Source organism: Photinus pyralis, unplaced genomic scaffold (genome assembly GCF_008802855.1).
Source record: "Photinus pyralis isolate 1611_PpyrPB1 unplaced genomic scaffold, Ppyr1.3 Ppyr1.4_LG3b, whole genome shotgun sequence".
Lineage (NCBI taxonomy): Eukaryota > Metazoa > Arthropoda > Insecta > Coleoptera > Lampyridae > Photinus > Photinus pyralis.
Window position 1 is genome coordinate 8,125,158 of NW_022170510.1, and position 144,179 is coordinate 8,269,336.

General features: G+C 34.2%; 2 protein-coding genes across 3 annotated transcripts in view; one reads left to right on the forward strand and one right to left on the reverse strand.

Moving 5' to 3' along the window:
- The window catches only part of LOC116167071 (autophagy-related protein 16-1-like), a 16,980-nt gene extending 10,552 nt beyond the window's left edge, over positions 1–6,428 (forward strand). Inside the window, exons 9-11 of the mRNA XM_031482308.1 lie at positions 4,198–4,417; positions 4,651–4,884; positions 6,244–6,428. Of these exons, the coding sequence (XP_031338168.1) occupies positions 4,198–4,417; positions 4,651–4,884; positions 6,244–6,428 (639 nt within the window). The remainder of the gene's footprint in view (positions 1–4,197; positions 4,418–4,650; positions 4,885–6,243) is intronic.
- Positions 6,429–10,364: 3,936 nt separating this feature from the next.
- LOC116167246 lies at positions 10,365–100,769 on the reverse strand. 2 transcript variants are annotated; one of them, XM_031482558.1, is made up of 7 exons: positions 100,645–100,769; positions 100,457–100,601; positions 48,847–49,194; positions 35,804–36,005; positions 16,846–17,182; positions 16,129–16,794; positions 10,365–11,675 (listed from the first exon to the last, which is right to left on the reverse strand). In XM_031482558.1, exons 3-7 carry the CDS (start codon positions 49,178–49,180, stop codon positions 11,133–11,135), a joined length of 2,082 nt encoding a protein of 693 aa, XP_031338418.1. In that variant the 5' UTR covers positions 49,181–49,194; positions 100,457–100,601; positions 100,645–100,769; the 3' UTR covers positions 10,365–11,132. The 2 variants fall into 2 exon arrangements, with proteins under 2 accessions (XP_031338418.1, XP_031338419.1); XM_031482559.1 differs by lacking the exons at positions 100,457–100,601; positions 100,645–100,769 and adding an exon at positions 49,397–49,421.
- Between the last annotated feature and the right edge of the window lie 43,410 nt (positions 100,770–144,179).

Below are 144,179 nucleotides of genomic sequence, written 5' to 3' on the forward strand. Positions count from 1 at the left end.
TGCAATTTTGCATTAATCGAGCATACGATTATATTAAATAAAATATGGGAAATTTTTTGGGAAGGAGCAATCGCGTTTGGTTTCTTTCTCAATAAAATTGATTGCACTTATTTTGTAAAAAAAACACTTGGTACTACGTTATACATGTTGCAAGAGCGATGTATAAACAAAGTCAAATTGGTGCAAATTATAAATATTTGAAAAAAATAATCACTTAAAATAACGGATTATAACACCAAGGCAAAATTAAAATGCTCCATTCTGTATGTACTCTTTAGCAGAAAACTCGCATGAATGATCCAAAATTTGTCAGCTTCGACAATTGCTACTCTCAAGGGGTTCGTTTATAATGTTAAGCGTGAGGGCGAGTTAATAATAACTCCACATATTACAAAAGTTTACAAAGAGCAAATCGTTACGTGATTTGAATAATATAATACATTTTCTTTTATAAATGCAGAAAATTTAACATCAAAGAAGATTTTTCTTTATTATGTATGTAGGTACAGTGTAAAACACACTGTCAAAGGAAATTAACTAGATCTTGCTGCAAACGTACTCGTGCATGAAGTTTTAAATGCAGGCACGAGATTAATCAGGAGTGAGTCAAATTGTAAACGGAAAAGAAACTACCACACATGCAATGCCTTAGTTTTGCAATGCAAAGTTCTTTAATATTGTTACTTACATGATATAATTGTAATGTAATAAAAGGAAATTGCAAGAGATGTAGCCGAAATTGTCAAAAGGGAGCGAATTGCATTTGGACTACTATTTCAGAGTTAGGGCACTTTAAAAACGCATTTTCTTAGCTAATGTAGTTAGTTCACTGTGGGTGGTTGTTACGAGGGAGTGCATGTAAATGCAATTGTGACATATCCCTGAGGCTATAACTTTTTTTTTGTTGGCTCTACATTTTTTCTATTTTTATTGGCGATTCTAAATAGATTTAAAATAAATGCAGAGGTGTAAAATCTTAAACAGTATGGATACATGTTCTTTCAGACAATGTTGCGTAGGTTACAAATTTATTGCATTAATTTTCCTGTAGTAACCCGACTTGGAGATTATAATATTCTCTCTATTAAAACCGATTGTACCTATATCATGTTTCCATTTTGTGAAAAACAAAACGTTAGGTACAATTGCTTTATAATATTATTATGGAGCGGCTATAAATTTATAACAATTTAATGGGGAATTGTGTAATCACAGTGTTTTATCGTGTGATATTGTTAATTGCATTACCATACATACATACCAAGTAAAGCTTGGGATAGTTTAGACCGTTATTTAGAAGTTTATTCGCCCAGCCTACGATATGTAAGACAATATTATAATTATTGTGGTAAGGATGTATTACTAGTGCCATAGTGTAAGAATAGAAAGTGCTAACTGACATACGTTATGGATGTAAAACTGATCGCCGTAATTTAATGGTACTGGATTAACTTCATCTGCATTATGTTATCATTTTTGCTGGGAAAACCACCAAACATATCTTGAATTTCTAAACAGCAACTGGTGGTTGATCTGACATTTGTTCAATGCTCATTTAAGCATGTGGTATTATACGAGTATTTACGTAAATTGGAAATGGATGTCGGTACTCTGAATGTGAATGAACATTTACAATGTCAATCATATTTTGACCATTCACACTAAAAAGAATTTCAAATTATGTACATTTTTTTACTAAACGCTAAAAAGCTACATCGATATATTATGTCCAGAAGTTGTTTAACCATCATCGAAAGCAGTTTCAATTCAGAAGGTGCAGCTTTTCCATACGTAGCGGAGGCTGTATCGCATTTAATGACATAACAAACACGTAAGTACAACATTGTTCAACGTTTCCGAAAAAAAAAGAACGTGTGAAATACATACGAAAACCACTTTCGTATAAACATCTCAGTTTGAAATTGTTGTGGCGGACATTTTATTGCCATCACAGTTATACCCCCCGAGGTTTCGAAACGATAAAACGATGGAATAGAAAATGATCGTAAGTCTTTAACGTCACTCTAGTTAAATATTTGTAGTTTTGCATAAAGAGGTTAATTTAAAATTTCTTCCGTGCCGAATATATTGAATATGTTTTGCATTTGATCCTTTATGCTAAACATGGGATTATTGCCGAGTGAATTTCCTGTATGGAGGGATGTTGAGACATCCGTCTCTGTAATTTTGAAAGGGAAATTTTCATTGATGTTTAGATGAGAATGACAAGTTACTTTTGGAATAGTAAAGTTGAGTGTTTTTTCAACATGTGTATAATCATATGTTTGTGACGCTAGGCGTGGCAGTTTGAATTACATCACATTTTCCCCACAAAAGCACTTACTGATACAACATAAAACGAAAATATTACGGAAAATACGCCTGCTCTCTTCTTTTTTCTTAAAAATTTATGTTTACTTTATTCCGATTATTGCACTTTACTATTGCCACTTATAGCGAAAATGCTTGAAGAGTTCTCCTAAATCCCGATAAATTACGTATAATATTTCATTTTCGTTATTAAGATTTCTTTTTAATTTCCTGCCTTAAAATAATATTTGTAGATAGGATTTCAATTAGAATTTTTCTTTATTGTAGCTCTCTCTCTCCCTCTGAAGGGTTAATTAATTAAGCATCGTAAGCGCGCTGGCTACCGGATCTTCGGGTTTGTACATCGCCGTAATGAGAATATTTCTCAAATCTTGTACCTTTAGAATGAATTACAAACAGCAATATTATATTTTGTTTCTAAATAGAATTTTTTTGTGCTCTCGCTATAAATTGCAAAACAAGTACTTATTCGAAGCAAATTAAACAAGAATTTTAATTGGGGCCCTTGTTGAACGACTTGACGTTTTTACCCAAACATTTATGTAACAGATTATACGAAGATATGGGTTAAGAAATGTACAGTTTGTGTAATCTACCCAACACCCGAAAACTTTGTTACTAAGTGATATTCAGACGCAGTTACGAGCTCCAACTTTGTTATTTAGATTAGTTACAATTTGATTTGAACAATTAGGAAAACTGACTGATTTGGAATTTACTTTAAGCACACTTTAAATGTTTTTGTTTATTTATTCAGGAGGTCTGAAGGGTTTTTGTTGTTTTTAAGTTTAAAAGTATTGTATAGGTAAGTTACGCAATGAAAATGCAGGAGAAGATAATGTTAAATAGGCATTTTATATGGTCATTCGAACTATTTCTTTCAAATATGAAAATGCGCGTATTGTTCGTCTGCCGGCGTGAAAGGAAAAATGTCAATTCTCAAAATTAAAACTTTTCAATATCGGCCTTTTCCTAATGCAGCACGAAAAAAACTGCGAGATGGTGTTGCAATTTGATGGTAATTTTTATTTATTTATTAATTTTGTCGGAGAACAAACAAAACGCATTGTGTTGAATAACCCACCTACCATTTTAACTTTTGTATGCTTAGCCAAAATCTTGATCAAATCCAGAATAGCATAATATTTACTCTTCCATTGTAAATTAGCCATCACTGGCCTCAAAATACGACATACTAATTTAAATGACATCTTCTCTAAATGACATTGATATCCAAAGACAGTCGTGCAAGTGAAACGCCACGTTTCAGTTTAGAAATCAAGAACTTTTTATGAGGCGCTGTTAGCTGCAACGAGGAAACCCCGAAAGAAGGACACATTCGCGGTAGGTTGGGGCTTATGGTGCGGCGTGGGAAGTGCATATGATTTTTATTTTTATGTAGTTTCGAACGGAGTCTTTTTTCGCGGCTCGACGCATTTTTGAAACAAAATACGCTTTATATTCGTTATTGGCTGGCTGGCTGCTGTCTTTTATATATGTCGGTGTTTTTGGTTGCTTGCAGTGCTACTGTAGTTACATATTTATTATTTTTCATTAGATTTGTAATTAGAGATCGCTCTGTCGAAATAAATAAATTACTTCAATTTATGTACAATTGAGGTACCAACGAACCCAAAACATACAATACAAACGATTAACATTGTGGCGACGAGGTTAATATAATATAGATATTTCAGATATATATTTATTGATTTATGTGTTTACAATAAGATGATTCATTTTGAAATTGACAGTGGAAGTCCTGTCGCAATAATAAATTATACTACATCCTTAGAATTTTTTCAAGATTTTGAGATAATTCCAACTCAATTGAAACTAATATCTTACTGCAACCAAAGTTTAAAGGTATTGGGATATGTTAAAGTTGATGTTGTATATGAGGATTTCAAGGGAGATTTAGATGCTTACATAGTTACAGGAAATAAACATTCATTGCTAGGTAGAGAATGGATTAGAAAGCTAAAAATACAGTTATTAGAAGTGGGAGAGTTAGATATAGTTAATAATAATGTACAAACAGAAATTTCAGCATTATTAAATAAATACAAGGGAATCTTAGGTTCAGGTATAGGTAAAATACAAGGTATACAAGCTGCAATACATATAAAACCTAATGTTAAACCAAGATATATAAAAGCACGTACAGTACCATTTGCTTTGTTAGGCAAAGTAGATAAAGAGATTGAACATTTAGTGATCACTCTGAATGGGCTACCGCAGTAGTACCAGTACTTAAAGCAAATGGAGAGGTTCGGTTGTGTGGGGATTACAAAGTTACAGTCAATCCTAATATTTTAGTGGATGATCACCCTTTACCAACTATTGATGAATTTTTTGCAGAAATGGCAAATGGGGAGAAATTTACAAAAATAGACCTAAATAAAGCATATTTACATTTAGAGGTGAAGGAAGAGATGAGAGATATTCTTACGTTAAGTACACATAAGGGATTATATCGTCCAACTAGATTAATGTTTGGTTTGGCAAATGCACCAGCAGTGTGGCAAAGAACAATAGAACAAATTTTACAAGGTATTCCTGGTGTGCCAGTTTTTATTGATGATATCAAGATTACAGCAAGAAATACAAAATTACACTTACAAATTTTAGAGGAGGTTTTAAAAAGATTACAGCTCCATAATTTAAAAATAAATATGGAATAATATTTGGCGTAAAGAAATTCTATAAGTATTTATATGGTAGGCATTTTATTTTGTATACGGATCATGCTCCATTAGTACAAATTTTCCACTAGAATGCAACATTATGCATTGTATCTACAAACATTCGATTACGAAATACGTTACAAACGTTCTCATTTAAATGCAAATGCAGACGCGATGTCAAGACTGCCAGTAAAAAATGAAAACCCTAATAGATTGGATGTTCCCGATGTTTTTGAATTAAATCAAATACAAACATTACCAGTTACAGTGAAACGATTAGCGGAGGAGGCTTATAATGATGATACATTACGACCTTTACTACATGGTTTAAATTAGGGGAAGGTAGTTGACAAACAATTAAGATTTAATTTAGATCAAAGTGAATTTACGGTGCAAAAAGGGTGTATTTTAAGAGGATCTAGAGTAGTTATACCAATTGTTTTACGCAGGGAAGTATTGGAAGAGCTTCACACTTCACATTTTGGTGTTGTGAAAATGAAAGGGTTGGCACGCAGTTATTGTTGGTGGCCAAATATAGACAATTCTATTGAAGAATTAGTAAAAAATTGTTACGAATGTAATAAAGTCAAGAATAATGTAAAAAAAGTCGAAGTTCACCCATGGGAAGTTTCAAAAGCACCATTTGACAGGGTACATGCCGATTTTGCGGGACCGTTAAATGGGGGCTATTATTTTATATTAGTGGATTCATATTCACATTGGCCCGAAATTCATTTTACCAAAGTCATTACTAGTGAAGGTACAATTGAAATTTGTAGGAAAATATTTTCGACTTTTGGAATACCGAAAGTTTTTGTAAGTGACAATGGTAGCCAATTTACTTCATTAAAATTCAAAACATTTCTAAAACAAAATGGGATTTTACAAAAACTTTCAGCTCCATACCATCCAGCAACCAATGGGTTGGCGGAGAGATTATGTTCAGACTATGACACAAGCACTAAAAACTATGAAGTGTGAGGGAAATACTCGAAATTTTGAATTGGGTAAATTTCTACTTCAGTAGGTATAGGAAAATGCCACATTCAACCACTGGACATTCACCTTCTTATTTAATGTTTAATCGGGAGATACGATCTAGAATAGATTTGATAAGACCCGAGTCGAAAGTTACAAGTTCAGAGGAACATTACATAAAATCTCGTAGAATTAATGTTGGTACGAGAGTAGCAGTAAGAGATTACTTTACCATATAATATTCAAGAGATCCCAGAAGATGATATCAACGTAGTACCTGAAGTTGATAGTAATAGAACTTTGCAATCAGGAAGTACAACCGATAAGGAATTATCTATGCAAGATTCTGCGCACGATAAAAATGATCATATTCAGCCAACAATGACCGATAATGCAAATGTTCCGGTGTTTAAGACGCTCTATAAGGACTAGAAAAGCACCGGTTAGATTTGATTTATAAGAAATGTTAAGTATTATTTTATTTAGGAAGAGGGGAGTTGTTATATATATTATATTAAATATATAAATAATATACTGTCCGAGGAGTCATCAGCAATTTAATAGCTAGAGACCTTCAAATTTCACTAAAACTTTAATAAAACCTAATAAAATACTGATCGATATTATCAAAGATGCGCTTTCATCATGCATATGATGAATATACAACTTGTTTTTCTTTCGGCTTCAGCATTCAAATTTTTATATTCTGTTTAAGTAGTAGTACCCTTTACGCCATCTATGTATTTCTGATGTAAGCTCGTATAAGTTAGTTTTGTTGGTAGTATTTATTTCATAGTTATTTATTTTTCCGCTAGAGGTCGCACTCGCTATATTTTTCTTCGACCTTGTGTCGTGCCTTTTTAAAAGGGTTTTTGAAGGGACGTATGATATTTTTGGTGAAGTTTTTCTTTTGTGCTTCGCTTCACCGACGTTTTTGCGGATATATTTACAAGTTCTACGGTCGTTTACGTATGTGCTTATAATTACGCATTATTTGCGTTTACACTGATTCATTCTTTTAGGCTTTTTTATACGTTTTCCATTATATGTATATTAGATTTAATAAAAACGAGTTACCTTACGGTGTTTGCTAATATATAACATTTTATTTGTTTTCTATTTGCGATCGATTTCGGTGTTTACCATCGTCAGGCTTGCTAAAAATGTATATTATAAGTAGTTTTAGTGTTGTATATTGTAAATTGTGGAAGAATGCATTAGTAACACCTATTCCTAAAAAACAAACAACTGCGGAGTATAAAGATTATCGGCCAATAAGTATATTACCATTCCTATCAAAAGTTTTCTAGAAAAAAGTGATGCACAGGCAGCTATATGAACATTGCCGAGAAATATAATATTATCCAGAAAATGCAATCTGGTTTTCGTCATCACATAGCTGTACAACTGCCTTATGCATGTTACAGATGAACATACTAAAGGCTTGTGACAATAAGCAACACACCCCATCTTGACATTATTAGATTTTAGCAAAGCTTTTGATACCGTTAATCACCAATTACTATTAGCTATTTGAAATATAGTGGAGTATCTCAATTCGGCATGTAGAAATGATTGAAAACTATTTGACTAATAGGTCTCAAAAAGTCAATCTCAGATCTACCGTATCCACATTCACGAGTAGTCACTAGAGGTGTACCACAAGGATTCTCGGTCCGTTGCTCTTTTGTATTTATACTAGCAATATTCCCAAATGTCTAAGTTCCAGTAAAATACATATGTATGCCGATGACATGCAGGTATACTTATCTTTTCATATTAATAACGTACATAATGCCATTTCTAAATTAAATGAAGATTTGAGTGCCATATATAATGTTTGTACTCGCCATGCTTTGCTTTTAAATCCATCTAAATCCCAAGTTATTGTTTTTGGTAGAGACGCAAATAATTTAACTATCCCTTCCATCATCATTAACAACGATTGTATACCTATTGTTAGTGCCGCAAGAAACCTAGGAGTGATCTTGGACAACTCTTTTAGATACAGGCAACAAACTCTAAAAAGCATACGGACCGCCTATTTTAATCTTAAATTAATTTTTCCACATCGTTCGTACATCAGCGTATCTATTAAAAGAATGCTCTGCGACAGTCTAGATTTGTCACATCTCGCCTATTGTGCGCCTTTGTACGGACCTTGTTTAACTGTAGATATGGAGCAGAGGATTCAAAGGTTGCAAAGCGCATGCTTGCGATTAATCTTTGGGATACGCAAATTCGATCATATAACGCACAAACTAGCCGATGCTAACTGGCTAAATATGAGTAATAGGAGGTATCTGCAGATGGCCTGTTTATGTCATAAAATAATAACTCAGAAATGTCCAAAATACTTATATCAAAAAATAGAATTCCGGACTGATGTACATCATCTAAACTTACGATTTAGGAATTTAATTACGCCCTCAAATCACAGAACAGCTTTGTTTGAAAGGTCATTCAGTTACACGGTCCATCGTGTTTATAACAATATACCGCTAGCATTAAAAGATTTGCCACTTTCAATATTTCGTATCAAGCTCAGAAAACTTTTATTACAAAATCAGTAAGTACCTATGCGTAGCCAAATTAAAATTTCATTATGTATAAATATGTCCCCATAATGCCTTATTTTGTTTTTCACACATTTTAGTTATTTAAATGCATTGCTCATTATCACGAATTATGGTTTGTTTTGCATTTCAAGGGTTAGGTGGAAGAGCAGTTTATACTGAACCTCCCCTTGTGGTTTGGTTTCTGAAAGTAGTAGTTATTTTCCGTTTTTTTTTCGTTTCCTTTTTTTTTTTTAAATATGATTTAAACCTTTTTTTTTGTAACTTATGATTTAATGGAAACCAAATAAAGACTATTATTATTATTATGTTACCGTCAATTATGCTTATTAGTATTTCAGATGGAATGGTGATGCAGGGATAAGATGGGTGGTCTTTTTGCACCGGAATATTTCTTTTTCAACTAAAACTCCTCGACTTAATTTTGTGTTTTTTATGTTTTTATAGTCCATGGCTACTTAGACTAAAAACTCGTGAAAACAGAATCTTTATAATTAATTTTTTCGCGTACAGGAAGAAGTAGAATAATCATTTAACATGATTTAGATGCAGAATTTATATCTCTATAACTTTTATTTGAAGTATTTTTGGGTAAAATAATTACGAAACGTTTGCGCAAAGAAAAAGTAATTTCCCATGTTAAACGCCTATGTTCCACTTTTCGATTTACACCCTGTACATATTTTAACGAAATTATATGTTATCTCTACATTTATATGAAAAATACCTCGATTATGAAGCTATGGTGCTATTAATTTCGGTACCCTGCACCCCTATCAAAAGGGATGATAACCACTTGGTCGTAGTAGGTATTTTAATCACTGTGTGATTATGGCGCTTTCGAATACAATTATCAAATAAGAAAAGTGGTCTTACTTCATTGTAACCCCTTTCATCTCCTACAGAAAGGGACTAGTTCAACCCCCTATAGTGAGTGTTGAAAGGGTTAAACTAGAACGAGTGTATTAGAAAATATAAGTAATAACTAAGCGTTGTACTTTCTGACTAATCAACCGCCGCAAGGGGGTTGAAAAATATTCATTCCCCAATTTTTTTTATTTCAAACATATTAGAAAGCGCTACAATCTCACAGTGATTCAAATATCTCCACTAGCAAGCGTTGAAAGTTGAATTATTATGCATCCCCTTTGGTAAGGGTGCAGGGTAGGGAGATTTATACCATGATAAATTCAAGATATTTTCCCATAAAACTCTTAATTATAGAGATAAAGTATAAAATTTGGTTAAAACATCTAGATAGCAATTTCAGAATTCTTAAAAATATAAGCAACTTTGAAGCTCTACACCTTTTTTAATAAACATCTCACAAAAAAGTAATGTATATCAAAGTTGTGTCGAATTTTATGGTCTACAATTTATGATAACAATATTTTTTTGTGAAGTGAACCTATAAAAAGATATGATTGAAAAACTAAGAAACCAACCAAAACTTAGATTCTTAACCACCAGATGACTGCCTATGACATGCAAGAGAAATTGGAACTACTTCCCATTTTGCAAGTTAAAACCCTCTTATTCCCTGGACATTATTAGAAAACGAACAGATTAAAAAATCTCTTAATGTCACCACTTGTCCACACTGTCAACTCACTTGCTCGTTACCGTATGTAGTCCTGTAGTAAATAATGAGTTCTCAAAATGTTAGCCATGTCTGGTTTTGTTTAGGTTGTATTGTCCTCACATTTTTCATTTGGAAGAGTTTCACAACTTGTATGCGCCTTTCAACTTTTATTATCCATAGGTAATCGAAGGTGTAAACATAAACACAGAGTTGTATGAAATTGTTTATTCAGATCAATAATCAGCTGAATTGTCGGTACATAATTATTATGCTCTTAAATTTAAATTATATATAACGCTATAATGGAAGGATAAAAATTTGGCGCTTTCTCGTGACGATTTTGCTTTTATTCAATTACAGTTTATAATCTATAAGCAAAATCGGCGCTTCTAGTATTAGGAAACGAGGACAAGCATTTATAAATATCATTCAAAAGTACATGCACTCTTATATCACTAATAGCAATTTTTCTCACTCACACTTAATACCGGAGCATACACGATCGTCCTGGAGTCCTTAATACTGCGCCACCGGCATCTAAAGTAACGTTATAACTACTTGACTTCATAAAGTGTATAACCTAACCCAGAAGCTAATTTGGCTGAAGTATTGGCTGCAAAGGAAATAGGCGAGTAATGCAAATAACGTTACTTTTCAACTCGTCGCTTAAAGTGCACGAGTTCGTCGATTTAGAAGTGAATATGGGTTCACGCTAAACAATTAGGGATAATTTATACGTGGGGGGTACAGGCTAAACATTCTTACAGTTAAATGTAGTTAATTATAGTTCAAATAGATAAATAGCACCTGTTTCTTGGATATCATGCTAATACAAGTATAACGTATAATTTCGGTGGTCACATAACGGTGGCGACACTTGTAATTATAACGTTTAATCTGAAATAAACTCATAAGTATAGCTATCACACGCGATTGGCCGATAAAATGTCAGAATATGGAACACATAAAGTGGCTGTCTTAAAATCTACGAGAGTGAGCATAACCGGCGTCGTATAATTTACAAAGACTATCCGTACGGTTACCACTTAGTCCCGATGGCAAACTTACACTTACCGACATTGCATCGGAATGTAATTTATGTCCAAGTCGTCGCCTTTGCCAAATGAAGGTCCAGGCGGCGATAACAGCCAATTGCGCCGCTAAAAAGACGGTTCCGGCAACTATTAATCCCGCCATATTAACGCATAGTCCCGGTTCATTATTGGGGATATACACGGCTTCACTGCCAATAGACCTACTTGTATTCATATCACGTTCGAAACCGAATTTGTCGGTAATTTGAATCGACTGCACTAAAATCATATCTTCGTTTACTTCGGCGGTTGAGCGACGTCTTCTGCGCTTCCCGTACGATTCAACGGAACGCAATTCTCCAGTTGATTCTTCTTCTTGATCACATTGGATCGGCTCGCAGGCTGGCATGCATGGAGTCACTAGAGCACGGAATTGAACTACTTCTGAAGATGGAAATTTGAAGGCGTCGAAGTGCGATAATAGAATCTGAAAAAGAAAAGTACGTACGTTAACCGCAAGTTCGATTTAATTTGCTGAACTACATACTTTGTCAATATTTGCTTTGCACCGTTTACGTCAGTACAAAAACGGATAAATCACGTCTTTAATTACCACTAGGTTAGTTTTTGTCAACGTCACCCGAACTGAATTTTATGTTAATGAATATTGATCTGCACTTTGTTAAATGCGGAATTGGCTTGAACAAAATGGTTTGAGCTTTGATGAGCAAGTCTACTTGAACACAACCCCTCCTCAACGATTTTATTTTTTTACATTACGTAATCTCTTTAATCACCTCACTCCAAATTGCAATTTATGATTTAGTTAGGACCTTTAGTTTGAAGCAATTATAACTTTCGGGCTCCCTCCACACAATGCTTGAGTCTAAAAATTCAGTTGCTTGCAACGACTCTAACTCTAAGCACTTCGTAATTTGGAGCTTTTAATTACAACGTAATTTTAGTGTAGCTCGACACTTAAGTGCATATTAATATACAAAATCCTATTGTTGCATATCGAGTCACCATAACTAAATCTCGTAAATAAAATTGTGTATATTTGATCGAAAAGATTCAATTTAATTGATCGGTTTTGTTTTTCTGAGCTTTAAAGGCTAAAACTAAAAGAAACGTATAGTAATATTTGTTACGCTTTAACCTGTTTCCATTTGGTATTCAGGCTGTTTGGAGCAACTTAAAAGACGTGCTGAAAAAGCGTATATATTATTTTTATTAAATTTATTTTTCAATTCAAAAGTTAATAAATTTTTTTAACTCATATGAACTACCTAAAAATCGTTATACATCAATTTAATTAAGATCATGGTTATTTGGGGGCCACTTCAGGCTCAATAATTCTTTCAAATACGCTATCGTACGTGGGGAAGTATAGGCTATCGCTATTGTATTGGAATATGAAGTCGTTACAAGTATTTTCAATATCAGTATTGCTTAAAATATCTCTTTTATAAATGTATCAAAGAATATTTTAAGCATCATTCTACTGGACTTTGAAAATATTAGTCACTACTTGAGCTTCCAACAAGACGGCGCACCATCTCACACTTTCAGAAGTACAATAACGTATTTGCAAGAATAGTTACCAGATTTGATCTAACAGGTGGTCTCCACATAGCCCTGACCCTGACCTTATCCCCGTCGATTGCAAGATTTGGAATACATACATTAAAATCCATGATTCACGAAAACATTATTAATGAGTGAAACACATCGGAAAGTTTTTCTCGATGTTTTTTTTTGTTGGAACCAATTTGACAAAGAAATTATTAACCGATCAATTGGACAGTGGCGTCTATGACTACAAGATGAATGACCATTCCATAAGAAATTATTTGATTAATGTTAGGCTATTTTTATTCTTAAAAAATGATTGTTTTAAATTAAAAAAGAAATTTAATAAAAATAATATATGCGCGCTTTCAGAATCTTTTAATTTTCTTCCACACGCTTAAAAATTTTTTATACAGTTTTAAAGGGTAATTTTTCCGGATGTATTAATGGTTTTTATTACTTTTTGAATTTAACTATTAACAGTGTAACTTTTGCAACGACCTTAAACGCAAGACTTTATAAAAATGACCCTTACTTATATATCCCGTTTTCCGTTAGTTTTTAAATTTTTAACTGAAATATGCTAACGTCCATGCATCTAGTGGGTGAATGGGAAATCCAAAGGAACAAACTTTAAAAATGTTACACTTGTAGGGGGTGTCCACTTTTCATTCTGCGTAAAAATCGCGCCCTTGAAACTGGCCGCGAAAAATGAACGAATGTATAGATAACTAAATTACTTATTTATTTGTTTATTTATTTTTGGCCTTTATTTTGGATTCGAACCAGGGACCCTTAGTACCGCAGTCAAGCTTCAACTCAACATCATGTACCTCATTGTACCAAAATTTGTTTCATTGTACCTACGAATCCAGAACTCAGAACGACTTGGGTACAATTAAAACTAACTGTTTACTGTGGTATATTAAGTTAGTAGAAAATGGTTATTTATATAACAAGAGCGCGAAGTTCAATTTCGCGCATTGAGACTGAAGGTATTTTGACGAGGCGAAGCCGAGTCAAAATATCAGTCAAATGCGCGAAATAACATCGCGCTAGCGTTATATACAATATTTTTTCTACAACTGAACCGATTGTTAATTAAATTTGCTGTTCAACTTTGTCACGTGCGCGAAATACTTTTTTTCACTGTTGACGATTTCGCGCACGTTGTCAATAGCAACCTTACTTATTAATTAACCGTTTAAAAATCTAGTACTTCGCGTTTCGAAATCCGTCAGAAAATGACAGGTTTTTTTGACAGTTGTAGAAAAATGATTTTTTTAATATATATCTAACAAACCGCGTAACAAACATACATAAAAAATACATGCATCGCAATCTTGTATGAATTTTGCATCATGCAACCAATATTGCTCTAGCTTGTGAAATATGAGGGGTGAAGGAAGGGGAATCTCTTTAAGCAACTGCGGTTTTAACCGATTTTCACAAAATTGGTCTTATTGGAAAGAGGTCTCTTCGTGTAATCCTATTTTACATGGGTAGAGTCTTTTTAGTAAATGTGATGAGTGGTAGAGGGCGCGTATTGGCATTAACATACACTTTGCAGGTATTCTTGAACATTTAAAATGGAACGATATAATTAGTATATGATATTATCAAATAAGTTGAAAAAGTGAGAATATCAGTGGAAACCGCATTTTGATTATCTATTTTTTAAGTAAAGATATGGTTGGCTTTGAAACAAAAGAAACTGATTTTAAATTTGATTAAAAATTAGAATATTTGTTTTGTTTGTTAATTATTATTTTATTTATCGCTTGTTATGTGTTTTTTTGTTTCAAAGCCAACTTGGATCAATATAAATATTGCAATTTAAATTTGTGAATGTGCGTATTTTACCATAAGATATCAAAATGCGGATTTCACAGATGTTTTCAATTTTCCATCTTATTCGATAATTTAGTGTTTAAGTAAGATTTGTGATGTCAACAATAATTAGTTGTTCAAATATATAAAAAAAACTTTAAAATTCAATATTTTGAGGCTCAAAAATAAATAATTTAGTAATTAAATTTTGGTGCTCAACTATGATTTTTGGTGACACAAGATAAATATTTGGAAATCATATCAATATTACTTTGGTGCTAGGTTAAATACGACCATATAATAATTATGCCGCTCCATTTGAAATTTTGAAGAAAATCTGCAAAGTTTATTGTATTGTCAAACCGCGCCCTCTACCACTTATCAGTCATCACATTCCTAAAAATACTCTGATTACCCGAAGAGTAATTTTCTCCTCTGAAAATCGGTTCACAAAAACCGAAGTCACATTCAATTCCTCAAAAATATGTTCCCCTTCCCCCACTCCAGCAATATGTGCTGCATCAAAATGATCCAAAATTCATACAAGATTAATGTACTTTTATGCGTGTTTGTTGGGTATATTTTAGGGAAAAAATCATTTTCTACTTAACCATTAATCGTACGCCCTCTAGCGGCAAACCTAGAAACCTGAAAATAATTTCCAGCGATTTTTCTTGGCATATTTTGTTCAATAATGTGTGACCTTTATTAATAGGACACTCTGTACTATTCAAAATTATAGTATAGCGCCCAGTTCGGATAAATTCTTGAATTAATTTAGTGTAGGCAGGGAGTGGGGGTATAAATAAATTGGTGTGTTCGGATGTCGCTGGATACAATTTAATGATTTCAAAGTAATTCAAAAATCACAATTGCTTTGAAACGACGAAAACGTCAATGCATAAAGTGAGTGAATGGGAATGCTAAATTCAAAGGGACACTCCTCAATAAATATTAGATGACTGCTAACCTAAACAAACCTTTCAAAAATGTTACACTTGTACTATTAAGACTTACAGTATAGCTCCCAGCTTATATGAAATTTTCAAGAAAACATGCAAGGTTTATGTTATTGTTAAACCGCGCCCTCTACCACTCATCACGTATATTTACAAGATCAATTTATGTAAAATTTGATTTCATTATAAGAGAGCCCTTTCCATTGAGACCAATATAAAATTGATACGGACATTTTTTAAATTTTGTGTATCCTGACTGTTCATTATAATTTGTCTGGTAAGAGTAGGTAATAAAATTCTTATAACAACAGAAGTGTTAATAATTTAAAGGTCTCCAATTATAACCCTAGTAACATTGGAAAGAATATAGCTATTATTGACTGACGTTATAGAAAATTTTCATTTTCAAACTATATAGTGTGTATGTATGTCAAACAGAACGTAGATTTTTATTCCATACTTGACTGTAATGTAAGTAAATATGCTGAACATTTTCAATGCAAGCTTCCCCTATCGAAACGTATGGAAACACGGAACTTAGATTATGAATTCTGTTGGCTTAAGTTTAAGAATAAATACCTTTCCCGAATCCGCCGACTTGTAAATGGGTCCCATAATAAAGTGGTCCGTAGGGCAGCCGGATGAGTCTATTAAAACGATCTCGCTAGAATCCACACCGTCCATTGCCACCAAATCCCGAACAAAAATTTCGTAGGGGCTGTTCTTGTCGATAATCTCGAAACGAAGTGCAAGAGGATCTCCAACTTCGGCGGTGGGCATAACGTCTCCTCCACTTCTGTCCGTAATTTTCATCGCGACGTTCGGCGAGTCGACGGTGACTTCTTCCGATAGAGCGGGTTGAATGTCTCCGTGAACTCCTAAATCCACCTCGTTTGTAACGCTTTTGTTAGTTAAATCGTACTGGCAGGTGACTGCAAGTCCTAAATCGGAGCTCGTTACTATTTTGTCATGATGCTGTATTACAACGTCATTAACATATCTTCCAAGGCCATTCTTTTTAACGTTACATTCGAGATCGTCGTATGCCATGTGCAATTCAAATTCCAAGCTGTTATTAACGTCCCGTACGCAAGAGTTAGGGCTACCTTTAGCGTAAATCTTTCCATCGAACAGTTTGCTAGTTTGAATACGGGCGACCATGTCACCAGAGCGGCAGTCGATGCTTACGTTGTAACATGAGCTAAGTTCGTACGTCGCCCCTTCTGGAACGTCAAGGTAAGGATCCTAGAAACCAATTTATTTAGAACAACATCTTACGATGCTTTCGAGTGTTACCTGTATGTCGGCTAAGGTGGCGCGTGAGTGATGGCTAAGACGACAGACCATATCACCGGTATCACCATAATCGTAGGAATGGCAACGGTAAGGTGAGTTAAGGCAAAGTTCGCGACATTCATCTACCGATCCAACATCTTGATATACAGAATCTACCGTTTTCATGATGCGGCCTTTCAGCTTTTTGAATTCGCAAAGTTTAGTCGGCTCTTCGACGCAGTTATTTTCTAAATACTCGTACCCGTTTGCTTGTTGAAATGCGGTACTACCCGCTAATGTGATTCTATCCATACTCGACAGTTCGCATTCCCCGGTGAAATTGTTGTAGTTCGACGATCTGCAAAAATAAAACCAATGTGAATTTGACGAATAATTATAAACCCTTCTTGTATATGTGACAGAGCTTTTTTTTCCGTGCGCGATAACAGATTTTATAGGTAGTAGTTAGCAACTCCCGTCTCCCAACATGGAAGATACTAACAGGTTCGCTTTAGAAACCGCAAAAGGAAAAGACAATGAGACGTTTATCGCTAGTATGTTTATTGCCGATGTGAAGCATTTGCAACGAAGAAATGATAATCGACACAGCTTTGCAGGCCACAAGATCATTGTCACCTCCAGTTTTTAGTAATTAAACGTAATTGGATTCGCTTTTTATTCCGCGCCTTTCAATTTCGTTTAATGATAAACTTATTCCAATGTTCAGGAAAAACTGGATTTCCATATCATTAGTATATAATCACTTCCTTTTGAGTTTCGTCTTTTTGTTTGAGAAAGGCGGCAGGTGTTTGATGCGTAGTGGAATTCCTTAACCACTACGAAAAGGGAAGTTTTTTTTTCATACAGATATCCAGCGAGGAACTGATTTGGTTGGGGTCGTGAACCATTCCGCAGCATTATTGAAAAATGCGTTATCGATTTTTTATACCGGGCGTTTAACCGTTTGTACTTAGCATAAACTGTTATTTATATAGTTAACCTAGGCTAATCTGATCCGTATAAATTCTAAAACACTCCTGAAATCTGAAATATACGAACTGGATTTTCTTAGCACAATATAACTAAAGGTGTATTGAAGTGCCATTCTAAATTGGATTGATTGTGCGATATGGAAATCTACCGGCGGCCGTGCAATTGCCACAAATTCTCTTACACAGTAATAGGATTGATTTATTATTAAATTTACGCCTACGTAATTGGGTTTCCTTTAATACCGATCCTTGTGGCAGCAATAAAAGAATATTGAAAATTTATTCATTTCCTGGATATGATTACATCGTAAGTGCTTGAGGACATCGGGTTAATCTTTCAAAATTAGTTTTCTTGTAAATTACTCGACCACCAAAAGCAATCGTTTCCATCTACAATACCCAAAGTGTTGATATCACAGTAGTTTTCTTCCCTTTAGAGTATTGCATATCCCATCTCCGAAGTCGAGCATTGAATCAAAACCCTTGAGGGACTCTCTGCGCTATTGTGAAGGATATATGAATTTACTGGAATTCAATTTCGATACCTATAGACGTTAAAGAAAAAGAAGTCTGGTAGTTATGATAATGTTAAAGTGGAGGCGACGATTTTAATGTCGTAACTAATCCAGAAGTAATCGAGAAATGGAGGTAATCGGCCGTATCGGGCAGATTGTTCGCTCGGAACCGCCAGGGTGGTTTGTATTGTTTGAAATGCAAAACGTGTGTGTTTAGTGTCTCTTCTTTAAGATGACGAGCCACACAAGCTGCTTTTTACTGCAAATCACGTTCTCGACAATACAGCATATTGGCTACACTATTTGCTAAATGCACATTTTACTATATTATCTTTGACGGTAAAGGCGGCTCGCTTGTGACACGATCTTTAATAATCCAACTTCGCTTAAACAAATTTCCATTGGACGCTAATGAGGAAATACTTCCAACATACGCCCTTGAAAAATGTAAATATTTATCCAAGCTCGCAATTTTCGCCGAGCTTTAATTAAATTTCGCCCGCCAATAAATAAACGTCGCCGAGTTTTTTCTTTATTTTCCGCATCTTATAATTACATAAAATCTCCTTTTCCGCAACTAGTAAAATTAAAACGCCTTTTTCCATTCCGTGCCGGAATTTGTCTCCGACTCACGTTCATCAGATATAGATTGCAAGACAAGTCTTTAATTAAGGGTCGCTTTCCGATTATCTCTCCTTTGTACTTGCTTAATATAGCGTTTTGCAAGATTAAGAATTTTACTAAATTAGTATGCTTGATATCTTTTAACTTCCCCAAATTAAAGATATTAAATTTTTTTCTCCCTTTGAGAAATATTTTTGGCGTCCCTAAAAGACTGAGATACCTATTGCTGTATAGGTATTTTCGTGTTTCTCAAAGTCATCTTCATCACATGACGACTTTTATTTTACTTTCCAAGAATGTTTTCCACGAATCCTTTTAGCACATTTATTATTATTACATTACTCAAGTAAGTGTTAATTGAGTAGTTGAATATACGTGAGACTATATCGTCCATATTGCGATTTGCAAATTATAATTATCTACAACTGCCATTTTTACGACACTATTTTATTACCTTTGGATTTGTTCACAAAATATTACTCATGAAGTATTATGCAAAGTGCCATTCCTCTTTTGACCGTATTCTTACATTTGTCAAATTACTATATATTTTGCAATCGTCTAATTCCCAAATGTGGTACTAATTTTTTACGTGGCGTCTCATTCCTGACTGAACATTCTCGTATTTTTAGCACATCCCCTTTATGGAAATGTACTTCGTGTTATTTATGTATTTGTGGTAAACACGAAATCTTTGAACAATGACACTATTTAAAGGACAGTTTAGATTCTTATTTATCGCATTACAGTTTATACAGTTTGATTTACGAGATCGGATAGTCGAGGAAGCTCGTTAAACTTCGTCATTTACCCTCGCATTTACCATAATTTCTAGTTTAGATACATCGGATCAATTGTTTTTATTTTCACTGGAACATTATCTTCTTTTACTGTAGTTTCTACTTCCCCTTTTGTGTAAAATTGTAAACAATTTTCAAAAACGTTGTTTTTTTCATATATCAAATACGACAAACCATTACTTAAAAAATGTGCCAAATTCTTAACAGAACAGCTTCTTAGCTCAAACCCCTGCTCAAACCAAAAATAGCACTTTTTAGAAGAGGGCCTTCAAGAAATAGTATGTATAGGGAAAAAACGTTTCCCATGAGGGTTTATTATTTTTTGATGTAGAGTAAGAATATTCAATAAATGGTATAGGTTTCTATTTAAAAAATATAGGTGCTCTACACTTGATCCTTAAGGGGTAGTTATGTGTAGACGTTCATAGCATCATTAAATGAGCCCTTTTACTTACAAGAAGATTTCATACAAATCATTTTTTGATATCGCCGCTAGTTTCCGCAATAATCGACTGTCTCAAGATAAATGTGAGACCCTCTATATAAATTAATTAAGTCACATTAAATGAAATATAAGATTACGTGAATGGTAGTCGCAGCTCACACAAAAATGACCACTACGCCCTCTGCTACACCCCAATTCGTCTCCCTTATACAGTTTAAACTCCAATAAATCCTCCCCTGAAACAGATTCCAGGCAAAAATGCTTGTTTCAAAACTATGGTACATATAACCTGCTGAAAATTTCTCCGATAGGTATTCGCGCACGATTTGCGCGTTGTGCGTGAGTGCACCATCCTGTTGAAACCAACAGTTTCCAACTTTTGCTTTTTTTGTGTGTGCCGTATATTGTTGTATTCGTAATTAAAACTACTAGTACATACAGTGTGTACTTTTTTACAGCTCATATAAAAAAATAAAGCTGCCCGAGTTTAGAAGGCAGCTGACGTCACAACGCTAGCCTAGTCCCGAGGTACCGTTTTCTATTCTCCTTTAAATCACGAAATGATTTTGCCCATTTCTCCGTAATTTAATTTTTTTTCAATTTTTTTATTTGTGCCACATGTTAGTGAGTCTTCCGAATTATAAATAAAACAGAAAATATGATACCTGCCTACTATGTCCAAGTGAGCGATTCAAGAGTAGGGGATCTCTAAATGGTAACAGCTAAATCGTGTTCACTGTATTGAACACATCACATGACAGTGTTGTAACGTTTTTAAATTTAAATTTCAAAGTTATATTCCAATTCGAGATTCTTACGCCATCTATTATGTATGTTCTCTGTAAATCCGTTTAGTTTAGATGTAGTTAGTGGAGTAAGTTTCATTTACCTTACTTCATTTTTTTTCGCTAGAGATCATGCTATGTACCTTTCTGCATTTAATTCTATCCCTTCTTCTTTAATTCTGTATTGCGTACAAACTGTTCTGCTCTTATGGTGGTTACTTCTGAATGTTTTTAGCACGCCATTACTTGACTTATGTCTATCTGAAAAGGGCTGTTTTGTATTGAATAATAATTCTTTGGAGCGTTTTTCTATAGTTTTGCTCCATTGATTACGCTTAGCGGATTTACGCTCTGAAGTAGGTACCCATTTTTAATGACGTAGTATTATTCTTAACATGTAATTGCTTTTAGGGCTTTGTCAGCTCTCTTTTTCTTTTCTGGTTAACTTTTTCCTTAATTTTATTTTGTTATTATCTCCCTGGAATACTACTTACGTCGACATCCGCTGTGAAATATGTACCTACACAGAATTTGACTGCCACACCTTGGAAAATTACTTGACCGCCATCTTAAGATCTGGGACATTACGTATTACGAAACCTTTTGGAGCTATTGCTCTTGTGAATTGCTTCGATCGTGCTAATTCTACGTACATTACTTTTTCATTACAAGGAATAGATCTTCCGACACTAATAATAATAATAATGCCATTTATTAATCACGTACAGTTATTTTTACAATAAAACATTGTTTACTATACATATACTATGTACGCAACTAAAAGGGCGAAGTTCAGATGCTAGTGACGAAATTCGCCCACAAGCCCTGCTCTACCACTTAACCCTTACTATAATTTTACATCTTATAACTACGTGAAATGACTGAAAAATTATAATTAAAACCATTTATCTTGTACGAGTGCAAAAAAAAACAAAAAATAAACGTAATATCGTATTTGGATCGAATACATACATTAATCATTGTTGAAAGATAAAATCATAAAATGATAAAGAAATTTCTATTGAAAGAGGAAAAAGAGAAAAAAAAAAACAAAAACAAAGCAAAACAAGAAGCATATTCTGTAACAAAATTGGTACTAAAGATTAATATGATTTCAATTTATTACGAATGATTTTGAGAATTGATTAAGAAACTGTGTAACTGAATTTTAAAAGACCTAACAGATAACTTTTTTAGATTACTCGGCAAATCATTATACAGCTTCGCAATATTATAGGTAAAGGACCTTTCAAATAGTGCTGTTTTGTGGAAGGGAGGTGTAATCAAGAGATTGAATCTAGGGTTCGAGCTAAAATGGATCTTACTATACAAATACCTTGGTGTTTTGCTCCAGATTATTTTGTGAAATAAAACTAGAGAATGGTATTTCCTTCTGTTCGCCATATTCCGATTTTGTCTATGTTATTTTTTTAGTCACTTTGAAGATTACGTTTAAATCCATCAGATTAGTTACGAGACCTATTCCGAAACCTATATCTACGATTTGTATTTACGTTACTTGTGACATTACTTAGAATTTATTTGTGAGTGTATTTATATTTCAAATTAATTAACTTATTATTGTTGTATTTATAAATTCAGTTTTTTGTGCACCGTAGCTTTCTTGCAGCTAACGTTACGTTTATACTTTTTTAGGCTATCATCACAAAAACGTTGATTTTATGGTCGCTTTTGCGGCCATAAAGTTTCACTTTATTGTACGCTTCTGTCAAACTTTACTTTATTGTACACATCTGTCAAACTGTACTTATTTGAAACTGATGTGTGAGAAACAGTAATCTGTTTGACACAAAGCGTCTATCTGGTCTCGCGCCATCAAGGATTGGGCCATCGACGTGCGTTTTTTTCATTTTCGGACTTGTAGGAATGTTTCACACCATTTTGCATAATCACAATGTTCACATTTAAAATTATAGTTTGACGTTTCAATCTTTGCTGCTTGCAGACCTTTTTGAAGTGTAGAACCAAAACATGAGGAAGATGTTGTTGCTTACATTATTATACGTAGAATCACCAGCAATTAACCGAAAACACAAGTAGCTACCTATACCTACCATCAAAGTAGGTAATCAGGTTTCTAATAATTGTACAGCATGTTAACTATAAGGTCTTGGAAGCCACAGTTACGAAGGACCTATTGCATTTGACATTATTAAAATCTTGTGCAGCGGAGGAAGTTGCGATTGTACTTTTACTCTCAAACGCCTACTCTTATATCATATATGACATAGGGTCGCAACGCCTGCAGCTTCCAAAATTTCATTTTGGGTAGGTATCTGAACTGTCGCTATCACCCATTTTGATACGCACAAAACACACGAAATTATAATTTATTACATATGACAGGAAATGCTTTGTTTTTAATTATCTAAGATAACTATGATTTTCAGAAAAAATATGTTTATGAGCAAATTTTTGAATTCTTTTTTGATGATCGCCTAAAAAATGTTGTGTGCACCTTGGCCAAAAGTGATTTGTTAGGCCTCATCTGAATTGCGGCCTCGGCTACCGCCTCGGCCACAAACAGCAGCTTCGGCCAAAAAAGATCACTTTTACGGCCTTGGTACACAAATAACTATTATGTATCGCCGATGTGTACGGACGTTGTCGATCAACATTTTGCTTTTGTTTAGTTAACGTAAATTGAATTGTTATTAAGTGTTAATTACGGTTTGTAGTATTCGAGTATCCGAGTGTCGAACGTTAGACATGGCTATTGTAATGTTTATATGGCGCGCTATTCACTATCCCTCTTCTTTTTTGTTTGTGTTGTTATCTATTACAGATAAGACAAAAAAGCGCCCTTCTGAGTCCAGACGGCCGTTACGACCAGAGTTCAAAGGTAATTATTTTATTTTCCACGACTCCTGGACATAACGTTGGAGCGCATAGGCTTTCGATACAACCAAGTTGTAATTAATATATTTGTTTAATAGTCATTTAACAATTATAGCTCCGTTGTTTTCTGCAGAAGCCTATTTCGATATTTGCAGAGTACGAGTTGATTTCTTTTACCAAATTGAGTTAAATTTAAACGTTGACATTTTAGAACAAGATATTAGTTTTACTTTACTATCTTCCATTTTTCTCAGAAATAAACTAGCAGTACTTCTTCCATCAAATTTTGTATTACCTTGCATTCGTGTTATCAATAGTAGTGTGATTAGAGGTTCCTGTATATTTTTCCTCAAATAACTTCGGCGTGAGTAACAAAATTTAGTCTACAATCAATAGAAAATCCTAAAAAAGTGACATGGTTTAAAGTTGAAGAGTTATGAGAACGTAATGATAGTATCATTGCTGCTGTTTTAGTGGTATTGATAGTTCACCTGTTTGTCTCGCACCAAGTGGACCAATCATTTTGACTGATGCATGATTAATATGTTTAGACCGCACAAGCATTCAAACAACGATATTCCGGCATATTATTAATGTAAAAACAAAAGTGGCCCGAAAATACTACCTTGTGGCACACCTTTTGTAATACACCTTCAGTTAAAAGATTATTAATTAATACATACTGGAATCTATTTGTTAGGTATGATTGGATTAATAATTTGCTGGTCAAAATAAAACTATATACGTTTTCTAACTTATCTCATTTTGAACGCTATCAATGACATTAGGTTTCCTTTCATTATCGTGGCTAAATGGGCATTGATCCCGAGAAAAGCCAAAAAAACAAGGCCTTAGACAAGTCTATAAAAATAGCGCGAGTGAAATGCTTATGCCATTGGAATTACAACAACACATATTCCATGGACGTTAATTCGTATAACGTTTACGTTAAATTTAACCATTGAATAAAAACACTATTTATTCAATGATTTAACGTATATGACAAAGATCCAATGATTCATCTGAATCTAATCACATAAGTCTTATACGTTACGGAAACTATGTCAATTAAATAAAAAATATTAAAAGTTTTTTTTCTGGAGTATGTATCTAAGCATAAATAAATAACAGTATAAAGCGTGTGAATTTACAAGCATCATTAAATTAAAACGGTCACTAGATTTCCAATTACTCGAAAGGGTGCTTTAATTGAATGCATTATATTTTTTTCTATTCTGCATCTATAGTACTAACATTAAAGTATAGGTAACAATGTACTAGATTACCATATTGATGGCAGATAATTACTAATTAGTGTAACGTTATATGACATGCACGAGCGTTGTGTCTGGGTTCGCATTGTATGGAGATGAGTTATATGAACTGAAACTGTCTCATTCGTTTTCCGTGCACTACTAAGTGGAGGACCGTGAATTGTCCACCTTTATCAGATCTAATTATTTATTCTTAATGTACCTACGATGGTCTTATTCAAAATTGAATCACCACAATCAACAAGAGTTTGTGTCGTGTTATGAGCGAGTACTAAAACTTACGTACATAGTTGATGTGGTCATTTAATAATTAATCCATTACGGGAACGTGGTTACCTCGGCAATGTACCTACTAGTTTAATGCTCGCATATAGCAACCACTTAACGTGACTGTTATAAACGCTCCCTACAAATATTTGATTTGTCATTTAGGCAGTAGCTAGAGGTGCATTAATAATTTTGCAATATCGTTTAATTGCAACGGGCTCTCTGTGTATTCCCACGACGTGTTTATCTACATGCTTCAATTCAAAGCAATTATTAACACGGTACTGGCCTCGGGATGGAAGCTTATAAGGACCTTACATGACATATTACATATCGAACCCGCTGAGTTACATTAACAGTTAACTGGAAGCTAATTCGCATTTATTTTCTGTAGCATTACAATATAATTATATAACCCACGATCCAATAAATCTTATTTCTGGATACAATTTTTAACAATTCTAGTTCGTTGTGATATCTTCCATTTAGGAAATTTTGTTAGTGGTTTAACGTTCGTAATTACTTATTTGGACAACGGAACTCGAAATGCGGTTTATATGGGGTAGGAAAATATCAAAACTTTCTAATTTAATTGACCTTCCAAATACAATACAATTTGTTATCACAGGCTCTATTTTCTGTAATCCAATTAAAACAATAATAAGCAGAATAGTAATGTAATTTTTTGCCTTTCCGTCTTATTGTTACTTTTTTTTTATTAAAAACAATGCATTTTTCATATTCATTGCTGCTTGCAAACTCGAATTCTAATAAATCACCATGAAGTTGAAACCGAATTAACTCTATGCAGTAAATTTTGAAAAAAAATCGTTGCGGAAGAAGGAAAGGAAGACTATGAAATTAGTTCTTAGTTTCTTAGTAATGGCATTACTCTACTACCTATCTACTGAATTAGTGATGTTAAGAAAAAAACCATCTCTGCTTCAATTATCATTACACGTCTAAAATTGCTCGACTTAATTAACTGCTTTTATGTCGATTGAGGTTTTAGGAAGCTCTCAGCGAGTAACATTAGTTTAATTCTATAATTATTGGAGAATTGGTATTCCCTAAGGCCTGCCTTTCGCACATCACACAGTCACAAACCCACTTTATCAGAACAGGAGAATGATAAAGTGACCGGCCATTTCGTTGGTAGTTCATTATGACCGAACCCTTATAAGTAATAAAAAAGAGTAAGTAATTTTATCAATTATGCGTGACTGAATGTGTCCACACTTACGGAATGTTAGAAATACCTATTTACTTAATTAATTTAATTTAAACGCGCTGTTGAAATTTGCTAATCAGTGTCTTGTTAGTAGTTGTCAGTTTACTACCTTCATATACGCTGCGGTAGACTGCAAATAGTTTAAATTAATTACGTTTTATTATCAAGCTACCTACCTCGCTAACCAATAACTTGCATGTATATTTGTAATATTGTGCCGTGTAGCTACGTAAATGTTCTTCGTACCCTTGGGCTTTTAGTGTTATTTTAAAAGCGTAGCTGGACTTTTAGCGGATTGCTCACATACGCACACTTTATTTATTAATTAACCGTGTAAGTAGCCTTACAGCAATTTACGGATTGAATGTGCACTTCTTGTAACGGTGAATAGTTTCTTGTTCGATTTTTGTATGTAAGTTCATTTGCCACATGCACTACTGTAGTTGTCCATTGCGGAAAATGACAAAATAAGAGAATTTAACGAATTTGCAAATGAAAGCTCGTACGCTTGCGAAATCGGGATTGCTGATTTCTCACGAACTTGCAACGTAAATTACCGCTGCGATTGCAAGAACAAATCGAAGGGTTGCACTGGCGATGTGTTTTCGCGTAAATCAATTTGGCCGGAGTTCATTCGGAAAATGTAATGGATGTGCTCTTTCTTAAAAATTATAACTACCGAAACGCATTACTCAGTACTTTAAGCGTTACAAATGCATCAGACGTGCTCATTTATTATGGAAGCAAACAAAAATCTGGTGATCAGTCTTACTTTTAACTTGTTTAAAAAATCTAGAGACTACTGTCGAACTATGCTTTTGAGCCGTTTCATTCAAAAGTAAGGGTGAGTGGGGATTCCATGAAATGAAATCTCTTCTAGTCCAGTCCAGTGCTCCAGTCAATCAATGCTTAAAGGGGGTGTAGAGTGCACGGTTGAGGGCAGAATATTTAACTTCTGCTTTTTGTGGTTGTCACTTTTTGCGATTACACCTTAAAGTTGAGTGAGTGTAGAGGCCGAGAGTAAATCTACAAATCAAATTCGGGCAGTCGACTGCCACAACGAGGTCTCCATTATAAAATTTAAAATAAAACTTTGAGAACCCTCCAGAGGCTATTGGGAAGTCGAATAAGAAGCATTTTACCAAGATACGAAGAATCGCATAGGATTTTCAGTAGGGGAATTTTTTGTCACTCAGCTCGCATTCGGAATCCGGCTCATATTCAATAGCACCATTGAATAAATAAATCTGAAATTATTCAATGATCGCACTAATCCTTGAACTCGTAGAAATCGGTTGGCGAAGGTTTGACATCGCTGTCTCTGTTCGTTCTCGAGTTATACAAGGAACGGACAGACAAACGGACAAAACTATCACATAAGGGGAATTTTTTTATTCGAAAAATTCCCCGAAAAACCCAACACACCACCACCACTAATTTTGTAACCTAAGAAGCATAAAAATTCGTCATTTTCTGTAAAATGTTCTTTTACTGAGGATGAAAAAGAGGATTTCCTTCTTCTGGTGGTGTTCAGTTGCCTTTTATTTTACAAATAAGATTTTAGCACAGTTTGAAATATGTTTAGCAAATTAGCTTCTACTACCCAACAGATTTGGGTTTTAAGAGCCAGATACTCTCCTATCGCAGTACCCATTTGAACCGTATTCCAATTTCAATTTTTTTCGCTCATTCAGTATTCTTGCGCCATGTAGGTATCATCTTCGTAATCCAGTACTTAAGCTTGGTAGAGTTGTTCTACCTTAGTTCTTTATTTATAGGTTGTGGATTTCTTATTACGAGTTCTTTGTGTTGTCGTCCGGGGTCGTGCAGACGTTTTTCGTGGTATTTTTGACTATCCCCTCTTTAAGTCAATGTTGCTCGCGCAGTTATATTTTTTTACCCGCAGTCTTGGTTCTGCCATCGCACTATTAACAAATGTCTTTTGGTACGCCATTACTTTTCTGACTTCGCATCTACCTATAAAGGGCTTAGTGTTTTGGCTTTACCATATTTATCTTTCGAGTGGTTTCTCTTTCTCTCTTTAATGTCTGTGGTGGCTCCATTGAATCGTTTTTACGTCTTATTTTGTATTTAAACAATACGCAGCATTTTTTTCTCATTACGTATACTTTTTAGGGTTTTACCTTCGCTCAATACTCAACTCTCAAGTTTTCTTATTCTTTTCTCATCATTTTTCCTTTTGGATTATCTTTTAATCTGATTTACTTGTATTTTACTGACGACCTACGCAGTACGTTGATGATATAGCATTTTTACTTGGACTCGCCATTTTAGAAAGATTGACAATGGCAAACTTACATGGAAGTATAATTAAACTCTTTTGAAGATTAATGAGCCTGTAAATCGCTCCGTTATACTTGATCGCCCGACAACCGATTTTGTTGAGTATTAAGTTTAATCCATGTCAGACGTTAGCATTGCTATTTCACAATATTTTATATGCAGGGCGATTCACTACCCCTTTTATTTGTTTGTTTGTGTTATTGTCTGTTACCGATTGGCAGATGCGCCCTTCTGAATTCAGACGGCCGTTACGACCAGAATTCAAAGGTAGATTTTGTTATTTTCAACGACTCCTTGATTACACGTTTGATTACATACCTACTAGTTTTCGATACAATCGAATTGTCATTTAGTACATTTAGTGGAGATGCTGATCCCCTTTTATTAAAATCAATTTAAATTCACACATTGGCACAGGAGATCTAAATATTACAATGACTTATTAGTAATAATAATAATGGAAATAGTTTTATCCTTCATGGTACTCTAATGAAAGGTCTAAACGAAAGGAATTAATTTCTACCAACCATAGCCCTCCTCCTCGACCACTTATCGTGATCGGGTATATTCGCTTATACGTCAAGAACGGATTGTCGGAAGAGGGTACTCACAAAGGGCGATTGAGACGTCTGCAAGAAATATATCAATTGGTTATGTCAAAACAAAAGCTATTTCGGTTTTAAAAAATGCGCTTTATCTGCACAAGAGCTGTGCACAATTTATACTTGTTTGATTATATTAATCAAAGGAAAACGTATTTTGGACATTACCATTTGTTCAAAAATGGCGTCAAGAACATCAGAATTGCACTTTAATACACATATGCTAATTCTCATCATCTGCTGCTTCCAAATGCGACTTAGTGATTTTTGCTCCTAAAACGAAATCCACTATGTCCGTTCGTCCTCTCATACCCAGCTCTGCGGTTTTAAGACTTCATAGATTTAAATTTTTTAGGGTGTGCTTCGATAAAATTTTGTGGTACCGTGCGCCCAAGCACCGTATATTGTCATATTTTGTAAAATTATAATATTAATAACTGATAGTTAATAATAGTAATGATAATCTGTAGGCAATGACCCCACAAATCCGTACTTATTATTTGTACCGATCGCTCTATTAATTTTGTAACCTACCATCGCTATTACAAGGTAACTATTTCGCTTTTGACAAAAATATGAATTTTGTGTAATGTCTTGTTGCCTACTTTTTATACAATTTGAAATTTTCCCAATCTCGCCTTTCGATGACTGTATCAAATTGTAGTGTTAGGAAAATAATTACGTAAATCGTTACCATCTGTGCTATTAAAACGCTTATTTAAATTAAGAAGCTTAGCTACAGTATCCGATTATACATTCGTGAACGCTACCTTCTGGTCAAGCAAGAAATCACGTTTTAATATGTACCGTTACTGCCATTAAAAGGATATAAGCAAAACCAGATAATTGCAACTTGATCTAGAAATCGTAAAAACGTAAAAACGGCGGCGTTTCGGAGCGGTTACAAGAAAGTTAAGGGGTTTTTATTTACTCTTTCTTTAACGAAATTAGACTCTTATTATTGTAGTAAATTATTAGTTAATTGCAATTAGTTTCGGAGAACAGGCGCCCACTTTGTGGCCCGCTTATCGGCGTTCGTATCGACTAAGCACACTATTAAATTAGATCGACGAAAGGTCGCTGGTCAACCTCGGAAGAGAAGCAACTGTGATAATTACCAAAGTTTGGAACATTCGCCGTCCCTTTGCAGTTTCCCAATCCAAATCAGTCCCATGTATCTAGTATTAGGAGGACATACACCACTCTCAATATGGTTCAATTTAGTTTCAGATATCTAATCTAAATTACCATCTCAAACTTGCGCAAATTATAATTTGCATTGCACGGAATTGTCTCGAATATTCTTACTAATTGCGTATTGAATGCAACTCGATGAAATTAATTAAATAAATATGTCAGCGGCTATAGCGCAATTACTCCACTTCCTCCCGTAATTTTTCAAATATTTATACATTTCTGCGAAAATTTTATGAAACGTAAGGCTTTTTCAGCAGCCACCCGTTCGTAAGTAATTGCTGATCAAGAATTTAACGAAAAATAGAATGAAAATTTCGTTACAGATTCTGGAAAACGGGACCTGTGTAATGAAGCTGTTAACAATTCTGACAATTAAACGTAGAAGCTTAATTAAGATATAAATATAATTAAAATATGGCTCCGTGCGCTTTCTGATGAGATAGGAAAGAAAGAGGAAGCAACTTATAAAATTTAATTCTATTGCAGACTTCTGCCTTGAGTACTGTGCTTTTCTCATTAATAAAACTCCTAAATGTTTGATCTAATTGTATTACAAAGCTCAAAACATCGTTGCTATTGAATTAATTAAACTTAAAAATTAGAATTCGAAAAAAATAAGTGACAAAATCCATCTATTACCTATATTATGTAAAGGAGCGTGTTCAAAATTCTACTTTTGAGAATTATTCTGGCAACACGAAATGTATAAATGATATTTCATTTCGATGATTAATCTGTTATTTTCTTGTTACTAATTGATATTTCACCGAACGCGACTGGTGACATGAATAAACGTCAGTATTCCAGCAGTGGTATCTGTATACGTAAACGTGACTTTAGTTTACCGGTTGCTGCTACTTGCTACTAAATTGGTTATAATGTATTGGCTCTAATTTGAATTTCCATCTCGATCTTTCCTAATGCGTGTGATGCGAACGAGCACTTATTTATTACCTCTACCAAACTGTAATGTAGTGCTCCTTTCAAAAAAAGTGGGCGTAAGCGTTGGCTACTCACTTAAAAACGTGCTCCTATTGTTACACTAACAAAACAAACGGCTTGCGTTAGTATTAAAATGCTTAGAATACAATTAGATGGATGACTTCCTAATCTAATGATTTATGAGATATTCACTTTAGAAGATTTCATAGTCCCATTAGAAGAGCTTTTATCTATTGTATTGAGCTGTAAGTTTTGTTCCGTTAGCTTTTGGACAAAGTATATCATAATACAATTAGAAACGCGGCAAACTGCATTTTACAATCTTTTCAATAATCATATTTTTGCGGTACCGTCCTTTATAACGCAAAAAATCGTTAGTCATTCCGTATTTGAGCAACAGGAGATCAGGTACAGTTGTTAGATGCTTCAGGAGATTACAGGTAGAACAATTAAGATTCTTTCAAGCATATAGATTTACAAAAAAGTTCTGGGTTTATATTTACGATCGTTTTAAAAACGGTACGTCTAGACTTTTGCGACAAAAAGCTACACGGTGATGGTTGGAAATGTAAATCTCGTCTTTTGTATTCAATTTTTTTGTAATAAACAAACGATGACCTTTGTATAAAATTTAGATAGGAATGGATTGGTGACGTTCCTCCAAACTGAATGTTGCGTGACGGAATCAAGATCGCGATTTTTTATTAATTAACGGCAGGTATCTTATACTGTTAACATTTATAAATTTATCTATTAGTGTGGGCGCTGTTTAGATTTTTTAATTAACTAATCCGATTATAATTAATGTCTGTCAATCCACACGTGCGCAAGTTTTTTATTAGGAACTTTGTATTGCCATTAGCATTATAATTAATGTGTTTTTTGTATTTTATTAAATAAAACACGGAATGTTTTCAGATTTTAAAGTAAAACCAAAATCAATTTATATTCCTCTCGTCACCTCTTAAGGATAATTAATGGAAGAGCTTTACTGAAAGAACAGACGTGCCGTATACAGGGTACGCAAAAAGTCCCGGTACGGTCAATCATCTCGCGTTGTCTGCAAATCAATGTCTTTCAAACGTATATACTGTAAAGAATTTGTTGACTGCTATTTCAATTTTTGATTACGTGCGGTTATTAAAAGGAACATCCTTTATTTTTTAATACGCAACTCAATATACTGAGTGAAAATTTTGTCTGAAACACTGGAAATATGTTCAATACAACATTTATTAACGAAGCTTTTTATGGTGTCCAGAATTATAAAAAATTTGCGTATTTTACATTTGTTGTCAGTGACGTGCTTGCATTGTTAAGGGGGGCATATTTCTTGTAACGGCAACTACTGATTTTCATCACATATTTTTAAAGAGGACGTACACTTTTTTGAATATAGCACCATAAAACACTTATTGTATTAAATAGTCAATTTAGTAGAATAAATAGAAAAACTCAAATTAAGGAAAATAGTTGTGTTAATTTTATAATTTTACTAGTTTGAGCATGTTTTTTATGTTGTATAGCGTTTAAGCGTATAGATTTACACTCGGATTTACATATAAATTTTTAATAATTTCTGATACAATACATTTTGATAATGTCTCTAGAGAACTGTATGTAGAATTTCACGATTATTTTTGAACATTTTAATTGTAAAGTAAATTGAAAAATACTCATTCTACGGGGGGTTTGTGATGGAAACATTAAGAAATATTACAAATTCAATTTTCTTAGTTATGAGTGCACGCAATTAAAAAATTGTATATTGCTGAATAGAAATTTAAATTCCCTTAAAAAAAAGTGTCACATGACCCCCCTCCCACCGCCGCCCTTCTTTATTTAAATTTTCAAGGCGATTTTTATAATTCGAAGGGGGTTCTAGAGAGGTATAACATTGTTGTACTATAAATGGTCAAATAAGCCAAGAGCTGAATTTCCAGCTACCCCCACTTGACATTATAATGTGCATCCTCGTCTAGCAAAACATAATTTAAATGAAAAAATCGACACTACATAACGAAATTTTCACCAAATTAAAACAAAACATCAAAAATAGTAAATTAATTTTACACTTTTGACGTATTGCATGTTTAAAAATTTATACAGTGAGCGGCTAAAATATGGAACAAATTCATTTTAAATAAATTTTTTCATCAAAGAAAAAATTATCAGGATGCGTCAAAAAGTAGAATCGAAAGTTGATTTTCTAAAATGAAACAGTATTTTCGAATTTGATACAGAACGGATTTTAAAAAATACCGCTCCATTTAAACAAATCAACTTTAGTATCAAAATCGACTTTTTGACGCACCCAGTAGATATATTTTCTCTTTGGTGCAAAAAATGCCCAAGAAAAGTAGGATAGACGTGTGCGAGCATTTTTTTAACCCACCACCTGATTTTTAATTGAATTTAGTTCCATATTATAGCCGCTCACTGTATATTCCTCAAAATTACTCTAGAACCACTTAGAGAAAGATGAGTTTATCTATAGTCCAGTCAAATTAGCGCAATTTTGGACAAATAAAAACATTAATTGGTAAAGATCTGAATTTTGGTATACACATTTATTGGGACTTTCTATTGAACATACTAAAAGTCCCTGTCAAAATCTGTTGCGCTCGAGACGCCATCTTGGAAAAACGGTACGCTTTTCCAGTTTTTTGCCCATGTCTCGGAAATTATTACTGACACGAAGAAATAGTTTACATGAAAAATATAGTTTACTAAATTCCCTATAAAAAAGAGTATTTACATTTTTTTTGTATCTCCAGTACTTTAGCTGTAATCTCACGTTGAATACGTCAGAACGCGTTTAGACCCCGTATCGTAGTTATAGAAGGAGGCCGTCTTTTTTATGACTACACCGATAGCTGTAACAGAGCCAAAAAATGAACAGAATCGTCGTGCGATAAAGCATTCTAGCAATGACATAATGTTTGATGATACATCATGTTTTTTTCAAAAAGGTAAGCGAAAATGTGTAAAACAGTAAAAGTGTTGGAGCAACGAAATGAGTTCTGAAGCTGAAGAATGCCTTTATAACGTGCCTGATAGTGAGAGATATTAAAACCGACATCGTTATCAGACCTTCAGAATTACCTTGACCCTGTTCGGACACTGAAGGCTCCCAGTCCACACTCAGTGCTCACATTGAAGATGAAAGTTCTATTGAGAGAGCGTTTTATGAGAAACCTTATTAAACGTGTCTCATACCAAGCTTGAGTGCGACGACTTCGCATATATTAGAAATACTGGTAGAATTTTCCATGAATTTAATGATTTGTAAAAAGTTGTAAAAAAATATCTGCGCCACTGTTTCGAGAACTCAGGATACTTGATTCCCTATTCGATGTCGGATTATAGCTAAAGTATTGGACATACAAAAAAATGTTGATATGCTTTTTTATGGGCAATTTAATAAACTATATTTTTTATCTGAACTATTTTTCCGTATCAATAATTGTTGCCGATATATAGGCAAGAAACTGAAGAAGTGCTCCTTTTTTCCAGGATGGCGCCTCGAGCGCAACAGATTTTGACGGGGACTTTTAGTATGTCCAATAGGGAACACTAATGAACATGTGTACCAAAATTCAGATCTTTACCGATTAATGTTTTTATTTTTTCTTATTTGACTGGACTACTACGGGAAATCTGTATTAAGGCGTTTAGTTATGTATGATTTACAAAGGACATTATAGTCTAATTCTAAAATATGAAATATTCTACGGTCTTATTTGTTTGATAAACATACTGTGACATTACAGAACAACAATAGCGTATAAATTGAAGTATTGGAGTTGTACGTAAACGCAATTTGAAACCAATTTAAGCGAAACTAAATCAAACTATGAAGTTTAAGTGAACCTACAAATTAAAGAAAGGCGTAAGTAGCAGATGTCGCCGTAAAACTTTCTTAATATTTTTACTTCATTAATCTAACTTCTCTAATCCATGTTATTTTACAATTTATTTCACTGTCCAAAAGGTATGAAAAATTACGATCGAAATGATTAATGTGACTTACGTAGTCACTTCTGGTTCTAACTACCTTTGTACCATATTAAAACGTATATAAGTTTTGGACGGTAATTGGGTTTGAATAATGACTATTGCTAAGACGATTGATTACTTACCTGCAGGCAAATTCTGTCTCTCCAAGACATAGTTCCAGGCATTCCTGACGGGAATTTACAACTTGCTGACTTTTAGAATAACCCACCAGACGGTAATTTTGTACGCGATCTATGCACCACGCTCTTTCGCACGGTTTCACTCCAAGACACGATTTTTGTGCGTAGATCGTGAAGACGGGAAACTGAGATTTCGTTAACGCACCTGAAAGTAAAACCAATAATTAGACATGCGAATTGTGTTCAGGACTTGTAACCAATGAAAGTAAAAGCGCATTGTTTATAATCTATGACAAATTGCACGTTTGATTGAACAAAACTGCAAGATTGTAATTATACGTCAGTTATATCCCAAAGAATCAATATTGAGCATGTGATGCAATATCAACTTCAGTCAAGTGTATAGCTACTACCTTTCATAATGCGGATAGAAGCAATTACTTTTTATTTTAAAAATTCTTCCAGAAGTAATCAACTCTTACAAGATATCCTTCAATTTCATTTCTTTAAAAATCCAGTCGAGATATTACAAAGGGAATTTAAGTAGGAGGTAAATGAAAAGATTGTTGATTTTATTGCTTGGAAAGTCTACGAGATGTTGCTTAATAATTTTCGTTAGGCGCGGCAAAGTCAAGTGTAATACAATAATTATGGAAATCTTACACATTTCCTTTTGATCTTGTATAAATTTACCGTTTTTCGTTTTTTAAATGTTTACTACGCCATTACTTATAGACAAATTACTTTGTGACTTCGCGAAGTAGCCCACGGCATGTTTCTTTAATGTAGCTCTATATTGATGGAGATGAAAATGAATTATCGAATTGCGTTAGTGTGTAATATTTCTTGCTACCGGCCAGTTCTGTCAAATTTGGGCGAGTTGATGTAATCGGTCACTGTCTATTTAATGATCATATTGTCACTTAAGATTTTACCGTAAAATATACAGGAACTTAACTTGAATAACAGCCTCCGATTTATTACATTTTCAGAGTTAAGTATTTTACCCCGCACCTGTCATCTGAAGAGCTCTACTTGGTCCACCAAATTTAATAAGTGAAATCAGAGGTCTCAACCTCTGCGATCTCGCTAATCGTACGTACCTACAGATAAAATTACGGTTTCACGTTTGATCTCAAAACCAATTTTTAAAAAAATTCAAGGGGCTGTAACTTTTGATCTAGTGGCCCAATCTAAACTGTTGGAATATGGATTCTACAGGCCAAAATCTATAAGAAAATGTTTTTTTCCCAGCCGATTTCAGACAATTCATTTTTTCGACCCAAAATATAGGCAAGTGTATAGCCTTTGCATTTGACCGAAAATCGACTACCATATGTATCAGTATCAGTAGTCCCACCCAATTATGTAATAAATCCATATTAAACCCCACCCACACAGGCAATGCAATGTAATCAAAATCAACAATTATCTGGCTGGAAAATCACAGATAAAGGGCAATACTCAAACCTGTTCAAACTTACAGAAACAAACTAAGAATATGATTCAGACACAGATCCCACGAATAAAGAGGAAAACAGGAAAGTCAACGGAACATGAGTGGTAAACAGTAAAAAAAAATTCTGGCTTACTCCTTTTACTTTTACGTCCTGAGTGGAAATGACATTTTGGATGTCTCAACATTACGCAAGGAAAATTCATTGTGGAAATTCCTCCGCCATTTTATCAATTCAAGAATACCACGTGATGGAGGTTTCTGCATTACCGGCTTGAAAAATTATACCAACATTACCTGTGACATATTCACATGGGAATTTGTTTATGTAGACTTCGATAGTTCCTAAACGCAAGTATTAATAAAGCTCCTTTGGAGATTAACGATCTTGTAATTTTATCTGTGTACGTTACTTTCTGATTACTACGAAGATTCATATTTGTGCATCGTAAAGTATTTTTCTTGAATTTTCACGTTTATGCTACACATGTTGTAAGGACATCCATGGTCGTAATTAGCGTAAGATGAATTATTGATTTTTGTTAAGTATTAACTACGGTTTAGTATACGAGTACCTCATCAGTGTCACACGTTAGCATTGTTTACGCAATATTTTATGTGCCGCGCAATCACTACCCCACTTGTTTGTTTGTTTGTGCTGTTGTCTGTTACAGATTAGCAGAAAGCGCCCTTTTTGAGCTTAACAAGGCCGTTGTGACCTTTAGTTCAAAAATTAATTTTTATTTTTCGATGACTCCTTGATATAATGTTTGGTTACATACTGGTTTTCGATATAATCAAATTGTAATTGTTACATTTGCTTGATATAGCTTCGTTGTTGTCAGCTGAAGGCTGTTTTAATATTAAAATTTTCTCTGGCTGTCTTGTTTTCTGCTTGACGAAACTGGCAACTTCATACCCATATACAAAAGATATGCATTTCCAATGCTAAAATATGCCTTTAGCCGGGAGACTAGCGATTGGTATATCCCGCTCATACGGTATCAGATTGGAGAAGGCCAGGGGAAACCTCACGGTATCCCTTGAGGAGTGTCAGAGAGGGAGACGGTAAAATATAACCTGCGTAGGGCAGACAACCGATAATCATTATTTCTGTAAGAAGTTAGCCTTAATTGAATAGAAAATCAAATGCCTTGACCAATCATATCAATATCGGGAGGGTCGATCAGTTGATGGGCAGTGTCCTCAACTTGCATCTAAACATTTGAATTGTTGGTATTATTACAATTATAATTTTCGAATTGAAAGAAATAATTGTACCAAGAAAATGTTGCGAATTCTATTTTTCCTGAAGCACTGCAAAAGTTGTGGGTTTAAACGTGTGATTGTTTGTTGTTCGCCGTCATTAAATTTAGTTCTGAAGTGGAAAATTCCAGATTCATCAAGCCAAAAATTATTTATCTAAGGATATTTACGTGAATGTGACATTTTTGGGTTTTTTCGTGGAAAAGTTATTTTCATAGGATTTCTTATTTGGTTAACACGTTTCTTTTTATGTTACGCCATATGTTTTAATTTAATTCCATAGATTTCTTTTACCTATATCGCAACCCGAAACCCATTTATTAATTGGTTACATGTAAATTAATTGGATTTTAGTCTGATTGTAGTCTTTGGATGTGTCTTTCGTGTAACGAGCATTAACCAGTCCTATTGATGCAATGTGTGAAATATCGTAACAGCTTCCAAAGTACAGGTAATCTGTAATTGCTTGTATATTGTGTATATGTATTGTTCTTTGCCAAGATAAAAGTTATTATACCCGCCAGTGCCCGAGGAGTCATCAAGCTTGTATTCTTATTCTAATTGTAGTTTATATTTTCATTTACTTTTTGGCGTAACTTGTGCACGCTTGCCGTCCAAAATTCTATGAGCTTTGGCAAACCTCGTGGCCGTTTCCCCGTTTCCCCTGACTAGCCGTGCAAATTAGAGCTTTGCAATATTTTAAGAATTACATTTGATTTCGCACTTCTCATATTCACTAATTCATAAACGGGTTTTGATTAAAATTGTAAACGTAAGATGCGAGCCCATGAAAACACCTTGGCATAACTAAGAGGATTAAATCAGTCCGGGAAAGACATATTTTTGGTAAATTTTTACAATTCTTCAACGTTTTTAACATTTAGAAATGAATAAATGACAACAAGCAAATGTGACTTTTAATTTATTCGATTGCATCGCAACTATTTTACACCCTCAGGTAAGTCGGTAGCTATTGAGAAAAAAGAAACAAAGGTAAGTTTACTTTGCATGCTCAGTTTTTAAGCAGGTAATAAATTACAAGCGTACAAGATAATTAAATACACCATTCGTGATTTCAAAGTGGTTAAACAGTATTTGGTTGCGTGAGCTTTGCACGCTTAGTCTTAACACCTGCAGTGAAATCACGCATAACTGCTAATTAAGGTAGTGTCTTATTTTGAAAATAGTTAAAGACAGAAATCTTATAGTGGCATCAAGTTGTAAACAATCACAGTCGGAAAATAGCATATAATTTTCAGTAAACGCTTAAAGTAGCAAGTTAAAATTGAAACACGACGTCCATAGGATTCGTAGTATGATCTCGGGGTAATGATGATCGGCTGTGTTTATTACAATCCTCACGGAGGGATTCGTTTCCACGTTATTTACGATTTCGAAAAAATATTATAGTTGGAATATATATCACGTAGAAATCTGCTTTGTTCGTCGATGCGATGTAAAATACAAGTTTTGCAATGTTATCCTTTGGTCGGCACAATCCGCATTTGCAACTCGCCGCTTCGAAAAAGCGTAGAATCATTACCAGTCCATTCCGCCTTTTACGGAAAACATTTATCTAATCCAGCATGAAGACCGTATCCAAATGGTTTAGTTTTCCTTTTTTCTTACTTTTTGTTAGCAACCTGCGTTTACCAGAAAATATATTACTTAATCACACTAGTTGTGTTTATTAGCCGCTCGTTTATCTTCGCAGTGCGGATTTGTGGTGTTGAATCTCGATTAAAAGTACTTAAATCCTAGAAAGACTTCTTAGTATACATACGTGTATACCGAAAGATAAGCTCAATATACGAGGCCACTGAATGTGAAGGTATTGAAATTTCCGAGTATACAAGAAGTTTCTCGTTAAATCACACCTTAATTGAACTTTTACTATCGCAAATGGAAATGTAAATAAGATGCAATTAGCACATAATTCGCGAGTTGTCGCCATAAGTAACAACGGAGCATATACGTTCATGTGGGAATGCAATAAACTTTATGCAGGTTAGTACCTATTTCACACACAAATCAAATAAAATGCAGCACACATCAGTAGAGAAGAGTAGAGAACGTTTTAAAATCCGTTTACATTATACACCTCGATACTTTTCTATTTCGCTCATGGGAGTATAGAAAATCCATCAATCCATTCACTCCCATCAATATTTAATGTGCCTGTTTTTGCCCTTTTCTTGCATTGGACGGAAATGTATATGAAAACTCACCGTATATTGCTTTGAATTAATTTCAGTTTGATTCGAGACGTTAAAGGCGTTTTTAGGGATGAAGACCGTCATTGAAGTTCCATAACGAAAGGGTGCAACCCAAATGAACTCAAAAATGTAAAAATGTGTTTCGGCGAAACCTTCCCTATTTATATTTTCAGCAAGCTAAAATATTACAGTGAAATTTTTACCCTAATAACCTTCATTGTGTATGCATAAGCTTAATCTGCGAGATTGTGTGACCCACCCCTAAGCCATTGTATGATGAAACCTTAAACCAATTTGTCTCAATCTGTATGTGCATTATAACACCGTGATTGTTAAACTTAAGCTAGCCCCAAGCATTAATTTTGCCAACAGGTTCGCTACCGTACGCTCAATTAAGTCCGTCACAATCTCTTTGATTGCTAAATCCCGGTCCCTTAATTTATTACGCTCGCCATTATTTTTCTTTGGCATATTTTTCGAAACAATTTTCTAGTGCATCGGGCACAATCAAGAATCTCGATTTTATGTCGAACGTTTTCAAAGACATTTTTATTATATAAGTAAATAACACCTTTGATTGCAGATGTTTGTTTTTATTAGTGCGAATCAATAAATTGTATTCTTGATTTTTGCTATGTGCTTTAGTTTGTGTATCTTTCAGACGGAAGAGGAGAAATGTAAATGTTGCTCTATTCTGAAGTAATAGATTGAATCTTTATATAATCGATTAATGTAAATTGCATGCACTTGTTACAGAATATTTACAGTTGTAATAACATTAAGATATGTTAAAGGCGCACGCAATGTAATCGTTTGTAAACGTTACTAATGATAATCATTTCATTCAAAAAATTGTTTTAGATTAATTAAGAAGTTCTTATTGAACTCTCTATGGTTACACAAAATAACGGTTAACTCATTAATTAAGCTTTGCTTGAACCTAATCATGCATCTGTTTTGATAACGCGTTTTTCACTTCTTATTAAAAACGAATTTGCTTATGGGGTGTAATCAAGATTTGTATTGTACTTGCTTGTTTTTGACTGATTCGCCATTGAACTGCTAAATCATCCGGACGTTAGTTATTAATAATGCGTGATCATCATTTTTTTTGCTATTATTACGTTTTTATATGCAATCACTTTTTGGCAATGAGAATGCCTGATTAGTAACGCTTCAAGCGATGATTTATGATATTCATGTAGACAAAGCTCCGCTATTTTTTGAAACTGGACATCCTAATAGCTGTATCCGAAAATGCTATATCTAGCAACTGATGAACCCGCACAAATTCTTCATTGCAGAAACTATCGCGCTTTTTTTTATTTTGTCACGGGTCGAAATCCGTTTTTAACATGGTCGAATTACTTCTAAGCAATTTGTTAAATACCAGATGGCTTCCGATTAATCTTCTCGAAACATCATAAAGAAATTTAATCGGGACCTTATTATGCATTAATTATTTTTCGAATGTACAGTTCTCATATTTACAATACCGTTTAAATATGATACTGCAAATCTTTTTTCAAATAAAATAAGTTGATATGCATGCTGGAAAAATTCTTAGAGCAAAATTGTACACAATTACCGTCGCCATCTTTCTAAAATATTTTTGGTCACCAGGAGCGTACTATATTCCAATGGCGTATTAAACTTACGTTTTTTCTTAAATGGAATACCCCATATTTTATTGCAAATTTGGAAAGTATTTTATTTTTTAAGTAACATGTGATACCTATATAACGATTTCACTGTTATAACATTTTTCCTCAAAATTTGACAGTTTTTCAAATTTTGTTTTCAGAGAAATCACACTGTCGTCGGCGCTTAACTTTTAAATTGAGGCATAGGCTAAGACCTCTTCCATTGTCACATATTTTTGTAAATTTTTGGAAAAAGAATACGCTATTATATTCGTTATGGCTGGCTGGCTGGCTGTCCGACTGAGATCTCAGCAATGAGACGTCAAATTTTCTCTAAAAGCTTTCTAATGTAGTGTAGAAATGCAGGCTCTAGTCCATTTTGAGTTAGACTACTCGTGAGATCGATCATTTTAAACTTCGCTAATAAAATACTGATCGGTATTACCAAAAATGCGCTTTCATCATGCATATGCTGATTTACTAACTTGTTTAGGTACTTTATCCAAAAAAGAAAATTTTTCATTAACTTTCACCAAATCTAATATTTTTTAAAACTTCAGATGGCACCCCCGACTACAAAACTTCCACTAATACAAGAAAACCACCCGTTCTACAAGAACATTTGAGAGTAAAACCAAGTTGAAACGCCAAAACGCTCTTTTTCGAAGCCATTTTTTAAAAATTCAAAAAAAATATGGTTAACAGGTTATTTACTAAAAAACTGTCGGGTAGATTTATAACTACAAAATATGAAAATGGCACTCGCACATAAGATAGGCCGACGCTTTCATGTTAATTGTGACAGGTGAACATCTTTTATTTTATTTTTTCGATATAGTAGGAACCTAAAAAATTGTATGAGAGTAGAAGAAGTCTGTGCCTCAATTTAAAACTTCGTCGTCGCGTCGGGGTGATTTAGTTTCTCTAAAAAAATTCCTAAAACTGGGGCGTTCCCTTAAATAACAAAATTGATACGCTACTGGAATACAGTATTCCCTTCGTGATGACAAATATTTTAGAAGTATGGGGATGTGTACCATTTTGCTCCAAGGGCTTTTTTCAATATCTTCTATGGTAAAGGAGTTCTGACCTGAGTGTGTTAGATAGAACACCCTGTACAGTGTGTAACATACGAAAATCCCCAAAAAAAAGTTTTATGGAAGAAGAGGCCAAAACGTCTTCAATACATTTGATCGTTTCAATTCAAATGCGATTAGGATTTTAGAATTTATCTACACAAGTTGCCATTTAGGACATGTTACTGTATTGCATTTTGTGTAAACTCTGCTTCGAGAAAATTTCATTTGCAAATGCACAGCTTCAAAAGAGGCTTTATTCATCCAGACATATACATGGTGATTCAAATTCGAGGGCCCCCATGGGATTCTATAAAACTGTAAGAGATAGGTAGGTAGCTTAAATTTGGCAAAGTTGCGTATTTTGATGCTTAACGAAATGCCGTTTTGATACTGAGAAAATTCTTACTATTTTCGGAGATATCCTGAAAAACAAAATTTTTTCAAAATCCTTTTATTTTTTACCGAAGTTATTTAAATGATATTTCAAAATAAATGGCTACTTTTTTCCTTCTACAAGATGCTAGTTTTAAATTTTAAGTCTGACGTTTCGTCTCCAGTTAACAACCATCATCAACTTTGTGTATTTCCTAAAAGAGCAGGGGCGATTTCTTTTTAATTTGGTAACAAAAGATAAGCCTAGTTACGAAGATTTTTGGAATACACCACAGTACTTAAAACGGCAACTACAAATCCATGGCGTTACACAGTTGGGAATTCCGAAGACTGGATGTGGTCTTGATAAGTTAGACTTAAATTAATGCTCTCAGTTAGACTGTGTATACGAGCTCCATCTTGTTGAAAAAAAAACCTTCATGCAGAAAAAAAAATTTCTTATAGAATGTGGCCTGTAGAATCCATAATTTCAAACAGTTCCAAGATTGGGCTACTAGTTCAAAAGTTACAGCCCTTTGAATTTTTTTCTAGTCTATAACTTTTGATTGAGAAGTCTGATCGAAAAAGTACAAATTGATTTGGATTCTACGCACCCAAATTAATAAGAAAAAGTGTTTTCTCGAGATATTTTGGTGCAGTCGATTTTTGGTAAAAAAGGAAGGTAATAACTACCTTTTTTTGAGCCCCGAAGCAAAAATTGTCTCAGATCGACCCGGAAAAAAATTTCTTATAGAATTTGGCCTGTAGAATCCATAATTTCAAACAGTTCCAAGATTGGGCTACTAGTTCAAAAGTTACAGCCCTTTGAATTTTTCTTCGAAATTGGTTTCTAGTCTATAACTTTTGATTGAGAAGTCTGATCGAAAAAGTACGAATTGTTTTGGATTCTACGCACCAAAATTATTAAGAAAAAGTGTTTTCCCGAGAAATTTTGGTGCAGTCGATTTTTGGTAAAAAAGGAAGGTTATACACTGCCTTTTTTTGAGCCCCAAAAAAAATTGTCTCAGATCGACCCGCAAAAAAAATTTTCTTATAGAATGTGGCCTGTAGAATCCATAATTTCAAACAGTTCCAAGATTGGGCTACTAGTTCAAAAGTTACAGCCCTTTGAATTTGTTCTATAACTTTTGATTGAGTAGTCTGATCGAAAAAGTACAAATTGATTTGGATTCTACGCACCCAAATTAATAAGAAAAAGTGTTTTCTCGAGAAAGAAAATAACTATCTGACGCTGATCCTCATACTAACAGATTGACATATTCCGTGATAAATTATTTTTTTAGATTCAACAGTAATTATACAATTAATAGCTGTAAACAGATAAATATCCTTTCTTACTTTGTTAGTCACGTGTTTAGTATATAGGATCATATGAGCATCTAACATTACCTCCAAATAGCGTTTGATCTATGTACAATAATGCCTCTATGGTCCCATGTTTCATTACAGTGTAAAGGTTGACATGCAATAAATATATAGCTGGAAATGCAAATTTTGTCATAGGCTAGCCCATTGTACTGCTGCTAGACTATCTTTACGTGGAATCAAAGCTTAAATTGGACTCACAATATAAAAAATAATTTCTATTACACTCTTCACATTGAAACTTTGAGTTTATTTAGTCGTAAATTGCAAGTCTCATCATACATAAACGGCTTCGAATTGTAATCTTTTGCTTGTCATAGTGAATTGAAGTTATACCTGCTACCTAGGAGTACTTACATTTAATAGATCATTGTTAACCTCTCCCAGTACGCCTATAAAACACATCAATAGCGTAATTGATCGTGTCGCAGGAGATTCAAGACTTTTCTAAGAAAATTGCATTACCTACAAGCTGTTTGCGATACAAATGTAGCTAACCTCGAAAGAAGGTTTGATTATATTTTTAATTCCACGCATCGCTTCCTTTTTCGCCCTTTTCCATATTTATTTCTACATTCTCGTAGAAAGGACACGTGGAAATTACGACAAATGGTGACATCTTCAACAGATATTTTTTATTCGTCTAAAAAAGAATAGGACGATTTCCTCATTCAAGTGTTCCGGGTATTGCTACCGCTCGCATAACAATAAATGAATACAAATGACAGAAAACTTAATTTATGTATAAACCAAAATTGTGTTCGTATGTGGCGCCGCAATATCTTGTATGCGGAGTTCACGTACCCTCGAGGAATTAATTACACGAGTATTGGTGATGAAAAGTGGACTTTTTAGGTCGCGTTAATTGTTCTCCCTTAAACTGTTTGATTCCTATTGAAATGGCATCCCAGTTCACACGTTAATGTTTAAATTGTATAGACAGTCTAATTATCTATTATAGTTTCGGTTACATGCACGAGAATATATTCGTGCCTTAGAAACAACTTTAGAATTTCAATATGTTATTTCTCACGCAAAAATAATGGTTTGGGCGATCACCTACATTTTTCAAGACACAATTTCGTAGGTAACGCACGTAAACTTAACGGTTAATTGCAGAACGTTTAATGCATAAATGCACTTCATACATAATGGACATTTTCGTGAAGTATCCTCGAAAGATTAATACATATTATTACTAATACACGTTTTGTATGTAACGGATTCTATCGCTCTATAATTGCCGATGGGCCCATCTTTTTGTTATTTTGCGAATACCGTTACCGTAATAAAAAATTACGACTGTAATTGTCGAATTTGTGTTTACTAAATATACTTTAACCTGTCATTGCTTTGATGGATGGTTTGTTTAAATAACAGAATATTAACTATTTTATGTTTTTCAATTACATTTAAGTGAATATACACTATCATTAAATTCGGGTAGTCACGTTTGTAACACTTTGCTTTGCTTTATGGAAATGATTCGCCGTCTTTTTTATAGTCGATGGACCAGTCGAAAATTCCACTTATAGAGTGACGAAATAAACATCTGATCATTATTTTTAGGCTTTTTACTACTGGCTTATTATTTTTTTCATTATTGCTATCCACATCGATATGGTTGGTGGAAACCGCAAAGTTTTGGATTCTTCATTATTGCACACCAAGGAAGTTCCATTGGAAAACATCGCCATCTTATGTAAAACCAACCATGTGCATTACCTACTTCGAAAGATTTGCACCTGGAGATTTGAATATTGTTCCTAAATTGTTCAGTTCTACGTACATTCCTTTTGTCGTTACGAAGAATATTTTCCGATACTTCGATTTTGTCTGCGTTACTTCTGTCGTTACGAAGATTCAGTTTGATACGTTGTATCCTTCAGATTCGTTCTTTTTGTATATGAAGATATTGAGTTAATTCCTTTTAAATTGGAAATGAGTTTTTGAAGTTTAATACGAAGGAAAATTGAAATGGGAAATCATTGGAAAATTCTTCCTATAGGTTCTTATCCTAGTTAATATGGGATTGCATCGTCGAAAAACCCTGGTCACGTGCTCGACCGTTATGGTTTAGAATTCTGTTTATTAGTATGTACAGTGTTACGGGGCTTGTAGCTTGTATCATCTATACTCCGCGAAGTTCTATTTCGAATATCTTCGTAATCTTTTTTATCGAGCTATAAAATTAAACTCGAAAACTTTTGCAAGTTCTGAATCATTTTCAAATATCTTCTTAAAAGTTAAAACTTAATTAAGAGATTTTAATGAATCTTCTTTATCAAGCTATACGATTAAAAACAAAACCACAAGCAAGTTGATATTTACATTTAATAAACTCGAAGTTCTATTTCGAATATCTTTCTAATCTTTTTTTACTGAGCTATAAAAATTTACTCGAAAGTTCTAAAACTTATTTCAAATACCTAAAGAACCTCAAAATTTTGTTTAAGAGACAGAAAGATTTTAATGAATCTTTTTCATCGATCTAAAAAATTAAACTTGAAAATGTTCTGAAACGTACAATTAAAAACAAAAACCATAGGTCGAGCACGTAACCAAGGATTTTTCACCGGGGAAAAATCCCAGGACACAACCTTACATCACAAACCAAGAGCACTCTTTAGTTACGTAAGCGTGAAATCCCAGACCACCAAGTTTTTAACGGTTTGGTACATTTTTGTTGAAATATGCCAGAACATGTCGGTACTCCGATCTGAGACCATTTGCACCAAGAATTTAAATATAAACATTTTATCGAGTGGTGCAAATTTGATCAAAACCCTTACAAAGTTCTTGTTACGTCAGAAATATGTAGAACAATATTTAATATTCTAAGAAGATGCTATGACTATGTATTAATTTAACTTTACTTTCATCGCCCCCCATTATTACATATCATTTTGTGTACCGTATAATAAACAAAAACAATAATTTTATGCATGGCCCCGTATTGTATCCGAAGCACATATTTACATTTCTAAATTTCCATTCTAAATTATTTACTTTCGCCGTGTTTTAATTTGTTTTCCTAATGCATTTTAATTCCGCGAAGAACGACTGTATTTTACATATTACTCCTGAATATTTGTCTTGAAGTCATTCGTTCTGGGCTTAATTTACTTTCGTTTGTTGGAATCATTTAAAATACACAGCATTCTTCTATATTTGTACATATTAAATATGCAAATATGCGGAAGACCCGTTAGGAATATTGCAACAAAGTTTTACTTGTCCGTTTAAATTGAATTCCCCCGTTAATATTGTACTTTATTAGGGATTGCGTAATTTATGTTAAAAAGTGCGTATCCAGTAATAAATTGTCTTTTTTGTGTTATTAGCAAGGCTTTATAATCATCCATATTTCTTTAAGGGTGTTGCCGTTTATGTATTTACATTAGAGCGTGCTCATTCATTAGTGAAGAGAGGAAATCAATAGACAGGGATGTAATTTTTTTTACTACAATTCCCGTTAGATTTTCGCATTTAAACACGTCAAATGAGATGATTAACGTTGACGGTGCATGTGCATACCAATGCATGATAAATCGTTAGTTGTAGCAAACTTTTAGCGAATACGTGTATATTAAGTGCCCGATTAAGCTTGGGATTAATAATAACTTACCAGGTAGAACATCAGCATTTGCACTAAAGATAATGCAAAGTCCTGTTTCATAATTGACGGCGCGGCAGCTATCATTTCCTTGGCACATTTCTAGGCAGTCCGTTAACATCAGCGTTCCAGGGATCGAATCTAAGACGTTCCCCGGGGCAGAGAATACGTAACCTGTGACCAGTTCAAATCCTATCATATCGGGATCACATTCGTCCATAGGTCCTGGTAAAGGTGCACCGACCTTTTCGGGTACATCAATAATTTCGCTGTCCGATGACGTCGATTCGTTTTGACCAGCCGCTGCTGTTATAAGTACCACTAGTGTGACTATTTTCCAACTCATTGTCGATTTTTAATCTGAAAACACAAAAAAAAACATTGAATTAGGTCAGGCAGTTCAACCACAATGCAGTTAGTAATTTTTGCACTGTCCCGTTAGATGTGCACATTTCATGGGAATTGCGTCCAATTGATCTGATAATGTGGAATATTTGAATGCAGATGAATTTAAATACCGAATCTATCATTTGCAGATGAATATCGGTAACGCATAACGTACGCTAGCAACTTAATGCCAATAGCAATTACCACAATTGCATAAAACAATATGCAAATTGTATATCTTTCAACCACAAAAACCCACAAAGGTTCTTGACTTGACCTCCATTCGAGCGATGGATAAAATACACACTGCCAGAATTAGACAACACTTACTCTCAATTAACACGATGGACTCAGATGATAATTCAGAAGCGGGGCTGGTAGTGATCACAGAACTAGATTTCGCACCTAAGCACCATGTCACCCTAATGCATGCTACGAATATATTTGCATACGCAAATAATTTACTCGTTATCTATTGTGAAAAAACAGATTGCGAAACCGGGCACGATTTGAAACTGAAATTTTAATGCCAAGTATCCGAAATTAATTGTAATTTTATGAAAGTCGTAACTTCACCTAATTGGCACCCCATCAGTTTGGGTAACTGGACTGGTAACAAAGCGTTTTTTTTTTCTAAAGGAGACGCGATAATTTCTTGACTTGGCAAAATTGTATTTCGGTAACATTGACAATTATTATATAATTGTCATGCACCATTTGCGTATTGATCATTGACCTGTATTTGATGAACGAGCCTTTTTGTGTTAAGATGCATTCTATAGATAAGATTTGTGTTTTCGACAACCGCCCGCAAAAAAAACACTTCCTTGACAGTTTACAAAAGTATTTCTTGTTGTTACTATCCCGGATCAAGTATAAAAGTTGTCACTTTAGAAAACTAGTCTGTTTTCATGTCTTAACCAATTAAAATTTCTACGATAAAATATACCTAACCATCATATGTGTTTAAAAATTATCATAAAAGCATACAAATGATTTTCATGCTTCTTTCTTGCAATGAGACAATATTATTTGTGCGAAAAAGTGAATCAAAATATGCCCAGCAATGAAGGATAGAATTACTCCCCACATGTGCTTAAACAGAGTTTGTACTTTCAGCGACTCTAGTAAAGCATCAGATCATAACTTTTTCTTCATGGAACTGTAAGTACCTTTAAAGTTGTGTATTTCTCTCCTTTGCCAACAAAACAGTAAGCTAGTTAGCTAGACCTTTTCTTCTTCGCTCAGCTTTCGTCTGTTTCAGAATCTTTTTGAAAACATTTTTAAAACCTTGTTCTTTCATTTTGGAAAAAATCTTAAAAAACAATCCTAGAAGGTTATATTGGAAACCTTCTTGAAAACACCTTCATAAAGATCTTATGAAACCTTCTGAAACGTCTACCCGAAATCTTTAAGGCTAACCCTTTAGAATCTAAACCATTCCGAAAATTTCTCCTTGGAAATCTTCTTTGGAAGTTTCTTCGAAATATTCCTACAATTCTATACAAAGAATCCTTTTGGAGAAACCCTCAGGAATCTCATTAGAAACCTGAATAATCTTATTGGAAATCTAAGAAATTTATTTCGAAATCTTCTTAAGTGGGCTAGTAATAGAGACTCGCCTCGGAAAGATGCTCAGGAAATCATCCTAATAATTCATATTCGAGTTTTTTTTATATCAATTCCGATGTGAAACTTGAACAGTTTGACCTGTTTAGGGATCCTTAGGAATCGTCTTCCTTCACTTCATCAACAAGTTATTAGAAAGCTTCTTAGAGTGTTTAAAACAATCTGTCCTTCTAGAAAATTGTACTGGAAATTTTATATTAGAAATAGTATTGGGGCTTCAGAAACTTGGGAAGCTTTTAAAAAAAAATTGAAAATTGAAAATATTGAAGTTATTTTAAATTCAAATGGTTTTAGATCTTTAGAAGCCTTCCTAGGAATCTTTAGGGTAAACATTGTCTCAGAATGTATGTACGAAACTCTTCGAAATTGGCTTCAATTATCTTCAAATAGGTTCTCTTGAAAATGCGCTAATGTAGATTGAATTTATTGTATCCGGATTGTTCAAGTCTACTAACCGCCGATTAAGTTTATAAATGAAGCCGTAAAAGAAGACTTTATTAGTTAGAAGTGCATATTTTACATTACAAAATGACTTCGTTCAAGTAGGCCTTAAAGGTTTCGATTGCCCACATTCATAAAACCGATTGCACCTTCAAGAAAGAGATTAAAATAAAATATGTATTGGATGGTAATTAAAATCCTTTTGTTAAAAGTTAAACTCGGGCGGTTACTGCTTTTGTGACTGATCTAGCTACCCCTGAAGAGTAGCAAGTGCTGCTTATTAAGTCGTTTTTAAGATCGTTAACATTTAAGGGCGTTAAACTTTTTATCCGCGCACCGACGGTTTTAATTAGTGCCCGCTTATAATAAGGTAAGCGCGTTTATTTTACCTTCATCAATTTATAGGAGAATAAGACTATTAAAACCGTACCACGCAAGCAAACAACAATTACAATGCAATTTGCATCACTATTTTTGCATGTACAAGTAACATTCCGTTAGAAGAAAGTATTTTTAATAGTTCCGTATTGCGAACTCCTACTTTGAATAGATCTGTATCACCCTAATTAATTTTACCAACATTTCGTTCCGCAAGAAATGTCAACTCAAAGAATCGACAGTGAATTCAAGAGAATTTACAGACGAGGTGTTTAATGAATTAAAAGTTGATACGCGATCTGTGACGACAGTTTAAAATGCTTCTTATTCTTTAACTGCAAAAAAACCGTAAATAGTCTAATCTAAACGTTAAATGTTTGACTTGTTTTTAAACCCCCATGTTTCTGGCACGTATCCAAATTTGTAAAGTTTATAAATACCAGACATTTTTTGGTGGTTTGTAGAACTGTCAAAAGTTCTTATACTGAACTTGTTGGACAAATTTATCAGTTTTCCAGTTGGTATGTACTTTGTAAATTTTTATTTTAGCTGCGGTTACTTGTCGAGTAAGTCCTTATGTTGATTTGTTAAATTTCTAAACTTCTCTGGCGACGAACTATAAAGTTCGTATTTCCACCATATTAGTAGTGACCTGTGTTTTTAAGAGTGAATGCTTATTTTATTTTTATCAGTTAGGTCCACAAATGTATCAAAATTACGAGCATTAAAAGCTCGTTTTATCAGCGGTAGGAATCCAAATATTATTGTGGTGCCCCCTTCACTCTTTAAATTAAAATTTACACATAAATTACGAGCGTTTACTAGTGCAATTTTTGAGTCCCGCCCTTAAACGGCCAAACAGATTATAATCGTTGAAATTGAGTTGCCTTTAATCATTCAAAATTAATTTTTTTTTGTCTGAATTATTTTAGCTTCCACCATGAGTGTATTCTCATTTATTTATCGGGTCTCGCAGTTATCTAACACCCAAGAAGTTGATTCTCTTTCATTTAAATCCAAGTTTACCTCTTGCTTGATTGATACGCACTTACGCTACATTATAAGGGTAGTGCTCAGTACTAAATGCAACAAACAAATATTCTTTCGAGTATGCGAAGAACAATATCCTCTAGGGTTGAAAATGCAATTTACGGGAAATTCGTCAGCGAGGAGCAATCCTGTGGTTCAAACCAATTTGCTTCTGGATTACTTTTTCGTTATTATCTACTTGGATATTACCTGGATGACTTCCCATTTTTACCTGGACCCGCTATTTGGGTGAGACTGAAAATTTACACCTGGAGATTTGAATTATTGTTCCTGAATCCCAACTGCAAGTAATACGGAACCTTTTGGAGATTATTGCTTCGGTATTTCTAATCCTACGTACTTTACTTTTATTTTTTGTGTTGTTATCTGTTTAAGATAAGGCAGAAAAGCGCCCTTCTGAGCTCAAAATACCGTTACAACGAGTTCATTCCCTGAAAATTGAGTTGAATTTTATACATTTATCAAACTAGCCTCGATTGTGACAGCAATTCTTGTTTGTGTTACACCCTGTCAATTATCTTCTTTCTTTAGCTTATCAAGACCAGAACAAGGATCTCTCACTCTGCCTTATTCCCTCTTTCGCTCTTCTCTTTTGAAATTTGCTAAAGACTAAGTGACGCCTTTTGCAGTAAACGTTAGTCCTACCAACTATGATTGTAATGCAGTAGGAAGTTTGCCTAGTGATTGGGTAATATGGAGGGTCAGTTCTTTGGAGCAAATACCAGTGTAAAGCCATTTCTATTATTTATTTTGTCAAAAGCCCTTTCTATATCTACTCCGAGGAAAATTCACGACAAATTCAAGGACCCTTGTTAAGTCCGGAATCATATCACCTATTTTGAATTCAAATTTAATTTATGAATCCCGCATATCCTATCCCAATCCTGCACGAGGAGAGGGAGTGCCGGAAAGAGAGCAGTGCAGCGCGCGCGCTAGAGCAACAAAGTTGGTGCCAATAAATACTGGTTCTTTTGGGGAATTGGGGTAAGTGCAGGTCCTTTTACTACGCAAACAACCCTGGACCTCACATAACTGACTATCCGTTGAAATAGCCCCGTACTCCTACTTCTAACCCTCTATTTCCGTAATAAAAGGCTGCAGTATTCGCCTTAAAAAATTCTTCTCTAAGAAGCACAATTTCTAGGTAAATTCACTTTTTGCAATTCTGTAACGTTCATTACTTTTATATGGATGATTTGATATTACCGAGGATATTACACAAAATTCAATTGAAGCTACAAAGTCACATACTAGGGAAAGAATTTGCATGGCATTTGGATTGGAAAAATGCTGCAAGTAGCGATAATAAAGAAAATCCATGTATTAAAACGTATCAACGACAGTTCCATTATATACACTTATTAATTAATTTTTTATATTCCCGCTTTAATTAAGTGACATTCAAATATAAGATTAAGTAACTGATAGTCGCAAAGTTTATCTCAACCCACAAAAGAAATTACCGTTACACCCCAATTGTTCTGGCTTAGGCAGGTTCAGTTAAGTCCCAATAAATCATTCCCTGAAACTGATATCTAGGCAAAAATGCTTGCTTCACAAGGATCGTATATTCCATTTTATCTCGAGCAAAAACGAAAATGACCCATTGTTAAATTAATCATAGTCGATTTTTTATGATGCGTTCTCGCGTAAGTATCTCGGATCGGGCCCCACGTTTTTGCGATTTCACGCGCTTTTTTACTTTTGTTTGTGATTATTACTAATATTTCACTTATTGTCTACAGTCAAGCCACGTTTCTCCCTGTTGTACTCGTATTTTAATGAGTCATCACTCATCACTCGAAAACTTCACTCTTTGTAAAAAAAATTGGGTTACTATTTGAAAAAACAACAGTTGTATGACATCACGGCCCTAAAAACTTTTAACGAAGTGATATTTTTCGATATACACGTATGCCAACGTACGTACGTACATACATACAGACGGAAATTCTTTAAAAGTTGCATAAAATGATCTAAAACGTCATTTCCACAAAACGGTGCTGGTAGTACCCACCTAACTCGAGCTAGGAAGCAAATAGTAAAAATCCTAAAATAAATAATAAGCATAAAGTTATCTCTTGTAATTTAAAACACAGCAACTCCTAAAATTAATTTTATTTTAAATAAAATGATTGTAAATCTGAAAAAGACTTTGATATCCCCAACATACATCAACAATTATTGCAAAATCAGAGCTCTCTTAAAGGTAGTCTTTTGGGGATCAAGCTTTTCCGAACTTGTATGCTCTTTCGTGAAAACTCTTAGTTTAGTACTGCCATTACATTTGTACTGCGATTCTGGCAAATCTTCAAGGGCGATTCTTCCGGGGAATAATTTACCTCGAAGAAAATTGTCTTGATGGTAAATTTCTTGATGGTAAATTTTTAGTTAAAAGATGGGAGCTTTTTTAACATTGAAAATATTTCCTTGATTCAATCTGAACTGCAATAACGTAAAATGGTTGGAGAAGTTAAATTTATTGTTATTAAAATGTGAGCTTTTATCGACCTCTTCTAGTAACTTCTATTATCGTCTCTATCGTTCTTGTTTATTTCCTATTGTCAGGCGAACGTGCCAATATAATTTATTTCTGACTTTGTCTGATCATGCAGGCGTGTTTATTGTAAGTCATGCCCGTGTTCTCGTGCCAATTAAGTCAATAACAAATAGGAGATACTCGTACCTTGATATACTGCAGGTCTTAATAATTTAGATTTTATAAATACTTTTCCTTTCGGCTTGAGAAAGTTATTTTCCTCTTCCTAGCGCACGCAGACGACCCGTGTGATAGTTTAGACGTGAATAAATTAACCTTTCCGTCTACCTTGATTTTATTTCACGAAATGGTGATCGTCCACTTCAAAGATCGCGGATTGGTCCAAATTCCGCCAATCGGGGTTAATTTAGTACTAGAAAATCTTAACTAATTAGCAATGCAATTGTATTTAAGGGAGTTCACAAATTGATGCTTTTATTCACATCAATGGGCCCGTTAATGATCATTGCCTCCTGATACTGTTAGAAATCTATGTATTTATTTCGGCATGGTTATTAGGATTCCAAATAATAAATAGCATAACCGTGCATCTATTCAAAATGTGATTAATATCCATCTAATTTTACTTGAGCTATTAACGTAAAATTTTAGCTCTGTTTAATGATGAATTTACTGTTGTTAAATTAATACGGTGCATTCATGTTTTTGGCACGAATGTTAAAATTGAGAGTGTACGAATAGACGCATTAATGAATGGAAGACATAGGCTAATTAGTATTTTATTAAGCTAATTAGCATTATAAAGCGGCATCCTTACTACATAATAAAAAAATTCTCTGCGGGATTTATAATCTACTGTAGCAATGTAAAGTATCCTTGCAGCCTTTTTTTTTCATTTATCTTGAGCGAAATATCGGAAACACGATTCGTGTTTCTATTTACGGAAGGTATTTCTGTATTAAATGCGATACTTAATTGTTGGCTAGTTAAAAAAAAGGAATGAATACGCTGATAGTTAAAGGTTTTATTAATGTTTTAAGAGGTTAAAATGTAATGATAGCAAAATCAATCACACAGTACAAAAAGGAACATTGTTTCACAGCGTGTAAAATGTAACCATTAACCAAAAATCATTAAAAATTTTCTTCTAAGTACGTGATAAACTGTCAGGGATTATTACAACTATTGTAAAAATGTACAAACAAAAGGCTGTATAAATTTCACAGCGTGTAGTTAACGATCTTCATTATTTTGTAAGGCGTTAATTCTGAATGATTGAAGGAAATTGCTTCTGGGGGGTACTAAAATATTTTAGTTTCTATTTCTTTGGCATTAGTTACACAGTCTCCTAAAGGATTCCGCAAACAAAATCATAGCAAACTGCACGTAGGAGGACGTATCTGCCACCGACAGCCAGCTAATGCATAATAATTCAACCTACTTCTACATCAGCACGTATTTCAATTTATTTTCTAAAAAACTATTATAGTTTCATGTAAATGTGCTGCATCTAGTTTTAATATTGCAATTAACACATTAAACAATAATTATTACGTTAACCCAGAAAACGTGTGTTTTTAGGCATTTATTACATGCACTCGTTCGCGCCTATAAAAATGCTTATTGCTTATGTTATTATAGTACAAATACAATAACATTAAATTGATGAAATTATTGGAGCGTAATTATATGTTAATTGGGTAATTACGGTTGACTAAATGAATTAAGAAATTTCAATAATATTCAGGATGTTAATTTAACATAACGGTTCATTTATGTTAGCTGATATTTATTTTTTGTTATTTTGCACATTAAGTGAATTAGCACAAAGATAGCTATATTTATCGAGAGTTTCTCCAAGACGTCCATTTGAACCATCTTTCCGATTGAGAGATTGAAACTTCTTGATTTACCTGGACCCATCGCTGCATTTGTTGTTTATAATCGTTTGTTATTACTTATGTTGTGGTGGCATTGTCGATTTTTTGTTTTTGGTGATTTTTCGAGACATAGATTCTATTTCTGTTGTCATATATCTTTTGATGCAGTGCTTTAATCGTCGACTAGGTACTATTCGTCTTTGTATTGTAGCGAATATTCCAGAAATCCCTGATATCGCCATTAAAGATCTGCGATAAAGAACGAAGGCAGATGTGACGTAATCTTGCAAATCGAACTGTGTTTCGAGTTTAGTTCCAACTTCGACGCGCTTGTGTTATGTTATAAATTAATCCAAGTTAAGACTGTTACAAATTTATCGTTAGTTAATTGTAAATAAATAAAACCACGTAATTAAATTTACGTTATACTGGTGTCAAGTGTCGGGTTGTGTTTACTTGAACGATTAGTGAAAGTTTATGCCAGTAGTAACCAGAAACCTGGAGCAACTTCGGCAATTAATGCAAGAAATGAAAGCCGGTCAACAGGCTATGGAAGATAAAACAGAAGCATGTCAACAAAAAGTGAGAATCATAATTCCAGATAACATATAGGGCGCATCGTGCGTACTATGCTGGAGGAGGTATTCCAGGGCCCAGGGGTGGAAAAATTGACCCGACGTTGTTTTTTCTTTAAGAATGGAAGATTCACGTGGGGGTATTCGTGTAAGTACCACCATCAAGTTCGCGCTATAGAACAAGACTTGCCTGGAACTGTGTCTCCGATACAATCGTCGCCCGCAACAGTTTTAAGAGGGGAGCAGTGTAACGAATATTCCAGAAATCCCGAAATACATCGAGGCGGCATGAAAGATTAGTTGGAAACTTATGATAACTGTATCAACAAAAAAAGTTAATATACTAGCTGTGTGCCAACCAAATTAGGCTTATCCCGAATTGGTCGCATGACTATAAAATGTTCGTATTGTGAGTAACAACGCTGTGATGCTCGAAATAGCATATTCCACTGGAAGTGACATTAAATGGCGCAATTTAATCAATACACCATGTGGTTTTTACATTTTTGGATTCTTCAGGTAATTTGTTACGTTGTTTTGGATAATTTATACAAGGTTTATCAACAAGATTACAAGAGTAATTGATAAAAATGAGGAAATAGAAGATTTTACGAAAGCGTAACATCAGTTGTGATTTAAATTTGAGGGAGGAGCAACCACCATGGAGCTGATCTGATTGTTGTTCTCCATCAGTGCTACAAACTTAATTATAGGTCATTCAGATTGTCCATTTTTCAGATCTCATCCTGTTGCCTGTAAGCGACGTCGATTATCCGGGCAGTATATAGAATTAAATGTATAATATGTATAATCGATATTACAAAACAAGAAAAGAAGACTTCGTCTTTCAAAAGCGTAATCATTTAATTTGTAGCTTTTCCAATTTTTATTACAGTAGTTGAAATGGAATAATCAGCTTCGTGACATGGTGACGGGCATATCTAGAATAAATGGGAACGAACGTCGCTCGTGGCTCTACACGAAATATGCACTTGCACTTGGCATATGAGTTTAGATAACCATTCTAGAAACTGGAGGCAGTCAATCTTCTATAAGTAATTGAACACGTTCGGCTATTATAGTGAACAACCGTGAGAATGTGTGTATTCTGTAACTGTGATTATGGTTATCTATACGCGATTAAAGTTAACGTAAAATGTCTTCTTTTTAATTCCTCTGTCGCATCCTTAACGTTTTGCCATACTTGGAAGACGACAGCATTCATTCAGAAATTTGATGATAATTACAAATCGATGATGATGATGATCAGTTAGAAGTATGCACGCCCAGTTTGCCGTTTGTATTGTAGGATTATTTTGAATTACTTATAACTGTGAAAACAGCACAACTAGTTGCTATTCCTGATCTGTAGGAAAACATATTGGATGATTTGCTTAAATCAACTGCACGTATAGAATCTCACTAGGTGGAAGCAAATGCGCATTACACTGCAAAAATATTCTAAATTATAATCATTACATAACCGCTTACTTGATTACTGATACCAAACGGTAAATTGTCAAGGTAATCATGTTAGTTTTCTCTTGGGCATAGGGAAAGTAAATTAAGTCCACCATAACTAATGGGTGCTCACGTTTAGGATATTTGGGCAAAAAACTGCCCACGCTATTTTTAGTTAGAAACGAAAGTGGTTTTACGTGATGCCGCGTACGATAATTTTGACATGTGGTTGCATCCTAATTAATCAACAGATTGATCTAGATTATTAAATTACAATTAATGATGTGAGGAGAAAAGTACAAAATGTCCACTTCTACATTTGGATAACATCAAATATTCCGATCGAGTTTAGGTTATACACCTGTAGATCCAAGGACACTAAAAGTTCCGTTAACTCTCGTGCGATTCTGATAACGCCAAATTATAGCATGAAAACGATGCAATTAAGAGCTACTTTGGAAGCGACGACCTGTAAACAAATTTTCGGAGTACCTCACACGTACTGCTTTAGAAAATGTCTTGAAGAGGGATACCTTCAATTGTGTAATTGTAGACAGCTTTTTTTGGCGCAGGGTATTTCTGTTATGGTCATTGCCACGGTGTCTCAGGCCCCTGCTGACCTGCAAGTTTGCTCGTGTAACTTTCAATTTCAGGTGTCAGGTTTATATTTACGTTCAAGGACGGACATCTCTATAATTAGCTGCTAGAATAATTTTATTTTCCAACTACCAATAACTTTATTATGAATAAGGTAACGGGTGTTAAAGCTTCCAAAGTTTTATGACACACTACTACTAAATTATTCTTTTATTTCACACTCATTTTCCTTTAGAGTTTATTACCATTTCATTGCGTAACTACCTACGTTATGGAAATACAAGGTATATTTATAGTACGAAAAACTGTAATCATGGCATCATCAGCTTACGTGATTTAATTAAAAAATTATAAAATACCTATACATTGTCGATTGAATTATATGTTGTTTTTTTTTCTTGCATTTTCTTTTCGAACAACGGTGATATTGATTACGTAATTGAATAGGAAGGTAGATACATAATTTTCAAATTAATGGATTTGATTATATACTATGGATGTTGTAACCGTTGAGTTACGGGCTAAAAAATTGTAAATTCAGAAGTTATATCCCCTAGAATTGTGATAGGAAATATGTGCATATTCTTGTCAAATTTTCAAGATTATTTCGACTAAAAGTTTAATTATATATTTTAGCTACATTAACCAATTAAAAATTATACCCTGTTTATGAGATTAGTGCGGAATGTTGTATTTTAATGCGCGATCATAATTTAATTGGTACGCGATACCTAAAATTAAAATATGGAATGAATAGAATAGCATTAGGAAATCGCTTGTATAATCGTTTGAAACGAAAATCGAGGAATTTGTAAACAAAATTATCGCTCGATTAACATAATTTTTCACTTAGCCCAACCGTAAGAAGTGTAAATTAATTCATGCGAAAAAGTTGTCTGCGAGTTGTACTAGAATTTCCCTTTCGGCGGAAGAAAAAAAGCACATCAAAATTACAATCGTTCGTCATTGTAGTGTCTTTTTTTACCATGGAATTATGTGGTAGTACAAATACATAGAAACATGGTTCATTAACCTTAAAGTTCGTATCAATTTCCTTTCCATTTGCCTTAAATTAATTGTTCCTCTTTGAATTCCCCCTTGTCTTCAAACCTTCCGTTAGGTTCCCATTAAAATCTTCTTAAATTCCTTTCACGTCCTCCGTATCTTCTTTCAATTTTCTCGCAAATCGCTCTCATGATGTTCTCAAATTCCCTTCTTCAGGTTTCCCCTAATTCCCATGAGGTCCCATCAAGTTTCGGTACAATTCATTGATTATTTCAAGGTCCTGTTAAAGATTTTCTCTATCAAAAATACCTGAAGAAGAACTTTCACGTATCTTCAGTTTCCCATTAAATTCGTCCCATATTCTCCTTAGCTTGCTATCAAAATCCTTCTCCTAAATTTCCTCATAATTCGCTCATTTTGTTTATAGGTTTCTCTCACGTTAATTTCAAGTTCTTCTCTATTTCGTTTAAGAATCTCGAATATCTCTCAAAGTTTCCATCAATTTCCCTTAATTTTCAGAATTCACCGTACCTTTCCAAGTTTATGTGAAATCATTTAATCGACAGCTTTGCTCCTTGACTCCTCTATCCACAGCACCTGTACCCTATATACCTTGTTAGGAACGATGTTTATATACAGTCCCATTCCTTGCCACCTCTCAGAATTGGCCATACGCTGGGATCGATTTACATTTTAGTTGGGAATGAACCACCTTTAATCTTCAGTGACATTGAGTTCAGCAAGAACCCCGTTCGTTTTGACAATCATCTCGATCGAATGGCCTTCATCGACATTGGGTATAGACAACCACCATCTTGGTTTGGTGTTTAGGCAACAGCCACGATCGAATGACCTTCAATGACATTGGTTTTTAGTTTAGACAACAACCACAATCGTTCATTGAGGATATTAAGTTTAGATAAGAACCCACGTCTACGTTTGACCTTCTGTGATGACATTCTCTTGGTGTGGTAATCAAATAAGGTAAGTAGGCTGGAATCCGGTTCCTCCTCTTTCTTCCACATTTCTTTTTCCCATTGCGTGTCATTTTCCTTTTCGTTCATGTTTGGTGCTCGTGTTTGTTTTAATAATTTAATTAAGGCCTTGCTGGTTGCCTTTCTTTGATCTGGTCTCTTGTGGCGACCTCTGGTTTACTGTGCTTCTATTTTTCCTCATATGTTGCCTGCAAAGGAAAAACATCTTCTCTGGTGATGAGTAAATCAGAATTGAGACTCAAAAATTTACCTATTTTATTTTGTTTTCTGAAGGCTATCGATTTCGACTCTGGCTTTTGAAATTTACAGGATGGCGCGTTCCGTTGTGATTGGCGATTTATTTCTAAATTCTTAAAGAAGGTGTTTATTTTATGGCGGAAGTGGTGTTTCCTTAAATACTGCAGACAACGGAAAAACGAGGATGCGAGTTCCGCGACGGTTAAAGAACGTGTAAATTTGTTTACCCTAATTTTAGGGCAGTCAACCAACCCTATTTGTTATGTTGAAAACGCAGGTCGTCACTTTTATAATAAACCAGCAGTCCCAGCGAACTTCGTACCGCCTTTGGGATATCTCGTTTTCCCCCGTTCGCGTGGGGACGTCGGATAACGCCTTCAAATAAAACTACGTTCTAAATGTCAAGTCTCTTTTCGACTGTAAAACATAAAACCCTGTTTTTTCCTGTTTCCGTTTCCGTTGGAATTTCGGAAAGTTTTTTTACTACGTCAGAAACCTTCGCGGCCACACGTAGTTGATACATTTGACCGTCTATTTTTGCCTCTCGCCTGAAGTCGACGGTTTGGAATCTTCTAGAACCGTAGTACGTTTCGGTTTGGTGCCATCTATTAGTTAAATTTCAATTTAAAATGACGGAAAAGACAAAAATTGTTCAATTTTGCTGTGATAATAACAAAACAACAAAATAAATAGTTATCTACTTTGGTGCTGTCGTTCTGAAGTGATGCGCGTACATATACATTCCGGCGATCCAGTTTTATTTATATAGATTTGTGCAGAATCAAGGTAACTAAAGTGGTGTAAGAAATTTAACTTGTGTAGTCCGTTTTGTGATAAAGTCTTGTCGAGTTGAAAAAAGAAGCATTGTAGTACTCATACTGCCAGGCCATTTGTTCAGGTTTTTTTTTAATTAAAAGTGAATAGTTTCTATTATCCGAACAGCCACCAAAAATTTCTTTATCTAATTCTGTGTTATCAAGCAAAGTGAAATTCGCAAGCTGTCGTCGGCGTTTGTGTGTGAGTTATGTGCGCCTGAATATCGAAAACCTTGCACGACCAGATTATGTGGATTATTAAGAAAAAACTAAGTAATGTTAGGATTTCTTACTTTATTTGTCGACCAGCTGCGCGCGGGGTAATATGTCCAACCAAGCTTTCAGGGATTTTGTTTCATTGTGTTTCGGAATAAATTTTTGTCATTGTCAATTAATTAATTATGTGTTTATTCGAATCCATTGTGCAACCCAGATAGAGTTTTGATGTCATTTTTCTTTTCGTGCCAAGATTTATTTCAGGTGTAAATCAAAAGTTGTGTAATCAATTCTTTGGAATTTTGGGATGTTGATCGAGGCCATCGAGTCTTTCAAATTGAGAAATTTTAAGAACGTATTAGGACGTTTCTTATAGCAGATGCCGGATGGGTACGAACAGAGGTTATAAAATTGTAAGTTTCAATTTTGATTTGTTTTGAGCTAGCTGGACAGTTATTTTGTGGGTGGTATAGTGATCGCCTACAATTGCACACAGCAATATGTTGAATTTTTTCCAATGGGGTACATTTAGTTAATATCGAATTCTATTATCATCTTCAACCCCTTATCTTTTAAAATCTAACTTGATCACTCAATAGTAAGTAGCTTCCATTTTCACTTCTTGGAATATCAAGTTGCCATGGTTTATGCAAGAAAATAGTATATGAAAAAGTCGATCTGAATGGTAGAGAGAATTTTAGGAAAACATGCACAAGACCTTATGGGCAATAATAGACAACATCAATCAGAATGCGGAGAATTACCGCCGGAGGCAATACGCACAATAAACAGGGGAGCGTCATAAAGTATTGGAACACAAATTATTCAATTTTTACAGATTTATGCTCTAATTGACGAGCTGAAAAGGTGTTGACGCGTCAACTTATATGTTGATTATTTTGGGTATTTTAATAGTTAACTCTTAGCTAAGAGATAATCACAAATCCATATCCATAGAACACTAAAAACTTCTCGGTAGTTTTGACCCGAGGGTCCTTTCGTTGGAAACCTTGAAAATTAAATTATGCCCTACAATACACCCAAATACACCCTACTACTACTACATCCCAAAACGTTTACACTAATAATGAATTCATAATCATGGATCAATATCATCAAAATGAAAGCAAGCTAATCTTCCTTTCTCAACACCGAAAGACTGAAAAAATACCTAAAAGAAAATTAATTACGTTCATTGAAAATTGAATCCCTGCGTTAGTAATTTATGGCAAGGAAATATCAAAATTTGGTTTGATATTGTCAAGTATCTCTTAACGTATTTAAAATTTAAATACGTTATTGATGATTGCTGCTTTAAAACGTTCGCTGTAGTCACGGTAATAAATTCAGATGTTGGAATCAGTAATAAATCGGTAACGGTTGCCATTTTAAAAGGCCATGTATTCCAACTGAAACTGTGCAGAATAACACAATAGTGAATGAGTACCATATTATTCTCCGCGACGCACAACTTTAACGTTAGTGTAAGTGAAATGTATTTCCTTTCAACGCCACTGCTTATCTCAAACCATTATTCTAGAGCACGGTATGCAGTTCAAACAAGAAAATTTTTGAGAATTTTTCTTCCTATTAATCTCCGAGGCATTTTACTTCCTGTCATTCGATTTGAACTTCACATCTACAACTTGTCAGACATGTTATGTAAATTGTATGTGCCTAAGATGTATTTAGTCGCCGCTTGGTGACTAGGAAGATACACTTGTAATCAACACCACTTCGCACCGTGATCATACCGAGCGAACCAGAAATAATTCGCCTAATTACAAACAACTAAAAGTGGAAGTAGCCGGTGCAGTGGCCTGCTGGACTCGGAAGGACGTTAACCGTATTGTTTAAGAGACTGATGAGCTTCGTTTCCTACTTGTTGGGGCTAAGCACTTTGTGTCATGCGATTTATGGTCAATTCTGAAAGCGTTTTATTGAAAAGCGTTTCGATAAATGACCATTAATAGCCATAAGTTTCACGAACAATGGTTAATGCACTGTTACTAAGTCTGCTCAATTGACAAACTTCCCAGATACCTCTTTGGCTTTGTTCCCTTTGTGCCTTATTAACATAATGAACGCTTAGTTTCAAGTGCGTAAACTAATTTTGTTAATTAATAACCGTTAAATATGCAAGAATGCGCTATTCCGGTCAGTGGTACGATTTGGTAATCAAAAGATGGAATGCTACAAGAACACATCGTGTATTGCATGCTAAGAACGCCAATTAAGTTTCTTAAGGCTATTCGAGTTGAACATTGTTAATTTTATTTAAATTGAATAATTATAGGAGTCCCGCTAAAACTTTTATACTATAATTCAAAAATAAATGTCTTTAGAAAATTTTAAATTAAAGGGTTTGGTAAAGAAGGCGCGGAACATAACGCTCCACAACGATTCTGTTTTTTTTGCAATGTTTTACTTAAAATACAAAACTTTTAATTACATCCAAAACTTTTAATATAACTTTAGTATAACCGCGTAATGGAATTGCTAGTTTAATTGAATATTATTTTCCCAGTGCACAAATAAATGCACGCCGTCATAAATTCACATTCGTGTATAGCACTACAGCCCCTTTTATTTCTTTGAGGTGAAATTTAATTTAATTTTAAAAATTCGTCATTTAATTGCACAACTTTGTACGGATGTTTAATCAGTGAATTATCGGGCAATTAAAGTTTACAAGTTAATTTAACTGAAGGTTTGGCCCCTGTCATGCATTGGTGCCTGGTAGAAAAAAAAACGTGATATATTTCTAGTAAATTCTACGTTAGTGATAAATATGATATCTTTCTTTTGGCATTGATTATATACACTTAGGTATTGAGTTATTAAGTCCTTTTGGTTGTAAATTGCTTGCATAGAGTAGTTCCTCTGCTGTTCTATACATACAGGGTGTTTTTTGGGAGCTTTAGTAGAATTGAATTGTGTTTGCAACACGAAGGCTCTCATTTTGAGCATGTGTTGAAGAAGATAGGGTTAATAATCGGATCCTATTTTCATACAAGTATGTGTTTTCCAATTAGCTGTTGTATTAATTAATTATTTAGATTAGAATCAATGATATTAAAGAATCCTTTCCTTGATTTGTTTATAATTCGATTGTCATAAAATCATGGCCGACTACTAAAAAAAAGATTTAAAAAAAATGGCATCAATTCATTGAAATTATAGGAATAAGATAGCTATAGGAACATGTAATATTAAAATATGCCAATTTCGATTCTCTATCTAATGCAATAGTCAGCAAATAGTCATTTCATTAAAAAAAACTGAGTTTTTAGTCTTTGAAATTTTTTAAATTTGGATCTCCATAGGGGCGGTCGTACGCAACATAACTTTTTTTAAGCACACTAAAAGAAAGCCCTATTCTTTCTCTATGCACTGGTAAAAATGGGTTACCATAACTACAACCGGTTTCAAGTACCTACCTAATGAATTATCAAGATACCGTCTGCATCCGCCATTTTTTTTCTTAAAGTCAAAATAACTTAAAAGTCATAATTGTTAGATATCAACATGTGGGTATCAAAAGAAATTAAATTTCACGTAGAATCCAAAATGCAATAAAACAATAGAGATTGCCATTTAAAATAATGAAGTTACTAGCTACATCCGGTATTTCCGGAAGTGCGACTATTTTGAAAATATTTCGCATCGATTCGGCCTTCAGAGTAACTCCTAAGTACAAATTTTCAAAAACCTGCCTATTTAACTTTCCCAGAAACGTTTAACTAAAGTTACAAAAAAAACACCTTGTATAACTTTCGCTTTCGCTGTTTGCTACAAATATTTTGTCACCCCGCAATAAAATCACTAATTAGTAGATTTTGTAAAAATAAGTAATACAAACGTTGTTTGACACCCTGAATTTTATTCAATTTTTCGATTCTACATTAAATTCTAAGACAAATATATGTAATATGTTTACCGTTTTCGAGAGAAAGGTTGTTGAATTTTGAAAGAACCCAAATTTTAGGCTTTGTATCTTTATAACTACATTAAATAGAAATGGCTTTATAATGCAGCAATAATACGCAAAAAGCGCATTATAAAAACATGTTGCCCATGAAAAATCAAATGTGTTATTACTGCCAATGGTCAAACGTCACAGTATGCTTAATTTTAATCATATATTTTCTTATTCAGCTAACTTACTACAATGAGGCAACGAAATTTGAAATCGTTTTCCTTTATGGCTTTATGTAAATAACAAATTTGAAAAATTGTGCTTAAGCTATATAACTTTATATTAAAGTTATTTTTAGAAAACGTCAAAATATAGTGAATAACCTGCTACCATTTAGTAACTTTGCAAATGGGACACACGTATTTTGAAAATGAAATGCAGGTTCGTATTTTAAAAAAATAAGGGTGATGACTCCAAAAAAATCGAAACGTTGGAATATCTTACCAGCTTGTACAGAACAAGTGTCATTTTTTTCAAAAATTTCTTGAAAGAAAGGCACAAAAAATTAAGAAAGAAGTCAGCGAATTACTGTTGTTTCTGAAAGTATGCGGAATTTATTACTTTCGTAGGAGCGTTTGATTGGGCACCAAAATGCAAGGTTCTGCCTCCATTCTTCGTATCTTTTACTATCTACTGGCCATCATCGAATATGGGCAACATGTAGCGTGTTAGAGATAGGGACTTTCGGTTTCGCGACCTTATGCGACTTTTTTTATAAAACTTTTACTACCACAGAATCAATCTAGATAAATTTGTTTTTGAGGTTCAGAGTGAAAACGAAAAGTTTGACCTTTTGAGATGTTACCATGTCCTACCCATGTAAGATAGAAAAAACGTAAACAGAATCCAGTGGCGTAGTAAAAAAATTTTGAACCACCGTTTCTTTAATTTGAGCCAACGTAGGTAATATTAAATGCAACATACTGTATATGTTAACGTCAATTTTTTGCATTCTTTTTATTGATGTATTACAACCTTCTTTTTATAAAATTATATACATATTATATTATATCCAGTTTTTAAAAATTTTGAAATGACATGTTTCTACCGTTAGCCATTTTTAGCGCATTTTTTGCAAAAATTTTTTTTTGTAAAAAGTAGCTTTTAATCTCACTTTGGCTGGCTGGCTGGCTGGCAGTAAATGCGCGCCCGTAGAAAAACGCTTGTAAAAAGACAAGGAGTGTACATGTAACTATCGGGGCCGTGTAATTAAGAACGTTAGGGATGGGGCTACAAGATTTGGAGTCGACGACATCTGGACGCCATCCCCGAGCGTATTATACTAACCTGGAGATTTTTCAGTTTTTATCTATCTTCTTCTAAGTTTTTCTCCGATTGTTTTCAAATTGGTGTCGTCGGGAAGATCTTGTCAACGCGCACAACTCCTGCGTCGGAATTTTGTTTTTTTTCCTAGGGGCGAAATAAACCACCTTTTGCGCGGCGCGCTTCGAGGGGTAGTCGACTTTGGGCGCCCAAAAGTTTCTTACAGCGCGAATCGCGGTCTCTCTTTCTCGTGTCACTAATAGAAGGTCGAGCTATGTGAAGTACCCAAAAGTTGAATACGATTTTATACCGGGATTTTAGCGAAATCTACCAAAATGTGAATTACGAATGAACGGGACGTCGGAACTGTGTATCGACAAAGGGAATGTGGTAACCCCCGACGAGATCTTACTGATGGTGGAGTCGAAACTTCAAACGCGAATTGCGAGTGCACGGTAAGTGAGAAAATGGTACCGACAAAGTGAACGTGGTAGCTTTCGGCAAGATCTTATTGATGGTGGAGTCAATATTGGCTAATAAAACACTGATCTGCCACACAAAAATGCGCTGAAGTCCCTTCGATCTCACACGAGGACTTTGATAATTTTTATTGATTGGTATCGGCTGCCGTAGTTACCATGGATACAATAAACAAAACAAAATCTCCATAAATCCATGGTCTGTTAGTAAAAAACAGTAAAACTGGGGGTTTTATTGTTTTTATAGCTAACATTTTAAAAAAATTGGGTTGTGATACATCAATGCAATCAGAAAAAAGAACGAAAAAAGATATACAGGATATTGCAATTTAAAAAACACAAACTTTGGGTCAAATCTGGGTCCAAAAATTTTTTTGAATGCTTCACTGGATTCTACGTACAGATATCTAAAATACGCAGTTTTCACCTTTCTCTATCTTACATGGGTAGTAAGATATGATAAGATCCCAAGTCAAATTTTTCGTTTTCACTCTGTGTAGCTAGATTGATTCTGTTTGTGGTATTAAAGGTTGCACAAAAAAAGCTACATCAGAACGATTTAAATTTTGGTCGCCCACCTACAGGGTGTTTTAAAACTAATGGTCAATTTTAATTACCTACTTCAAACCTGAAAAAGGCATTACCTACCAGAGCGCCGACACATTGTACCCGTGATGCTTATACAGTAGGACCTCGCTACTCCTAACCGCGTTAATCCGAATCTCGCTAATCCGAACAAATTCGGGATAGTCCGAACAAAAGTGCCAACGGTGCACAGTTCTCCCACCCAAAAGTGCACGTTGAAACGGGCGGATGGACATCGAGTCACCTTTGGAAGTCCAAATTAAATATGATTTTCCATGTAAACAAAAGTTCTAAAGGTGACTCGACAGCAAATCTTTTTTGATAGCATAGTATTTGAAAAAAATCAACTTTTTAAGGTTAGAAGTTATTAAAATTAACCATTAGTTTTAAAACATTCTCATGTAGCATCAGGGCAGTATTGTTGATTTTGGAAGGCAACATGGCTCAAAAGAAAAGCAGTCAAACACGAAAAATTTGGAAAAACTTGAAAACCTTTGATGCTGGGTATAGGGAAACGTAGTACCAAATGGCGTACATTTTCAAGTAAATTTCGAAAATGAAATAAAGAAAATTGCTATCCAAGTGCAGTGAAACCGGAAGGGAAACGATCATGATAATATTTTCATTCGATAGAATCGCGAAAAACTATCTTGGAGTGTAAATTTTGAGATTTAAATTAGCACGGAGGGCCTGAATACTTTTATGTAACGGTTTGCGTGAAACAACCTGTATACTGTCTTCTAGCCAGTTGCATATAGTTAGGGATGGTATTATTTAAATAGTGATTAGTGTAAGCTTTGTTGGGGAATAAACCATTAAACCCTCTAATTTTTTTAAATAATGAGATTTTGGTAGTTTATCAAGATGTTCGGTTTTCCTCGTCCCTTAGGATGCTTTCGGAACGCCTCTGCGGTCCTATCTAAAGCGAACGTTTGCGGAATTACTTTTTCAACTACGTTGGCTTGCTAGATAGATATAACTGCGTGCCAGCGTGGAAGGAATTAGGAGAATAAAGTTGTGTTTCTTTGAAGCTCTACTAAATACTACTATTATACAATTTTTTGTTTTATTTTGCTCGTTAACATTTCTTTGTCGCCGCCGTCGCCATCCAGCACGAGTACATTTTATTAACTGTGAGTGTTGATATAATAAGGTCGTTAAACACATTTTTAACGAATGTTAGTTAGACGTGTAAGGCGCATATATGCTAATTAATCTTTGTACATTTGCTATCGTTGTGATTGGACGAAATAAAATTGAGCATTTTATGCGTTTGCGTAATTACATTTATCTTCATTTGTAAGTGTGGATGGAAACTTGAGTGACGTTTCTCGCTTGAAGTTTTGCTGCAGACGTTCAGCTAATTTATAACTTCGTTGCACTTTGTCTAAGTGGTAATAAATTAAAACGAAAACACAATTAGTCGTATGATACGTATCTAACTGAATGAATCGCGATTTTAAACCAAATGACTTCAGTTCTATACATTCATCAATAATGCTTAGACAGCTCTATAATACTCACATGCTACTTCAATTATATCTACTATTTTGTAACGATTGATGATCATCCACTACCTGTAACAAAAAGAATACCAATTTAAGTTCTCTTAATAATTAAACCCTGATGTAAAAATCTTAAGAATCTTTTTTTACAAATCTGTCCCCTGTCTGTGAACATCATTGTGCCTGAGAATTTATACTGCCGTCACATGAAAAATGCGTACATTGCCTGTGCCATTATTGGTTAGGTTTGCGGTTGGTAACCGGCAATCGGAAAACAATTACATTAAACGTGTACATTTACACTCAGTTGTAATAAATAACAATTAAACACACAACCGCGTCATGTGTTTCGCAAATATTTATTCAGTGGCACGAACCGCAAGCTATAGATGAAAAAACACAATTTTAAATCCAAACGATTCTATCTGCATTTAACGAATGCACTTATTTTAATAATGACAGTAACATTGACGAGTGCAGTCACTAATTAGTGTCCGCTTATTTAGCTTTTCGAAAAAAACATAGCGTGTTGACTGAACATTTACCACTAACTTAATGGAATACGTTCTCTGAAGGCCCATATCTGATCAATGTTTCAGGACGGTCTTTATTTGCACACTTTTTAAATACCTTAAACACCTATGCGTTTTCACTGATCGAAATCTTACGACGTGGGAGATAATTGAAAACTTACAGCACTGTAAGGGGTAAGGTGCAGCCAATTTTCAAGACAAAAATCTTCGCTGCTACACATTTTTTTCTAATTGTGACAAGTTATATTACAAAATTGATTGATATTACGAAACCTTTTCGTCTATAAACTGGTTAAAAAATGAAAATATGCAAATTGTTCATCAAAATTAGGCATGTGCCAATTGTGAACTGTATTTACGCTCATTTTGTTTGGATCTAACCGTGTCAGAAGAGAAATCTCCCATAAATAATAAAGGATAATAGGTAAATGAATTGATGGGAAACGTACACACCGTGAAGACCGACGAATCGTGTGCCGTGCGGGACCCCTTAAAGATAAACACTGGTTATAGGATAATTAGAGAGTAATATTGTAGTGCGCTATTAAGCTTTATGTTTTTAATCCTGCTATAGAGAAATTATAAATGACCGGAGATCGTCTTCAGCGTATTGCTTCCGCGTATGTAATATGGCGAATTCGTGATTTGGGTAAACCACGCTTACATCTGAAACGATAAACGACTTCTAACTTATGTCTGCATGTGGTTATACGGCCGCACACAACAACGTAATAAAATACGTCTTCTAAAGAGCAATATAAACAAAGCAATGATTTTTTTATCTTACCGCAAATGTACAGAAACAATAATTATCATTGGACGTTGGTTTCATTTCAAAAAAATTCTGCTTTATTGCCAATGCAAAGATGTACAGCAATGAAATTTCCGGTATTAGGATTTTCATTGAAGCCGCATACCACCAATTTTTTATGTTAGTGGTGGTACTGAGATTACATTGTCAGCTTTGTTTAAATTTTCGCTTGATTTCAAACGTCTATTGTTTGTTGTCATGTTTCATCAACATGCACGGAGAATGTTTTTCAACGTTAATTTCGCACCTGGCCCTCTTTTAAATAAATCCATTGTAGCTTGCATCAACCAATTGCTACTAACGGACATATACTTCCCATTTATACTTCGATTTTTTATAATACAAAAAATATAAATGTAGATATTGGCTTAGTGGATTGAAAATATAGTTTACCGCAGAAAGAGAATTTCCCTTTGTGTTTTTCAAATTTGATAGCTTTATTATGCGATAAATTATTTTATATGGCTGGCTTGATTATTTGTCTGGAAACTGTTGATAAATTGTATAAGGATTGTTGACAAAATTTTTCACGCCATCTTTGAATCTAGCTACTGTATCGATAATGCTCAGACATTCCTCGAAAAGTATTATAATTACTACGCGAAATTAACAAGAGATTTTAATTATATACTTTTCGGCATACATTTTTAACCACAATGTGTTCACGGTTTCCTTTTATAAATTTTTATGAGATTATTCTCACACTTTAGATAATCATCTTAGGCTAATATACCAGGTTTGCATCGTGTAATAACCGAATAAGTTGTTGATTGTAACAGTTACATTGCACGCATATACATAAATTACTTAATTCAAACCAGCTATTTACCCAAATTTTATCTTTTAATCTCACCTAATGCTATTTAATTACCAGGTAATGCATCTGATTTAATAAAACTTCAATTGCGTGGGTTAAATATGTGAAATTTCACGTGCGAGAGGATTGTCGTCTTTGGTTGGTTGCCCCAAAATGAATTTGGTGTTAATTCTATAGAGAATGCGAAACATTCATTGAAATAAGATTTGTAGCTTAAGAGATTGTACTAACGTGATACCAGATAAATTTCATCTTTAATGGCACCGAAACTATGAGCTAGCCAGACAATAATTAAGGCTGTGGCTGTATATCATCTACTTTTGGGTTCATTCAACGGGCGCACAAAAAAGCAATCAGTAAAAGTCTACCTGAGATACTGGGTTGACAATATACAAAATCCTTCTATAAAGATGTCTCGCTTCTTTTAATTCACAAAGTTATCCGTTATTTTTCGTTTGTTGCATTCTATTGTATCCTTCTAGAATGAACAGTAAAGGTCTAGACTGTGACTAGGCGTTAGTGAGATTGAGACATGAAGGAATAAAAGTTCTTCCGGGTCGAGGTAGTTGATGGTCGTAATTTGGTTATTTTCTTGAAGCCAATAGGAATAGTAAATAAAAGAATCCCGTCATTTTTTTTCAATATTGATACCTACAGAATTGTAGATTTAATAGATGATTGTTGTTATTGAATAATGTTTTTTTAATGCGTGACCAATTAGAAATGTCGCAAAAACCACGTTTTTTATTTGTTTCAAATTTAAGGTGAGGATTTGGTTGTATTTTTAGAATACAAATGGTGGGTTGCTTATAGATCATTTAAATATATCAAAGAAAAAAAAAAAGTTACAACTTCCGCGATCGAAGATTCATGTACATATGAGAGACTTGAAAATCACTAATTAGGACATACGATTATGGGCATCTTAAATTAGGGTAAAGTTTAAAATTGGAAAATGAGGACATTGTACCTCATTTAGTTTTCATAAGAATTTAATTAAACTCAGGTTTGCATTTTTTAAAATTTTTATTATTAATAGATAGACCGAGTATGGTTTGACTTTCCTCAAAAAAATTAGTTAACAGTTGAGGGTTGTTGTGTTGTGCGGTAAGACATTTGGAATGAATGGGTGCCTATTTGTCTAATTATTATCAAAATATTGTTTTCTAAATGTTGTATTTGTTTATTTTCTGTATAAATGATGAGATTTCCATGGAATTGTTAGATTAAGAAATGGTTGTACCTCAATTTTATTTATCAAGGTGCTAATTAACAGTTTCGATGTGATTTATTAAGCCTTTCGTTTATTTGATAGAGATAAAGGTAATTGTTTGAGACAACGTGGCTATTTTAATTTTTAAGAAAACTTGTATTATTGGTAGAAATTGATGAATTAGATAAGAAAAATGTGTAAGAATTAGTGCGGACGTGCCGATTTGAGTTTCATGATAGTTTTTATTTATTGGTTAAAAAAGTTTTACAAAATTTAAGTGGGCCGTTTAAATACGGGACACGCGGAAAGAAGATGCCTTTCATTCAAATTCGAGACTGGGGTGCTGTCCATTTAAAGAAGTTTTTTCTTCGTTGAATACACTTTCTGCTTCGCATTAAGGCCGAATTGCTGTCCGTCAGAAGCAGTAGTATTTTTCGTCATGTAACATTACTGAGTCTAAGTTACAGCTCATTTATAGAAGTTTTTTATCCAGCTTGGAGTGCCTTTATTTAAAAGAGGCAAATGAGTCATGTTACCCAGTTCGTGGTCGACTACGGTGATGAGGGCTACGTAACGAAGGATCGGATGCAGTAAGACAAAGTTTTTTTGTGTGTCACGGTTCATCAGGTGTTTTTGATTTCTGTTAGTTGGATAGTGATTTGTATACGAACATTATTCGTATATTCTGTCTCAAAGAACAACTGTAAATAATTTTAAGTTGTATTTGATAATTGATTGTAATGTTGTTCTGAACATCCATATGGATTATTAATTCGATATTGTGGCCCATGTCCATTTTAACAGAAATGTAATTGTTGTTTTTTTTAGTATCTTGTGTGTTTGTAGAATGAAATTTGTCTTTGTAATATCACGGAAGTTGTGTGTTCATTCGGACCCTGTTCTTCTTAACGACAAAACAGACAAGTTTCATGTTTAATTACAGTTAATTTTATTGATTGTCGCCCAAAGTTCATTTTAAGTGTTAGTCAAAATTTAGTTCCATGACCGTTTGGAATTTAAGGATGTTGATTTTGCCTACTGTCTGCCGTGAATCAGAATTTCTTGGATTGAAGTTTCCTTGATAGCAAACAATTATCTTAATAATAAAAATTAATAATAAAAAGAAGAGTAGTAAGAGGTCCTAATTTGCGTGGCACAGCCAACAATAGGGACTGTTTACGTTGTTTTTAACGCTGCGTCGTTAGATGTTAGTTTTACTAAATGAATTTTCTGTAATATTTTATTGCTAATATGCGTAACTTAAAAAAATGTTTATTACTCTTTGTCCAGTGATTTTCCCTAGTGAAACATCTAATTGTATGCAATTATGCATCTTCTTCTAAGCGCCCACGCAAAATGAATAAAAATTAGGTTCCCAAAGGACATGGTAAGGTAACACTAGCGATAAAATCGCATTAATGTCAATACATCAGGTGCTTTTACAACACCGATTTCACAGCTGGGTATTGTGAATATTTTTGACTATATGATGAGAATGCTGATTTGTTAACGAAACCTTGACCGGTTTTCTTCTTTGCTATTCATCTTCAAGTTATGAATGAACTGGTATTCATTCAAGACATTATTTACACTAATGAAACGTTTTGTTGCAGGTAAGTTGCAGAATAAGTGTATCGATGTGCTTCCAGGTGAGTAATGATTTCAAATTTTCTGATAGCCGTAAAGTGGCCTAACAGCGTCAATAAATCGATGTTAGGTTAGTAGTTCTTTCCTAAGATAGTACATTAAAATGACCTTTGCCGTTACTGTTTATGCATTCACTTACTGCCTACTGTTTTAAGCTTCGAGTATCGCTTCGCATAACGTATTATCCAAGAAACTAAGCAGAAGCTTTTACCGCTTGCACTAGTAAAATTATACAGAAAGGAAGTCTAATTGGGACTGCACTTGCATTTCTATAAAAATGACACTCGTGTACATCCTATCGATTATGCATGAATTCTGATTAACGCAATGAAAAATGCAGGACGTAAGTACCGTTACGTTGCACTTGCAGTCTCCCGGTGAGCAACTCGACGTGATATTGATCACGCACGCAGTCCGATCAACTAAATTTGGAATTTAAAATGCGCCTCATTTCTTCCGGTTGAATTTTTTTATTTTTTTACTGGAGTGCTACAGTAGTAATGACAATACCACCGTTAAGATACTGACGGGATGATTTATAGTTTTTTTATGCTGCAAAAATTCATATGTAACAGATTTTGTAAATTTTTCCTCAAAATTTCTCACATTTTTGAAAGATGTAACCATATTCAACAATCGTGGAAGAATTTTTCAAAATTCTCAGTTACAGTATGGCAATCGTGGAAGGAACCGAAGCAAGCGTAGCTTCTCGCTAAAAATCTGTTCGACCTCAATAAAGGTATTTTTTTCCGTATACGTATGCCCCCTCCCATTTCCCAGCACTTGTGCGAGAGTAATCCAGACGACGACTTCTCGAGGAAGATTACACAGAGGATCACTTTTTTTGTGCTTTTTTGGCGTAACAAGAGTCAGACTCAAAATGAGTTCAGAGGGATTATTTAATTTTTCAAACTCATGTTTTTTGTGCATCAATTATCACTTCTACCGAGAGAAAGACCCCTGGAAAAGTACGTACAGTTACGAATGACGAAGTTGATTGCACAACAAGCTGTGGGCAGACTTTTCACTTGAAATATTTTCTTTTTCCATTTCCATTCATATCTCGCAAAATATTGATCCTATAAGTATGGGTATTGTCTCATTCGCTTCAGAGCAAATTTCACTGAAAATGACACTTCACTCTCCTAACTTGCTTCCTTCCTTTGCATATATCACATTCGTATATTATTGCAGAAGCTAAAAAGGCACTGTTTTGCTGCAAAAACTGAAAAAACAAAACAGAAGAGGCTTATTTTTTGGACACCGTGTACTAAAGAAACAGGTTTTGCTTTTGTCTAGCACCCTCTTCTCGAGGAGTTCGAACCCGGATCACCCCTGAAGTTTTTCGCACTTATTACACCCTGTGTAAGCAAACAAAAAATCCGCATAAAAAACCGGACTCGTGTCCATGTATATAAGGGTGGAGTGCTAAGGGGCTGAACCTCGGGCTGAACATAACAATTTATTTGCGCATTCAGATTTGGTCTCCCTCCACTAAACCTCCGAACCCGGGTTCGAACTCCTCGAGAAGAGGATGCTAGACAAAACCCTGTTTCTTTAGTACACGGTGTCCAAAAAATAATGACAGTTTGCTAAATAACTTTTGTCCGCAAATTCTTCGTTTTTCGTTACTCGGTTTTTTTCTTCTTTTTCATATGGGGCGCCGTTTTTATGTAAAAGGAGGAACATCAAATTCTTAATTGCATGTCAACAAATGCCAACCAAATTTCATTTGCATATCTCGACCGGTTTCAGAGCATTAAATAAATATCCAGTTTTTGAGAAAATGTTTAACACCCCGTATCACGGAAAACCAAGCATTTTGGAACAAAAGTTATAATAGCAAACTGTAAGTTTTTTTTTGCATGCAGAATCACCCTCTGTATTTGTCGCACATATTCACTAACACCCTGTATAGAAGGATATGAAATACTAAACGCGGAACAGCTTTGAAAAAAAATTCATAAATATATCACTACAAAAGAAAGAGCATATATTTCATGGTCCTCGCTCTATTAACAAGATTGATCTTTCAATTTCTTGGGCAATTTTAATTTGCATCGTCTTCTAGTCGTAACACCCCGTCTTCCAGACGTATTAGATGAATGAACAAAATAAAATGGATACCTATAACATTGAGTTTGGATAGGAGTGACATTCGTGAAAAGAGCATTATAAACGATCTCTTATTAAACCTCTTTTTTCGTTCATTTCATGTACTTGAAGATTTTAATATTTAAAGAGCAAATCCGATTATGTTGTTCTGTTTTTGTACGAACCTGGTTTCCTTAACCCTCTTGAAAATTTTGCATAATTCATGTATGTTAATCAGTCTGAAATATCCAAAGTGATTATGCCTTCGGCCACGTTCAAAATTTTATTCGACAATAATTTACCGTTCGGCAAACTTGAATATTTCGCGTTTATTTTATTCATTACTTGGGCGACTGTAGAATTACGATGAGTATTTTATAAGGCAATGTACACACATTGTAATCCACTTACTTACTTTAGTAATCCACTAACAAACTTGAAATTTTAGTGTTCTACATGAGTGTAAACATAATTTTTTTTAAATGTTACAAGTAAAATTCGGGAAAATTGTTAGTGGAAATCAATATTGTAGCTTTTTTTGCGGGCTCTTTTGGGAATCGAAGGAAGTACGATCGTAAATAACGAAGATCCCGCTTAGGTATATTGGCTTTTAGGCGGCTTGCCCACAATATGCATAAATATATAATTTTTTTTTAAATTCCGCTTTATATGAAGACTGAGGTTATTATTTGTTATTGCCGGCGATGGTTTCTAAAGAGAATATTTTAAAACGAGAACGCAGAAGTAAATACCGCAGAAATCTGTATCACGAATCCTTTTCTTAGCTTGTTTAATATCAAATGTACTTTATGATCTCGAACTGGTTTATTTACAACGACCACGTAAAATATGAATATCGCATGTCTTAGGTATTCATAAGCCTCTGCGAAGAACTCCTACAACGGTAATGAGTTCATTATTTGCTAACGTTCTGTTTGTTCAATGTAAATGATTTTATTTATAATCAATTATTTGTAGCAAACACGTCTTTCTGAATGTATTTAACTTTGGGAGTAATACCAAACTTGTTTGTACTACATACTTAATTCGACGAAGTTGCCTCAACTTTTATTAGGTTTAAGACTACAACCCAACTAGTTGATGTTAAACGAATTTCCACAACAAAGCATTCCGGTTACCTCCTTAGTTCTTAAAGTTGTACTTTCAGTGCATACTTGGAAAATTTTGCATTCATTCTCAGCTTTGTTTTTCGTTCCATACAATACAGGAAATAGGTATATCTTGAACTTTTCCTACACAATTTTCTTTTGTAAGGAGAAGTCTCTACTGTAACATTACATCTAAGTGCGTTAGGGGTGTGCTAGTAACTGTACTTAATAAATGGCCACTTACGGTAATTTGTATGGCAATTTTATTTCCATAAAATGATGCTTAATGTTAATAGGTTAATGATTCTGCTGCTAGATTATGAAGTCTAGTGCAACATTTTCACTTTCTCTGCTGTTAAGAATCTGACGGTGGTCAATTTGCACTTCCAAAAAAGTCGGTCGTTGCTATCGAGTTATGATGTATTTGCAGATCGCCTCGTGTGTAGTTTTTGTAAAACTTAGTTTTCTATCGAATTTATTCATCACATTTACCAACTGCTTTTAAGAAGAACAGATTTTAATGTAATTTGTTGTAAAGTGAATTTGGCTCTAATTAATAAACTTGACTTCTCAATGGTTCAATTATTGTAACCATATTATGTATACACTGCTGAATGACGTATAATAGCTATACACACATCAATAAATAAGTACACATAAATGAGAAATGTGTAACAATTTTCCATTTCATTTAGCATTGCTTTGAAATGTTTACGATCCACGTTTATTCAGGTAACAAAACGGTACAACCGATAACCGCAATTTCCTATGTGATGTGAATGATCTGTTTCGAATTAACCGACTGAGGTAGGTATGTGTCGTGCGTTTTTGTAAAGTACATTGCGATATGATACCTATAATTGCTATTTACCATTTAAAAATCGCGCTAATTGACAATTGTATAATGTAGTATCTCCGTTTCCGTATAACTCACGTATGCTACTTTAGAATTGTCATCCCTTAACAGTCGAGTAAATAATGTAAAAAAGAGAAGAAAATGTGCTCGAGAAACGTCTAAAGATTTTATTATGTTCAATTCAAGACGGTTGAACTTAATTTGCGATTTTATAAGCTTTTAGTAAGGCTTAGCAAATTGATGAAGATTTATAAAAGCGTTGCAATCGTAGCGGTCGCTATAACGACGGAATGATCGAAAAATATGAGGGAACACTTCGCTAAATTGAAAATGGTAATGAGATAGGAGCAGCGCTAATAAATCCTGTATTGATCCAAAAACAGTTTCAATATCCCATATCCCTAACAGTTTTTCAGGAAATACTATAACGGAATACTGCCGTTGCACGGAAATTACTGTCATGTCTTACCTATTCACCTAAACACAGATACTCGTTAAATAAATTGTTTCGTATTGGTTGAATTGATTTCAAATCACGCCATTTTTATTGCGATAGATCAATACTTGTTTACGAGACAGTGTTAATTACAACCGCAACGGTGATCGAAATAAATACGAAAAATCTTCCCCGTTACACTGTAGCTTCGTAATGCCACAAACCTGCCCACGAAGACAGGTCGCCGAAATTTTCGGCCCCAAGAAAACGCACCGATTATTACAATTATTCGTTCTTCCTTTGACGACTTGGAAGAATGCAGTCCCTAGCTATTTATTCCAAGGGCAAGAGCAATATCTACACAGATCGAGTTTTTGTGAATGAAATTTTTGCTTTCCTTTTGGGAGCAAGTGCATCAGAAAGCAATCATTCCAGAAACGAAATACCTTAACAGAATAATCTGGTGCTAAAGGACCAACATTGATTTTTAAAATCGTAACTATTGGCGCTTCGTAAAATGTACCTAACTAGGGGACAGTACTCCTGGGGCAAATATAATGGAGGGTGAATTATGGCATAATGGCACAATAATTGCGCTAGTTTGAAACAAATTTCAGTCAATCTGTGAGACGGCATCCTCGCATCCCATCCTTTCTTGAAAACTAAATTGTACCTATTTGAGATCCAGTTCTATTTATTACTTTGTTTTCGATGGATAAGTCTCATCTCAAGTTTCATTCATTGTTACAAAATGGCGGTAATCAGTCATAGCACTTTTTAGCAAAAAGTCGTAACGTAAATTGTCTACAATTTCTCCCTTTTTGAAAATTTAAAAAAAAGGATCATGAGTTTAATATTTACGTATGCAGATTTTTTGGCGCATTAAAAAAAATACGCTAGGTATTATATTCGTTATGGCTGACTGGCTGTCCGGCCGATATCTCAGCAATTACAATAGCTAGAAACTTTTCATTAAAAGCTTTCTGCTAGTGTAGATGTGCAGGATCTAGTCTATTTTAAGTTAATGAGATCGATAATTTTAAACTTTGCTGATAAAATACGAATCTGTATTACCAAAAATTATGCTGATTTACAACTTGTTTATGTCAGAGGATGTTTCCAATTTCTTTCGGTCGTTTGTTTATGGGAAAATTATCGAACCAGTTTTGGTGCTAAAATGTTACCTGAAATATTGAGGTTTCAGTGTTTTAAAACAAATGCTACCTCAGAGGAAAGCTCCATATTATAATGTAATCGTTAACTTTGGAAACTGTACTCGGATGCAATAAATAAAACAAAACGAAGAAATTACTAAACAAATAAAGTGAAGTCGACCGTGTAAATTATGATTTTTGCTTCTATTCTTTTTCGGCAGATGTGCTATTAAAAGGTCGTATTGAAAAAACTATTCTGGCATGCCCCCGCTGCATATTTGTTGAAATCGATCGTGTGCAAAACCTGTTTAGCAAATTTTTTCTGGTCATACGCTTACAATCCATCTGTTTTTATTAATCTATTTTTAGATTGCTTAATGAAAATTCCTCTTATTGTACCTGCAACGCCAAAGAAACCGTTAATGGTAATTAGAAAAATATGCATAAAGTTGCGTGTTTCTGTATCAGATCATCAAGTACAATGTTTTGAATGTTTTTCCTACGGCGGTAATAATTCCGTAACTCTTATTGGCATTAATTAAACAATAAACCTCCACTTTCGCGTAATTTATTCCTGAACTAATAATTAATGTATTCCTTATTGAAAGAAATTAGAATAAAAGTACCGCTAATGCTTGAAATTTTTTGAAATTCTCGTACGGTAGTAAAGTAATATCCGGAAATACTTTCATTGCTTTAAATTTATGCAATGTAGGATTAATCTATATTATTGAATAATAACTAATATTCTGGAAAAATTATCTCCTGCGATCTTCACAGTTACCTCTACTAAACAGTTTCAATGTTATAGTAATCACAGATGATATGTGCCTTTAGTAATTAAAAAACGTTGCTTTTATGTTTACGCAGAATTCATTCTACTAAGAACAACTTAATAAATTATTTCTATTTTTTTTCTATCAAACACCTGTTATGAATATCATAACTTGCTGCGACTATTTTTGTAAAATGGTTCTTTAATTCATTAGGTAAACGACTTCTTAGGCCTACGTTCGCCTAAATCTTATTTGGGTGTGTAGAAAGTCGTTTTTTGTGTTGGCCACTACCACTGATGCTTATAACACACTTATTACTAATAGCAATCAGTAGATAATGAACCCCGACGGTTTCCGAAATCGTAATGTCCATAATTAGATCAGGTCGGTAATAAATGTAGTAAAAAACGGTAAATTGTTTACGTCGGCATTGGAAAGAGAGATGAAGTTAATGCGTTTCATTTATTTCGTAAAGATCAAGATCGCCTTATTATGTAATTAATTAATTCAAATAACTCGAATTTTTTACGGTTGCCCTCATATTTAATTAGCATAGACGCTACTGTATTCTGCACCAAAATCATCCGGGTTGTTGTAAACAGTTATATTTCCGTTCTAATATGGTACTGTGAAATTTTACTCAACATTAGGCGTGTTTTCTTTAACTTGGAACATTACAAATTTAAATTTATTTTAAAAACGAAAATGCCTAGTATAATAACCTCTGCTTGTTTACATTAATCCGAAATTATTTCCTTGGCTCCATGTTGGGAGTACGCAAGTACATTTAGGTGTTTAATATTTTAGTATTGTGAGGAACTTAAAACTAATGCCAAATTATCCTAGTAGTATTAGAGTTTGAGGTCTATTACATCCTTATTAAATGTATTGCAATATGGAAATATAGTCTATTTGAAACAGCAAATGTTAAGCATGCACTTGTGTTCGACAACTTTGTACTACTCCTTGAGATTACATTTAAGCGGGTTCGATTTCCGTAACTGGCATTACGCTCTTAAGTGTGTATTAAAGTTGATGCACGTAAAGGTACTCGTATCTAACAGTTACGAAACAAATTGATTGTCTGTATTCCTCCACAACTGCTGTAACATTTCATATGTACCTCGTTAAATTGGGATTTATTAGTTCAGTTGTTGTTTAGTGATAGGCATCAACTTATTATATTGCCTGAAACAGATACACAGATTTGTAGATTTAAATGTCTTTTCCAAACCATAGGCTACAGGCTTAAAAATAATCAAAGAAAAAATTAAAAGGCATTTTTTTAGAAATCACAGTATTCGAATAGGAATTTACTTTCTTTATCTTTTATGAAACAGAAAAAAATAAGTTTTGCAATGCAGCCATATGGGATACAATCGAAAGCCGCTCTTTGTTTCTACCTGTAAGCTAATGCCATTGTTATAAAGAATTTAATTGGGCCTCTCATTACGTATTCAAAATCAATCGGAATGGTGCAACTAATACAATATTTAGAACTAATTGTTGGCGGGTCACGTAACACGTTGATATAAGCTCTCATTCCTACAAGATAATAGAGTACAATATAAAAATTAAAAAAACGAAATTGCAATTGTTATACAGGGTGATTTATATCAAAGTTGCATTTTTTTAATGGAACCCTCTGTATATTATTACATATTTAAATTCCTTGGTCAATTTTAGTGTGACTTTATGTATTACACATGATGTATAAAATGAGTCGTTTAGCCGCAATTCGAGGTTTTTTCAAAAAGTACGATGAACTGTGAAAGTTAAACTTTTTTTGTGTTAAAAGAAATCACTCCGGCAATTTTCAAAATTTCAATCAGGGGTAATTTGATTTTTTTAATGGAACTACGAAGTTTTTTTTATTGCATGAAATGTAAAATTTTATTACCTTTCTAACGATATAAGCAGGTCGGTATGTTTCTCTTACCCTTACCTACCTATTTTTTGTAATTCAACAATTTCTAATAATACAGTGTTTTTGCGATTTTAAAGCTTCTCGGTAATCAGTAGGCCGTTAACAATTAAGAACACCAATTTAAATGATAAAACATCATTTACCCCCAACAAAACAAAACAAAAACTTTTGTTTGTCGTAGCCCATTTTGTTTGCATTTAAACTTAAACCAATGCGTGAACTTATAAATAAATCAATTTGAATAGTAAGCCACGAAAGGTCATATTAGAATCAGTTTAGTTTATTAGCATTTACATTTCTGTTGTTGATTGTTGTGTTAGAAAAATGGAGTTTAAATAACATATTTTAAGTAGGTACTCTTTTTTTTTGCTCTTCTTCAAAATGTTCTGGTGCACATTGTAGAAGAAATGTGGTTTCACCACTATGGTGTCCTACCTCATTTTGCTATAAACGTTAAAGAATGGCTGAATCAACAATTTCCTGGGAGGTGTGGTCTTGAACATTTATTGAAATAATTATTTTTCTCTTATTTTTATTTAAATTTTATATTTTCATTTCATTTTATTATTTGTGATCTATACAATAGTATTTTCACACGTCATCAGGTACAATCACATGATAAAAAACAAGTTGTAAATCAGCATATGCATGATTAAAGCGCATTTTTGGTAATGCAGGTCAGTATTTTATTAGCGAAATTTAAAATTATCGATGTCACGAGTAATTTTGGCTGCGTTAAATAATTAATTTTATTTAATTTAAATTGAGGGCACGTTTTTATTTTGTAAAACAAATCACAAAGTAAATAATAAGTTTTTATGCTGGTAGCGCTACCTAACGGTAAAATTATAGCACCTCCGAAAACCATAGTGCCTAGTGCCTGCACATCTACACTATAGCAGAAAGCTTTTAGTGAAAATTTGAATTCTCTAGCTATTGTAGTTGCTGAGATCTCACGCGGACAGCCGGCCGGCCAGCCATAACGAATATAATACCGTATTTTTTCAAAAATGCGCTAAAAAGACAAAGGACACGAGAACATGATCACACAAAGTACTGTTGTTTTTAAAACTTAAATGTCATCAAATTTATCTTTTAAAAATTCGTCATAAGAATAAAACGCTTTTCGTTTAAGGTAACTATTTACAAAGTTTTTAAATGCGTGCAAATCTAAATATTTTATTTGTTTTGGCAAGACATTGAAAAATTTCATGCCGTAAAATCCTACATTTGACGCGATAAAAGTTCCATTAAAAAAATCAAGTTACCTTTGACTGAAATTTTGAAAATTGACGGAGTGATTTCTTTTAACACAAAAGAAGTTTAACTTTGGTCGTTCGGCGTATGTTAGTACATTTCATGATTAGTACCACGGCAAAGTCACGGCCTTCTAAGTTTTATGATAACTGTGATATTCCATTTTACTGGACATCTACTTTTTGAAAAAACGACGAATTGCGGCTAAATTGATTGATTATAGATATCATGGGTAATACATAAAGTCACACTAAAATTAACCAAGGATTCCAAATATGTAATAATATCCAGAGGGTGCCATTAAAAAAATGCAACTTTGATATAAATCACCCTGTATAACAATTGCAATTTCGTTGAAAATATTTTTAGGTTGTAGCCTTAAGGATCCTTCAACATTCCCCCACAATGAATTTTAAATATGCGCGTTAATAAACCCACAATCGTCCACCCACACACTAATGGCCCACCCTGTATTTATGAGCATTTTAATTTTTATATTGCACTCTATTATCTTGTAGGAATGAGAGCTATATCAACGTGAGAAGAAAAATCATTTGGTATTAGAATTGCAGAAATGTCGCGGTACTAATCAATTTTGATTTTTGAGTATCCATTATTAGCAAACTACTTACACTTGCTCCTGGTAAAAAATATCAAACGGAAATCGAGTAACTACTTATTTAAAATTTTTGACTTCTGGAATGATGCCTTTCCGACATTAAAATTAATGTCATCTGGGAAAAAATAAAGTACTTCTTCATTCCAAACAAAAATGTAAGCTTTCACAAAAAAAACACATTGCAAAATCTTCATCGTGTGCAGTAGCATGAAATAGTATAAATATAAATGAATCCCATAAGAAAAACACCAAGGAAGTTCAAATTACTGGATTGGATATAAAATTAAAGGCCGTTACAAATAAGGTAACTCAAATATTGCCCCATGAAAATGTTGCGATTGATGTGAGGACACAGGGTTAATTTTTACATAGAAACATGTTTCCGATCACTGATCTGTTTAGGTAATATACACAGCATTGAAGTATCAAGTAATTTTGAATTAAGGAATTTAAGGTTATCACCTTTTCTACGTCCATTACATATGGAAGATCGAAAATAAACGCAAAATGTATTGTAACCGATACAGCGTTATTAATCATTGTATTAGCTGCGTGTGGTGATAATGATAAGGTGTTGACTAATCTAACCTGCGAATAGGTCAGATATAAACTGTTCGGTAATTGACGTAGTCTAACTTTGTTTCCTGTAAAGGAAGGTAGTGCGTACAGTGATGTGATCCCTTGTCTTTTGCTGTTCCCTTATCGTAGGGTGTAGAATTACCGCCTACTGGTAAGTTGCTATATTCCTCAATCTGTTGTTTAGCATTGTGTATTTTGTACAATTTACGAGTATGTTAAAGATGAATGGTTAATCGAAAGGTAGAAGAATTGAGTTGTTTGTTAAATGGAAATAGCATTTCTTAATGTAATTTTAATCGTTGATAGTTAAATTTAGAGAACACAGTGGTGTTGTGGTGGTTTTCGAGATGTGATTTTTTAGCGAACGATTAATAGCAGAGCAAAGCGACGGTGGGTCGATTTCCTTTAAACTTTTGAGATAGGGAGCCACTCGAAAATCCGTGCAGGAAACCAAAATGGTGGCCGTCAAAATGGCGCCATTAGCCGCAATATATTTTTTTGTATCTCTGCTCCTATTAGTCCGATTTTAATTTTCTTTTTTTTTTATTGAAAGCTCTTGTGACGAGGAAACTTTTTTGCTATATAACATTTATCTCTAAAACTTAAGGATTTAGCACAATTTTAAAAAAGTGTTTTTTTACGAATTTGAATCACAAGTAAGCTTTTAATTGTGCAATATCCCGGTCTTTTCGACAAAAAAGGCCATCGTTTAGTAATTCAATCGATTCAACCCCAAAACTCCTTGTATCTACCCTGCAAGTTCGGAAAATTTCAATCCGCCATGTTTTTTTTTTTTTAAAATGCGTAATATTTGTTTCATCAGGCACGAGATCAAGCATTATGAAAATTGAAAGGAAAATCCTCGTCAATTTTTTTCTCTGAAAAACAGAAAATACACTCTGCTTTTAAAGTAATTAAAGAAACACTCAGTACCTATATCAATTTTAACTCTTACTCTCGCTCTTACTTATCCTATTTTATTTAACTAGTTGGTTTAAGCTACGACGAATGTGAAATTTGGAGTGCTTATTTATCAGATCATGGCTTTTTTCGAGGGTTTTCTCTCGGGTTTTCTTTAAGAATATTAACGGAATATTATGATTTACAAGTTTTAGATACCTATTCATATAAGTTGAATCATTTTTATTATACAGGGAATCCACCCTTCTGTAAGCGGACGATAGAGCCTCAATGGTTGAGATTAATGGTAACGGTTTGTTGGTACGAGAAACCTGAGGGGAAGCCTATACATTTTGATATTTTTTATAGGTATCCCCGGGTATCCCTTAACAAAATCATTATTTTTGTAGGTCTTATTGGTTTTTTTTTCGTAATACTAATCGCGAGGCTAACCGTTTTCCGGATATGCTTTTTATACAGGGTGAAAATTTTATCTTCAAAACATTTTTTAAAGAAGCTTTTTATGACATCCATAATTATAAAAAGTTTGCTACCAATCCACGTACATTCAATTTGGGATCAGTAGCATATATACTTCTGCACGGTCAAAGGGGGCATACTGTTTTTAAATAGCAACCACTATTTTTTTGACGTAGTGAATTATTTGTCGATACAAATTGATACAATAAAACTCGTTTTTCAAATAATTTTAATTTTAATATTTCTTTAGCTAATCGACTTCGAATCGTATAGACCGATTCATCATCAGACCTTAAGAGTCAGAAAATTGTTCTGAATAATACAAATCCTTACATATTAACATTTGACGTGGACAAGTTACACATAAAAATCGGGTTGAGCTTACTTGTGATTCAAATTCGTAAAGAAAACACTTTTTTAAAATTGTGCTAAATTGTTTTAGAGATAAATGTTATATATAACTCTCGCCAGGAAAGATTGCCGGTCACAGCACACCTTGTGTCGATCTACAATCTATGTTTTTCTTAAGATGCGAGCGACTTCCGGAATAGGATCGTGCCAATGTTGAACGAAAAGTCTTTTTTTTTTGATTGTAGGCCGGGATCAAGTGTTCTGTGACCGGCAATCTTTCCTGGCGAGAGGTTTAACAAAAAAGTTTCCTCGTCACAATAGCTTTCAATAAAAAAAAAGAAAATTAAAATCGGACTATTAGGAGCAGAGATACAAAAAAAATATATTGTGGCTAATGGCGCCATTTTGGTTTCCTGCACGGATTTTTGAGTGGCTCCCTATCTCAAAAGTTGCCTTTTGGTATTAACTATTACCACAGAAAGTGGCATATTCCAATCAAAAAGTGCAGTTTTTTTGGCGTACCCAACGTACTACTATATATGCCACATGTAAGAAGCCTGGGTCAAATCCAATGACCCCGTAGGATCATACCGCTCTGCCGTTTTTCTATTGGCTCGGTTTACACGCGGTTTACAAGACGATAAAGGGATGTTTTACCCATCGAGTGAAAGATGTTAATTCACTTTCACGGGAATGGTTAGTTTCTCTTTATCGTCGTGTATAATACAAAATTGTCTTTTATAGCAGAATCCAGAAAACATGTATCATGGGTAATGGTGTAATTGACCGTTTCAGGAATTGGTAGGCCATGCCGTGAAATGTACACAATGCACTCCGTCGGGATCCATAAGAGAATGCATTTATCGATCTCAAATGGAAAAGGATCTCCAACTCGAAAGCTAAATTTGATCACATTGTAATGTATGAAATGGATAATTACAAATCATAGGTACCTATGTAATAAAAACTATCCAAAATTGTGAACCATTCCGTTTTCGTTTCGTATCTAGCTCTTGTACATTGTTATGGATTAAGTATGGTTCGTGATGTCACTTTTTTCAATAACTTGTTATGCCTACTGACTACATTACGGAGACAATTTTGGTCCGCTTTCAAAAAAATGTAGGTTTGTGACATTCATTTCCATAAAAATACAAAATCAATAAACAACTTGTAGATGTGCGTCCGATTTTAGGCGTGACTCCTTAAAAGTACGCGAAACTGGTCTAATTATGGAACTGCTGTTTTACCGTTACGGATAAAATCGATATTATATTGTGGGACCTGTTTGTATTTTTTTTGTAAATTCTACTCATGTGGGGTCCTGGCATTCTCGTTTTATAAATTGTACGAATAAATTATATGCCAACCAGCAGAAAGATGGGTTATTGTAGCCTGAACCGTTAAAAATACCAGTTAATTAATAAGTGTGCAGCGAATTTTTTTATTATATTTTCGCTAGTACACCACATATAATTTACGTGGATTGGGAGATCTGATATGATTAGGTATAGCCGGTGCGTTGACAATGAAAAGTAGCCGGGTTGCTTTTGAAAAATATCTTGTATAAGCCATTAGCTAAAATTTAAGATTTTTTTGTGAGGCTGTAACAATTGGCCGTCGCAAACTAATGAAAAGTAATGACGGTTTTAATGGCATTTGATGTATTCGCGCGTGTTAGGATAATCCATAACGTTTCAGTTTGAATGCTGATTGCTAATTGATTAATGACGCCGGCGAAATTCAATTCGCCAATTTGTTTTTAGCCGCGAAGTTTACATAAATCACGGTCGCTTTTGTCAACAAAAGAAGGACAAAAAATATTGTAATTAACCGGGGCGCAAGTAATTGAATCTAAGTTTTACAAGGAACACGAAATAGGCGGGTAACTGGACATCGGATGACGCAGATGGACAGCTGTAATGGGAATACATGATGGGAAATAGTTCAATGTTCAATATATGACATAGATACTTCAGGGACTTAGATTCCCAAACCCTACACGTTTACTAACTCAATTTTCTGTCCTTGTCGCAAACAGTTTATGCGACTTTACGGTAGCTAGTAAACCATAATTCCATAGTTTCTATTATTAAAACATTGTCTCTTAGTCTCCGACTCATCTGGGAATTCGATCAATGGTAACGTGCATTCTACAATATCTGGTAGATATTACGGTTGACAATGTGCATTGTGTACAGAAATTCAATTGTCTTATCCAATACTTTTGTTACGTCGTATTTGGAATATTAAAGTGCTGTCGTAAAATGCTCTTATTCGACCTGTGCATTTGCTTAATTGCAACTTACCGCGATGCCTGACAAACGGAAACGCAGATTACCTGTAACAGAATAACAATTATTAGTAATTTGAATTTTAATTAAAAGTATAATTGAGAGCCGCCTATAATATAACGAAACCTATAACCTAGAACTAATGCGACTGATTGATCCGGGGCAAACATTCGCAAGGTTTAAATTGATTTAGGACTTGAACCACATGTCAGTGAAGGGATATTGTAATTCTAAACTATTCAAATTGGTCAATCTGAGGAAATAATTGATTGGTGGTTTTCCCTCGCAAACTTAGTTTATTAAATTTTAGGTCATTTCAGAGGGAAGTTTTAGATGTGTATAACTTTCAGCGTAAAATACAGTTTGGAAACTTATTAAAATCATTTGCTATATATAGAGAAGAGTAGATGCTATTAAGTTCTTTATGTCATCTTTCAAGTGCCGTTAAATAAAGTAAGGGAGCGCAATTTAAAGATTCGCTTACATAACGCCGAGGTACTTAGTTTCAATTTTTATTTCAGATACTTTGGGTGATTTGAACTATAAATTCCAAAATAATTCTTTCGCTTTATTTTTGTCAAAACAGTGCATAGGTGCCAATAAACTACCCTGTAAATTGGAGCCACCAAACATAAGTGTTTATTTCGAGACGTGTAGCACAATATGGTGAATAGCGGTACAAGGGGAATCCAGGTTATTGCAGCATACTTGCATATCAATTATACAATTAAATGAAATTTATTCCGACACTATTTGATGAATTATCTCGGTTTCGATTGAGATAGAGTCATCTCCATTTCGCAGCATCTGTTGCCTTCTTTGGATAGTATCAGACAAATTACCATTTACGTAGATTCCACGTTACTACCAGATTATTTAAACGGTTTATGAGCGATTTAGTATCCATACAGATGCATCTCTAGGTGTTTTTTTTTAAATTTGCGTTGTATCGGGATCAGTGGAACGCTACTACGTGGGTGTGTCGAATACGTTCGGAATGCCAATATTGTCACACCTACACTAAATAACAGTCATTTAACGTAAGGTTGCGGAACTCTTTTACACATTTATAATTCGGAAATGGCAGCCGACACTGCGATCTGGTTTGGTCACTTTTAAGCCTTGGCCAAGTGACCTCTAATTCACTCGGAACTTGTGCGGGTTATCACATTACATACTGGTTATAAACGTATCTGACCTAACTATTCTTGCTGTTCAACACTTCTATACAGTTAGTGGCAAGCTGTTTATATGGGAATCATACATTAAATTCCGTTCAGTACTATAGATTGTCAATCAATCTTCGTTAAAAGAAAACGAGCGAAAAAACAGCACTTTAAAGATTTTCACCGCTACCCGCTTAATTATCTGTTTTATCATTAAATTCTTTCTATGCAATGAAAAAGTTAGCTCATTACTATGCTCACTCCTTCCTTAATTCCAAATACTATTTCTCTCTGTAACGAAATTCTCGCTATGACTGCAATTAAATTTTAATTGCATCGGTTAATAGACGAGGGTGGATCGTATTGATTGCTTCAACAGATAGCAAGTTTCACATTTAACGATGTTTGAGCAGATACGACTTAATTTCTTTAAAATGTTACGTTACAATGAAATTATTTCGGTGTCGTTCACCCTTCCTCAATTAATTGTACCTTTACCAAAATTGCCTCATACCGCCGTGGTTCGTCTTATAAGGCGAAATCATTATCGTAAAAAAAAGTAGTACGGACTTGGTATAAGACAAATTTCACATAATTTATGAGGCGGGCAAATTGCATAATTTCCGTTTATCAACCGCATTATTATTATGCAGTTTACCATAGTGTTACTCGAACCCCAGGGGTATATTCTACTTTAATTACCGACAGTGAGTTTGTTTTAGAGTTTTGCGCATTTGCACGTTTCAAATAAGTATAAGTAGAAGTTTAGGTAAATTTGTATACATTGCTCATTATAAATAATTAAGAGAACCAGAATAAAACATAAATGTAAACTATTTTCCTACCATATTCGTCATAACGTTAAACCTTTTCTGCAAACACAACAGAAGTTTTACAATTTTAAATACATTGAGTAATAATGTTGGAGTTAGACTGTTGATCGTAACATTTTAAATGTAAGTATCGAAACAGTTTTAAACGCAAGCCTTATGGTTCGCAACTGTACGTTAGACGATAGGGCCAAATTATTTTGGAGACATCAATTACAAAATTTGCTCTTAGGTTTCCTTGATTTTTGTATACAATGCGGACAATATAAGAAACCGTAGGAAGAGTCCAATCGAATACGATTTTCAGTAGGAAAATTTTTTGTGCACCTCTCGAACCTAATTAACGCATTCGGAACACGACTTTTAATCTGGCTCATAGTCAGATCCTTGGACTCGTAGAAATCGATTGGCGAACGTTAGACGTCGCGAAATTTTTAGTTTCCTATCTATTACGATCACCGTTATTTGTACATGTCAAAATTTCATCAATCGTCGACGTTTTAAATCATTTTAGGCAGCTTTCAAAGTATAAAATTTGTTTCTGTCTGTATGTACGTACGTATGTTGGCAATTTTCTGAGGTAACGGATAGACGGATTCGGTTCAAATTTTGGATATGTATAATAGGCAGACGGAAACGGAAAACAACAGCCCGGATTTAGGAACAAACATTTTGGAGTCTCGCAACGGCATCGAACTTATTTCTTCAAAAAGCAACCTAAACTTGTTATTAGGGTATTCGAAAGACCTTATTTTTTTTTCTGTGTACAACCTATAAAATTTGTGCCAGGTTATATTACAAAAAAAAATTTTTTTTGGCAAAACTAAAATAATTCTAATTAGCAATTGCAATTATTAATTATATGTTGCCTTGTGACCTTAAAATCAAAAAAATAACAAGCACTAGACAAACATGAGCACAATCTAAAAAAAAGCGAGCGTTTTAATAATTACAGAGTGAGAAATAGTAAAGTGGTTCAGTTCCACATTTTCTGTTATTGTCTGAGATTTTCTCATGGTAAACGGAGAGGAGGGTGGCTTACGTTACAATATTTTAGTCCCGTTCTGCAAATTCTGAGATTAGTTGGTTGTCGCATGTAAAAGTCGCATGCACGTTTTACATTTAAAAACAGCATCTCAGGAAATAGCGCATGAGGGAGCTCCCCCTTGTGACAGCGAAATTTGATGGCCGCCTGTGTCTGTCACACCTTCAAGGTATAGGCTACATATTGCAAAAAATTCTAGGACTCTAGGATCATTCCGCTAAAAGTAGTTCAAAACCGCAGAGTGGGTCCGGGCGGACGGACGGGCAAAACTCAAACAATAGCACATTTTTTTTTAATTCTTAAAAAATGCGCTAAACAACAACAATAAGACATTAAATACGGGTAGTAAAGCTGCAATTCTTCATTTTTTCTCATTTAGTTGCTGTAACTCCTCCAGATCCACATCTCCTGTCAGTGTAGAGAACGTTGTGAATAAATTTTCTGTTATTGATAACAATGCTCAGATTTAAATCTTTCGGATTATACAGGTGACAATTTGAAAACTTACCAGCCCCCATATCTTAGTAAATAAACAAGATATTTAAAAAAATCAAAATCCGTTTCGGTAATTCGGAGGGGGAATCACAATTACATAGTTGGCGACGCACCCCCTCACACCCCCTGCGCCCTAGCCGCCCCAACTTTTAAATCTTAAATAGTGACCCCCCCATGTGTGATACGTCGTTGGAAAGCTCTGAAAAAATGCTTTTCAACCATAGCATTACATTTAGGTTAGTAATTATCGTGCAAATCAAAAATAAACTAAGGGCGACTCGACAGCAACTCAGTTTTGATCGCATAGTAATACTGTCTTACCAAGAACGGAAACCATTTTGAACATTTATTGAAATAAAAGCCAACTTTAGAAAATGTATCATATTAGTTTATTTTTTGATTTGCACCATAATTACTAACCTAAATGTAATGCTATTTGGTATGGTTGGAAAGCATTTTTTCAGAGCTTTCCAACGACGTATCACACATGGGGGGTCACTATTTAAGATTTAAAAGTTGGGGTGGCTGGCGCGCAGGGGCTTGGAGGGGGTGCGTCGCCAACTATGTCATTGTGATTCCCCCTCCGAATTACCGCAACGGATTTTGATTTTTTTAATATCTCGTTTATTTACTAAGATATGGGGGGTGGTAAGTTTTCAAATTGTCACCCTGTATAAAAACACTAAATTTTCCCCGCAACTTCTTCCGCTCTATATTGATGATATACAGGGTGCCCACTATCTAAGGAATATAGCATATATCTCTGTAAATATTAACTTCATACAAAATTTTTCTATATAAAGGTTGTATAATATTTTATTTCCCATAATACGGCAACATTCCGTTGTTTTTATTTCAGAAAACAAGTGAGTAACGAAAAGCAATTCAATTTTTTTAAATAGCAATGTACCCTTTAATTATGCTCATTTAATAGAGATTTTTTCTCTTCGCAAAATGAGTTTTTAGAAGAAAGTGAACAAATAACATGATAATAATAATAATAACACAGACACAGACACTAATCGTTACTTGATTTTAATCCGTGCGATTAGTTAACCAGGCTAGACCTGAGTTCTCACAAGATACACCGACCATAATAATAATAATAATGATAATGTATATTTCATGGAAATGTAAACAATGTACTTACACTCGTCCAAAAAGAAAATAATGGGAAAATACAATAAAAACAAAACATCCAAATGCTCTCCGGAGGTTGCCCTGTTTGTCAATGCACAGAAAAAGTATTACGAACTGCAGTCACTGATCAGTGGGCTGGGGAAACATATTTGTAAACGCAGCCGCGTCCGCATGCATGCGTAAATTGACTATTCCCCACAACTATTTCGGAATGTGAATCCAGTTTAATCACGATTGAATGTGTGCCATAATGGTCTAGTGGTAAGGACTATAGTGGTAGGTTTATGATTGTCTTCTCAATTTTTTTAAAAAGAAAAGTGGCACAAAAATGTTTTCCAAAGGGATAACGCGTTTGCTATTTACGAATGGGCCGTAATTTTTTTACATCCAATTGCTCAATCTTTCTGCAGCAATCATTTTGTTTCGGCGACAATGTTGCACCGTCTCCCGTTGTTCTGCTGTGGGGGTTAGCACCCATATACAAGAAATTTTCAAGCTTTTCGTGATAGGTTAGAGCACTTCCTTGCAGTTTTAATGGCGAACATTTTGAACATTTATTCACATGAAAACCATATTACTACCAATATCGTTTTGTCTTCAAGATTTAATAAGAAACGTACACGTTCATTTGTTTTATTTTACGGTAGGATATCTAGATTAATGTTATTTATGTAATTACTTAATAATTTTAAATTTTTTTGAAAATTTTTCTTGCATAAGGGTACTAACATGTTACGTCATCGAAAAAAGGAAAAACATCGCTATCAAACGAGCCTAATAAAAAGATACCTTGCTATTTAAAAAAATGTAATTATTTTTCGATACTCATTGGTTTTCTGAATTAAACGCTGCCTTATTAAGGGAAATAAGTTGTCAAACAACTTTTATTTAGAAAAATATTGTATAATTTACCGAGATATACAGGGTGGAGCATAGCGCGACGCAGCATAGGGATTTCAATGGTATAATTTGTTTATAGTCAATTACTGGCTCCTTCATTATTTGCCTTGGACGTTTATTAAATTTATACTTTATTATAAATTACTTAATCATAATATGCTCTGAAGAGAAAGTGAAAATGTAAAATTGTTTCAGTGCCCGCCCAGAACATCTTTATTTAGTTTGAAATATCCCAATTAGCTGATTCCAATCAGTAGGTACCACTGTAGACAGAATTGTGTGTAAACTAAAAGAACAGGCACAGTGTGAAATAATTGCAAGTGCAATCACGTTGAAAATATCTGATGTCAAAACCACCAGGAAAACGACAATACATTTGACGTTTTTTTTCTTAGTCTGTGATTTACTCGGGACGAACATTTGAAAATATAGAAGACCTAAAAGCTTCCATTCGAGACGAATGTGACCAAATAACACATTTTCAATTAGCCACACTTTTACGATAGATTGGGTTATTATTTAGCACTAAATGGTGGTTGATTTGAACATTTGTTACTTTTTCTGAATTTATGTTACGCTTATTTCGTTATAACGTTAGTAATAACCATTCGACCTCAAATCATTTTCTTTTATAAAGGCCACCCTGTATGATAATGGAAACCCAGCGTTACAAAGTAGCGTGCGAAATCAACGAAAAAAGAAGTTAAAAAAAAATCATTTAATCAAATCGGACCCAATTGTAAGTCCGGAAACAAACTGAGACACAAACAAAAAATTTCATAAAAATCCATCAGAGGACACAAACACACGTACAGAAGAATTTTATATATAAAAATCAGTTTGGAGTAGAACAGAATATGCTCAAGATTTTTATGATAATAAAAAGAATTAACTAGTTTTTATGGTACCCGCACCAAAATAACGTACTGCAGTTCAAAATGGACTTCACGCAATGTGGCATGTTACGTAAATCACGGTGCCAAATAATTTGTTTATTGTTGTTTAATTATTATTTTACTTATTTTATTGAATGGTAACAATTGCTCATTGTTAATACAATCGAAGTGTTTTGTTATAATTTAGATATTTACAGGTGCTACCAGTATTATCTACTCTCACAGTTCCAATAAGAAATCGCGTAGACATCGCGTTGTTCTCGTTTAATCCACTAAATGGTGCCATGAAAATATTCTAATTATAAATTGCGAACGATTTTTTGTTCAATTTGGGTAATTCTAATTTAGCTAACAATGATATTCTGTACTACTTGGTGATTGATTGAGCTTGACCTGCTTTACCACTAGTTATTTTATCTTGTTCTATTGTAATTCTTCAGCAAACCTTGAATTGAAGCAAGTATTGCTAATTAGGAAAGTAAAACTTTTTAATAAATATGGAATGAGCAGCCCTCAATAATTGGGAAACTGATAGCCTAGACTATTTTTTGAAACTAGGACGCGCTGTTGAACGACTTCCTTATTATTTATCGAAAGCAACATTAGTAGTGTTATGATAGCTACAAAAAATGTATAAATTTATTCGAAATCAATTTGTACAATTTTATATCTGACCAAATTGTGGTTACGCTTAACCGCATGTTTTGGACAATTTAATTTTTACAATTTCTGAATATCGAGCAGCTGCAGATTCTATAAAAGCGAAGCATTCAAATGTGTAATGTACAAAAATGTAGAACACAGTTTATTATCACGACTAAGTGTATAGTCTAAAAATGACATCATTAAGAGTACGAAGAGGTCGTGTTCAGGTTAGAGGTGGAGGACTACGACACACTTGGTAGCGCACGTTCTCTGCTGGATATTTCAACGTTAAGAAAGTAAACACAAGCGACCGACGATTTGTACTGAATATTCAAACTGCTATTTACAATCAACTTCGGAGAGATCATAGTATTAAATGGGGGTGTGGAATGGAATGCACGCACCATCGATCAAATTGGAAAAAGAATACCTAGAAGCGATCATGTAATCATCTTAACATCAGACTGCATTAAACTGCATCATTAGATCATTACTGATTTATATTTTCTTAATATATTTAAACTGACCTAACTCACGATATTCTGTAATAAACGGTAACTTCGGTTCGGAAAATTCCCTTCTACTCCTTCATCTAACTTCCAGGTTTCTTTGTAATTATAGACTTCCAGACTAATTTGCGGTGGGGTACATCAACCCAATCGTTTACCCAACGGTATTGATAAAAATGTTAAGCTTCCGTTGGTATGTCTATGTGACGTGTCGGATTAATTATTCATTTTCGTGTCGTTTATTTGGAATATGTTAGGAATAGGTACATAAATTTACGATCTTGCTTTACGTACCGTAAACTGATTAATCTTTCTCTACCTGGTTTAATCGCTTTAAAACAATTTTTAATTTTAATGTCATTTCCTTATGGCATTATGCAATTTCATATGTTATAAATTGTGCAATTTTAATCTGTGGGTAGCCATCAATTATATATTGTGGAAGATAGTAAAACCATCCGCCTTTTACAAAAATTTTCAAATTGCAATTCGCTCACTTACGGCGTGTGTGTGTGGAAATTATATGATAGAATTTACATTAGTATGATTCGTGCTCGCTCAGAAATCGAATAAATTCTTGTGCGGTTTTTATGATGGCTAATGCGAAAAATTGAAATTCTTTGGTTATACCTACAGTAACGTGCAGTCACGGTTAACTAGTGATGGTTTTATTTTTATGAGTCAAAACAAAAAGTTTAATATCTATAATAGTTACCAATGTACGTGGTGCTACGAAGTTCTCAATCTATATTTTCCATTTGCGATTCAGTATTTCTAATGTGGTTGCAGGTTTCGGACATATTTTTGGATGACTGCACATACCACGTTACGACTCATTTAGAACGAAAAGTGTCACATTAGATATTTGCCGATCAGTGGGTTTATTTACACCTGTGGGCGTAATTATTCGCTGTATACGCGAGAGATACCCTTGATCTTGCTACATCGTTGACAAGGACTACTTTAAGGTCGTGCAAACAGGTGTACTCCCACACGTAATGAATAAAATAACGGGTTCTCATTAAAACCATGTCTACTTCACAGGGGACGGCGACAAATAGATTCATATCGTTGTTTGTTATTTGAATTCTATCTATATCGATATATGCAACAAGTTTTTCAGAAATTGCGCAAGCCCTCAGTCCCATTAGTGCCAGAATTTAATAAAAATAAATTGTTTTTTGTGATAAATATAAGTTGGACATCCTTTATTTGTAAATTGTAATTACAGTACGTGCAGGACGAATTTTCACGCTTCCTTCAAATAACCTTGCACGCTTCATCAACTCACTATTTTTATATTTTTCGTAACCTTTTACGAGATAAATTAAAAAATTTCTAAACGCTATGTGCAACGTAATTTCGAAAATAGGAAATGCTTTAATTTACAATAAAACTCAAATAGGTAATAGGTACACGTTTTACGTATAGGTAGTTCGCAATGAAATCTACTGGATATTTCAATTTAAAACAGCAGTTTTAATATTTTTCCAATTTAAGCCCAAATTTCCTTTTTGGTAATTTAAATACGAACTTGTTGATATATACGAGCTCCTTTATTAATTTTGAATAACCGCTTCCTTTTATATTAAAAGCGAAAGTGAGTGTAATCCCATTTTACTACTGAATGAGTTGAAGGATGGCTCGTAGCCAACAGGCGGTACAAGTGGGTAAAGTTTAACTGGATTCCCTACACACGTAAATTAGATATGGAAATATGATAATGATATTTTATACTAGCTTAGGGGTAAGTTCCAGGCAATAACCTTCTACTTTATCTCATGTGCGGTATGGTTTTATCACTCCCCAAATTTATCACTGTAACTTTTCAAAATCGTAGTAATAGCGTACTGAAACGTAGTCCCAAAATTTTACCGTTGATAAATTATACGTTGGTTAGTGTTTTTATTCTTTCGTTAATTGGGTGTGAAACCGTAGTAGTGAGACGCCCAAAGTCATTGCCCCATCGCTTTAATAATAGTTTACAAATCGACTAATTGACTTGAATTTCGAGGACAGAATTTATATATCGCCAAAGGTTCGTCCTTGCGGGGTCCTGCGAGTATTTTATAGAGTTAGGTCAGTTACGAAGACCTCGAGTTGTGCAATTCAAAACGGTTAGAACGAGCGGTAAACACGCCGAAGAATTACGAAATTTTATCCTACCTGATATTTTATTGATGTATTGGCTACTGTTGGCTGTTGACACTGACACTGACGATGGATGTCCTTGGCCTTCTGATGCGTTCACGGTCACAACCACAACAGAAATGCTTTGGCGAACGACGAACTGCTACTTTTCCTGCTTTAACTTTGCAGAAGATTACCTACTGTAACTGGTGGTGGGGTCTTACCACTACTCGTTGATGGCAGGTGGAAAATTAACTTCTTGTACTTGCAAAGGCCAGCATTGGTCGATGGTCTAATATTCTTAGAGAAGTGCTGCTCTTGACTCAATTTTTTCATACCTCGTGTGAATAGATACCTAGCTCTTACCTTCACACTCATCATGACCATGATACTTTTCCATTACTTCTGAAATTTTGCAAATCTTCAATGAAGCGATCTCCGATGTTACAAACCCGGAAGGTCGAACTCATTGAGATTTAATTACAGTGCGCTTCAGAACAATATCTTTAATTACGCGAACGTCTACATATATTATTTAATCCGCATACCGGAAGAATATTTATGAAGTATGTGCATGTGTATCATAACTATCATTGGAGAAAGTGATTTATATGTGGCGCTTCCTTTATATTAGCAATTGTAGTGCGTTTCAAGTTCAACATTTTGCATTCATTGAAGAGATTTCATTTTAATCTTTTCATCATAGGTAGGTTGGATATTTTTAAGTTCGCAAGGCTGTTTGGCGTTCTCGAGGTCAGGTAGACCGGAAAAGTTCACTGACATTAATATATGAAGGAGACCGCGAAGCGCCCTTATCGTTTATCATCTATTCACCATGCGTTGGTGTACATTTTACCGTACGGTTACAAAACGATTAATATATGAACAAGACAAACGTCCGTCAGTTATTTATTGGCACTCGAAGCTCAATCAATTTTATTTTTTCGGCGCTTCGAAAAAGGCTAAAAAGTAAAAGTGGATTCGTTCACTGTGATTTGATCACAATTTGTAATTGATCATTCGAGTTGACGCTTTAACATAAAATTAGACGTTTATTGACACATAAAGAACGGTCGAAATGAATAGCAATAATATTTGCAAATGATTTAGTAATAATCGGGCGTCGTCATTTACGAGTCTACCTCGTAACAACGTGTGAACGTTTAATAATGTTGAACCGGTACTTCATTCCATCAATGAAGTCAATATTTATTTCATTTTGCGGTCATATGGGATAAAGTACCTTCAGTACCTATGAACCGCGTGATTAGATTCTAATAACTTTTTTCGCAAGTTTTTCATGTGAATTAAAATTAGATTGTTATTGATCTCGTAAGTTTAATATCCTGGTTTGTAAAAGTAAAATTGTATCTACTTGTTATACTCGTATTGCATCTGCTCATTCGATAAGTTATGCAATTTCTAGAGAATCTACGTGGAAGGTCCAGAAAGGTTACGTTACTTGCAAAAATGCACGCAACGAATTTGTAGTGTATGATGTAGGAATTTAAAAAGGTTGCAATTTTCGGGGGGAAATTATTTTTTTTCATAATTCTCAATCAAACTCTTTTTAGCAATCAACTCTGACTTATTTCATATTGATCAGTCGGATACACAGCGGCATACAGTGACATTATGGTTTTCTTTCACTCCATTTCAGAATGCTGCTGAAGAATCCCGCAGAAATTATGCCCTTCCATGAAAACATAACTAAAAATAATAATGAGTTTTTTCTTGCAAAAGAGGATAACTGGAAGCCTGCGTGTTTTCCTATCAGTGCTTTTAAGGTCCACGCGAATTTGTATATTTGAAAAATTGCTTTCTGCAACTTAAATGTCCCGCCGCAAAAATACGAGTAGTATGTTATATTATAAGGAGTTAAAGTGACACTTTTTATGGCGAGTCGGCAAAATACTGACGCATAATATATTTTTTCTTCAAACGTGAAAATAAATAGTTCAACCCGGAAGCAAAATTAACCCAGTGGTTATAGGTAGCCATGAGCGGTGTGTAATGGTCAGGCCAAAATTAACCATACACAGGACACATCAAACTTAGCTAGCGGTCTAATTAAATCTCTGCGAGTACACATCGGAATCCCCGCACAATAAAAAAATTCAAATTTGATTTAAATTCCAAATCCTAAGGCAAACAATGGCCACGATCAAAACCCTTAAACTCCAAAGGAATCATTTATCAAATTTTGAAATGAACTTTGGGCTCAGATCAACAAAATTAATCATAATTAAACATGAGACCTCTATCTGAATCGTTAAATGGATCGAATAAACATTCCTACTTAAAACAAAATCTCAGATTACTTAAGTTTTCGGTTACAAATCCCAATAAAAATCCGGGTGAACAAAAGACTAATTGCGAAAAGAAACGCACAAATCTTGCTCTTCTTAAATTTCTTCTTTGGACAAGTTGCAGAAACGCTGATTGAAGTCAAATCTGAATTAACTGCCAGAACGCAAATACACGGCCAAAGATTCGAATGGCGTTCTCTTATGGCTTGACAGTATTTTGCGGACTCGCCATAAAAAGTGTTACTTTAACTCCTTATAATTACTGTGTAAACAATGTCGGGTTTGACGTTGAGGTCCAGGTACCAGAAGTGAATACGGGTAGTTTAATTACTAACGAAATGCTCATTACAATTCATTTAATTAATCTGGTGGGATTCCTTAAACTCGTTTTACACTAAGGCGACACTCACGCTCCACTGAAGGTACGCTCAAAATTGATACAATAAAATCTAATACGAATGTTCACACTATAGCTAGCACCAAGCTCGCGCGCATTCCTGTTTGATTTCATTGTATCAATTTTGAGCGTACATTAAGTGTGAGCGTGAGCGTCGCCTTAGTGTGAATCAAGCTTTATGGTTAAACAAAACGATTTTGCGTACCTAACCTGTATCCAAGCTATTTATTTATTTGTTTTTTCTGTAAAAATATTACTTCCTAGAATTATTGAGGATGGGTAAATTTGTATCTCAATTCTCGTTATCAATTTCTTTTGTTAATTCATCTGTGACAGTTCAGATGTGATTTATTGGGTATTTCGTTTATTTTTATAGAAGATTAATGTAATTATCTACAGATAAGGTGACCTTTTAAAACTGTTTGTTTTCGTAGAAAATATACTATTTCAAATAAGATAATTCTGTGTAAAGTTTGCGTACGTGACTGGAGAAAGCATCCTGCAGTGCAGCTTTCATTGGTGTATCGAGTTGTCAGGCGTCATTAATTGAAGGAGACTTTTCTCAATTGTGAGGCGGGGGTGCTGTTCGTCTACAGGATTTTTTTCGTCAAGTTCGAAATCGGAGTGCTGTCACTATTTTTTAATAAGAAATGGCAATATTAATTCGTAAAAACACAATAAACTACGAACGTACACTACCCGAAACAAAGTTTGCCAGGCAAAAAAGAAGATATTTTAACAATATTCAAAAAAATAGTGACGTTTACATTTTTGAAATCAGAAAAAATGCTCTATCAAATGACACAAAAAATAAAAATGATTTCCATAAGAAAAAACAAAGTTGATGACGGTTAACCGAAGACGAAACGTCAGACTTAACAAAACTAGCATCTTGTAGAGGGAAAAAGGTGTCCATAATAATGTGTCATTTATTTTGTTTTTTTCCGGATATCTCCGGAAGTACTCGGAATTTTTTCAGTTTCAAAACGGTATTTTGTTAAGCAACTTTTACAAATTTAAACTACCTACCTATCTCTTACAGTTTCCGAAATCCCCATGGTGGCCCCCGAATTTTGAAACAGCCTGTATATTTTATCAATCCTCCAGATCCGATTCATTTACTTTTTTTGCGACTTGAATCTTTTTGAATTTGATTTCCAATTCTGCCAACTAAAAAACATAGTCATCTATCTATCTGCACCTGGACAATGGACATCCACACCCATATTTTAATCAATTTCTGTATCTCTCTTAAATCGTGATTTATTTATTTATTTATTGTTCCTCTCTTGTTCTGGGTTCTCAACAAGCTTGTGCCCAATTACAGAGTGACCCGCATAATGCTTTTTAGAGGGAACCCTGCAGAAGGTCTTTGTTTTATACTACTCCGGTATGTACCCTACGAATTCGGATGAAATCAATCTGTTTTCTATATCTGTAAAGTTTCCTTTTAAGATGTTCGACGAGTTGTTGGATATGACCGCCTACTAGACGTACACCCCAATTATTCCTTGCTCCCAATCCATAGTCATCAACGTCACTATTTTGCCTCTCCTGTCTTTCTCCATTAGACATTTTATTTACTCGTACATTTCCTCTATTTCTCTTATGGCCGTTTGCACCGACAAAGTTAAGTGGAGCTTAAAATCCATGGCAACGATCATTAATACAATGGTTGCCATGGATTTTAAGCTAAGCTCCACTTCAATTTGTCGGTGCAAACGGCCACTAGTCCCTTCTTTAATATCTGCACTGTAGTAAAACATCATTCCGTCTTCTTCCCTCCCACCTTACTTCGCTTACTAAGTAGGTCGGTCGACTTGTAAGATTTGAAAATGAGATTAAATTTAGTTTTCCTTCGATACTTGGAGGACCCAGGTTCTAGTCCTGATCACATAGCCTTTAAAATTGTCTATCTGGAATATATTCCCGGGGTAATAATGCGCGACTAAGGGGTATGGGGCTAGACGCACTGCTTATAATAGCGGTACTATTATCGATATTTATTTTTCAGGGGAAAGATAACATTCGTAGACCAATAATGCAAAAATTTAATTTATTTTTCATTTGGAGCACTTTAATGTTGGGCAAACAATAATCATGACATTTGTATATTGGAAATGCATTCTTTGGAATGATGAAAAATAAAATGTTGTATGCACCTCAGGCATTACTCAATATTTAACCCTCGGGTGACTGACAATCCCTCGGGCCGGAGGCCCTTGGGCTCTGTCGCCCTCGGCATAAATATGGCCTTAACGCCCTTGATGCATAAATAACTATTGATCATTACTTTCCTCTAAAGATCAATGTAGTTGTTTTTGAAAGCAAGGTCACATATTCCACGAATCCAATAATAATAATTTCACGTGGTGTTTTGTAGGGACTAGTTTAAAAATAAATGTTAAAATATAACAGAACGTTATAAACTTTGCAAATGTGGAGGCTTGCCAATCTGGTGCTCTACCAAACAAATATTTATACAAAAAAAACTTTACAACATCTTAGGTATACTTGGGGCTACATTTGAAATAACGAGATACGACATGAAAACTTACCTGAATTTCTAATTCACAACCCTGGGTTGCATGCTAAATAAACAATGGAAATAACGAAAATGCAAATTAACATCTTGTTTTTGTTTTGTTTGATTTAATTTGATTTAATTGAAACGTTTGGGAACTTATGGTAACAAATTTCACGTAGTTTCAAAGATAATTACAACTGTCCGATTTTATTTTATCTACTTCGGTTTAAACGTAATTATGGAATGTCGTTTTTACCTTAAATGGTAAGAACTTTTGTCACTTTATATTAAAGTTAAACATAAATATGTTAAATATAGTCCTGCAATAGTCTGTGCAAATAATGGCTGGGCTGGCTGGGGAATCCTTAACTATTGCCCGTAGCTAAAGTGATTAACCAAAAATTTACCAATCTTTTAGTCCTTCTAAATTTACAGATGTAAGTGTATTATGTTACTTTATTTTATTTAGAAAACATGATTTCAAAATAAAATGTAAGATCTCTCGGAAGATAGAATGGCGACAGACATTTGTACACTGAAAATTGTCTTTTGGTGTATTCGGATATTAAAAATACCTCAAGGATATTGTATACCTATCTTTTTGTAATTTACCGATATATTTTGAAATAATGCATGGTATCTTAAATGTACACTAAAATAATTCGAACGTACATCGGAATTGTTATGTAAAGAATCCATTTAATTGGACAGTTCCTCGATCTCCGGCCCTTTTGCATATGACACGTGAGAGTGTGCACGTCTGCCATTACAAAATGGAAAGGTAACTTGAACTTCAAAATAAAATACTGATCGATAACTACACACCTTTGTTATGTACTTACACAACCACTGTAATACATAAAATATATTATAAATTGTAGTTCCGACTTAATAAATGCCATTAAAAAGTAAAGTAAATCGGCGTTTCATAAATTAAATGGTAGCCCCGGTTCTGATTTATTGCTATCCAGATTTTTCATAAAATAATAAATTAACAAACGCCATCCCTCGATTGCTAAGTAGATTTGGCTAAAACAGACGTGGGGGCTCTAATTAATACTCCACATCAGACGGGAGATTATATACATTTTGCAAATTCTGGCCGGTAATATATTTCGTTGGCAAGCTTAACCCCTAATAGTGTAAAGTAGTTTCTAACAATGAAAGTAGTTCAAACTACTTTAGATTGAGCGCTAAAGCTCGATTTTCCAACCAGAGTTTCAATGTATACTTTTACCATTTATATGTTTGCCGGTTAATTATATACACGAATAGGTAAAACTCCATTGCTGAGCTACCAGAACCCAATACCTATCTGGAGATACACCTGTAATTCAACCACATTTTGGTTAATTTTCAGATACACGCATCTGTTTTACATTTAATTTCAATTACTCGCTATTGCAGAGACTTCTATCATTTTGCTTTGATAGATTTTTGAGATAAAAGTATTCGGTATGCAGAGCACTCAGCAAAAAGCTAATCGATGATTCCAATTTAAAAATTTAATTACTTTCTACAGATGTTTGAAATTCTCGGTACCTGCAATTATTTCTTTGGTAGGTAGGTATGCATAGAAAAATAGCGCATGTGATTAATTCGTTTCATTTAAATTTTGTTATGAATGGTTTAATAGAGTTATATAAAAACTGGACTAATGCTTTCACTACCGTACATCTTATGATATTCCGAATTGCGGATTCAACTCTAAATGGATGTTACAGTTTTATGACCCCAAGCATGTACCGAAAGTTTTACGAGAAAAATCTAATAGAATGACCGGCGTCAGGTTTAACATGTTCCTGTAAATCTGAATTGGTTTCGGTATGTCCGGGACACTAGAAAATGCGAGAACCGTATTTAAATTTTTACGGTGCTTTTTTACGTTGCATATACTGTGATACCTACCGTAGTATCTCGCAATTTATTATTGCTTGAACGAAATAGGATTAGCGATTTGCTAGCGCAGATTCGGACACATTCTTACTACAAAAGTGGACTTTTTAACTTTTTAAGTAATGCGTAATTAAGGACAGATCATCCATTTTACTGAATTACAAAGGGTCGCGCAGCGTCTTTTGTGTTAATCTTCCTTCCAGCATTTTATTGTGGAAAAATTTGACTTGTAGATGGTGTAATATGTTCTATGTTTGGTTTTGCTACAAGGTTACCGTTATCGTCGGCTTTCGTACAGGATTTTTTTGGAGCGAGTTCTGCTGGTTGATGGTGATTTACTATTGTTGTCTTTTTTCTCAAATTTATTTTCATCATTTTCTTCAACTCTTACACACCTCTATTTTCTTCTTTTTATCTTACATTTCTTGTCCTCTTTCTTTTTTTTATTCTATTCTTTCTTTCGTTCTTTTCATGCTTTACTCCGCTGGAAGTATTACGTACGGTAGCTTCTGATTTGGTCTAAAGATTGCCTCTCCAGAGTTTTTTACTTTTCTGAAACTTTTGTAAATATTGTGTTCAATTTCTGTTCAAATATTATTATAATCAATGTAGTTAATGAGGTCAAACTTGTTTTCGTATTTTCAAGACTTATAACAGTATATTGCTTTGCGCAATAGCGTGCATTCACTACGCAACCAAAAAAATACCTGCCCAGCTCGCTCAAAATAAAATAATCTTTAAATGAACAATTTTGTAATTTTTCCTCGTACACATCAGGCATCTGCTATAAAAAATCCTAATAATGACTAAAAATTGCCCAATTTGAAAGACTCTGTGGCCTCGATCAACTTCCGAAGATTCCATACAATTAACTACACACATTTTCATCTGACATGATTCTTGGACAGAAAAATCTGAGGTGAAAAACTATCCAGGTCGTACAATGGATTCGAATAAACACATCAAACAATTAAAACAAAATCCCTAAAAAAAAGATAAGCTTACAAAGCTTGTTTAGACATAATACCCCGCACGCAGACGGTCGATCATTAAAAATAAACAAACACTTAAATTACTTACCGTTTTTTAAGAATCCAAATAATCTGGTCGTGAAAGGCTTGCGATATAAGTGCACTAAACTCACACAAACACTGGCAGCTTTTGAATTTCACTTGTTCTTGGTAACACTCAACTTGATGACTAGTTCGATGAGTAAGATGAACAAATTGTCGGTGGCTTCTCGGACGGTAGAACACTTTACTACTTCAATTGACGATAACTTTAATCTTTTATTAAAATTGCTTAACTTCTTTTACACATTTTATTTCGAAACCGACGAACTGCTTCTTCAATAACACAAATAGGGCTGAACACTCGAGATTTAGCGTAGACAAATTTACACGCTCATTAAGGTAGCGGAAATCTTAAATCGCCGCAGCAGCACCCTTATTTGTAGGTTGATTCCCGTATTTAAAGAAACGCCTCTTCCACCATAAAATAATCTCTTTCTTAAGAATTTACAACAACGTGCGATAAAAACTCCTTACCACAACCGACCAGATGCGTCTAAATTTTAACACGCAATTTCACGTGTTACAATTAAATACGCAAATCTAAATAAACAAATTACTAAAGCGATACACTTTAAACAACAAAATATAACACAATTACAAACAATTCTACAAGGGAAAATAACACGAAAGCACAAATTCAACTAAAATAAACTAACTTTGTCCTTAGAAAGAAATTTAGTTTGCAAGCCCTAAGCGTTTTAAATTCTTCTTCATGGCGATGTGGACGTTAATGGTACCGTTTAGGCGCCTGAAGTTAATAAGGATTAATTAATCTTTACTCAAATTTTCGTTTCAACTTATTTAATTAGTCTGCTTGGGTTTTTGTGTAAACACAAAGCGAGTACTGCGTTTCTATTATTCAAGTGTTTTGTTTTTTAAAAGATTATTTCCTACAGCTGTTAAATATAGGGCAATTTAACGCTGATTTTCGCTATCAATTTTGATTTGTTAAATCATGTGACAATGTTTAATTTATGGGCACTTTTGGACTCTTATGATTAATTTAATTTGTGAATAAAATAAATTTTGTTTGTGTGAATGCATGTAAATCGTGTGTTTATTCGAACCATTTAACGATTCAGATAAATGTCTCATGCTCAATTATGATTAATTTTGTTGATCAGTACCCAAAGTTTGTTAAAATTTGTGTAAATAATTCTTTTGGAGTTTAAGGAATTTTATCGCGGGTATTATTTTCCTTAGAATTTGTAATGTGAAGTGGAGACATTTTTCATTGTGCCTGGATTCGGATGTGTCCTGGGAGAATTTTAATCAGAAAGCTAGCTAGGTTCAAGGTGTTTTGTGTATTGTTCAGTTTGGTCGGGCCATTGCATATAGCAATATCTATTCCGATTGCGCCTTGGATTTTGTAAAAAATGTTCTAGATACCAATGTCAAAGAGGGGGAGGGGCTACCTATAACAAGGGTGCAAAAAACATTTTTTCCAAAGAAAATAAAGGCCCAGCAAATTTTTTTGGTGAGTTATGGTCGCAAGTAACGCGTTTCTTTTTAATTTTCTTCACTGCATCTTCTTCCAATTTTATACAAATTTGTTCTACATCAAGATGCTACTCGCCTATAATCATGGGCGAGGAAAGATAATTCTGATCTCTACTAAAGTGGTATATCTGGGGATCGACGGCAAAAGTCATCTGCAAAATGCAAAAAGAGTGTATCTGGCTTAAGGATGCATCATCTTATAGTTGGAATTTTGGAAGTTTTTTTTACAAAATCGGAAAGGGCATATCCATCATCCCGATCGCTAGCTCCACCCTTGCGGGCATAATATTTGCATATACAAAATTAAAAGGGCATAACAATCTTTGCGATTTTTGATGCGTAATTCTGAAACTTGTGATTTATTGTTACCTCTACCACTCTGCTTTTAGAACATTTTTAAAAAAACAACCCGATTTAGTTTGGACCTAGTTTTTTTAATTTTCTAAACAACATTTGTAGTGGCCACACAATACTGCAAATCTTCTTTGACCTTTTTTAGGGCAAATTTTTCATCATTAATGTGCTAATTCATCACTTAAATTGTGTTCGATACCTACCTTCAAGGACTAGAATCACTGGAAAAGGATGCTCAAAAACATGAAAAAGCGACCAAAGAAAATATTAAAACGCAACTGATTTTGTATTCCTTAGTACTTAGCAATTATTCATTTGCGTGAAAATTTCATAACTCATTTTAGTTGCAACAACGGTAGACTTTTATGGTAACATAATTAATAATTGCTATATTGTCTAACACGTACATACCATCATTAGTACTATGTGCATAAGCATTTGATTAGTACCCTTAATCGCGCTTCACATCATTATTTGCTTTTACTAATTACCCACCTGTCATTACTGAAATTAATGGTTTACTCTTGTTGTCTTTATTTTCTTTATGCCATTAATAAATATGGAGTTGTAAAGATTTTGTCTCAAAAATGTGTGTATACGGTAATTCCTGTATTTCCAGTTGGCTTTTTTAACTTTCAATTTTGACGGTGAGGTTTAATTTTTCAATCACTACTAGAACAGAAAATCGTTTCTGTTTATCAAATTGGAATCGGAAGAAAAAACTAAATTTATGTCAATCGCCGTGTGTTATTGAACCACGCCGCATAAAATCGTGGTTTTGCCCACCCAGTGTAATCGTGGGCTAAAATGACCATCAATAAAATACTTTTCTATTCCGATTTGGATGACTCCGTTTACTGTAGATGAAAATAATACCAACATTAAAGAAAGTATGTTCTCACGGTCTATTATTTTACGGTATTACTGTAGGTAGTAAACTTAGACATTTTTTACGAGTATTTGGTAGGGCACCCGTTTTGCATCACATTATCGAGGTTACTCAGATGCCGACAGTTAACTGATGCGTACCAACAATGCTAATAACGTAATTAATAGCAAAGAATTCTAATAAGTGTGTGCGCGTATAGGTACTTGAGATGATCGCCGATTGCTCGTTAGTAAATAAATTAACAAATTAGTTTATATAATGTATCTCTGACACAGAGTATGTTCTAGTTTTTTCTACAGCGCCTTTCTTGTAAATCATTAATTTTCATAAAATATTGCAGTAGAAAATGTCTTAATCTGACACATGTTGCAAATAGCACCGTTTTTTACTAATGTTACGAATATATTAGTTATTTTTCAAATATACGGAACAGTTAAAATTAAAGTATCTGTCTTAATTAAACTTACATAATGCAGGTAGTGTTCTGATATTTCATTTTTTGTGGCAAAGGAATCTTAACAAATCTGTTCGTGTCGATAGCTTAATTTTCCAAATTGTCGCTATAGCTCTGAAAACACTAACCTCGACGCAAAAATAAATGAAAACATCCAGCAGTTCGTAATAGCAGTGGTACTTCTCGCAAGAAACAGGTGGAAACTACTGCTTCCTCAGTTCGACGTATGGTTCTGTGGGTCTCAAATCTAGAATTCTTTCATTAATGGACGATAACGTTCCAATTCACCTTAAACTTGAAGCTATGAAGCCTGGAAAGTTGCATACACCGAGACAGCCCCCCCACCCTTCCATACAAAGGCGCTGGGATAGTATCAGAGTTGATCTTCTCAAGGCTTCCCAGGCTTCCAAGTTTGTTACATTGTCCACCAATGTCCTATCAGCTCTTCTCTTTCGATGATGTAGAAACTTTTTCCAAATAATCGATACTTACAAATACGAGTATTAGTTTAACGAATTCGTTGCATGTACAGGGGGGTTCAAATCCGTGGCTCACCATTTGGTTTTGGGTAACGGTGAGAGATACAGTATAGGTTAAATCCGAGCAAAGTTCCGCTTTTTTGTGACTAAGAAACGTATTTGAAATTTTTGAAAAATCTTTGTAAATAACTGAGATATCACCCAAAAACTGAAAATGTCAAATGTGGTTTTCATTTTCCCTAGTTTAAATGGCCGGAAATGGACGGTTCTCTTTAGCACCTTCTTTCGAAGAATTTGAATCTGTTATCAGAATTTTCATTACACGCTAGCCAGCTACTTATTTTTTATTTCTTATGGACCCCATATTGGCGTTTTACGGAATGAGAGAGGATAATAAAGCAAATTCTACGCCACTGCCCTGTAGCTTACTCTACATCTAGCGTGTTATTGAAATGCGGATAACATATTCAGATTCTCCGAAAAAAAAAGCCCATAGAAGGTGGTATTGGGAACCCGTCCGTTTCTGACCGTTTAAGCTAGGGAAAATTTGACATTTTCAGTTTTTGGGTGATATCTCAGTTATTTACAAAGATTTTAAAAAATGTTCATAGCGCTTTTTTTAATCTCAAAAAGACTGTATCTTCACCGTTATGTTTTAAGTTAAATAAGATTTGCAAACATTTCCTTATTTCGCAGGTCGTAAGTTTTTTATGCTGCAACTTTTGGATACCATAAACAACGTTTTTTTTAAGAAAACGTTGTTTTGAAGATGATTATTATTCGATTAATTGAATAACAAATTATTTGTGGAGGAAGGGTCACTTCAATTCGTTACAATTTTAAATGTGGCATGATATGACAAGTGCTATAAATGTGGTCAAATCTAAAAAAGTGATGGGCTTTAGCAGTAGGAGTCACTCTGAAGCGAAAAAACTTCTGTTTAGTCTTCACTAAGCCACTCTGTACATTTAGTCCAGGCTAAATAGCTCTAAAATAATTTATTTTCAAAAAAATTAGTTACCGGGCAAAACCGGGTTTTTCAGGCAGGTGAAATGAATAGATTGGGAAAAAATAATTTATTAAAACAGCTGAATTTGTCCGCGGGTGAAATCCCGGGGGTGGAAAGTGGTGGTTTGCAAATTGTGACAAAACTATTAATTTTAGATGAAAATGTTAAATGTAAAAGTTATAGAGAATAAAAAAATGACTTTTGTATCTGCACAATTTTCCTAGAAAAACCGGAAATACTGTTTTTTTCGATTTTTATTCTTATTTTTGCGAAAAACTGTCGTAGAGGTTTGAAATTTGGAGGAAACATAGCTTGTTTTATGATAAAAAAGAAGATAATTTTGGGCCGTTTGAACCGTTTCCAAGATCTCACGATTTCTGAAAAAAACCACCTCTTTTTCAAAGGGATGAAAAATCTATTTTTTCATCGTACAGAGGTGCGCGGGGTAGCAAAATTTTCGTAACGACTTACATTTTAATAAACAAAAATAAAAACTATTATTCCAATAGAAACATTTTAAGAAAAGCGGCAAAAACGAGGGGAACAGTTTTAAGATATACCGTTTTTGATAGTAGGTAAATAGCTTTTTTTGCCAATAAATTAACGGATTGGATCCGCGCTAATAAAAAGTTTTTGAAATCTGTCTTCTCTCTCCTCTTTAATGTTGCTATATTTTCTTTTGTTTCCTAGTGCCCAACTGCCTTAATTAAATATCTTTATACATTCTACATTGTTCAGGAAGCAAAAAAATTCGATTTTACTTCGAATTGCTTTTATTGCGGTAAAAATGCAGAAAAAAGAAATAATAAGGATGTTTTAACTAAAAAACAGTTGAACATAAGATAATAAAAGAGAATATTTAAGCAAACATTAAAGAGAAGCATGAAGACAGATTTCGAAAAAATCTTTATTAACATCCAACATGTTGGTTAATAAATGTCAAAAACCGTGTACATCTTAAAACTGTTTTTCCAGTTTTTGACGATTTTCTCGAATAATATTTTTTTATTTTTGTTCAGTAAAATATAACCCTTCCCGAAAATTATGCTACCCTGCGCACCTCTGTACGATGAAAAAAAAATAGATTTTTCATCCAGTTGAAAAAGAGGTGTTTTTTTCAGAAACCGTGAGATCTTAGAAACGGTTCAGCTTTATGGGCCCAAAAATTATCTTCTTTTTTAACATAAAACAAGCTTTGTTTCCTCCAAATTTCAAACCCCTACGACGTTTTTTCGCAAAAATGAGAATAAAAAACGAAAAAATTAGTTTTCTCAGTTTTTCTAGGAGAATTGGAGGTTATGTGAAAATAGTGCAGATACAAAAGTAATTTTTTTAATCTCTATAACTTTTACATTTAACATTTTCGTCTAAAATTAATAGTTTTGCCACATTTTGCAAAACACCACTTTCCACCCCTTTCAACCCCGCGATTTCACCCGCGGAAAAATTGAGCTGTTTTAATTATTTTTTCCCAATTTCTATTCATTTCGCCTGCCTGAAAAACCCGGTTTCGCCCGGTAACTAATTTTTTTTGTAAAAAAATATTATATAGCCTGGACCCTGGCCTGGACTAATTAATGTGTAGCTGTCTTCAAAATCTTACGCATCTTATTGATTTTAAACTTTTGAAACTATTTCCTAAATAGGATTTAACTAGGACTTACTAGGGGAATATCTACGTAATCATTTCTAATTCTTATTAATCATGTTTTCATAGCAACGCGTAGTAAACAAAATGATGAAATATAAATCGATATTGAAAACGAAAATTAACCGGAAATATTTGTATTATTTTTCGAAACCAACAAACAGGATGCGCCCTGTTTAAAGACATTCACTACCCCATAACTCCAAAAACTCCTCACATTCTTAACTTGTAGCTCAGATCAACTGGACGTAGATTTATGATGCTGACAAGTGACATTAGGAGACATACGCAAACATAATTTGAAAAGTCATTCAGGTTCGGTTTAATTTTTCGTCCAATTTAGAACGGACTTATTACAGTTCCAGTCACTGTAAAATTTAACCTTCATAGCTTGATTTTTTTCTATTTTAATTTTAATTGAATTGTCTACTGACATCCTGTCGATTTCATTTGTTTCGTTTTTTTTGCTAATTAAGAAATAGGTATTACTGGTTGCTAAAAGAACGCCTTCAAAACGAGGTTAAGGTATTTTGAAAACTGGTCGGCGGCAGGACGTTAATAAACATTTCCATTAACCGACATAAATCAATGTTTGTATTATAAACCGCCAGGTTTTTTGAGCATTTATCTCATTATGTTTAATATGCTCGTATTTTAGCGCATTTTTTAAAGAACGGCGTAATATTTCTGTCCCTGATGGGGATGCACCTGGTAAATAATTTGCGACAGTTGTTTCATACTTTCAAATTTCCACGTACAACTATCGAAAATTTGAAAAATTGTGTTGGCTTCGTATTTTTTTAGCACATTTTGCATTGACAATGTTGTCTAAATACTATCACATATCGTTGAAGACGACGGACGCCCTGGTTTTGAATATGAATTGATACTAGTAGCAAGTGATTACTGAACGTTTTAATACACCAAATCGCGTGTTCAGAAAGTAGCACACAAGAAGTTTAATAAGGATTCCAATAAAACGATTTAACTATCTACGACACTTGCTGCAATCCTTGTTGTATCTGCTGAATTATTCTTACACGAAGCACCTGCTCTAGAGATTTAAATACGTAGATACAGACCTGAAATGTGAAATGCAATGATTTTTCTGCCTGAATATCCAGTAAACAGTTAAATGTTTATCAAAACCCTTTTATAAATAAAACGTTGTTCTTTGCAGGAAGTAAACTTGTATGGTAATTTCCTTCACATCGGCAATTCTCCTGTTGGAATTATTATTATACTAAAGTAACGCTGGTTGCCGTACGAGTTTTACGTCAACCAATATTCCCCCGAATGTCACTAGTAAATCACTAAAGATTAATTTGAAAACGAGCTGCTGAAATACCCATATACGGGTTATTGTGGCAATTTATCATTAGTGCGCTACCAGTGCAATTGCAAAATCATCAACATATAGTACTAGATATTGCATGCTCAGTCATATTTTGATATATCATGGAGCCGAGCGCTTGCAATTTTTCCTTATTTAATTAAACTTACACCGGTTATTTTATTTGTTTACATACGAGTGCGTTTTCATTAAAATGCCGTTACGTAGTAATTACTATGCTGAATATTTATAAAACTGGATGTTTTTTAAAATAAATCGCTCTTGCATTTTGAGATTTTCCGCTAAATTCTGAATTTTACGTAAACACATGTCACATATGCTTGAACCTACAAATTGCTCATGTCGTTAATGAGCGAGTTTTAAATGATTCGTTCATTTTTATCTCCCACGAGTTTAGAGTAAATTATTGGTTATTCAGAGAAGTGCTTTTTTACTTTTGCTGGCATAATCACGTGTTGCGGGGTGTGAATGTGCGCATTCTCGCAGTACATTGCTCAAAGCAAGAGAGTAGGAAACAGACAAAGATGACGTATTGTCGAAACAAAAACATACCCTTTTTAAATAATAGACAAGTTTGGAATAGGTCTTTTTTACTATTCAATTTTAGTCAACCTGATTTGAAGCATGTCTCAACAATTCCATTCAAGCAAAAAACACATTTTGCCAACTAAATCTTAAAAGTCCGGCTGCTCCTTTTCGATGGGTCATCTAGAGATTCTGCATTTTTGCAATTACGGACTCGACTTTTTCAAAATGAAAGTCACTCACAAACAATTTAAAGACAGTCCTTAATTTTTCCTTTCTCAAAAATCAACAAATAATCAGATTAGTTAGAAACCCCTGTCCCAATTCCCATGTGCCTTAGCGACGGTCTCCAGCAGGAACCAGGTATTTGTTACCCTGTCGATTTTCATTAACACTTCGTTAATTATTCTGATTCAGCCTATTACTGTCCCTTTCCTGTCGCACGTCATTTACTAATTTTTTTAAATAATTTTGTTATGACTATTCCTAAAGAATATGTTAATTTACACATATCTGCCAAATAGTAGGGGAGCCTAATAGGGGATTTTGGGATTTACTCGAGCGCTTCAGATTAAAGTAAGGTGGGTTGACTACGTGTTGAAAAGTGTGCATTTCAATAATCTGGCGATTTAAGGGTAACGCAATGGAGTGGGAAGGTGGCAAACTTTTTATTTTAAAGGAAATAATTTAAGAATAATAGCGTAAATATAATCTGTCAATTTCCACAAGCCACATCGTCAATAAAGTTTAGTACGTTCAGCAGGTGAAGCATGTCAGCTGACTGAAACCATAATGTAGGCGAGGTGTTCGTGTCATAAATTATACGTACAACGCGCTCGAATAAATCCAGTTTTTTACCCTTCCCCACCATGCAAACCGGCAGATTAAGATACCTCCAATATCAGTGACACGTGGGGTATATCCATTACACTATCAATTTCTCACGCGCTCGAGTATTTACTTGATTATTTTTTATACATTACTAAAAATCTGCAGTAAACGCGCCCCCCAGCGGTGGAGGGATGTACAACATCATATTAACTTTTTTCTTTCTATAGGTCCCTACGATGCTCGAGTAAATCAACATTTAGCAATGTGGGCCCTCTTACTAAAATGCTAAAAAACTAAAAATCACCTTGGCATGGATCATTTTAACGAATGGTTATTCTAAAACAATTGAGACAAAGGGATAAAAAGCTCTAAAATTAGAAACTTCGCGTTTAGTGCCGGAAAGTGAACATTAGGAAAATTTCTACAGTAAATAACGTTTCCAGTGCGTAGTAATTATCATACCAAAAAAGTTAGAAAGCCAAATTAGATGGTTAAACACTGAGTTAAAATAGTATACTTAATTAAACACGATTAATAATTAAAGACTTCCTAAACCCGTACGCGGTTGTCGTATTGGAAAGAAAGGAGCAAGTTCTATATACGCGTTTACCACAGTTTCTTATGTCTAATTAAGTCGGCAGTTTTACCAATTATTTGATTGAAATTAATAGTGTCTGGGCTTGCTCCCGTAATTAGCTTCAGCGATAATGTAACGTATTACTTCTTTTCCCACACACCTAGTACATTATTTTTAATTATGCAAATATATTATTTAAGTAAACGTTCCGAACATCGTCTCATCATCTTGTGATCACATAACAATTTTATCGTCATTACTGTACGTTGAATTTCTCTTTGTAATTGTCAACATCATTATAATAATAAACACAATTACAAAGCGCACGCCAGACCGTCAATTGACTTTACCATTAATCAAGTTAATCCTCCCATTAAAGACACACTTGTAATTGGTTTTTAGCTACGCAAGTTCTTCAGTGCAAGTAAATGAAGTCAAATAAATTGTAAAATTAGTCACTTCGATTTACACTTTGCTGCTTTGTATTTGTAATTGATACTAAGTTTATGAAGAAGTTACGTGCTTTCTTAAAAGAATTTTTTTATTTTATAAGGTGCGTAACCAGAATTTGATAGCTAATTTCGTTCAATCATTTTTTACGTCTACAATTCATTTTCTAATCTAGTTTCGAGTTATTCAGCAGTTTCTCCACAGGCCTCTTCAAAACAGGTTGATACTTCTACTCAGTTTTAGGTGCATATACTTATACCCTTTAACTATTACTTGCGCAAATTGTTTGCAGTTTTGCAATACATTTTTATTGCATCGAACGTTTTTTTTTCGTGTCTCGATGTGCCAAACGAAGCTCGGAGACGCGTCGACGGCCCCGACCGACGTAAAATATCGAGTTCCGGAGTGCCCAAGTACGGAGACGACCTTTCGAATCGAAATTTTCCAAAAATTTATCGCGTAATCGATATAACCGAGGGGGCAACTCGAAAATTCAAAAACGTCCCCGATTCGATCGATCGACACGTCGGACGTTGCATTTTACCTCAAAGGACACGTTACAAAAGGTTTTGTCGAAATACGAGTCCTACTTCGAAAGTTATGCGAAAAAATTAAAAACGAAAAAATTTCCATACTATCCCCTTCCTTCGAAAAAATCGAAAAAAAAAAATTGTCAAAAATCGTCGCTTTTTCGACGTCATTTTATGCGTTTTGACGCGGAGATTGCAAAATCGAGAAAAAATTCTAATAAAAGATTTACGGTTTCGACGCTAGAGGGCGCTTTTTGTTTTTCGAATTTCGCGCGCCTTTACAAAAAAATTTGAATTTAATTATAATAATAAAGGCAACATAAGACGCAAACTTTCATAAACATAAGTTGTGATGATCGAAAGAATAAAAAGATAATTTTGACGATTTTGATATAAGGATTAAAAGGAATAGGGACAATTTTTGCAAAATCTGTATCGCCCATGTGAGCTGGACCTATGTGTCGGACCTGTGAGTTTTGTTAATATTTTGACTTTGGTTAAATGTCATTTTCTTCGTGTTTTGAACATGTTGAACATAATAGAAATTTTTTCTTAATAGTTCTCCTATACAGGGTGGGCCATTAGTGTGTGGGTGGGCAATTAGGGTTGTGGGTGGACGATTGTGAGGTTATTAACGCATATATATATAAATTCATTGCTGAGGGACCCTTAAGGACAACCTAAAAATATTTTCAACGAAATTGCAATTGTTATACAGGGCCATTTATATCAAAGTTGAACTTCTACCCTCTCGGGGTCACCACTTTGAGCCGAAGCAGATACAGGGTAAATAATGCTCGACCACTAAAAGTAAAACGAGCAACCGTCCACAGTCAGCTTCCACATGACCTCGTAGTCTCCACAAACTTCCATTAATTTCCGAATCGGGCAAAAGTTCAAAATTTTCTCCTCGGTTTCCACATCTTCCCAGGACGGGTATATGTAGATTTGTGCACATACATAGTTAGTAACCGGAGATCAAAAATGAGTCGCGGTCGAGTGGCCTTTGGAACAAAAATTCCAAAGGTCACTTGACAGTTGACAGCAACTTATTTTTGATTGATTGATACTCAAAACCCATTCTAGCTTTCCCATAGGAAAATTCCAATTCTTCCTAGTTTTCTGGCACTGGAATGCACTGGAGAATAAATCTGAAATCTCAGATGTGTTGTAGGTAAAAAAGTGACCAACTGAAAAAAATTACCTTATTTATAATAAATTATAACGAATTACCAGGATATTCCGGGTATCCCACTAGGAAGGTCGTGGGCCTTTTTGAAGCGTCATCCTGGAGGTGTCCGAAAATAACCCAAAAGGTCCCGCTTAGCCCGGCTCAAAACCTAATTTTACTGTAGTAATAGCTACCCGACTGGAATGAAGCTGTGCATGATAGAATCCTAAAAGAATCTCAACCTACATTTAGGTCCTTATAAGTGGACGAACCCATTTATACAAAACCAAATTCGTTTTTTTGGATGTCTTCTTTTACAAAAACTTTTGAAGTGAAACCATCCGTTTAGCTGCCTTTCTTTCTGGGTTTATTTTTCATGAATTTTGGCATTTCTTCAATATTCTAATTCCAAGCTAGTTTACCTCGGAATACAGAGCTTCAAGTAGAAATTCTGAGTTTAAAGGTCTGGTTTAAATGCAGAATGAAATTACGTTTTCTTGTACGCCTTCGTATGTAAGCGACTTAACCAATTAAAATTTGCGAGTACGCTATCGATTAAATATTTCGATTCTTTTTTGAGCATTACTGAAATAAAAAAAGTTTAAATATTGACTTTATGCACGATTTAAGTGCATTTTAATTTATTTAAGTATTTGAAATGTCCACTTTTAATGCTTCCAGGGAATACCTCTGTTAACCACGTATTGGCATATGCAAATAGAGAGTTTGCGTTTCTTTACAAATTGCATTTCTAAAGATTTAAACACCTGCACAGCACCACATAGGTATATTATGCTTGTGAGTTATTTCTATCATCCGTTTAATTTATTTCTGTTTTAATGCCGCACTCGAGTATCCTGTCATTTACGACCTTTCTTTTTAGTTGAGGCACCCTGTTACGGATGTTATAATTATTTACATAACTGAGTATTTATTTTTTCATTCTGAAATGGAGTGTTACTTCTACAGGATGGCTCACCACACCTTTTAGAGAGTTTTCTAGATGTTTACAGTAACATTCGACTAGTGAGACTAGTTTTAAACCATCAAATACTAAAAAATATCTGCAAACTTCAAAATTCCCACGCCAATACAAAATATAAAATTTTCTTTTGTGACTGCTAGTGCAGTTGCAATTGACCCTTCCCGCCCTCCTTATATTTAACCGTTCATATCTTGTCCCCTTGTTTTGAGTTATTGCATAGATGGCTTATAATCAAGAAATAATGTATGGGCAAGGCCTAGGAAATACTTATTTGTTTGTGGGGTTTACTTGTTTTGACATATTTGACGGCGTTTCACAAATGTGTAATCATTCCTGTTTATGGATTATTAATGAGCTCTTGTAACACGTAATATTGTTCCTTAAGTATAAGCTTATACCATACGAGTGCTGTGCTATCATGCTATTAAGGGGTGGTATCATGACCGTTAATAATAGTGGATTGAATTAAATGGGAGATGTGGTCGATATTATACTTAAGGCGATTAGCGAGTAGAGTTATGCCTAAAATTTACCATTTCCGTAATGAAGTTTAATATGTACATTTATGATACTTTACGAGTTTTAAATTGTACGTAATATTCAGTTCCGGGCGTCTGAAATACCGTTTAAAATCAAAGGCATGCGAATGTAGCCCTGGGGAAATATTGGTGTTGCATAATAAGATTTGTTTTTACTCAACATATCGCTAATATTTCTTTTATTCTTTAATGTTTCGTAACTGAACGATTAGAACAACTGTTCGTAGCAAGTGTTCAGTATAAATTAGACGCATCGTAATCATAACTAACAAAAGCACGAGTTGGAACTCTTTCTATGTGGAGACAGATTAATTTTGCGTCTTCTGTTGATAGCCCCTTTTAGTTTTTAATATGTTGTGTTAAAATGACATTAGTGCTGATGTTACAAGAACATTTTGTGAAAGAATTCTTTCGTGGGTGCAAGCCTCGACACCGTAACCAACCAAATAGTGAAAAAAGTAGGCAGTAGCTCTTCAGACAAAGATCTGATAGTGACACAGCCGGGGGGGTAGACAGGCTGACGGAAAAAGTGGCCGAATTCTTTTTAATATGTTGTGGAAATGCGCTAAAAAGTAGGATTTTACAACACAAAAGAGAAGTATTTTGTCAAAGCAGTAGAATCATCCATTCTGAACCATGATAGAGGCTTCATTTTCTGTTTCTATTTAACTCCAACACGTTGTTCCAAGAAGAATACCAAATGGCGTCAAAGTAGGTTCGTGATGGCCAAGGACGTTCATTACCAAATCGTCTACAGTACAGTCCCAGTTGATAGGAGAGAATAGTACCTACAACAATTGCGTAATTAAGACATTCATACTATGTCCGTTAGGAGAAGTCTTTATTTTAGGTGAAAAATCTACAATTGTTCAACCATAACATGCACGCGGAAATCTGTTATTGTTAGCTTTACGGTCTACTGTTGTGCAAAATGGCAGTTCTTGTTAGTCCTTTTACTTTGTCCAGACTGTCGAATTGCGACATTCATTTCGAAGTTCACTATCTTGAATAAGAGCGTTTCATGTTTAATTGAATTGGAGTACGGTTTCTGTTTCCGACAAATTTATTTCCGCTGTGGAAGGTTGTCGTGTCGTTATCTGATATAGTGAGTTAAACTTATCAGGTATCTCAATTAACCCCTCAACCGATATAAACCTTTTATTCTATAGACATCATATTGTGAGAGGTATTACAAAACATTATTTCTCTCCTATGAAATGCTTCAAAGTAGTACATGTCTAAAATACTATATTGCTTATTGTAAAAATTTTAGCAGAAACCAGAAAGCAATATATTAATATAAATGTCTGTCTTATAAGAAAGCTACTATTTTTTTTTGTTTCAGGTGAGTGTTTTTCACGTATCTATTGAAATTCGGTAAGTGATGCTAGATTAAGAAATATTTTGCTATCTTACAATCAATTATTAACATTGGAAATGTTTATGTTTTTTCGTATATGTTAATGTATTTTTTCGCGAAGGATCTAGGAGTCTTTTGATATGCATATGTGTTCGAAGTTATATGTTATTGCGCTTGTCTCATGCTGGAAAGAGATGGGAGTAGTACGTTAAACGCTGATTTCTCTATAAATGACGTAAATGGTTGGTAACTGCCAAATATAGACCATAATTAGCGAAAACCCTCTAGGTGTCAGGTGCCGAGATCTCAATGGAACAGACCTAAGACAGACGACGAAAAATCGAGCACATCAGCGTTGCCTCAACTTCGTTGTTGTTACGTTAAACCAGGTGTCAAATTCTTGACAGAATAGCTTCCTAGCCGAAACCAAAAATTGCCAACATATGTACGCACTTACAGACGGGAAAAATTTATTCTTTAAAAGTTGCCTAAAATGATCTAAAACGTCAACATTTGATGAAATTTCGCATTGTAAATAGCTCATGCTATGAAGAGAAAACTGTCAGCATTTTGTTTGCTTTTATTAGAGGGACCTACCATCCAAATTTCGTTTTAATTGTTCCATAAATAAGAAAATTGCATTTCTGCGCATGCGCAACACGATTTTTGCGCATGAATTTTGTTTGCTTTTATTAAAGGGACTTACCATAGAAATTTCGTTTAAATTGCTTCAGAAACAAGATCGTTGCGTTTTGCACATATGCAACACAATTTTTTGACTTTGACAATTTTTTTCTCCGTTTTTTGATAATATAACCCGGCCCAATTTTTTGTAGGTTGTACACAGGAAAATAAGGTCTTCCAAATAATAGAATAAAAATTTTAGGTTGCTATTTGAAAAAAAAAGTTCGATGCCGTTACGGCGCTCCAAAATTTTTTTTCAAAAATCCGGCCCGTTATTTTTCTGTTCGGTATGCCTAAAACATATATACAAAATTTCAACAAAATCCGTCGAGCCGTTTTCTCAGAAAATTGCCAACAACGTACGTACGTACGTACGTACATACAGACGGAAAAAAATTTTATTCTTTAAAAGTTGCTTAAAATGGTCTAAAACGTCGACATTTGATGAAGTTTTGAAATGTTCAAAAAACGGCTATCGCAATAGCTACCTAGCACATGCTAGGAAGCTAAAAATTAATTTCATACCCCCACAAAAAGAGTATCTCTTTGTGACTCAACTCAAAACGATTGGTAATCACCACATCTGCTTACAAGAAAATTGGCACCACTGCCCAATAGTACAGGCAATATGGGGTAGTGACAAGTCAATTATTTTTTTTATTGTGTAGAGAATATCTTCCTTATTATCATAGTGTAAAAGTCTCATGTGATCCCACTATGCCCCGTCATAGTTTGGCACCAAAATACCAATTGTGGGTCTAAAATTAGAAAAGTTACAGCTTTTAGATGAAAAAATTAAATTTTAAGTAATATTTTTATTTTTATAAATAAAAGTTGGTAGTTAAATTTACAACAACAAACAACTGCATTAGTGCAAGGAAGAATATACTATTGGTCCCGAGAAAACCCACTTCTTATCCAAGTAATCCATAACGAAACTTTAATATCAACGTGTGGTGTGGTATTATGGGTAGACCTCAATTTAATATCAGACGTTTTAGAGAACTTTTTGGATGATATTAGTTTGTCGAAGCGTTATCAACAAAATGGGGTGCCACCGCACATTCACAAAATTGCTGAAGTTTTGTACCATTTATTTGGATATCGGTGGCTAGGCACTAATGGGTCAGTTCGATGACCGCCTCGTTCACCAGATTGAACCCTTTGAACATATCTGTATCTGTATTTTTATATTACTAATTTCACTTCCTTCCAATCAATTGATCATTCGTCCACACTCACTGTAATAAATTAACATATTTATTACTCCATCACAGTTTTAAATACTATCATGTTTTTTTATCATTTTCATGGATGCATGAAAATAATTTAAAAAAGATTACTTATTTGATGTACTTTGGTTATAGTGCTTTAAGAACTTTTGTAGAGAATTTAATAAGCTGTGATATGAGGTAATAATATACAGGGTATTCCATATAAAAAACTCGCATTTATTATATTATTACCTGAAAAATGCCATGTTGTTTTTTTAGTTACAGATTCGGATTCAGTAGAAAAAAATTCACAATTGTGATAATTGAACCGTCATTCTTACTCTACGAGTTAGCAATAGTGCCGACTTAAATTGAAACAAACTGTATATACAGTGGGGTGTTCCTTAAAGACATGGTAATATTTAAGGGGGTGATTCTTGGACCCATTTTAAGAAAAAAACTTTCTATGAACCTATTTCTTAAACGTTTTAAACTTTGAGATACAGGGTGGTAAAGTTTTAAAAAAATTAGTTTTTTAATAACAGAGATGATAGACATCTTTATGAAATTTCGTACGTGTCTTCTATGCATCAAGATTCGTTTTCTGATGTGCAAAAGTTATTATTTTCTCAGCCAGTGGCGTCCGTACGGATTTTGAATTGGAATTTTTTTTGAGAAAGAATAATACAACAATGCTTTCTCTTAAATTAAACATTATTTTTTAAATCCTCATTCATTTTTGAGCAAATTTGATCTTCTGGTTTTTCTTTGTCTGACGCATGGTTCTCGCTTATTTTTAGAAAAACGATTTTTATTTTTACACACTTTTGCTACAAGGGGGTGAAGGGGTGCAATTAATCATTAACACACAGAGACTGCAACTTGACCAGAAAGCAACATGTCTCAGAGAAATGGAAGAGTGAAAGAAAAGTAAGGATAACCCCTTCTAACATGGGAAGAATATGCAAAATAAAGGGAGGTTACGAACTTATTAACGCAATTTGCAACCCTGTGTCACTTAACACCCCTGCTATTTCAAGCGGTTTTCGCTTGGGGAACCAAACGACTAACAGCAATTTGGATTATAAGGAGGTAGGATTTTTGATGCATAAAGATTATCCTTTTTTTAGCTCCATGGTTTGGTGGCGAACGATGGAGTTTTAGAAATCAAGTGCCCATATAAGACTGGTGACTTATACCTTTAAATGTGATTTTCTCAATGCCAACCAAAATAGTTTACGTATATCAGACAATTATTATTATCAAGTTCAAGGTTTTTTAGAAGTAGCAAATAGATTAGGTGCCATCTTGGATTTTTACTCATTTTGATACAGTTTCTCTTTGTAACCAGGTATAATTAGTGATCATTCAAATAATAAACATTAGTAAAATTACAATTTTCATTTTTCTTCATATCCTGCTTAAAAAAAAAAGGCCAAAAATAAATAAATAAAGTGTTTTGGAAACACTTTCGCAAACCTTGTAAAGATATATTGCTAGGTCTTCTTATAAATATTCTCCGAGTCTCGTCTTGTTCTTTCGGAAATATCTTTGGAAATATTTTTGTTCTTTCCTTGGAAATACTGGTAGAAAATCCTCAAGGAAGTGTTTTCAGGAAACTTTTCTGAGATCCCGGATTTTTAAACAAATGTTTATTGGAAATCCTACTAAGTTTTTTTGAAATTTTGCCAGCGATGATGAATAAACTTTTCGAAATCTCCTTACAGATGTTCGAAATTTTCAAAATCATGCCAGAAGTCGCACTAGAAGCTTTTATTTTTATTTTCCTCTACCAACCCAACCCACTATACATTTACAAATATATATATGCCCGAATCGGGATTCGAACCAGAGACCCTTAGTAACTCCACTGCGCCACAGGGGCGGACGAAACTTTTCTACTGTCTGTGAAGTTAGCAAAAGCAAGTGGATTGATGCTCTTTTGGAATATAAAATAACTCTTTCGCTGAACCTGTTACATAATTCTGATTATGAGCTGCTATTTCAATTTTAAAACTTAAACCTATAGGTAATAAATATGTGGATATGGAAAGAGGCAGTGAGGTGGGACAGGGGGCACCAAAACTAAGTCGCGTTTTTCATTATTTAAGGACGACTTTTGCTCTTAAATGGGTTGTCGTTTTTAATAAATGCGGAAATTGGAACACACTGTATAACCAAAAAGATTTTCTAGTTATGCATGAGTTTTTTTCTATTTATGGTAGGTTAGTCGTAATTTTGCTTTGCCAGACCGATGCCCCTCCCTATGTATTATAGTAGGAAAGTGTGCAAATGTAGAAAGTCGATACGTTACGTATTTATTAACTATCCTCCAAATTGTTTATAATTTTGTTTTGGATGTCTGCCCGTCTGTGTGGATGATAGCTTTGCTTAAAACGGTTCAAATGTTCGTATTATTTTTCAGCTACATAGATTGAACACTTTTTTGTAAAATTCAATAAAAAATGTTTGTTCGTATTTGTTGTTTTTCTTGTGGTAACAAAATATTGTTTTTTTTACATTTAAGAACATCTTTTTTGCTACAATAGAATTAAAACCCACAGTAAAAACTAACTGATACTCAATCTTTAACAAATAGGTCAAGACAGTGTGTCATTTCTTTTCAAACATCTCTTCAACTGAAGTCATAAAAAAGTAAAAAGTTTCAGTTTCTTTGGAAGGTATCCGAATTTTTGTAATTTCTAACCAGCATGTGTTACAAAAATTGTGCTATTTTGCTTCGTATCTCGTACAGTGTCCGATATCCGGAAGATCTCTAATTTCCTCTACTCATCGTCAGCTTCTCGGTAATTCATTCGTAAATTTCTGAAAATACTTCTTAAACCTCATTCTTGTCTTCATCTTTACTGATGAATGATGATCGTAGCTCATGGTATAGACACTATCTGACTGATTTTTCGCAAATCATTCCTAAATTTCCATAATGGAAAGAAAGAAGAAAGTTAATTCATTTCTCTAAAATTCTTTGCAAGGTATGGTATGTATGGAATAAAACAGAAAGTGAATATACAGTTTGTGAGAGAGTGAAAAATTGATTTCTTTATTGTTGCATAATTGATACGATCATGTGACTGTTACATGCTTTAATAGAAATATATTACACGAGTCGTCTATTGAAATTACGTAATTATGCCAATCATCAGTAGGTTTTCGGAACGTTTACAGTACTTCTGTCCGCAAAACGTTACGTTTCGTATCCCGCTGTATGGCCATGGCGACTAATGGAATATAACAGATTTCAAACGACGATGACAAAATATGAAATTAAGGATCTGCTATAAAACGAATCCGTTTTGTTACCAGCGGGAGTGTACATTTTTTAATTATAATGTATGTTATGTTGTCTAGGTTGGTATCTACAGTATTTCGATCGTATAAGTATACATTGGCGAAGATCCCAAGGATTTGGCCCTGCATGTGGTAAATTATGATTTTAACAAAAGCAGTATAACAATAAATTGTCGAAAAGGACTGCAATATACTAGAACTAGAGTTGGTCAGTAAGCTTTCTTTTCATTGTTGCAGAAAATTAAATTAAATGTATCTTTGTCTTTGTTTTTAAAATGGAACAGTTGTCCGAAAACCGTATTTTGTAACAAACGAAATGAAGATACCGATATCTTTCGATTCCGGTTTGCTTTGTCGGAGACTGTATGTTCCTGGAGGTTTGCATTATTCTCATCTTAATATAACACATTCGCATTCCGATCTTTTATAAATTTACGTTTGTTAGAATTATAAATATAATAGGTACAGTTAGTAACACTATGTGGTTAAATGTTTCGCAGTGACAACATCAATAACTTCATGGAGTATGTGTGATTATAAAGAAACGACTTCTTGCTACTTGCGTGTCTTTCCGCCATCACTATTCCTCCATGCACTTTTATGGAATTACGCGCTCACCCTGATTAAAATTTAGAATCTCGTTGCTAATTTACCATTTCATTTCAATTAAGTTATGTTTTCGGTGACATTTTTCGGATGAACGCGTGAATTGCAACTGGGCGTACATGCCAAATTCTCATCGATATAAATTCGAAATGTGACCATCTCCTAATGTGTTACCTACATTTTAAGAAAAACGTTTTTATACGCACCGTTACTATGGATACTATAAAATCAATGTTACTTACTTAATGAGAAATATTCACAGTTTTAATGATTTGCCGTTTCAGGGAGTGACATTTTTGGTAAATTGTATCTCATTCGAGCGTGTAATAATACATTATGCGTCCAAAGGTACCGAATTGTGTTTTCTAGTACGTGAAGTTCGCGTTAAGACCATCGATGTCGGATTATCTGGTTGTCCGTTGTGATGTGTTGCTATGAATCAGTCCGATTAACTGGAGAGATCTATACAGGGTGTAAGATTGCATTGTACTCCCCCATATTGGTTTATTTCAAGAGGGCTTGTTGGTTGCTATATGATTACATGTTACGGGAAGTTAAGCGGGTTAATCCAGGAAAAGGAGGTTAAGATTCAAATTTTATTTCAAAGAAGATTGAGGACTCAAAATTGTGTTGTTGAGGTATTTATTGCAGCAATGAAGGATCTCTAAATTGTCTATAAAAACGCAGCAATGGCCGGAGTTTAGGATCTGGGTGGGAAAGGGAGATTTTAACATTGGAAATGTTTATGGTATATGGTATCGTATGTTTTTACTGATTTTATGGTAGGATTTTCCTTAGTTTGCGCGCACACAACCAGGCGATGTTAGGGAAACCTTCTTCGGGACAAAAACCCTAGCACAGCCTACACAAATACACGAACTAAATTAACAGGACAACAAAAGCAAAATAAAATCCACAAAACATTTCAAAATGTGTATCACTAAAAATCAGGTCACGAATTTCAAAATACGTCATATTTTTTCGAAAAACATCAACGTGCATCGTTCCAGCTGGTTATTGAACGTCGCAAGGGTGATAAACTTTCGCCTAACTTGTTCGTCGATCTTCCTGTTTTCGTCATGGTAATAATGGAACCTTCAGATCTCTCCACGAATAGCATACGAGTAATAAGTATCATCTTAATCTGAATAATCTTCTGCTGTTTTGGGAGTATCTACAACGCGACTTTTCCAACACTTATAAAATCGATACATGATATTTACAATTATACCTAAACATACTTCTTAATTTAAGTTTTGTTACGAGTGTAGCCAACCTTAATTGTAATGTAACGTTTATTTGAAGTACAGTAGGTTGTGAAAAATGCAAAATTCGTGCCGCATCTTAACACCACAGTACTAAACGTTGCTGTTGTGCATTTACAGCTTATTGATGGCCTTTGACATTTTATTACATGTATTTTACGTGCTTGTGGAGTTCGAATTATTTAGTATCTTTCAATTTACGTACGCTTCACCCTAATTGATCACTTTATTTAATTATGCACGTTTGGAAATCATTTAGCGTATAATATCGAATCCCGTATGTTCAATGAAGTACGTCATTGCAATTTGACATACCTACATCACTTTTAATTTTTAAGTAACGGGATAGATTTGTAGACACGCGCTCGATACTCCGTCGGAATCTATCTAATGTAATACATTTTTCCTAATAAATTCCATCTGTTTAGTTAAGAAAAATCAACGCTCCTTATTAGAATAGTCCTCATATAAGGAAGAATTAAATTTATTAAATTACGCACTCTTGTATACAAAATTAATTCTCTGTCTTGCATTTTCTAACTGACCGCATAGTTATAATAGTTATTTGATTGTAAAGATTTGTTTTCCATTCAGTTAATGGACCATTATGTACAGTAATGGAGATTGCCAACTAAGGACGGATTTACTACGAGTAGCCCTGACCTACCGCTTAACGGTGAAGGTTATTTTCAATCTTTAACATCAATTCGCATATATAGGTATATTAGTAATACATATGCAATAATTCATCCTCATTCCATCTATTATGTAATGCTATGCGATTATGATCACAGATATCTCATCTAGAAAATGAAAGGTTATGTTGATTTGTAAATGGAGATAATGTGAGAAGCTAATCTGAGTGTTGACAACCCAATGAAATCGCGATCCTATAAGGTCATTTGATTACTATTTAGGCCAGTGCAGGTATCTACTCAAAAAAGCATAAAAACTAGTAACAGCATTAGGCTCATTGGAGTGGCAACTTATAAAATTAAACTATCCGAATGGAGGAGGATGCAATGGGGGTGGAAAATGGTTTTTCGTAATTTCTAACTAAACTGAACCTCCTATCAAAGAAAGTCACATGTAAAAGTTGTTTCGTGAAAAATCGGAAAAGCTGGTTTTTTGTTTTTAATTTTTTTTTCGCAAAAATTACTCGTTTTTGTGTCTCAAACAAGTAGTAATTTTGTTGTAAATTCTATTTTGGTTTTTACTTAAAAAGAGGTCCCATCTTCAACCGAAAATGCCAAGAATTGTCCAGAAATCAGTTTTCAGATAGTTTAAAAACGTCATTATATTAATTGAAAAAATCTGAAAACAAGTGATTTGAAAAGTTTTATTGTTTATTAATATTTACAGTTGAAATGCTTGTTTTTATGTTACATTAATAAATGAAGTAATTACAAATGGTTTGAGTATTAATTAATTCATTTTGGATGGTTTCAGCCATAAAAATTATGATAAAGCGCATTTTTTATACCGAAATAGTTGGGTTATAAGATAGTAGCATTTATAGATGTTCATCTTCTTTCTAGATGGAGAGGGGGCATATAAACATTTAAAGGCCGCTTGGCATACATTCAAAGTCTATGCTGTATAATGCAAGAAGAATTCTCCTAAATATTATTTTTCTTTTTGTAGGGACCCTCGTCCAACATTTTCGAGATATTCGCAATCAAGTTTTCACTAGTAGATGTATCTCGTCCAGACGTGCCATTTTCCCTTTATGAGTACCCTCTTCTGACACTTTGTTTTCCACTCGGTTTTCCAGATATTCACTTCGACTTCACCTATAGATATGTCTCGTCCAGACGATTAATTTTGCCGTTGTAAGTGCTCTCCTTCGATAAACCGTTTTCGAGATATTTGTTTTTATAAAGTTTTGACATCACCAATGGATATAGTTCTTCCAGACGTCCTAATCTTTCTTGCTCTTGATATATAAGGAGTCGAGGAGAAGGACTTTTGTTGGTAGAAATTAATTCCTTTCATTACAGTACCATGAAGGATAAACTCAACCCCCCACACCCTATTTTAATACGAGGTAAGAAAGAAGGGCGTAGTCAAAATCAATTTTTTTAATTCTTAAAAAAGTTAAAAAGTTAATGTATTAAATTAATATGATTATAAGATAACATTTCCCACCATCTAATTCTCCAATAAATGTTTACATTACTTGAACCTACCTAGTTATCCTAATTATTTGAATACAATTGAGTTTCGTTTACAAATTTTTGTCAACTTAAGTATTACTTATATGAGCGTGAGCATCTTCCTCTACTTGTGTACAGAAAAATCTTGATCCGCTCTCTGGACCTAATATTGAAAGGGAACATTGTCCACAAAATATAAAGAAAACAGGTAAACAAAAAATATTTCATGTAACAAAATTCTTTTGTAGTTCGTTTGGCGGTAGGCCATCGCTCTTCTTAACCGCACAGTCATTATGTTGCTTGCATTTGGTAATCAATAATAACCACTAATAATAACACCAAAATCTTCATCTATAATCACTGGTTGATTGACTAACAAAAAGTGGTAGTAAGAAAAGCACAAAATTGTAGTTTCTCATTTTATTTTGGGATAATTAAAGGGGTCGACGAAGGAGGAGTTTATTCAGTGCAAAACACGTACCCAATGTGTGAGGTAGTACTACACTCATACCCGCTAGCAATCTACGGGGCCGTTAAACCCCTATAATAACCAGTTCTATTTTTAACCATGACACATTGCCATCGTAACGTTAGTACCATATAGGGTTTATCATATTAATTAAAATCGGATTGGTAGGACGAACATAAATGAAGAAATAATATAAGGTCAATTATAAGATGGCGTCATGATTTATAACACCATTATGGATACAAGGGTTTTTGCTACTTACGACTGTGTGCGAATATTTTGAAGAATTTGTTTCAGTGCTTATCTCCCGATCTTGATCAGATCGCTGTGGCGATCTACGAATATTTCTAATTAAGTTTTACGCTGCAACTCCGACTGATTTATTTTGCGATGTACTACTTCTGATTAGCGTATGGTTTTTGTATGGTCTACTGTATTCGAATAATGTAAGTCATTACCCATATAAGTATCTATCATTTATTATATCCAATAGCACAATCAAGCACTCGCAATGGATTTAAATGAAAAATGTTTGCTACTCGTGTTTGTTTGGTTGCATTCAGGTTGGAATTTTATCATCATAAAGCAAGGAATCTAGTTTCCAATTTTAGTTTCTTTAACATACTTGAAGTGGAATTTTGCTGAAAAATGATAGCAGAAGTCCATTTTTAACCAATAATTTGTTATAACACTTTTCCTATTCAGTTCATCGGATCCCCACGGTTTTTTTGATGTTTAATTACCTCAAAATACTTATATGGTGACTCCCACATTTGTGTGGAGTAACTTGGATACTTTGTAATATTGTGAATTATGTCAGCCTAAACCAATACGGTAACAATAATCATCCTTTGAAATGATTAAAACGTGAATTAGAATTTTCATTTGTTATCTATATCAGAAAAATAGGTTGTTTTGTCTATTTGTTTCTCATTAACCCATAATTTCAATGACACTGAACCGTTTGGCAATTTCAGTAGTGATTTATGTATAACTACTAAATTGAACGTATGAGAGAAGTTTTTTATTTACATAGCTATTAAAAGAACAGAGTTAGAGGCCAGATTTTTTCAGCATAAGACCCTTGAACATCAACACATTTACTCCCAACGTTTTTCTAATAACGCTTCGAAAAAAAAATGCTCTACATCGTTTTCCAAGTCGTGATTCTATAAAAGTGCGGCCCTCTTAAAGCGTTTTTGAGCTTTCGAAAGAGGTAATAATCACAGAGGTCCAAGCTCAAGACTTATGTGGATGTTCTAATTCCTTACAACCGTATTCGTTGATAACTTATTGAACAATTTCTCTCCCTGTATAAAACTGAGAAGAACCGACGTTGTGGTTCAATGTGGTTATAAAGTCGGAGGTCGGGTGTTCGAACCTGGACTGAGATAAGAATTTTTCATCTGTGACAGAGATGGGATTTCCTTATAGTCTAAGAGCCAGCGACACACAACCCTACGTCATCGCGGAATTCAACAAAAATATTATTAATAAGTAGGTTTGAAAGAGGAAAAAACAAAACCGCCATGTCTGCCAGGCATATCCTGTGCTTATTGTTGCTAATTAATTAATTAAATGTACATAAAAAATAGGTTACTTACGTCATGACGGAATTGGAAAAAAAATATATGGGATTATTGCTGGCAACGAGCACATCACGTAAACATATGTGTGCCAGCCGATACCCCGTGCTGAATACATGTCTGCCGGGCGCGAAAGGGGTATAAAAAACAGTCGCGCTTACGTCATCACGGAATTTAGCGAAATTTTTTTTAAAAAGTAGATAATGTCTGCCCTGACAATACTACATATGTCTGCCGGGCAAATTCCTGTGCCAAAGTAATGTCTGCCACTTTTTATGACGCGACTTTTGGTCACGAATCATGTCATTTGATGTTAATAAAAATTCGGTTTTCATTGCTTTTTCGAGTGAATTTCTACATTGACTAGTAAGGGAGATGGGTCTGTACGAGGATGGTGTCAGTTTGTTTTTATTTGTTTTCAGGATAGGTATTATAAGGGCTTCTTTGCATTCTTCTGGGTAGTTGTGTTGTTCTAGTATGGTATTGTATATTTTCAAGAGAAGGTTTTTCCCTATTGGTGGAAGATGTTTAATCATTTCGACGTGTATATTATCGGCGCCAGGGGTCGAGCAGCGGGTGTTATTAATTGCTCTGTCTACCTCTACCATTGTTATTGGGGTGTTATATGGTTCTAGGTTTTGTGATTCAAAGTTTACTAGTTTTTCGGTTTCTTGTTTATATGTGTTAAACTTGTCGCTGTGTTGTTTGTTGCTAGATACTCTTTCGTAATATTGAGCTAATTCATTGACTACTTCATTCGGGTTTATGGTAATGTCGTTGTTTATTCCTAGGGCAGCAATTGTGTTACTTGGTCGGTGACCACGTAGTTTCCTGATATTATCCCATAGGGTTTTGGTAGGCGTGTTGTTATTTATGGATAATACGAACAGTTTCCATGTTTCTTTTTTTCTAGTTTTTATTAGTAGTCTAGTTTGGGCTTTAATTCTTTTATATTGTATGAGGGTTTCCAGGTTCTTGTACTCTCGAAAGGTTTTTAGTGCTTTTTTTCGTTTTTGTAGGTAGGATTCGACCTCTTTGTTCCACCAAGGTGGATTTTTTACTTGGATAGGTTTTTTTTTCTATCGATTGCCGCGATGTCTCATTGATGATTTTATATAGGGTTTCTAGATTCATTTTTGGGAGAGATTTGCGTTGTGATCTGCTGGACGATAGAACTTTTATATCTTTGCCAGTCTGCTGTGGCGATTCTCCATCTTAGATTGTTTGTCTTATAGGTGTTTTGTTGTTTGGTTGGTATTTGTATTAAAATTGGGTAATGGTCGCTATTACACAGGTCGCCATGGGTAAACCATTGTAGTCTCGAAGCTATGTTACAGCTTGCTATGGTTATGTCTATAGAAGAAAAGGATCCGGTGCCTGATGAAAAATGGGCGGGAGAGTGGTCGTTTAGGAGTACCATTTCTGGGTGGCGGAGCAGTAATTTCTCAAATATTTTGCCTCTGGCATTAATCAATTTCCCGCCCCACATGGTATTATGTACGTTGGCATCGGTGACAAGGATGCGTAGGAGATTTTCAATTTCATTGCAGCTTGTGGTTGTGTGGGGCGGTATGTACAGATTGCATATATTTACTTTTTGTTTATCGTATTTCCCCAGCCACTGCCTGTCTATTTCACCAAATTATAATTTATTACTTCGCGTTTACTTTAGACAGACTTATACATAGAAATTACGATCTAATCTGACTATTTAATTCATTCAACGAGCCGTGAAATATGTATTACGATATTGATAAGGAAACGAAGCAGTAAACTCCAATTTGATTCATTTGAAAAAGTTGAATGTCGGTATTAAATTAAGCATTAATTTGTTAATCAAATAATCCTGATTCGGGACCAACGTCGAAATGATTAAACATCTTCCACCAACAGGGAAAATACCAATACAATACCATACTAGAACAACACAACTACCCAGAAGAATGGAAAGAAGCCCTTATAATACCTATCCTGTGAAAACAAATAAAAACAAACTGACACCATCCTCGTACAGACCCATCTCCCTTACTAGTCAATGTAGAAATTCACTCGAAAAAGCAATGAAAACCGCATTTTTATTAACATCAAATGACATGATTCGTGACCAAAAGTCGCGTCATAAAAAGTGGCAGACATTACTTTGACACAGGAATTTGCCCGGCAGACATATGTAGTATTGTCAGGGCAGACATTATCTACTTTTAAAAAAAAATTTCGCTAAATTCCGTGATGACGTAAGCGCGACTGTTTTTTATACCCCTTTCGCGCCCGGCAGACATGTATTCAGCACGGGGAATCGGCTGGCACACATATGTTTACGTGTGCTCGTTGCCAGCAATAATCCCATATATTTTTTTTCCAATTCCGTCATGACGTAAGTAACCTATTTTTTATGTACACTTAATTAATTAATTAGCAAGAATAAGCACAGGATATGCCTGGCAGACATGGCGGTTTTGTTTTTTCCTCTTTCAAACCTACTTATTAATAATATTTTTGTTGAATTCCGCGATGACGTAGGGTTGTGTGTCGCTGGCTCTTAGACTATTAGACCCGTTTCGAGTATTCTGTCGGCTAGTCCGATTTATGTTTTCCTGCAGTTCTAATTCGTAAGGTAAATTACTGGAGTAGTATAGAACAACAACAATAGAACCTTCTGCAGAGGCTCTCAATTACATTAGGTACCTGTTGCGAAAGAATTGAGTGGACTTTTATGCGTTGTTTTGTTACTATGGACCAAACCTTAATTCACCACTAAATAAAGCCTACCTACTCTAAGAAGCTCAAAATTATTTTTTGAAAATTCGAAGAAAAAAATCAACTGCTATTTCTAGATAGGCGATACAAGTGGTTAGAATTTCATGATATTTGGTGGGTATACTGCTTCTGTATTAATAAATACGACTTTTCAAAAGTAAAAATCGTGTTGTTTATCTGATGAGATTTCATTATTTTTGTGGTGAAAGATGCACAGATGCGGCAAGATCAGAATTTTCTTGGCATCCCCTTTTTAAATCCAGAGTTTTCTACAATATTAACTCATCCGGCATTCATATGCTTAAAAAAAATGAATTCTCTGTAATATCCACATCTTCCTCACTCTCACATTATGTACTTGATGTTGAAAAGCTGGCTGACCAGGTGACCAGGTTATTTTATATGCCAGCAATGTTCTGCTAATATCACGCGCAGTTATGATGAATTTATTTGAAGTATAATTTTTGTGTAAGATGCACCGTGAGACCAACCCGGGATTCTTTTTTCAAAAAGTTTGACTAAAAGATCTTTGTATTCTCCGTTTCTTCTACAGTACCCTTTGTGTATGTAGGTTTATTACTAACGAGCTCGTAGCGAGTTCATAATTTTGCGATGTCGGTCCGTCTGTCCGTGCTCAATATCTCGAAAACGAATGGACCGATTACGATGAAATTTTGCAGGTGAATTCTTTACCAAATTTGTAGAGCTCGTGAATTGGCAATGTAGCCCAAAAAATGAGAAAGGCCCATCTGACATCTTCGTTAGTTGTGAATCGAATTGCATGAAATTCAAAATGAGCATAGCTTTAGGCATATAATAATGGTAAAACACTCTTTAGGTTAGGGCTACGAAAATGAATGCAGTTTCTCTGACATAAGTGCCGTATTTTTCCGTAATACGCGACGGCATTTCTATTCATCGCATCGGAAAATGTATAAGGATTAAATTGAATAACGCCAACGTTATACATATATATACACTATTCCCTACCTTTTAACACTTTTAGTGGCAAGTTTTGCGGCATATCTACGTTTTAATATTTTACTGGTTTAGTTCCTTTTTTTATTTAATACACCGCATTATAAATCATATAGTATTAAGTGTAGTTGCTCGCGCTGCATCTTAAAGAATTTTATTTATATGCGAATAACTTTTCTCGAGATGCATTTATACCGGGTATAAATTTTAATTTAACTTAATTTGCAAGATGGTATCTAAAGTAACTGTTAAGATTGCTTCATTCCACAATTATTTTATTTGCTGCTTCTCAGGCGGACGGCAGAGTAGGTACTTACTTGTCTTTCCATTAAAGCGAAAGACTATGCAGTACAACTTCTTTTCGTACGGGTATTAAATTTTATTATACAAAAAAAAATTAATGCAACTAGTAAACTGATGAAAGTACTCAGTCAGTCATAATTAGGGAAATTTGCACCGAACAACAAGCTTCATTTCCATTACTAAAACGTATAATTATCTATTAATTAAAACTGGGCGAATGGCAAAAACGTAATTATATTGTCGTTGAAACCTACGGGACGTCGGGTTCTAAATTAATTTATTGCCTTTTCTTTTGAGATGTTAGGTATACCAGGCGTTTAATGTGAGTTTCCTGTAGATTTTTTTGTTGCACATCTTATGTATTTTTCATCCGCCTTCTCCTGTAAGTAAAGTAGAGAGTTCTACATTTGCATGTAAAAATTGTACTTCAAAGTAATTTTAGTTCGATTGGTATAGAGTACCCCGATAGCACGAGGATTTTAATATTAACGTACACAGGAACATAAATCTTCGATAATTCCCCATTTCCGGTTATTGATTTGATAATTCATTATTTCTGAAGTGGAAACTGCCTAAACCTAGTAATTTGTCTGGATTCTTAATCCTACACAACGATCCTATACATTTAAATAGAAACTAACAAATAAGCAGAAACGAGCACCGGTACTTGTAATTTTTACGTTTCGACTGATTAATTAACGGAGTGAACAAAGTTTGTCGATAATGATAGAATGCGATGTAATAATATGCACGTGGGTGATCTATTTACGATTCAGGAATTAACCGTAGGTTGTAAATATTAGTATTTATTGGAAAAAAATGTTTATCTCTTATACCCCAAGAATTTACATAGCTTTACGCTACGATTGGGTACGACTTTCCATTTGGGAACATTTATTAATTATTTACATTAATTAGGAAAATGTCACATTACTGACGAGGAAATATTGAAGTACGAGGCCCCTTGGGGACCGAGAATTTCCTTTGGACACGCGTGTGGATCTGGATGTGGTCTGCCAGGATATCTTTCAGCGTACTCTTGTGACGTCAACAAACAATTCCGGTAACAGTCTCCAAGAATAAACACCATATCAACCAGTTCTGCTTTTGTTTGGAACATTTTTGAAACGCTGATTAAAAAACAATCATACACTGCCGACACTGTACCTACTGATTGTGAGAATTGAACATCGTTTGTTTTATGATGGCATACTTGGGTTCGGAAAAGAACGTTTTATTTACAATATGGGCTTTTCGACTTGGTTTTTCTCTGAAATTTTCTTATGGAATGTGTGGTTTTGTCTATATCAGTGGAAAATTTGTTTTGGCTACCCAGAGGCAAATCTACCCCGCTCGCTCTTTGTAAACTTTTAAATACATAATTTTGTACAATGAACAAGATAAAGGCAACAAAGTAATGGCATTATTTGTTGACCTAAGTAAAGCATTTGACTGCGTAGATCATACTATTCTCTTAAATAAAATTGAAAGCTACGGGGAAATTTTAACAAACTTTTGAAAAGTTATCTAAGTAACAGAAGACAGTTTGTGCACTGTTCAGGAGTCGATTCAAAAGAACGTGTCATAGATAGAGGAGTTCCGCAGGGGAGTATCCTAGGCCCTTTACTCTACATATTGTACTGTAACGATTTGAGTCACCATATTTCCACATTCTCTACAGTATACGTAGACGACGTCATGTTACTCGCATCGAACAAAAATATAAATCATTTGATTAATGATTTACATTCAAATTTGTATTCACTAAATCAATATCTTGGAAGAAATAATTTTGTTCTAAATCAATCGAAGACACTTATGGTACAGTTCCATCCTCGCAACAGAAATTACGTTGAAAGTCACCTATTAGAATGGAGAAAAATTCGCTGCAACAAGTCACCTCAGTCTCTTAGGCATTGAATTGGATTCTTCACTGAGCTGGAAGCAACACATAAACACAATTTGCAAGGCGTGTGCCAAAAATTGCTATGCGTTGACACGTTTAAGTCAAATATCAAGTAAACATGTTACCAAGACATTTTATTATGCACATTTTGAAGCAAAAATACGCTACGCTGTTGTGTGTTGGGGTTTGGCACCTACAACAAGACGGGTTTTCATTCTTCAAAAAAAGGGCATTAAGAGCTATGTTTGGTCTCAAGAAATTTCGAGAGAAATTTGAATTCTGCAAAAAAACCTTTATTGAGGAACAAATATTAACGTTTCCTAGCATATTTATCTTAGAACTACTAAAATTTGGTAAATTCAATATAAGTGATTTTAGTCTTAAAAACTCACACCATACGCATTCAACTAGGAATGGCTCTAATTTGTCACTTACTTTTCACAAAATGTCTCTGTTTACGTCAAATCCTTATTATGTAGGGTCGTTAGTATATAACAAGCTACCAGAACATCTAAAAACCCTCGTAAAAACCCTAACTACAAGCAAATTTGTGTGAGAGGTTAAAAAAATACTTTTAAGAAACGCTTTTTATTCCGTCCCAAGATTATTTAAATTTTAAACATTAATGTAGGTAAATGTGTTGCTTTTTAAATTGTTTTTAATGTTACATACGTTTGTTTTATACGACTTGTCTTAGGTATATCCAAATCTTGTGATCAACTAGACCAAATATATTATTATTATTATTATTATTATTATTATAATTTGTTAAGGGGGGTGCCATTTGAAATTTTTAAAAAATATGACATTTAGCGAAGGTCAATCAAAAATTTTATTTGTTCGATAAAGTACCTAAACAAAAATTATGTGATTATGGAAGAGGTCTTAACCTGTGCCTCAGTCCAAAACTTACCGCCTGCGCCATTTAGTTTCTCTCAAAAAAATTTCGAAAAACTGTCAAATTTTGACGAAAAAAGGTTATAACATCGAAATCGTTAAAGTTAGGGGTATAACATGTTACATAAAAAAATGAGTACTTTTCAAGTACTCGCCAAATCAATAATAAAATATGGGGTGTGTTCCATTAAAAAAAATGCAAGTTTGATACGCCATTGGAATATTTTATACAAACATGCCGGCGGCGTGTACAATTTTGCTATAAGACTTTTTTCGGTATCTTTTATGGTAAAAAAGTGATGATCTTAGGTGCTACATCCTGTATAATTTTCAAGTGGATATTACAAAAATGTGGCTTTGTAATATTAAACCACTCAACTTCCCCTGTCTTTAAGATGAGCAGAAAATTAGAAAAAAATTTAGAAAACTGAGACACACGAACATCTTCCATTCTGTGTTCTTCTCCCCCTGCAACCACATTTGATTTAATTAAACATAGTAGACCCGGCGAATTTCGTACGGCCTTTGTGAAATCTAGTGTTCTTGGATTAGGCATACGCTCGGTTTCGGCTGCGCCGCCTCACTTCGTACAATCACGGAACGGGTATACGTCTGGCCATTTCCCAAAGATATTTCGTAATCGGATAAACGCTTTAAGCAACAAAACATTCATTTTTATTTACTCCTATATAGGATTTCATGGTATGTGACAGTTTTAACCCTTGGGTTGTTTTAATATTATGGCCTGGAGCTGTTAAAAGTAACAAATGTGCGAGTCGAGTGAGGATAGAATAAATAAATTATACCCATCGTCTTGCAATATTTTTCTTACTTCCATTGTGAGACAAATCTGGACCATTCTTTACATAACTGCGTGTATTTTAGTAACTAAATGTGAAAGGCATTTTGTACTTTTACAATCAATGTATACGTTTCCGCTATTTGCGTAGTGCGGTTGTAATGTTATTCTCCAAACACACTTCCTTGGTCGTGTTACCTTCTACAGATGTAATTGTAAAAGAGTCATAGACATGTTTGGTAAACATTAATTAATGCAAATCCAATGCACATGTATAATACCGCCTACATTTATTAGAAATTTTCTTTGCAGAAACGGATTCGGATTGAATACTTGTTATTAACTCGCGAACGTTTGTATTTCTAGAAAGGAGGAAATGCTTAATTAATAATTGCTACGTTCAGTTTCTTCAGTACTAAAATATATCATTGTCAGTAAAGAACAAAACTTGAAAAAACCTCAAAGGAATGGACCACGTCTGAATATATGGTAATTGAAATGCCGAAACTGCCTGTTATACCCATCTAAAGCACATTTATGTGCCTGAAGCTTTTTGTTGCTATTCATGACTAGTGAGTTTAAACGTAAAGTACTTTCTGCTTAATTGTTTTTAATGCTTACATTCTCCCGTGTTGTGGTTTGGAATTTGAAATTTGATCATCGTTTACTTTTAAATTGTTTTGAGATGACTAGCAGAAATTTTCATTTATTTTATTATTACTTAGGTATATCTTGCTTCGTGTATAATAAGTTATCATTGAACGAATACGTAGCTAAACGCACGACTAACTGTTTTTTACTAAAAAAAATTTTTTAATCTTGAAAAAATAATAAATATAAATACATTGCACGCCCTGTATATCGACGGGTTCCGGTGTAATATTCACACACGCACTTAAATTCGGAAATTTGAACCGACTATTAATCGTTAGGACTTTAGGGGTACAAAAGTAAAATTCTTGTTTTATGTACAGGCAAGTGGAAACTATTGGAAATTCCAGAGGTTGCGTACCGGCAACAAAAAGCTGAAACGAGTATTAACCAGGAAAAAATAAAAAATTCAGTAGAGCCGCATCAAATACAGTTAAGAATAATTTGCATCTTATTGACAGTTTTAATCCTAATCGTATCGGGCATCAAGCGCGTAATTGCCAATACAAATGCTGCCATCTCTTATTGAAGTATTCAAAAATTAGTATTAGTCGATTAGGCGGAAATTTATTTTCAGAAAGTTTGCGTGATTAAAGACTTTTTAACGCCCTTGCGCCAGGAGTATTTTTCATTTTAATTTTGGTACCATCCATTATCATGATTCATGACCCCTACAAGAATAGGTTTGCGTTTGTTTTTTTTAGGTAAGCGTTAAAATTTTGTGTTGTTTAGGGATTTTGTTGGTTAGTCCAGTGGATTACTATTCTAAAATGCTTTTGTTCCAAATGGGGTCGTCCCGCCTTCATTTTTTATTTCTGATTTTTATGAGTACAAAATGCACCACTATAAACCAGTGTCACGCCTGCGTAGGTAATGGAATTGGTGACCATTGTTTAGTGTAGGGAAACAAATATTTAATTTAACAAATAATTTATAGTTGCATGAAAACAATTGCATGTATATTGTCATGAGAAACGTGGTTGTTGAATAGAGTCTGAAAACAAATTTGATAGCCATTAGGCAGTTGTAATTTAATTTTAATTTAGATTGTGCTGGTATCAGGTAAGGACCAAATTGTTTAAAGATAATAATTTATATTTGTATTTATCAGGTTGTAATCAGATTATAAAACAATTACAATAAAATTGATATACGAAATTGGGAATATCTTTATAAATTGTCAAAGCAATTCACCGTACTGTTACATTAGACATTTACCTTTATACAGCGTGAAACAGATAACTAATTGGAAGTCAAAGGAGATTTTGTTCAAAATAAGGGCCAAAAGGGTGCCTTTGACCCAGTTTCGACAATGTGTTTCT

Coding starts and splice junctions, on each gene's coding strand:
- LOC116167246 (XM_031482558.1), bottom strand. CDS start 49,180: ATGAGTTGGAAAATAGTCACACTAGTGGTACTTATAACAGCAGCGGCT. Junction 36,006..48,846: donor AAATGCTGATGTTCTACCTG/GTAAGTTATTAT, acceptor TTTTACTTTCAG/GTGCGTTAACGAAATCTCAG. Junction 11,676..16,128: donor AGTCGGCGGATTCGGGAAAG/GTATTTATTCTT, acceptor TTTCTTTTTCAG/ATTCTATTATCGCACTTCGA.